Source organism: Polyodon spathula, chromosome 14, assembly GCF_017654505.1.
Source record: "Polyodon spathula isolate WHYD16114869_AA chromosome 14, ASM1765450v1, whole genome shotgun sequence".
In the NCBI taxonomy this organism is placed as follows: Eukaryota; Metazoa; Chordata; class Actinopteri; order Acipenseriformes; family Polyodontidae; genus Polyodon; species Polyodon spathula.
In genome coordinates, this window is record NC_054547.1 from 2,597,029 (window position 1) to 2,727,547 (window position 130,519).

Genomic DNA, 130,519 nt, shown 5'->3' on the forward strand with positions numbered 1-130,519 from the left:
CAAGAAAGACTGCCAGCTGGCCAATAACCTTTCAAAGGGACAACTGGTTTCCAGTTGGCCATTTAAAGAGCCAACAGCCAGTCAGCTGCAATAGTTTGTGTAACCACTGCGCGACCTAACAGTTCATCATCCCCTTTTAAACTACTATACATATATATATAGAGAGAGAGAGAGAAAGAGAGAGTGAGAGAGAGAGAGACAGACAGAGAGAGAGCAAGAGAGATTGTTGTATGATCCAAACAGAAACTTCCTGAAAACATCTTTCTCATTGGCATTTGTTGTCATATTTTCCTTTTTTTTTTAATATTTTGTTTTATGTTTTAAATAAAAAGTTAAAAGCAAAAATGTGTTTTATTTATACAATGAATCACATATGGATGCATTAGATACTTGTCTAAGAGGTATTTGGCATAATATACCATTGAAGAAAGTGCAGGGGTTCTTGGAAGCGAACCTGAGCCTGATTCGTGGCAGGCATGCAATTCAAACTCCTCACTGTGGCCCTGGGGAAAGAAAAGCTGAAGCAGGAGAGCAAGCTTACCAACCAGAAGGCAGTCCGAATGTAACAGTGCACCGAGGAATACTGGAATGTTGACTCCAGTACGACAGCAAATGCAAATAAAAAAAAACAACCAAAGGATTAAAATGATACAGTAATAATCTGCTTGGATTTCTTTTAGTGTTATATTCTTTTGAGGTCTCCTGTTGGCCAATGCCAGGAACAGCACAGAATTATAATGTGATAGACTGATCATTTGATTATTGACACCTGGAGTCTGATTGATCTCCCTTGGTTCTGTTGTCAGGAATGTGCATTGCATGGTCCCACCCAGTCAGGTTGTCGATTTGCTCCAGTTAAAAATGACCAGGGAATATTCAGGAGCATCTGCAGCGCTTCTCCATTCTGCAGACAGAGGATCACATCACGTCAGCCAAAGGGGTGATCGGATTTCCAAAGACACACAGATTTTAAATAGTTTGAGAACTATACTTTGTTTTCATTTTTTGTTATTTTTTATTATTATTTTATACTTCTTGTTTGAATATGTTTTTATCATTATTATGTTTTCACAGAAAACTAACAAACAAGCGATTGCTGCACAACCAATGCACTTTCCTTTTCCAATTGTACCACGTTTAACAATATATAACCATTATATTACTATTGGTAACACTTTACACTGGGTCTGTAATAACTGTGTATTTAAATAGTAGTTACTTAGTAAATACACGTGTACTTACACATCATTACAGTGTTATTATGCTTATTTACAATGCACTCAAAGTGTAAATCTTTTTGAGCAATATATGTAATTACACAATTGTATTAGAAAAGGGTTAAGGTTAGGGGAGTTAGGGTAGGGTTAGAGTTAGTAATAGGGTTGGATTTAGGATTATTGTGCACAAAGATGTACACATTAATACATTGTAACTATGCACACAAACATTGTAATGATGTGTAAGTACACATGTATTTACTGAGTAACTACTATGAAAATACACAGTAGAGACACTTAATGTAAAGTGTTACTTTACTAGTCTTATTTTTATCTTTAATTTCTAGCATTTTGCATTCTTTTAATTTGTACAGCAACCTATACGAAAAATATAATTCTGTAACCATATTTTAATATGATTGATGGCTGTTTTACATAATTAATATATGGAGTGCTCTCTGGAGCCAGGAGTCCTGTCTTGTAAATCAGGACTTGTGGACAGTTGGTGGGAGAAGGGGACGGTTCCAGTCAAACATAACAACTCTTTCCTCAGGATTCTCCAGGAATAACTTCCCTTTGACAAAAATACACAATAACAAATATATACAGGATGCTCCAAAAATATCTTTTGATTAATCATATTCTCATTTTAATCTGTATCTGTATCAGTATATCCTCCCAGTGTTGTGTAAGTAACTCCCATTAAGAGGGTTGCAACTGTGAGGCAACATTTAAATTTACTGTTTCAAACTGGGCATTTCAAATAAATAACAAAAAATATATAATCATGATAAAAATCTTTTATACTACATTTATTACAGATGTTTCTCTAATGGATCCTTAAATGACAGTGTGAACATTAGTGCTGTGCATTTCTCTAATTGTTTTAAACATTGCTTCTGCACGATATATGTATATAGACAATTGTATCAGAAAAGGGTTAGGGTTAGAGCTAGGGTTATATCATCCAAAACGATGTACTCATTAAGTAAATTGTAACTGTGCATAATAACATTGTAATGATGTGTAAGTACATATGTTTTTACTAAGTAACTACAATGTCAATACACAGTAATTAGAGACGCCATGTAAAGTGTGTCAGTTTGTCCTTCCTGATTCTAGAGAATCATATGAAATTCCGGGTCTGTTGGCTCACATTTTCACAGATTTCTCCCACATTTTCCACACATATATACGTTCTGTGGCCTGGTACACAAGACTTCATTCTAAAAACCAGACCTTCCTTAATATATACAATATATAAAAATAATAACACAGCTGGAAATGACCTGCAGCTATTTCCACCTAGCCAAACCTGTCCTGTAAAACTGCTGCCAAATAAAACATTAAGTCGCACTCAAGACTGATATCAGATGGCAGTTTTCAAACCTACAGGACATATTTTCGATAGTGTGGTAGGTTTTTAACTTTACTATGCCGATGCCCGCAGAATCATTAGCAGGGTTCCATAGCTGCCACTGGCATTCCTCTGCGTTTTCTTCAATGCTTCTCTCCTCCCAATCCCAATCACAACATTCATGAGGAAGCCTCTGAAGTGTTTCCACAGAGACATGCCAAAGGTGAGATTACTTTCCAGCCCTCCTGCCAACTCTGGCGCTCACTCATTTTATAAGCTAATTTAATGTAGTACTCATTATACACCCTACTTCAGAAGGACGCTTCAGGAGAACTTTTGAGCTTTCTGACTGCACAAATAAAACATTTTATATTTTTATATTTGGATTGGATTTTCTAAGGACTTATGATTCTTTGAAACTTCTTTAACTGTTGGCTGAAATCAAATACACTGCACAATGGAAATTATTTGATTGACTACGGTTGATTGAATAAGAATTGATTAACTCCTACCTGTGCAACGAAAGCAAACTAATGTAAAAGATAGAGGTGGCAGATCTTAGTACCACCACTCACCTGGTAAAAGCACGGTCACATGGTGTTCAGGATAAGTCATGCAGCCAGGGGAGCGTAGGTTCATGCCCATGCTATGTGAATTTGCTGGTCTTCACTGGAGATTCTGGAGGGAACGTTGCATTGGCCTTCATGCTCCGAGGGTTAGGGAGGCAAAATCGGCAGGGATTGTTTCTCCTCATCGCGCTACAGCGGACCCTACCAGACAGGCATCATGTGAGCTCAGGTAGACACACCTGGCCAGAGGCCGGTAGCTCGCTGACTTTCGCTCTTGAGTTCCTGGGTGTAGAAGAGGAAGCTGGCTCGGTCGTGGGATCAGCGGACACCCACTGAACCATCAGTTCTCCTGAGCTGTGTGGGGAATTGCTGGAATTGAGGGCTAAAAGATTATTGGACATTCTAAATCGGGGAGAAAATAATTGGGTACTCTAAAAATTTTTTTTTAAAAACAGCTCTTTGGTCTAAAATACACTAAAGTGCCTCACGTTCACTTGCACACAGAGGGCTCTATTTCAGTGATCCAAACTTGTGGTAGCATTCAGTTCTGCAGCTCAGTGAAGAAAACAAGGCTGAACCATCGGCAAAACCAAGGCTGAACAGAGAGAGGATTGCTCTGTTGAAGTCATTACCCAGGATTGGTTTACTACTGAAGGCAAGGGCTTAATAAAGTAGAGTCCAAAGTTTATCCTGAAATTAGTAACACAAAATTACAGACGTTCAACGTTGCTAAAAATGGGTATATCAGATCTAAATGATCATAATAAGGTATGCAACAGGCTTGAAATAGCCAGTGTGCAATTAACAGTGTCAGGTTCCTCTGAGTGCCTGGTTTTATTTCCTCTCCTGTGTGTGTGGTGGCTCTTCCAGCCTATCAGCAAGGAGTATTTAATGACATTATTGTCAGTTGAAGGTAATCAAGCTGTTTGCACACGTCTGTAAGAAATTATACAGTTTGGGGGGGGGGGGGGGGGGGGGAGATGTGTGCAAAATAGACCAATAATATGTTTTTGTCCACTAATTTATAAATTACTTTGGTAATTACCCAAGGAAGCATGTTATTTGGTATAATGAGTTCCATTAACACAACTAATGGCAGACATGCTCTTTGAACTTGATATATGAGCAGAGAGCTGTGCCCAGCCCTTGTATATATAAAGTTGCTCTTTAACAGTTTTTAATTAATGAGGTCTAAATTTGGACCAACAGATGACTTTATTTATGTAGCATAATCCCAATTCTCCATTCATACCGGTACTGAACTTTAACACTTTACATTAAGTGTCTGTAATTACTGTGTAGTTACATACAAATACATTTGTATATACACATAATTACAATGTTAACATGCATAGTTACAATGTACTTAATGTGTAAATATTTTTGCACAATATATGTAAGAACACAATTGTATCAGAAAAAGGGTTAGGGTAACATTGTGCACAAAGATGTACACATTAAATACATTCTACCACTCCAAATATTTCTTCACAGCATAAGCGATTATAAGAGCCATATACTGGTCTTCCCAGCTACTGTACATTTTTCCATATCTCTGCCTGTCAACGACGGCTTGAATAAATCAAAATTAAGGCACCACCATGTTCACTATAATGCAAAACTATGGCAGCTGGGTCACTGAGGACTGGGTCACTGAGAGACCACTGTTTTAGCTTTATATATGCACTGTAAGAAATGCAGAGAAAAGCCTGCAAGTTTGTCATCATCACCAATAACAAAACACCAGAAGTGGATCTCAAATATGTTGTAATGTGGAATCCAGTGAATTCCCGTCAGACCTTATGCTTTTTAGAAGCACATCACAGGACAGTTCAATTGTCCAGTGCATTTCATTAAAGGCCCCTGTACCCTGTAACTAAACTGAAGATGCAAAGTGAAGGTAAACTTATGAAGGAATGTGTCCTTTGTATCGGTTTGGTTTTGTAGGTGGAAATGTGCTGGTTAACTGAAAGAACAAGGAGGCCAAGGTTTTGGTTTAAAATTCATAACACTTGAACTCTCTGTATCTCCTGTATTGTTCCAAATTCAAACCAGCTGACGGTTCTTGGCTCTTTGGTCAAAAGAAAGATTTTTTGAAATAACCATCAGCACATAAAGGCTGTTAGCCATTAAAACACTCTTTGTTTCCTTTTAAGGCAATGTATTCATTTTCGGCAAAGTTCTGTGTAATGCATCTCTTTATATTACTAACCCTATTCCACCAACTGTAATTGAATTGGAAAGCGATATTTTGTAGGCACAAATGTTACCTTCATTCACTTTCTTGTAAACAGTTTGGCACCATTTCTAATACATGTTGCAATGATATTATGATGAGTAGCAGCTTTCTTTAATAGCAGATGGTTTGCAATAGAAATAAGTATGTTGGCCTCAATTCAACAGAGCTGGAGATAATCTTATAAAAGGGGGCCGCTTTTTATCCTCATACTGTATACACGTGGAGATTTCAGAGAATCACAGCTGCATATCATTTAGGCTGTCCAACGGATGGCGCTAGAACCATATATGGCACATTGTATATGGCGCATTGAGTACCACAATATGGCTGTTCTGAAGTTTATGTGATTAAAAAGACTGTGAGTGCAAACTTGTAGTCTTAGCTGCTGTAGATGCCGGTACAGTCAACATGAGGCAACAATTATGTTTTAACATGTAAAGTTTAATTCACAGAAAACTGCATCCAGTGCTGAGTGCTGATCCACTGCTCATGTGACTGATGACTGATAGTTTTGTGTTTTCAGCCTTGGCAAGCCATGTGGGCTTGTTTAAATGGTTAGTTTGGTGGTTAGATTATCATCTCAAAAGGAGGAAAATGTACACCGTCAGACTTTTTCACTAACCACGATTAACACTAACCCTAACCCTACCTCTCATTAGTACTAATGGCAGTGTATGGACGAGGTGTTAGAGAAGATTACAGACCCTGTAATAAATATCTATTTAAAAATGTATTTTAAAACAAGCTGCATTTATCAAACTTTGACCTTGACATGCAGGCAAAAGGATTAAATTTCCCAGAAATTAGTTGGGAGGATTTATTTATTTTTTTTTTTTTTTGCAGCCCTAGTAAAATTCAACTTTTTCTTCTACTTACCAAACAAACAAAAAAGCATTACAACTTTGGAGCTCATAAACATTTTACATTCTGAATCCTGTTCCTGGTTTTAACAGTTTACACTCTTTTGGGTGTAATTTAATACCAGACCAGATCATTCATTTCAGCTGCAGCTTTACCCCAGCATGCTTTGCCACGGGGAAGCCAAGAAAAACATACGAAAATATGTGGCTCTTGAACAGGATATACCACATCCTGCTTCTAGAGACCGAAGGGTTCCCGCTTGCACCATTGCCCGCTACAAAAGCACTCTAACCCAGCAACGCACTCTGACAAGGGCCGGTTTTGCATGCAACTTCTTAGTGTTTAATGGCTGAGATGTTTGGTTTGAAAGAGGCCCCATCAGGTGAGATTGGGGGAGATTCTGGTGTAATAGAAACAGAGGGATTTGAAGGTGCAAGCTCAGCTAAGTAAGAGCCTCTCAGATTAAGACAGAATTCATTTAAAAGTAATAGCTGAACCTCTCAGATTAAGACAGAATTCATTTAAAAGTAATCAAAAACAAACACAGTGATTTAACATGTTTCTTCTTTTTTTTTGTAATGCTCAAACAACAATGACCTCATCCTCACCCTCCCCTATATTGGCTATATATGAAAATATGTGTGCTGTGGACAGACTCCACAGCAGGTATGTCCTTGTCATAAAAAAGACAACAACACACAAGAGGATAATCTAAATCACACATTTAGAAATGCTTGGAACCAAGTACAGTGGTTTTAAGTGTTTTCACATTGATGTTTCTTTTTAAAAACCAAGGAATTGGTTAGTCTCCAATGCAATGAAATTCTGTTTATTATTGTCTCAATCTTTAAGAAAACTGATCAAAATCAAAGTCGTGTGATGACAAGCCAGTAGATGTTATGGTTATGCTTTCATTGCAGGCCAGCTATTATTTTATAACACAAAGCAAATAAATATATAAGAAACTCCCCAAAACTCAAATAGTGATGTACCGGAAGAGTATGAAAAAGAAAAGTCTTCAACTTCATTATACGTTTGCAATGTGCTGCAGTACCACAGTGTACAGCTACAGCCTTAATTCAAGGTGTGAGCTGGTGTCTCTGTCATATAAACCAAAGAAACAAAACATTTATTGTTCCCTCCTAGTCTTTCCCACTGACGTCCCAGGAGTTGTAAGTTTATAACTGCCTTGTCAAAAGTACTTCAACCCCATCACAAAAACCATTGCTGGGACTAGTCAGTTACATTCTTTACACCTTTAAGCCATGAAATGCAAGTGTAAACTGTAATAATAACCAGACTCGTTTCTGAAGGTGGGTTCCATGAGCAGGCTCTATGGGATGCACACAGTGGTACACCATAAAAAAAACAAACATTGCCAGCTATATGTTTCCCACATGAGTTTCACTGCAGAGGACTGTGGTGGTTAGAGACTGAATACCACTGTAATATAAACTTAACATTTCCAGCTGCCATATAGTTAGAGGCATGATCGACCACTGCTAGGAAATGGAATTAGCATGAAGTGTGTTGTTATTGCTTTTTCAGCATTCAGAGTTTAATTCAGAGATGCATGGTTCAAGTTTGTTTAGAATATTCATTTGTAATGAACACCTGGCAATTACATTTTTGCAATTGCTGACATATTTGGTCAGAAAATGTAATGGGAAAGTGGGATTGATGTAGCTGTATATACTGCGCAGAGCCTGGTAAATAATTACACACATTTTTATTTTAGAGAGGCATGCAGGAAAATCAGACTTGTCTTCTCTTTTTAGATCTCGGCTGCAAATACTAGATTTAATCACTACTGGCACTTTTTGCCACTATGATTACAGGGCATACACAACCATACAATTACATGGTGACTACAGATCCTACTCTTACATGTGTAACGGGCAGTGTTGTGTGATACTCTGTCTTCACAGATTCTGTCCTGTTACTTGTCGATGAGATGAAATGAGACTAAAAGCTCAAAATCTGAGTGCAGATGAGCCTGGCTCTTTTGCATTGTTCACGCCCAGCCTCCAGCCTTTTACACGTTGTTACTACTGATGTAATAAGTATGTAAATACATGTACATGAAAATGATCTGTTGTGAACAAGCCAATATTCATATCAACACGCAGCCATTACTATGCAAGAATGGGAACCACTTGTAATTACATAGTTGTTCCAATGAAATTGCACGGGTATTCATGCCCTGTAATCTCATGTGCTATCAAAATAGTTTAATGGGAAATACAGATGAGCCAGAATGCTTAGATTTGTGCACATAGTTTGGGTTTAGTAACATACAGGACAACATAAGAAAACTGCATGCCGTTGCTGAATTGAGCCCAGGTTGTACCATGACATTGCTATCACTTTACTGTAGGAACTTCGAACTGAATTGTGTAGAACTGTTCTTGTTCACGTCAGAACGGTGTGACCAGACACTTTCCTATTTCATTTAAGTTCTTACATTCCTTTTCATTATACAAAGAACAAATGGTCTGCTGCCAGAAATGCTCCCTTGCCTTGGCTCTGGAATGTTCCCATATAAATCCATTAGAAGGATGCAGGTAGTATAAATTAAAGAAAAAAAAAAAAGATTCTGCTCTGTTTCTGTGCCACTCTGCTTAAAGTAATCCTGTCCTGCGGATGAGCGCTATCCCTGGAGTTCAGCACACACACATTCTCTCCAAGCATTACTGTTTGAAAGAGCAGGTATTTCCCTTCCAAATGTAAACCATCTCGTTAAAAAAAGCCAGACGACGACTTATAAATTATCCCACTGAAGCGTTTGTGACAGGAGGAAAGGTGATATATCAAAAGGGGAAGTGACTTTAGAGTACAGATTTTTGTTCCGCTCAACTTGCTTTGGCTTTAGCATCACTGTTCCGTGCACCTTCACCCCAGGTGTAGTGGAGTGTGGCCAGCCCAAGAGGATGGAAATAGGCTGGGGCTTGTGTGAAGGCCTTGCTGGTTGGCTGACACGGGCTATAGCTAATGGAGGCCAAACACAGCAATTCTCCAGGGGAGTACAAGGCCAATCGGGGCAGACCTTGTGCATTGATAGACAGAATGCTGATTGTGGGCTTTCATTAATGCCAAATACTTTTTTGAGGTTGAAATTTATGGCAGTGTTCGGCTGAAGAGTTCATGCCCAGGTTAATTCTCTGCAACCCATAAAGCAGGAAAAGGAAATGTCCTCTAGTCCAGCTCTCGTTAGGCTCTATTTACTTCTCTCTTTTTGGGAGCTGCTATTTTGTTCTGTAAAAACTTCTGTAATCCTTTTTAAGAAGTCTGCACACAAGGAAAAAAAGAAAAACATGGCTAAAACTATAAGATTTTAGCAAGGAAAATCAATCAAAAGGTATTCCTCAGGCATTACATTTTAATTTCTAACAGGGAAGCGTTTTCCCCCAAAACTAATGTAACTGTTTTAACAGAAACCCTGTGGTGGCAGCACTTTAGAGACAGTGATATGTCTTCAAAGAAAAATGCACAGGTACAACAGGCCTGGGGCCCCCTTCTGTTTACAGTAGCTGGCTGATTACAGTCTAAAACGCGAAACTCAGCGATATTACAGTGAATGACACAGTAGATGATCGTTGCTAACAAATTCTTAAATATACAATGAAATCTGTTTGTAAAGAGTTTATAAGCGATATACATACAATGCAATATGACAGATATTCATTGAACATTTTTTCAAGACAATCATCTCAAATTGCTCTACATGGCGATGTTAAAAAAACAAAGTGCAGTACAGCACCTAGACTGTCAGTCAAATGCTTGATTATAATAAAAGCTTGCTGCCTTAAAAATATAGATCGCACTAGTTTACAAATCCATTGAAAAAACTCCTCTATAAATGTGTTATTAAAGGTTCTGACAAACACAGAAAAGCAGTTTATATATAATATTTATAACACATTGCTGGTGTAAATTTTCATGTCATGTAGCCTGTTATTATTAATAATTAAACCTTTAATAACATCCTTTATAATGCATTTCTTAATGCATCATGAACTATTCATAATGGATCCTGATGCTAAAGTGTAACCACGATATAGAGGGTAGTTTAAAAAGTTTAAAACGTTTTTTAAAACTACTTTGCACTTCTGCTGTGAAAAAAAAAGAATTCCCAATTGACATAAAGCTTGCCATTTGTCAATTGAAATCTTAAAGTTTTAAAAAAAAAATGAATTGACATCAATACATAGTTCAATGATTTAATTGAAAAAGGGTGAAGAGGTAGTCTTGCTAAAGTAAAGAAGTTAGATTGCATCACATTGTTCTTCAAGGAAATTAAATCTCATAAATACAATCAGTGTGCATGACAGATTGGGGAGAGACTCAGAGATTGGCTGCACTTGTATAAGCAGTCACTGCACCCCAGAGCCCTGAGATCATGTTCTAGCCCTTTGTACAGCAGTATCGTTGCTCCAGAATAGCACTGTGATTAACCATGCAGACTGGCAAACACTGGTGATGAATTATACCAAAAAGGAAAAAAATGGGATGAAAGAGAAATTAATACATGTTGAGCTTTTCAACCCTAATTACGCATGGCACCAGCAGTTATTAGAGACTGGGATCTGTGGCTGATCCCTTTATTCTCATCTTGAAACCCTCTACATTGTTTACCAGCCATAAACATGGCTTGACTTTTATAACAGAAATAAGTAACATATTCTGGTAAATCAAAACAAGCTATTAATGTTCCGTATAATGATTGTTTTCTGGCAGGTCGTTGTTTGATGAGATAGCTGAATAATCAGGTTGGAAGTGTAACACGAATGAGATAATTACTTGTTTTTCAAAAGACTTTCCCTAAAACTCGGCCAGCTTTGACAGACAATTAAAAAATAAATAAATAAATAAATAAACAATTTGGGTACTGTTCTTTCTTTATGTGCCATTAGTGTTGTGACGTTAAGAAAAACTTTAGTTAAGGGGTCCAGCACAGTAAGTGGTTATATTTAAATATGAATCCTGTAATAATAGAAATATTGCCAAAAAATAATTTAAGCGCATATTACCATTCGTATTTATTAATCATAATCATAACCTATGTTATTCGCATCAATAATAGCATGTTTCTAGACGTGAATAACCCCCCTTGTTCCCTGCGGTCTTAATAGATATATTGACATATGCCATTGTTGGTAACACTGTATTTTAAAGGTATGTTGAACATCATGTCTGTGAGTCCTGTGCATGCTGTTCCCAGTTGCTCCTCTGTGGGCGCTTGTGATCCAATCACAATAAAAGAAGTACGTTTCATCCTGAAATGGACCTGAAATCTACATCAGATGTGGAAAGCTGCCTCACAGAAAGCACCACGCAGGCATTAACCTCAGTCAACCGTGCACATTGCTTATTAGCAGGATGAGCCCAGATGTGCTATAAAAAAAGAACAAACAATAAATTAACAGAATGTTCTGATTATTAAACTTCAGGAAACTGGGGCTTGTGTTTTACAATGATCCTCAAGGTGGCAAAAATAACAGATTGAGAGATGTAGCACGCATTGCTGTAATGCATCTTGTTTTCACTTGTTTGTGTTTCTTGAAATAAGCAGTGTGTGTAGCAGAGTGTGTTGTGTGATACACTACCATTACAAATTGTCCAGTTACAGTCGGTGAGACGAGATGAGATTTAAAGCTCTAAAACCACGATTGCAGACAAGCCCTGCCCTTCTGTGTTGGGATTAAGACTCTTACTTGCGGTGCTGCGATGTCGCCGGTTTGTTTCCAGCCTCCTCCTTGTCACATACATGTACTGTTAAAACCAATAATATAATAATTGTGTAATATGATATACCATTGAAAATGTGTCTGCCCAATTAGAAGTAACTGTAGGTATTTACCAGAAAACAGATGAAGTGAACTGCAACAGATTCTACATTGCAGTAAGTAAGCGAGCAGACAAATTCTGCCTTAACACATTTGCATCATGTAAAGAGTCTAACACCCAATACAGTTTACAGCACAGCTTGCATTTTTACAGTACTGCTTGTAAGCTACAGGAGCTTGCCCACCGAGTTCCCTTTTACCCTGTCTGCATGGGTTCTTCTGGGAATAACTGGTGGTATAATCAGTTAGACAGTGTACGAACTGAAAGGAGTTATAATGACTGAAATCATTTCATAACCCTTACCTGTCCTGTACTTCCAGTCGCTAGGAAGATTTCAAATGAGCAGTGTTGAAAGAAGCACAAGAATAAGAGTCCCCTCTGCCTGTTGCTGGGTATCTTTGGTTCAGCAGCTACACCACTAAGGGACAGGATGTGAGCTACGGTAATAAAGTGATGCATCTGAAACCACAACTCCACGCCACATTCAAGAGTTACTGACATCTTCAGAGACCAATGTGGGAAACAGATGCTGTAAGCATAATAAACTAATTAAAAATAACTGCTGGGTGCAGTAAAACTGGATTTTCACTACATAGATAAGCCTAGTGTAGCTCCAGGTAGGGTTAACAGCAACTATATTAATACTGTACAGGCAGTAATGCTTAATTAAACTGTAGATGCTCAAGAAATTATGTAAAAAATGTATTAATAAGGTATTATAAACCCAATTATAATATCGTAGAAACATTGTTTATGAAGACTTTATGAATCGATTTGGGGGTCCAATTCACTGTGGGGTTTTACTTTACACTGTGTGATCTTTAGCCCCCCCCCCCCCCCCCTGTTGACAACTCCAAACCCAACCCCAACCCCACCACTGTGAAATAATATAATAATACAAATAACTATATCTGTAATAATAATTATAATTATAAAAAACACCAATACTCCAAACAGTTGTAAACTGTCAGGACACACTATAGAGGGTCCTAAGCCCTGGATGCAGGCTGATGATTCCTCCAGTGAATGCTTCCCTGGATACTCTCCCATGCTTCCTCACATGCTTGCTCAGCTGTGCACACGGAGTTGGTTACAGGCTCCCCTCCATGACTGTCCAAATGAATGATTGGCCTCTTGGACAGGAAAGAAGTATAGGGAAGCAGACTCTATGCTCCTGATCAAGGGCACGTGCTGGAAAGCACTGGGGACAGGGGATGCCAAACCCCTTTCACCCTGCTGGAAGGAAAATAGGATGTAACCACCAGGGTCTTCAGGTTCAAATTCCAAGTAGAGCAGTCAATATCCAGTAGTTCAGTCAGGAAACTCATGCGATAGATTATTTATTACAACTTAAATCAGACAACTTTACCACATTATACATATCACCTTTCAAGGTACCCATAAATTAGCTTGCTGATAAGTAGAGGCTGATTGTAGGGAAACCATGAGCAGGAAGGCAGGATAGCTTCCCTCTCCTATTAGACGAAGTCAAAAAGGTGAAGGCTGAGGAGGAGGAGGTGAACTCTGACGCACAGCTGGGACATAATGGATTGAGGTAAGATATAAAGCATTTTCTTGGTGATCATTGGATCATTGATATAGAGCCTAAAATATGCTTGATGTTTACATCATTTGATCTAAGGTCAAAGTGCGTTCCCTGCCAGAACCACCACTTTGCTTAAATAGTTGCTGTCCATTAGAATACTTAGAATCTTGAACTCTAAAGGTATTTACTGCAATAAGCATCTAATTATAGCAATGAAAACACCACCATGGGCCTTCCTGTTAGATAACTGACCTTCTGGTCCTTGACCCATCAGTGTTGGCATTAGGAGGCAGTGTGGTCCAGTGGTTAAAGAAAAGGGCTTGTAACCAGGAAGTTCAAATCCCGGCTCAGCCACTGACTCATTGTGTGACCCTGAGCAAGTCATTTAACCTCATTGTGCTCCATCTTTTGGGTGAGACATTGTTATAAGTGACTCTGCAGCTGATGTATAGTTCACACACCCTAGTCTGTGTAAATCAGCTTGGACAAACATGTCTCTGCTTGACAAAGACAGGACTAGAACATGCATATGATGCCTTTTGAATTAAAACTGCACTTGCATCCCCAAACAAAGAGTTAATGTAGCAACTGAATCCCAACCCTGATACAAAAAGTCACATCTGCTTTTCATTTGTGGACCCCAGAAGTGCTCTGATTTGTGTATACAACCTCCACATGTTTAAAACCGTATGGTAACCCCAATAATTTATGCAACGGAACACCAGTGCATGAAAAATACGGGTATATATTACTTTAATGAGACAACTGGGGTGTCATTTCATTTATTTATTTATTTTTACAATAAACTGGAACTTAGGACAATAATTCTTGAGACAAACCTAAATGATATTGGGGGCTATATATTCTGTGCATAGAAGAGTTATTCAGATCTGTCTTTGAAAACATATTTTGGACATAATGTCACATTGTGAGCTACAAAATTAAATTAGTTCTCTAACCACTGACCTGTATATTGATAATGTAATATAAGCTAGGTAATACTTCACATTAAGTGTATCTAATTTGCATGTATTTACATAGTAGTTTCTTAGTAAATACATGTGTAATTACACATAATTACAATGTTATTGTGCATAGTTAAAATGTACTTAATGTGTACACCTGTTTGCATGACATACCTAACCCAACCCTAACACTAACTCTAAACCTAACCTAACCTAATACAAATGTGTACTTATTATATATATATATATATATATATATATATATATATATATATATATATATATATATATATATATATATATATATATATAATCTGAACTATGCATAATAACAATGTAATTATATGTAAGCACACATGTATTTACTATGTAACTACTATATATACACAGTAATTAGTGATACTTAATATAAAGTGTTACCATAAGTTAATACTTATTGTAAGTATAAGTATTATTATAAGAGAGGTTTGGGCAAAAGGACTGCAAAGCAAAGCTGCTAAAAGAATGCACAGTTATTTCTGTTATAATTAGAGACACACTACACACAACATAATAACTTATTATAAATCATGCAAATTAGAGACTGTACTGGAATGAAGTGACCCACCTCTGAAAGGGGCCTACATGTGACCTTATAGCATGCAGGTGTTTCACACTTTTATACCACAACCTTTGGATTTCCTGACATTAGTCTCTTCTCATTAGCAGCTGACATTGTCTGTGTTTTCATTAGAGGCGTTTGTGTTAGAAAGGAAGAGATCTGGATAGGATTGATTGCAGTTATGAGCCAAGTGGTCTTTTTAACTAAGAGTTTTATAGCAGAAGAATAATTCCTCTGGGCTCTTCCCCAGATAAGAGAACTGACTTCCTGCAGATCATCAGCATTGGAGTAAGGCATTGGAAAACACAGCCTGGAGCATTTAATGGCAATCATTTTGAAGATCATTTCGACAGGTTCAATGAGTAACCTAGAAGCCTGGAAATACATTTCCTGTTGGCAAATTGCCCCCATTATTGGTTTTACAATACATCAACATGTGTCAGTGCTGATATCATTCTATTATGGATTCAAACCTTACCAATGCTTAGAAGGTAAGCATAAAAAAATCATTTAAGTACTATGTGGGTCTGCCTTTTTGTTTTGGAAACAAGGCCATGTGCATGATGATTAAATCTCTGAACTTGGTAAATAAGGGGCTGTTGTGTCTATGTTCAATTCTTTGTCCTAACGCTCTCAATTTTCTTGATTTATATATATATATATATATGCGCGCAATGCCAAGCACAAAAAGCACAAAAGCACAAAAGCACAGCCAATCCAGATGTTTTATGGATGACAGAAAGATCCCAATCTTTAGCAAGATGTTTGCTTGCTTTTAGTCATTACTTAGTCCCAAAAATCAAATCAAAGAGGACAGCGTTCCGGTTTCAGCTGTTATCCTATAGTAAACAGCCAGCAGCTGAAGTTGTCACAGACGCTGTCCCCCGTCTTCCTGCACCAGGGCTAGGAATTGATAGAGCTGGCACTGCTGGCTCAGTGGAATTCACTGCAGGCTTTGAAAATCACTGCATAGCTCTCATGAGTCACACACTCATTCTGGTTTTATTTGAGCAACAATCTGACCATCTGATCATTATAGAAAGAGTACGAAGCTAGGGCTCTATCAGACAGACACGGTCAATCTGTGTGGTAGTGCCCAGCAATGGAGTTTCCTGATTGGTGGATGAAAGTTTTAAGGTCTCTAATGTACATTATACACCTTCCTTGTGCACAATCTTAGTGAACTTACACACTGGGTCTGACATCGTTCTTTTCCTCTCCATATACATCACATGTACTGTAGAAGCCACAAGACCACCAAAGGCCTGCTTCCAACTTTTCTTTATTATTGTTATGGTGCTATATGTTTTTTTTTTCACATGAATGTCACCTCACAGATCAGCTGTGGTCTGCACCACTTCCTAATCGGGTTTGTGGTGTCCAATGACATAGTATTTCATGAAACAGAAAAGTGTTACCACATAGTTATGCCTCGTTAACACAATAGTGGAATACCGGGGAATTGTTAGCAGTTATGCAACTTATTTTTCATCAGTATCAGTCAGGTTTATTTCAATATTTTTAATAGGTAGCAGTACTGGAATTTTATACTGTAACCTTAAACTCTGGTAGCCTGGATTTTCATTGACCTTTTTTGTATGACAAATTGAGGGCGGCCACCAGTGACATATAGGAGGACAATGTTGCAGATACAACGAAAGAGAAAATATTGAATAGTTTATGGTAAGGGATTAGCTGCTGTCAGGCAGAGTAGCATTCTATATCAAACTCTGGGGGTTAAGTTGAGACCAACAAACTAATCTCACTGAGTAGGATCCAGGTATGAGGAGTCCGACACATACACTCACACAAACACACACGCACACTCACACACGCACACACACAAACACACACACGCACACTCACACACGCACACACAAACACACAAAAACACACACACACAAACATACACAAACACACACACACATGCACAAACACACACACAAACTCACACGCACACGTACTCACACACATACACATACGCACACACACATAAACACACACACACACACACACACACACACACACACACACACACAGTCACACCTTCTGTATGTACTATGTACCTGTTTTCTGTGTTAATTACTGGGTCTGTGTTTATTGGGGCAAAGCAATTACCACATTCTCTTCAAAAGATAAATACAATCTTGCAACACAAAAGCAGCATAACAAGATCAATTGGTGCTGGAACTAAACTTTTGGAGAAAATGCACTAGGTCAGCTGGGGATTGGTGTTCCGCTGACTACAGAGGCGGGACATTACATACTAAAGGGAACGTACTACTGTGTTCGGGGTTGGTCCGAAAGTAAAATAGGAGGAGTAACGGGTGGAGGGAGAGACTGGTTTGGTGCAGCGGGATTTTTAAAAGAAAAAAAAAAACACTAACATTTTTTTTGTCTTTTTTTGTTTATGTATGGTTTACCACGAAGACGATAAAAGACGAGTTATCACGATCTGTTTTGGATTTCACCCCTGCACTCCTTCCCTCACACCATTTTGTTTTCTTTTGTTATTTAATTATTTTGTTGTGTATAGATAAAAAAAATAAATTATTTTATTTCTGTACACATAAATTACTGTCTGGACATTCCATTTAATACACTCTCGCCTCACAACCCCCAACCTATGTACAGCAATCCGAAAGGCACACTGTATAATTAGTGAGCCCCCATACAGCCTCGCACTCAGCTGTTTTTTTTGTCAGTTCTTGTGTGAGCTGCACTCCACTTTGTCATCATAAACGTGTCAGCAAAGGACCCTGGTGGAGGGCTCTGCTATTTGTTTTACTAACTGCTCTGTGGAAACCAGTCCCATGTGCAGACTGCTGAGCAGCTCTGGGACTTATCCATCCTCTGACTCACTGACAAACATATTGTTGTAAGGGGCACTTTTTTCACTTTATTAACTGTTAAGAACCAGTTTTGTTAATGGTAAGAATATCCCCTTCAATCACTGCTTGCATTAGCGTAACACGTTATGTTACCTATCTAAGTATCCATTTTGTATTGCATTTACGTTTTTTAAAAGGTTTTGGCAGAGCAACTTCTAGAACTCCATAGAATACACAAAATGTTTTCTAAAAATGTAAATAAAAAATAGTGACTGAAGGTGATATATACCTATATATATACATAGAGAGAGAAAGAGAGAGAGAGAATTACTAAAAGGAACTTAGTAAATTATAATACAAATGTTTCACTTAAAGGTCCTTTAGTCCTTTAGAAGCTTCTTTTAGCAGTTTTACAGTTTCTTAATACGTTAGTCTATTTATAAACCCAAACATAAAAGGAGAGATAAAAATGCTCAGCAGGCGTCAGACTGCTTCTTCAGGATCAAGTCATTGAAATAGTAATGCTTCCAAAATCAGATCTGGTATTATATTATTATACCTTTTTATTAGTTTATAAATTGGTTATTATAATATAGTGGTGTGCGGATATGTGTCCCCACCCCCCACCCCCAAGTAATTTGTCAACAGGTATTAAATGAAAACAAACAAGTCATTAATTGTGCTAATTTCACAACAAGACAAGCTGCCTTTCCCTCACCTCACCAATCTTTACTATCAATGACAATTGTGTTTAAGTTCCACACTGAGAGATTTCAAACCCAACTGGAAGCCAGTTTTCCTTTCGCCCAGGGCTTAATTATTTATTGCTGCATCAAGGCTATAAAGTGACTATGGAAATAAGTAGTGAAACTTGCAAATGCAACTCCTGAGCCTCAAAACGAACTGTAATTTACAGTTAAAACAGCTTTACCTCTTCGCCTGGGCCAGCTGCAGTCCTTGCACGCAATGAGATGCACTGCTCACTTGACTCCTGTCTTTGGGTTTATTTAAAACACTTAGCCCGCTCTCCTGCTCAAGAGCTATGGAGCTGTCACCAGATTTGCAAACCCTGACAGCAAATCAAATCATATTTATGCCATATTGTCAAGTCAGCATCTAGTTCAAAGTAAAGGCTTTGTTATGTTGAGGTATTCCTAAGCATTTAAAAACAATGAAGGGATTGTTTGAAAGAAAAAGAAAAATGATATGTAATCAAACCCACATCATGCAAAAATAAATGTTCTTAAAGCCTCTATCCTGTTATAAAAAAGGACCGCAGTATATTTGCAGAGTAGCTTTGTAGTTTAGCATGCTTTTTACGCATACTGTATACATGTAGTACTTTCAAAGTTAAATGATTTTTGCAGGTTTTACCACGTGTTTTACCCTGCTTGCTTTATTGTTTTAATTGTTTTTATCCTGATATATGGCAGTACATTTTTCTAAGGTGGATCCTGCAAAAAGAAAAAAAAACCTCGGCTGGAAAATGATAAATTACTGGCATGCATAATCTGCCTATGGGAGGGACAGTAAATGCCAAACTAGGTGTCTTGGGGAGGTCTGTGCTACAGAACTAAGGAGCTGTCAACTAGGGGGAGAGGTTGGAATGAATCTGTAATGACAAGCCAGACTGATCCCAGGCAGCAAGGGAATAGTGTGTCCCCCTCTAGCGGGGCAGCCAGGGGCCGCCAGGGGTCAGCTACAGCACCCCAACTTGGCTCTGACCTTGAGTACATCTGGAACAGATTTCAGACTCTACAGCAGTAAATTAAAGCACAGCACGCACAGCAGAGCAATGGAGAATGTTTCCATCAGGATTTTTCCTACAACATTTCTGGTTAGCTTTTCAGTGCAACCAATCTACAGTATTATTGGTCCGATAACTCTGGAAACCAAAGGGGCAGCCTGGAGATGACCTTTCAGATTAAACACAAGGCATGAGACGAATGCTTTGAACCTGTTCAAATACTGTGACACACAAAGCGCAGAGCCGCCTGTGTTATTTCTTTCATCACTGGTAGTGTTCTTCCTTTGGTATCTGCCAGCAGCAGCGAATCCTGACAGGAACTATTCATATCACACCCTTCTTCTGTGATGCAGCGTGGTATACCAGAATAAAACCATGGCAAGCAGGAGTAAAGCATAGACAAACTACTACAACACTTTACATTAAATGTCTCTAATTACTGTGTATTTACATAGTAGCTACTTACTTACATGTGTACTTGCACATAATCACAATGTTATTATGCATAGTTGCAATGTTCTTAACCTTGTTGTGTATGTAAGTACACAATTGTATCAGAAAAGGGTTAAAGTTAGCATGCAGTTAGGGTTAGGATTATATCGTCCAAAGATATTTACACATTAAGTACATTGTAACTATGCATAATAACATTGTAATTATGTTTAAGTACACATGTATTTACTAAGTAGCTACTATATAAATACACAGTAATTAGAGAGACTTCATGTAAAATGTTGCAGTTTTTTGTCTATGCTTTACTCCATCTGCTTGCCATGGCTTTATTCTGGTATACTGCGCTGCACCACATAAACGGTTAACATTTTATTATGTTCCTATTGGTTATTCTATTTTCCAAAAACATTTATTAGAAAGAAAGGGCAAAAAAAAAAAAGGTAAAAAATCAAAATACTAAGTGGGTGCAGGATTGAACTGATTTCAAGAAACGCACAACACTTTCATTCTTTCATTCATAACTTTATTAGGAATAAAATGACAACAAAATCAACATTTCCAAAATGAATGTTTCTATAGTTAATGGTTTATATGTGCTATATACTGTAGATGGGGTTCAGCTTAAAAGTCTTGTATAGTGGATCACTTTTTACAGCATCAGTCAAGCACAGAGAGGTTGTGTTCGGCGTGGGGCTCTTTGTTAGGAATGGATTGCACACGATGACAGGTGCTGTTACCATGTGCTTATAGAATTCTCACAGCATTCTGCAGTGGCAAGCTCCTTCATCTGGATTGTGTCTGATGGGCCCTCAGGCAGCAGGACAGCATTCAGACACCCAGGCTGCAGACCATGTTTGAAGGCACAGCAGTGGGACTGGGTGTTGAAACATACAGACTGACCCACGTACTCCTGATCTGGAGCCTCTCAGATGAATTAGGGATGATCTGGATAAGAAGGTGAAACGGCAGCATACCAGCAAGAAGCTAGGCATGAGTTCTCAAGCGGTCTATCTTTGGAAAGTGATGGATCTGATGTTTCTAACTGCTAAGATGTTATTCCAAGGCAAACAGTCTGGCTGTTTCGATATAGGTCAGATTTAACTACATGGCTTAAACAAATGTAATGTATAGCTCATAATGATGTTATACTAGCCTTGAGCATCTGTGTATTATGGTTAATTAAAGTTCAGTCTCAATTTACACACCGTCCCATATCATTTATTCATTGGTGTATATTTGAAATCATGCACTAGGTAACTTTGATCGTGTTATGGGTGAATATGTTCCCTTGCATTTCACACATGTTAGTGTATTTTATGATGGTTTTACCATGCTTGTCTGTGCTTTACCATGCTTGCCACTGCTTTGCTATGCATTCACTTATGTTTTTTGGGTAACACTTTACATTAAGTGTCTCTAATTATGGAGTATTTACTTAGTAGTTACTTAGTAGTGGGGTGGAGTTAGGTTTAGAGTTAGGGTTAGGGTCAGGGATATATAATGTCAGATAATATAATCAAATATAAAACGTATTATATATCCAGATTGCATTCTCTTTTCTAAGGACTCTATGCAGTCTGAGCTGGTGGCTTCCATGTGGATGTCTTGTCATCTTGTTTAGAGGATCTTCCAGGATGTGTCAGGTCATGACCTAATTTCTTCCTCCAGTGGCAGCCCAGAGGGGCCCTCCTTACTGGAAGGTCAGCACCAGAGAAGAGGAGTTTAATGGTTTTGAGGAGGCTCTAGTCGACACTGTATTATTTTTTTGCTGACACTCTTTATTATAGACAGATGGCTCAGTCTGCTCCCATCCATTGCCTCCTAACTACTCCCCTGTCTCTGCTCCTTAAGTGTGTCCCAGTGTGTGCTGTCGCCGTCTTCTAAGTATATATTTTTGATACGTGTTGACTGGTAATGTAAACATGCAGCATTTGTTTCAGAGCTGCAAACGTCAATGGAAAACCACCCACCATGACATTGGGATTATTAGGGGATGGGGGAACAGAGGTGTACTGTTTTTTTTTTTTTTTTTAGTTCAGGTGCTTTCACTGTGTTTTCAAGGGCTGCTCTTCACTTCTAGATACCAGTGATAAACATATGTATAACGCAGGTTAAATACGTTACCTGTTGCTTTATATTAGTAAGTGCCAGCACCATCTAGTGCACAACAGTGTTGTGTGTGGAGGTTCCCCATACCATCCTCTGAGTGCGCACTTTACAGACTGCAAAGTCTGACAGGGCATCTAGCAGTGGCTTTGCTTGCAAATAAGACAAGACTCTAATTGCATATTAGTTTGATCAATCCCAGACATTGCAGGCATCAGCAGGATAGCTTCATTAGACACACTCTGCATCTGTCTAGGGGGCTCACTGTAAAACCTGCAACAACTGACTTGAGGTTTTGAAAGAATGTAAAGTTTTGTCTATTTTTAAACTGAGTCACCCTACAGGAGCTTTAGTGTATTATTATACCATTTATTTTAATATTGGTTGAACACAGTTAAGTAAAGTGGTGGTTCTGGTAGGGAACCCACTTTAACCTTCGATCAGATCACACAAACATCAAGCATATTTTAGCCGCTTTCAAATACCAGATCAAATAGCCAGCTGAATGGCTGGTATCTTATTTGTCCTCCAATAAACAATAAGTCCAACGATCCGCAAGGAAAGGATTTATGTCCTACCTCAATCCACAGTGTCCTCACTGTGCGCCAGAGACCGTCTCCTCCTCCCCAGCCTCCCCGGCCTCCACCTGCTTTTTCGTTTCATCTATCGGGGGAGGGCAGCTATCCTGCCCCCCTGCCCAAGGCCTCCCTACTGTTCGCCTCTCCACATATCTGCAAATTAATTTATGGGCAGGTGTACATCAAAAGTCAAGGCCAAAGGCCAAATAACGCTATGTAAAATGTGTATAATGTAGTCATGTCGTCTAGTCAATGTTTTAATTTCTATGGCAGTTCTATGGCATGAGTTTCCTGACTGAATCACGGGTTCAGGCTTTATGTTACGTTCACACAGTTTGTACAGATTGTTTGCGCCAATTCTGCACATGGAAATCCAATCTCTGTTTTTCAGAAATGACTATCAGATCAGTGTATGAAGAGCATGTTGTCCCAGCTTGTCTGCACTGAAAAGCCCACCCAAAGTGGACAATGTGAATCTTAAAATAATCTTTACTGAAATCATAAACAGGTCAAATAAAAAAAAGGCAGTTCTTTCGTGCTGCAATGTATTGGCCTCTCTTCGACATTCTCTGGGTTACACGACAACAGGAAGAGGGATAAACAATAAAACTGCATCATTTATTTTGTGAGATCCATATCATTGACATCTTCACCCTTCACTCTCCCTCCAGAACAAAACATTTCAAAAGCCTGGTCTATTTTCCAGAGCCCTGAACCTGAGAGCCCCGCACATGATCTGAGTGTCTTACGCAACCCGTCACTCACCGTGTTATTGTATTGTGAACACAGGGCAGTTTGGAATGGAAACTTGCAATGCATCTCTGACCAAACTTAGCAGGGAAAATATCTCAACATCTACTGGAGTTAGAGAGCCGTGGCAAACAGACTGGAATTCCTTTGTGGTTACTTTAATCACAATTGTTACCATACATAGTAGAAACAGGGTCCAAAAAAATAGGAATTTTGGAAATAATAGCTTGGTTTCTGTGGTAACTAGGTAAAATTATTATTTTTTTTAAATCACAGTATAAATCACTGCAAGTTGATTAGCTGAGCTTTCATTCTGATCGGATTTCATTTTGACATGCGTCACACATCTCCGCCCGTTTCACTTTGTGTTTGTTGGTTGATCAACGAGATTAACAAATAAAAACAGCGGTATGAAGCTGTTATTATTTTCTTTGGTGCGGCAGAGAAACTACTTGAATATTCAAACAGCCATTGCTGCACATGAAGGCAAAGATCCACATCAATGTCCGCCATAAATTACATGTTTGATAAATATTAGAAATAATTATCACAACACATTTCGACTTACCAGAATTTGCCCAAAAGTTTCTATACAGCCAAAACACACCTCAATTGTCACACATTAAGTATTAACATTAAAAAACAGATCATCAACAGTGCTTAAAGGAGTATACACTCTCATATATATATATATATATATATATATATATATATATATATATATATATATATATATATATGTGTGTGTGTGTGTGTGTGTGTGTGTGTGTGTTACACTCATATATTCAGTCAGTGACCCAAAAAAAGAACCATTTCTCTATTTGAGCATTTACAAATAACCTTTTCTTCCTTTCTGTTCCGGTCTGTGCTGCTTTTATATTTTTGTGTTTTGCAATTTGAGCAAAATAATTTTAGTTATAAAATAACCTTTAATATTAGTCTTTGATCATTTGTAAATGCTCAAATCGCAAATGATTTATATTGAGTTGATGATAGCAATAAACCTGGTAAGAGGTTTGTGATTAGATAACCATTCCCCAAGAGGCGCTTTGCTATTACTCAAGTGTTATATTTCTCCTGGAGGGTGTTTATCTGAACTCTCGATGCCCACAGACAAACAGGGACTACAGGCAAAACAACATGCACAAACAGGTATGCACACAAACACACAAACACACACACACATACAAACACAAACACACACATAAACATACAAATACACACACACACACACAAACACAAACACAAACACACCCACAAACACAAACACACACACACACACAAACACTAATGTAAACACCTCCAGAGGTTTATGTCTCCCTTCCTTTTTGGGTGAAGTCTAGAGGTTTGGCATCATGACAAAATAAACAGCAAGCCCTGTTCTGTCAGAGTGTCACCGGAAACATCACTTTCCAGTTCTGTAAATCTCTGCCATCTGACAGGTAAACAACCCCCTGCCCACAGGATTTCCTTCCTGCCGGGGTGGGGTGATGCTGGACGTCAGAGAGTGACCCCCTACTGTCAATCACGCATGACATTGGCTTCCCCCCAGGAGCTTCCAGCGGAATTCTTCATATTTTATTGGAACCGCCTCTCCAACAATAACATTCTATGGAATACATCAGAATACATCAGAACTCCATTCAGGTGACTCATGGCCCTATTGGAGCCATGCAATCCTATTTAAATATATTTGTTTTTAATGAACTATTCTTGATCAGAATTCCTTTTAGCAGTATACAGAAAGTGGTGGATACTGAATTGCAATTACACTGACAAAAGCACTGTCTGAAACATGTGACTGCATAACTGAGTTTCTTAGACGTTTTACCTTGCTGTTCTGTCACCGCTGATCCGGGAACTAAAAACATCCCAGATTTCCATTCTAGTGGATCCAATTACTGTTACAGTATTATTTAAAACAAAGTAATACAAACAAACAATAGAGTAAATAGCTTTGAGAATCTAACCCCATGTGTGATGTGGATTCAATACTTTCTCACTTCTTTTTTACAGATTGTGGGCGCTTCGTTCGTCTAGCTTTTGCTATATGTGAAGGCTGTAAGGAAGGTTTATATACCAAAGGGAGAATGTTGTAACCTGCCTATGGCAGGCTGGCGAGTGGAGAGAGGCCCAGAGACAGACTGCAGTTCAAAAAAAATACTAATTTTATTACAAAAACGCAAAATTAAAGTGCACAGGGGCAAAACAAAGCTCTTTAAACGCAAATAGAAAGACAACAAAACTTAAAAAAATAAGGTTTCCAGGCTGGGCAATGCCTTCACTGGATTCAAACTTTCAAACTTTCAAACTTTTAAAAATACAAACAAACCACCAACCTGCTTCCTCAACTCCCTCCTTCTCAATGAGAAGCAGAGGCCTCCTTTTATGTCAGGTGGCTGGGCGTTGATTGATCATTAATTAACCTAATCAACTAATCAACCCCAGCCACCTGAACATAATAAACCCAGACAGGTAGGGCAAATTAACCCCATCCCTGCCAATTTCTAAACGGCAGAGCTTTGCTCTGCCACACTGCCATCAGAAGGAAGGATCCTGTTTGCTGTACCATGGCTGTTCCCAGCTGTACGACAGCTTTCAGTCGCTATGTGGGCTACACTGTAGAAGTCGACTTGTAGGCTTAAAAAGGGCTCTGATTCGGGTGAAGAGGTCCAGCTGGAAAGAAACTGCAATTGCGAAGGGATAGTTTCACTGTAAAGCGCGAATTCAGTTATACAGCATTTCTTTGTACTGTGAACGCTATTGATTTAACCTGAGATAACCTGTTTGTGAGTAAAGACTAGGGGAGACTGGGGACAGTTGTAACACGGGACGGTTGTAACTCCTTGAATTTCTCCAATCAGAAGCAAGCTTGAGTCCCATCACTCACTCAGCACATGCTCAGTTCAAGTCCCTATCTGCCTGTAGAAGAGGAGCTGTCTGTGCCAAAGCCCTGAGATTGTATCTACAAAAATCGATTTCTGAGTACATTTTAGAGTACATTTTCTCCAATTTTCTTTTTGTGATATATACCTGTTTATGGATCTAGGCTTTTAGCATTCTCAGTTCATCTCTATACTTATAATTGACACAATTGATTGCTCTTAGTTTTGTTGTTTCTTGATGGAACTGGGGTTTATTAATGGCTCCCTGGTTTGGGGCCAGTTATAACACGTGTTACAATTGACCCCATACACCATTAGCTGAACTATATTTGGGCACATGAATCTTGTACTGAAAGAAACAGAAAATTAATTGCGACTCAGACTGACATATTCTTGTTTAAGGCCTATAATTTCAAGGATGTTAAAACGTTTTAAAAGTAGAACAACAAAAAAAAAGAAAATGGCCTTATGTGAACTCTTTTTTTTCAATAGATATTCAGTTTTTGAGTTAAATAAAAACAAACATATCTGCTTCATGTGAAAATTGATCTTATTCAATAAAACCTTCAATTCTTGAGTTAAATTAAATGTGTTGTTATTTATTTAATTATTCTTTACAGAATGTAACATCTGGCTCCACCCCCAGTTACAAATGACCCTGGCTATTGGGTAAATTGTAACATCGGACACCTTATATTTCAAGCGCTCTCTCTGTATGTATATCAGCTCTTCAAACAGGAAAACTATGGGGATTGGTAGAGGACAGATGTAAGTGGTTTGTATCAAAGTCTGGTCAAACTAGCTCAAATCATTTGTGAGTAATGGAGAAAAAGGTAAAAAATGTTACAACTGTCCCCAGTCTCCCCTACCCTCACTCGCTGATTATTTTTACCCACTTTCTCTAATTGCCACACACTATGCGCAATATCAAAGGCTGTGAGTGCTGTCTTTTGTTGAGTACAAATTTCAATCCATCATAACTTTAAGCCTGTTCAGAGTCTGTGACAAGAGGTGTATCAGAGTGCAAACTACAAAACATGGTGCGGATTTCCTTAAGGAATACAATGTCTCTTTCTGGTCACATGGGGTCCATTTTGATTTTGGACAGCTGTACAAGTCAAACGGAGGCAGATTTAACACATGAACTGCATTAACTGATCTGAGGACGTTTATCAGTCTGCTTTGAAAAACAGATAACCCGTCTAAATGTATAAAACAAGGAAATGTTCACAGAGTACTCAACATGACGTCTCCTCTGACTCGTCTGCTCTTTCAGCTCCTACCCCTCTTTGCTACAGAGGATCAGCTCATTTTTTAACACGTCAGGTTTCAATGACCTTCAGTCTCTCCCATGACCCCCTATCTAGAGGGGCTAATGCTCTACCGTTTGGTGACCACTCTGTTTGGTGGTGTACATGCGTACCACGCTGATCAGTCATCAATCTTCCCTTCGTGATCTGCGCTATCCCATTGCAAGGAATTTTTCATTTTCAGAACCTTCTTTGGGAGATCACAGAGTTCAATGGTGTTTGAAAGCGTTGTTAATCTCATTAACACTCCCACAGTTCAGCTAAAACATATACCGGTGATGAAAATTTTTCCTTCACGTTTTCACATGAATGGGTCTCATTTTGTGGAAATTCCAGTTAAGCTTCCAGGAGATTGTATCACTTCATTTCTGTTCCAGTTCTTAAATTAAAAAAAAAAAACTAAAAAAAAAACCCCACCAAAAAACAAAGTTTCATCCAAAAAAAAAACAGTCCAGTAATTAGAAGAATGGAAAAAATTTAGAGACTATGTATATATATATATATATATATATATATATATATATATATATATATATATATATATATATATATATATATATACACACCATATGCTTTGCATTGAAGTTCTGGTGATAATTCTGGGTCTTCTTTAAATAACATACGACTAACCCTGTCGTGACCATGCTCAATATTGGCATCATGTGGGAAACTCAGTTTCCTCGAAAAGGAGATGTGCCAAATCCTGTAGTGTAGTGCAGTCGTGTAGGAAGGAATTCCACACCTTTTGATTCACTGATAAAAGTGGCAGTCTTAACTTTCCCATGACAGCAGAAAGTTGACCACACAGAGCAATCTCAGGTTTTCAAGAGATGTAGCCTCTAAGCCACTGTACAGATTTTACTAACAATGTAGTGTTCAGTAAATATGCCAATAAGGCTTTAATCCCTGTGTACCTGTGACGGATTAAGGCTGATGTAAACACAGCTGCAGTGACTGACGCAGTAGATCCTGATGTGTGCGGTACAGGTCTGAACTGTTTCTGCTGTTTGAGTCTGTATCTGGTGTTGACATGCACTAATGCAATTTTTCTTTGTAAAAACTGAACTGCAGCACAAATTGATATAACTAAATGGGACTGAAGGCACATACCATGCCACAGTGTTTATTTCCACCAAGGTGGGATAAGGTTGTTGATAACGTGGTACTTTCATGTGTCACATTGTTGTAATACTGGGAAAAGGAATTCAAGCACAGTGAATGCTAAACCATAGGCAAGCATGGTTAACCACAGCTGGTGTGTACAAGCATTACACTGGAAGAATGATCAAAGCAACACAAATAAAACATGTTTTAAACACTTGCCACTTCCTGAGAAGTGGGAGTTGAAAATACTCACCATGTAGGACTACAGGAAAATAATACCAAGTTAAACATTTCTAAAACTCTTCTGTTTTTAGGAAATGTGTAATAAGAGATTTCCATATGAGATGAGGGTAACACATTACATTAAGTGTCTCTAATTATTGTGTATTTATATAGCAGTTACTTAGCAAATGTATGTGTACTTATACATAATTACAAGGTTATTAATCATAGTTGCAATGTACTTCTGTAGGGGATGGTGGAATAACGTACAAGGCTCACAAAGTCAATGAATTCCTAACCCATAAATAACAAATATTTTGATTGTAAAACAGGATCCTTTTGAAAAATAATATCTTGAAGGAAACGCACACCCTTGAACAACTCGATTTGCATCCTTCGGTTCCTGTTTATGCACTACATTTTAAAAGTATCAATAAGACTCCTGAGAGCAAACTGTGCCAGGAAGTTTGGCTGGAGCACAAGCTCGCAAACAAAAAGACATTTTTAGAAAAACTCTTCTTGCACTCAAAAAACAAAGGGAGGAAGTGACAGAATCTCATCGTCGGACAAAGAGCTCATGTCCCTTGTTGCTTCTCTCACCTAGTCTGGGATTTGAGGAAAGGTTTTCTGAACCTGCTGGCAATTTTCTCCTGTATACTGTACACTGTCCTGCAGAACCACTTAACCAGCTGAATGAATAGACAACAACTGAAGAGTCTCAAATGGAAATGCTGTGCAAAGGTCAAAGAGAAAGTCAGTTTACATACTGCCCTTATTCACATTGCAGCTGACTGTTAGTCAGATTCTCCAGTGTATCCATTGAAAAGTCTTCTATTTTTGAGTTGTGGAGGAACAGTGATCCCATTGATAAATGTATCAGACAATGTGCGTTTAATGGATACAGCAAACGTTAAGGTTCTATAGAGATGTTACTGGTTTTGTTACAGTTCCTTCTTCTTTTCTGCCTTTATGTTAAATATCAATCATCCTAAATCATGTCCTGTCTTTTAAAACAACAGCTTCAGTTATATATCTGCTTTCACAGCCAAAGCTGTCACCGAAGTACTATGCAAATATTTGTTTTATGAATTTAATTTAAAAGCTTAGTCAAATACTAACAAGAGGTTTAAAAGCCATTCTCAGACTCTCTAATAACAGCATTTGTATTTCATGCTTCTTTTAAAGCCTGCTCTGATTCAGTACCTTTCCTAACAGCTTGTAAGCAGGGTTTCTCGCTCTGATCTCAGAGGGAGGTAAAACCAAGGTTTTGAAATCTTTCCCCTTACGTGCATTCACAGCATTCTTGTTGATTCCCCTTTTTATTGTGTTGAAAAGCGTTCCGTTATTTGCTTGTTTTATACTACAAACTGTTCTCCCTGGAATCTATGTGTGTTAGATCACATGGGCTGATTGCAGCTAGATCATTGGAGGGATGCTGAGCTCCTGCACAGGAACTAATTCTATACCAGCAGGCAGCAGAAACCATTGCTTCTAAAGGGTTTCCTGTGAAATGATTGCTTATTCCAAATTGAAGTATAAAAACACAAGCAACAAAATAAAAAAAACAAGTTAGCCATTCACTAATTCTGGATTAGTTCTACAAACTCTCAATGACCGACTGGATTGGTGCTGCTGTATCTTGGAGGACAGGCCGACTAACTAGACAGGGGTGTCACTAGAGGAACTCAGGGGTCTAGTTATTCTTTACCTTGACGTATGGAAAGACAAAGCTTGCAACAGATTTATGGGTTGGATCCGTTTCCACTGTTTCAAACAGGGCGCGTATCTTTATTTATGACAGGATTTCCAGTCTGGGGCTAATGTTACCTTGGTTGAACACAGAAAGATTGTTGTCACTTGTGCCATTGGTTTGCATTACACAATGTACGAATTGGGCACTTTTAAAAATAACTTTGAACTATGAGTTTGGACAGTTCTTTTTTTTTTTTTTTTTTTTAACTTGCATCACAATACATTCTGATATCTTATATTCCTGTTATTTATGAGATGCTGAACTACAAGTACCAGAATGCTTTGTGATATGAGTTGAGCTCAACCACTGAGACTAGCCAGAATCTATGCTGGAGTTCCTGCAGTTCTGGAGTTCTGGAACTCTGGCTTGATGGCATTTTATGGGAGGATGGCCCTGGTCCAGTACTATTCGGTTTCCATTGACCTCAACATCTTGTTCTGTTGTTTTGGTCTTGGGTGTCTTGGGTGGATTGATGGGTGTAACCGTGTGATGCGTCTCTGCTGACAAGCTCTCAGAAACAAGGAATTCACTCTATAAATATTATTCTAAATCATGACGGATATGGCAAGGAGGTTACAGACACATAGTAGGCAACCAACTAATTCTGAGTAAACATTTCAGACACGATAATGGAATTAACATACTTACAGCTGGAGGGGAACCTGAAGACGAGGGTTAGAGTAACTTCTATACCTATGTACAGTATACACTATACCTATGTGCATTGTATAAGATTGATCCTCAAACAGAATGGTATTTATAACAGAAATTGAAATGTTACTTTAGGAATTTAGGATTTTAAGCACGCTGTCTAACAGGAAATCCAAAGTTACAAAAGCACCTTAGTCCATTCTGGGCAACCTTTCTAATTATTTTCTAATCAGCCACCATATGTGTATATATATATATATTACTAGACCATCTATATATATATATATATGTGAATATATTTACTTTGAAATGGCTTCCTAAAACCCTGTATAGAACCCAGTGGCCATAAAAAATATGATTGTGTCAGTAATAAAAAGAAAGACAGTTTTAATGACTCTTGCAGTGTGCCTCTCTGTTGGGTCTAAGACACCGACCGATCACTTACTCGAGCTCCCTTGGGTCTTCATTATTTGCATGCTGCAGATATTGTATTTTTACAACTGCTGCAATCAGACCCTTTTCAAAAGGACCTGGAAGCTTATGAAACCTTATTACTTTTTTAAACTCCATTTATTTGAAGGTTTGTAATCTTGACGCTCCCCAAGGCGAACCCAGAATGGCTTTTTGCACAATGAAGTATTTCATTACTGACACTTTAATGTATATTTTGTTTGTTTAAAAAAAAAAATGGAAGGATTATATATTTGCAAAATTATTTCTAGAGACAGCTTTTATTTAGGCATTATTATAGACTGTGTGATTAGGTAAAAGCAATGCTTTTGGGGGGGGGGGGGGGGGGACTATGGGGGGGGGGGACTATGGGGGGGGGGGGGGGAGTTTTCCTAAATTCTTTTCTTTTTCCTCAGCATCCAGTTCAGCACCAGTATCCAGGATTTAGCAGAGGGTCTGATGACACAATAATTAACTATAGGTCTACGCTTTGCACTCACCAGGCGCCTAGTCAGTAGGATCCACTGTAGCACATGGAGGAGAAACAGTCCCTGCCGGGTTTGCCGCCATCTATCAAGTTGCTTTTTTTGCAAGCATTTCTTAGTACAAGTTGTGTGTGATGTCATCTATTCTAGCTCTAATGGATAAACAGCAATAAAAAAAAAACATTTCCCAGTCAGCCTGTCTACTGCTCTTGTGTACTGGTCTGTGGTTTGAAGCTACGGTCTCTCTAATTTATTTTGGGGAAGCAAACCTCTTTTCCACATCTGCTTCATTGAGGTGTCACCAATGTGTAGAATTATGGTAATATGTCAGAATGGCGTTTTCCAAGGTTAAGGTTATGAGAGGTGTGTATCCAAGCCAAGACCACAAAAGAAAATATTTGCATATATTAGAGTTTCCGTATTTCCATTGTAGCCAAACACATCCAAATGGAATAATTGTAAAAACACTGTAATTGAATGATCATGTCTGGAAAGGTATGCAGAGTTTTTATGTTACTACATCAGTTTACACATTGGCACTCAGAGTCAGTTCCAGTAAAGCATCTCCATGAACTCACTGCTGAGGGGCAGGAGGGGGTTACACAGTGTGACAAAGAAGCTATAAGCCTTGAATCCCTTCCTTTACATGTAATAGGGCTGGAGTAGACTACATGTCCTACCAACTGGGACAACTGGAAACATCACCCCAACCACAACCTAAAAGCACCTCAATGTAGAAGAAGAAAAAGAAGAAGAATATGAAGAAGACGTCATTGCTTTAGATCGCATCTCCTCCTCTGAGTTCCACTGATGCACAGTAGCATCTCTATTATTATGAAAAGTGAATATGAAAGTATTGAAACCCAAGTAAGCTGTTCTTTTTACTGCAGCAGCAACCCCCCCTTACTCCTCATAGACCCCCTTCTGCTACAATGCTTTGGAGCATGGAGCATCCCTGGGGGCTGTACTTATTAAGATCACTGTAACATTTTATTGTCCCTGCTCCTGCTGTTCCTGTGGCCCTCCCCAATTGAGAGGGGCCGGCAGGGGCTGTGCTCGGTGCATAAAACTGATCTGTGGAATTGCTTTGATAGTTTCCACAACTCCGTGGTGGAACCTTCAGTGCATTCCATCCGCACTGAGATAAGATTGAAAATGAAGGTGCCAGTTATGCCTGCAAGGAAGTGAACAACACTTCAATAAGGCTGTAAACACCTGTAAAAATGGCTGCTCTATCACTCAGCCCCCAGGCCAGGTTTAAACAAACAGGCTCCCTGGAAATGACATGGTCCTCCCTATCAGGGACAAACCCACTAGCCCGTGCAGTACACTTTCCCTAATTATCCCTGTTAAGAAACCAATGGCACACCAGGCCGACAAATATTATAGAACTCACAACAAACAAATTAGTTAATTGGTAGGTGCTTGCATAAAAGCCCATTTGCGTATTTTTTGCAAACACCTAAACTGGTACTGTATATCCCAGATAGGCAAAATTTTGCCTTTTGCCTACCTGGGATATACAGTACAGTATAGTTAAGTGACTGGCAGACTTTTGCAATAGGCAATGTCTAAAAATCATGCTTCTATTTTCTTATTGTTCATTAAAAATCTATTTTTCATATTCCTCTAAGCTGTACACTTGATCCAACAATAACACACTCTAAACTCAGAAGAAGTCTCAGCACATGTAAATTCTGACCCCAAGTTCTTTTCTTCTGAAAAGACCCTTGCTTTAAATACAAAAGCAATCCGCAATCTGTTTGCATTTACCAAAAATCTATATGAATCCATCAGGAAATAATTATACACAAACAAAACCAAAACAAACAAAGCAAAGCAAAAAAAGAACCCATCTAATTAAAAAGGTATTCTTAGTCATCACTTACCCAAACTATGACATGAGTTAAACGCATAATTTATGGTAAAATATGCTAGCAGGGAGTGTCATTTTAATCTCGTTGTTCAGTATTTGACGCAGATCAGTCCTGCAGTCATGTCATGTACTCACAGGTAGCAGATGTTTCAGTTTCTGCATCTCCTGGTTTTTAGGTCCCCTGATGTGCAGAGGTGCTTTCATCCATTGTGAAATCAAGCATGCAGTTCAAGTCTAGCTGGGCTCTTGGCATGTCAGATTTAGGGTCTATCCCCAGAAGAATTTCCTAGAAGCCTCTTTTGAACAGATCAGGCCTCCACACAGCTCATCTGTACACTGTGTAATCCTCCCAAGCTTCTCAATCTACTTGTTTAAAAGTATTTCCAGAAGACTTTTTTTTTTTTTGCTTTGCTTTTTTAGGAACTAGGCCGGTATTGTAATTTTACTAACAGATATTTCTATGGAAAGAAGAACATGGAATGTCTTCTCAATGTTAATTCCTTCCAATGAGCCTGTTTCCTCTGAATCACTGGTAGCCCCGTAGTCACAGCAATGGACAGATCTGTCTTCTCAGATGAGCAATGCTCTGCTTTGTGCAGTAACACAGAATGTATCACTATATAATATTGACCATGATTTATATAACAATACAACCCCACTCTAACCCCTCCTCACAAAATCAGTAGGAGTCTAGGACGCCACACGCCATACCCTTATACAGCCAGGTCAATACAATGAGGATTAATATGACAGTGCCTCTGGAGCTACCTGCACAACTGCAATATTCTGCTAAGAAAGCCTTGCCAAATAGACAAGTATTTAGTCTTGATGGAAGATTGGCACAGAGTCCTGATCTACTGAAAGAGTGACTTCCACTCAAGTTATTGCGTGCCAAAACAACTGTTTGATGAAAAAGAAGAACTCTCAAAAAAACAGACCATTTTGAATGAACTAAAATATTATTTATTTTATTAAATTGAAAATAAATCCACACATATTCCTGAAGCCTTTATTTCAGCTCTTGTATGAAGTGGTCATTTATTGCAGTGTTGCCATGGAATTCCATGGAATTTACCAGCATTTACCAGGCTAGACTTTAAGTATTCCTAAACTGCTTGTGATTAGCAACTGGTCCCGCCCCCTCCTGCCAAGCTGGCTGGTATGATTACAAACCATAACACTGCTTAATATTTAATAAATGCTTTAAATCCACAATACAAACAGATGTTTCTCATCTGCTCATGGGACATAGCTTGTATGACGAGTTCCATGTCAAGTATACTTTTAAAATGCTCAGTAGAGGGTTAAACCCAAGACCATATCCTTAAGGAGCATATAAAGAATAAAACAATAGAGCCATTGAAATACACAGAAATGCACGTTCCAGGCACCACTATTTTGGATTTTGGAGTCTTTTGGACCTGGTATTCCCAGTGCATTCACACCATTTTGGAACTTCTGCTTTCGGACCTGGTTTTGAATGACAAAACTGCGACACACATTCATCAGTAAAATAAACAGTCCCACAAGCCACACACTGCAATGCAGACAGTTATGCCAGGTCAGAGTCATGTTATCCTTTGTGAAGCATTTGCTCCTTTCCATAGCTTAATTGCGTGTTGTAAGTTATACCATGTGTTGCAATGACAGCTAGCCATAGAGGATGAATGAAACATGACAGAACCTTTTGACAATGTGGAACAGATTTTATGTAACTTAGTTTCGTAACTGGAAATAAACTCCAGAAAAACTAAGTACTTATCAGCAGTTACGTGGTCTGGCAAATGTAACAAAGACCAAAAATGTAGTTCTTAAAATGAGTGAAAAGCAAATCTTAGATTCAAGCTGCAGCTACAGTGCCATGATCAATAAATAATCATATTTAATTTAATAACGTAACTGGGAGAAACCCATGGAACAACATAGCTCATGTGCAATGATGTTATATGTCTGTTTTTTGTTTTCCATGCAGGCATTTGTCATACTAGAGCCCTAAGCAGGACCCATTCCGCTCAGCACCCGCTGGACAAGTTGTTTAAGCTGAAAGAGTTGTTTCTGCAATGCTTTCCTGATTGTATAAATAAACAAAGTTTATCCTCTGGCAATCTGTTTAAAAGCTCAGTATAACAACCACCAGCCGTGCCGCATTAGGAGATATAAACAGATCCTCTGATCCATAAACACAATCACTTCACAATCACAATCACATGGATGATATTCTGACATGATTCAAGTCGTTTGTTTCCATCAAGGAAGGACACCTTGTACGTATCAGGCCAATGAAATATTGGCACTAGAAATATTTAAAGGGTACATCAGCACGACATGAAAAATAAAACAGAAACTATCCCACCTTGCTGTTCTGACTGTATTTGTTTGTTGTATAATAATTACTATGCACCCAAACATCTGCATAATGCCACACTGCTATGTCCAAAATCACTGTTCTTGAGCATCCCTTCTGAGCCAAAAAACATGACTCCCGCATGTACCCTCACATGTGCTCTGAAACATACCAGCGCGTGCCCAATGAAGTGTTGTATAAGCTATATTACCTCTGTGTGGAAACACACTAGTCCGTGTGACAAACATGGTCCATCTAATTTTCCATAAGGAATTAACAGTTTCAATTCTAATTTTCCTTAGCAACACAGTGTGACTGTGCACAGGGAACATCTGAAACAATGGCAGGCAATATTTCAACATCAGATTGTTCAGAAACTGATAGGGAGATGGAATTTGTGGCCGAATTCGACTTTCTCACTCAACGGTGTGCAGATGATTGTGCATGTGTGGTGTCAGGAAATGCAAATGAAAACCAAATACGAAGGATGAAAAAATGCAATATTTATTTTTTTAGGTCGGATCATCCTCAAGACCTCATTCCGAAAGGAAATACCACGTTTCCAAATCTCATTTGCTAGTTTATTTGATACATGTCTGTTCTGCAAACATTCCGAATCAGCTGGAGCTATATCTGAGACTTTGGGGACGTATATTTTAATAACACAGCGCTGCTATTATTGTGGTTAGGTCCCTTCATTAGTTGGAAATGAGAACAACTCTGTCTTGGTTTTCCTTTCCCCACAACCACTTACACAGCACAGACTTTTACATTTTTTTTTTTTATTGAATGCAACATTAATCATAATAATACATCAAAATACAACATGCAAAGAAAACATTTACAATGTGAAAAATGTCTACTACACAAAACGAAAGCAGGCACAAGTTCCTTCCTTATGGATAATTAGACAGACCATGTTTGTCACACAGACTAGTGTGTTTCCACGTGGAGGTGATATACACAACGCTTCATTGGGCATGCGCCAGTACATCTGCCAGTACACGAGGAAGTCAAGATTTTTGGCTCAGAAGAGATGCTCCAGAAGAATGATTTTGGACACTGGCACTGTGGCATTATGCAAATGTTTGGACACATTCAGATTATTATACACTTACCAAATACCAGTGCACAGTCACACTGTGTTGCTAAGAAAAATTAGAATTGAAACTGTTAATTCCTTATGGAAAATTAGATGGACCATGTTTGTCACACGGACTAGTGTGTTTCCACACAGAGGTAATATAGCTTATACAACACTTCATTGGGCACGCGCTGGTATGTTTCAGAGCACATGTGAGGGTACATGCGGGAGTCATGTTTTTTGGCTCAGAAGGGATGCTCAAGAACAGTGATTTTGGACATAGCAGTGTGGCATTATGCAGATGTTTGGGCGCATACTAATTATTATACAACAAACAAATACAGTCAGAACAGCAAGGTGGTGATGTACCCATTAAAAGCAATTTGGTCTCAACGAACATGTAATAGCACAAAGCAGGTGGGGCATAATTAAAGGATCCTGGACGATGTAGGTGATAATGCAGCTCCAAACAGATAACTGACTTCAGCAAAAAGCCCCGAGTCAAATGCTGTTCTATATACATACACTTTTAGAAAGATAATGGGTGTGTGGGTGTAAATGATAGACAAGATCATGTACATAACGTTAAAGTAGCAAAGCATTAGTTAAGCCATTAATTGTAATTTAGTGCATACAACATTGTCTGTATAGCTGTTAGACACCTACTAGCTCAAGCATTTCTGTAAGGCGGTTTACAGGAAAAACCATTGACTCATTAAATGTCAGTGATGCATTCCGAAAGTACCTTTTCAGAGACGACATGTCCGCAATCTTGAGAATATGCTTTTAGCATATTCAAAACCTGAAATTAAAAACTGATATTAAATCTGTACCCAATTCCTGTTATGTTCATATCACAGCTGTCTCCTGTTAACATCCTTGCAGCAATTCTCAAGATGACCCCTGCAATGATGTTATGTTAAATGAAGAAAAGAATTAGAGCCTCGTTTTGGTTTGGAATCCCTGCCGCAGGTGTCAAAGTTCAGAGCCAATCGAGTGGGCTCAACCCAAACAGTAATTAAATCCACCCCTCCTTTCGTGGCTTATGACTGATCAATACAAACTGTGCTGATACAGGAGTCAGTCAGGGAGTTTTTGTTTGAGACGTCTCCACCAGAGTTTGAGGAAGTCATGGAGTCAGCGAAGTCTACTGGAATGGGAATCAAGCACACAAGCAGGACACATTAATCATAATCACCCTAAATCTTGCCAACACTCCATACCATAGGTTCCCAGGCTCCAGTCTGAGGATAGAGGCCAATATAGCAATCTGCTTAAGGCTTATATACAAGTGTTATAACGTCAGGAAGCTACTTTGACAAAAAGGGAGATGGAGGCAGACTGAGGGACCAAATGATGTGAGGAAGACTACTGACCATCATAAGGGATAATAAAGAGTCCTGTAAATGCAGATGCAGCTTTGCTGTACTCACTCTACTTGGGAACTATTTGTCTGCAAGTAGCGTTCCATTTTCAAGATGATTTCAAGATGTTTCTTGTTTTACAGGCAGGTAAAGTTGACTCCTGTCTTAATAACCATACCGTACCTTTCATTACTATGGAAGATTGTATTGTATATAATATAAGTCTATGGAACCATGTGCAATCAACAGAAACAAACCTTCAATACAACCAAGGAAGGAGTTACAGTGAAGTTGCAAACTGGTGCAACCAACCGTTGTGATGTTACACTGAACTCTAGTCTACTCTAACACTAATCTCGTAATTGATGGATTTCTTCATTTCTAACCCTTTGGGAGAGAGGCACAGAGAGGACTTTGCAGCTATCCTCCCACTATCTATCTATTCCACCTTAACCAAATAAGGTAAAGACATGCTAATTGAGTCTATTTGCAGTCCTCAGCGTAAGTAGACTCAACAAACCCATTCACCCGGCCAGACTCTTTAGATTTCATATGTAAAAAATACTTTTTGTCTTCCTTGCTCATCAGCAGTCTGGCAGTATGACCTACTCCACTTTATTTTAACCAGGACATTGTGCTTACACTGGGTGTAATTCATTCATCCATTCAGAGTCATTCTGTACCACGGAGATTCGGGGCTCTTCTCATCTTCTGAAATATCACATTTCTATAGCCGAGGGAACACAAAGCCACTTTTCCAGGAGCTGTGGCTTGAAAGTTAGTTCCAGGAGGCCGGGGGACCTAGTTTCAGGTAACTTTGCTGTATTAAACCCAAAGTCTTCCCTGGTGTGCCTTGCAGTGGCCTGAAACATAGTCTCCTGAAACCAAGTTCCAAGCCACAAAGTAGATTAGTTTTCCCTCCGTTAGAGACTAAGCAATCTTATGTGCAGAACACTCGGAATCATCTTATATTCAGATTCCTATCATACTGCTTAGCAGAGACAGTTTTAGTTACTGTTTCTCTTGCTTTCATGTGGAGTTACTGGCACAGAGCAGGCTTCAGTACGCGTTGAATCGAAACAGCCAGAGACATCACACAACCACTCATGTCAGAGAGGCGCTGGCCCACACCACATGGAAATCGTTCTGCAGAACCCACAGCATTTTGTTTTGCTGAATTGAATAACTTTCAACACAAAACACAAAACATTGTATATATATATATATATATATATATATATATATATATATACTGTATGGTTAATATATTTGAAAAAAAAAAACAATACCGAATCTTCATTGCGTTAATGAAATTTAACAAATTTGTTTAATGTGGTGTAACGGTTGGAGGCTGCATAATCCTCCCGATGTAAATAACCTACCTACATTTGTTAGGGTGAGACGGATAATCCCCGAAGAGTCAGTTGAGTCAACTACATGGTACCTATATATATATATATATATATATATATATATATATATATATATATATATATATATATATAAAAAGCACAGATTCCTGAGCACCTACAGTACGAAAGCGTTACCTGTGGAACAAAACATTGAACTTTGACATGTTAGGCTTCATAGACTTTAATGTGAATGACAGCCAGGACATGGATGACATTAAGACACATTTCTTAGTCTCGTAGATCATTTCTTTGTGGTTTTGTTTTCTTGAATTTCTGTTACTAAGGAAATAAATGAGCTGACAGGGGCTGGATGTGCAGATGCCTGTTTTTGACTAAGCTCTCTTTTTAAGAAACAGATGGTTTAGATTTTATAATTAAAAGTTCAACATTTTCTCTTTGTGAAAATAAAATCTGTGTATTAAAATATTATATTGTAAACCATGCTACTGATGTGATACAGCCATCTGAAATGTCTTTGTATCAGATTTGATATTATATAGACTGATGTCAGTGTGATAGAACCATCAGAACTATTGAATACTGGGTATTGCATGACAATAACATCACAATCTTTGGAAGTTTTCTATTAGTCCATAATATGTATGTATAAAAAAGATATGCAATAGGGTGCTGAATACAGGCTGGGATGCACTATATCAAGACAGTTTGACCTAACATAAGTCCAATTCACAGTGGCTTGGCCATACACAGGTAGCAATACGATATATTCTCATTATTTTGACATTCAGGGATAGGGATTAGGGTTAGGGTAAAAAGCAAGATTCATATGAAACTTGTACAGAAGGACCATAGTGAGCACTCTGAAAACCCCAGCCTCTTGTATGCAAAAACTGCTGGATGCTGAATGCAGAAACAGGATTGGCATCAGGGTCAGAACTCAATTCCTCTCAGTAACACAGGCTTCCACCACGCCACAGTGTCCAGAAGGTGTTTGTTCATGTGGGTGGTCATTCACCAGCGCTCAAATCTTAGCATTTAGGGTATCAAAAAAACAAATAATGGGCATGAGTGTTGATCTTGAAAAATGGATGAGGTACAAATGGGTTCAGAGCACCACACAGGCATCAGAGGGTTGTTGTATATTTAACACGGTTTATTTGCACTTTGATTTTGTTTATCCTGGCTGTGAAAAATATTGAAGAAAAGAAATTTAGACAAATCAGGAGAAAAACAAACCACCACTTCCACAATTATTCCCCTTTGGACTGAAAGTACAAGCCATCCTTTAGCGCTAACAAGCCTGCACATTACCTTCTTTTTTACCCAAAGCGACTTACAGAGACTAGGGGGTGAACTAAGCATCACGAATGCTGCTGCAGAGTCGTTTCCGATAGGACCTGAGTTTAAAGACAGTGCGTCAGAAGTTCAGCTCTAAACACAGATACTGACCTTGCCTCTGGCGTACTGCCTGGCAGGTTGGTTGGAGTTCGCCAGCTCTAAGTTTTAAGACTTGATCTTCAGGAAGTCTTGTCTGGGTCTTGTCCATTACACGTCACCTCGGAGCTGTTCATCACATCCGTCAATACGGATCTCCTGTGGTTCATTCTCCAGTAGAACATTAAGTGTTTCCTGAGTCAGTCTTGGGAACATTAAGTCCCTCTGTAAAGGAAAAGAGCTTGTTCAAGCTTGTTTTTGCTGGCCAAACTGAAAAGATGTTCTATAATTAAAGCAGTGAAGAAAAGCTACTTAACTGAAAAAGCAGACCCACTACAGTCTAGAAGCATTCCTCACTTCAGGTCTTTTCCTGCTCCACACACCAGATATTTAATTATAGTTTACCAGTAAATTTGCATGTTAATGTTGCAGTTTTTAGCTGCTTTTCCCATGGTTATACTATGCATTTTCCATAATTTGCCATGGTTTGCCACGTTTTTTATTATGGTTAACCATGTATTCAACACCCTATTGTATGTCTCTTTTTAAAATATCTGGGCTTTACAATTCTTACCTACACTTTACTATTGCTTTCACTATGATTTATTACACTTTGCTATGTGTTTACGATTACTTTAGGCTTAGCGAATGTCGTGTCTGTTATTTTATCACGCATCTTGATCAATTTTGCACGACTCCATTTCCCAGTTGGTGAGGCTCCAAGTTGGCCAGGAAAGGGTTTTGCATGGTGCCCCCCTGGGCCAAATCCTTTCCAAAGCACAATTCCTATTGCATTGCTACCATATGAGCGTGACTCAGAACATCATGGCATTTTCCTGCTTGGAAACCACGGCTCCAATCTGCTGCACACATGCAAATAGCTAGATACTTTTCTTATTTCCAAAAGAGTGCTTATTCTTTCCATTGCCTAAGAATCCTGCCATCCATAACTTGCATACCACCCTCCCTCACAAACTCGGATTGTGCCAAACATTTGTCTACGTGACATGGACTTTTGCATTTCCAACAACAACTGCAAACTGCAACAGTAACACCACATCTGCTAATACTTGAGGAACACAGTTTACAATAAGAACTGTGTGGGGTCCCATTTAGGATTCAAAATGATGCCCAGTGCTAAAGTTTCGGGAAACCTGTGTGCTTGCTTGCTTGTAGTTTTAAGTCTTTTAATGTGTCAGACAATCCTGGCATGTCTGTATGTTCTTTACATGTGTATGACCAGGGTTCCTCAACATGTCATCAAGGTTCCTTAGCTGAGCAGGACTACATTCTCTCAGGTGTGTTCACCTGGTTGCAAGGCTTTATCAGACTAACCCTATTCTAACTATGGTAACTGTGTACAATGTGTTAATGCTATCACAGTTGCTGCTTGTTTGTCGTATTATAAAAGCTGCTTAAAGAATTGCATAATTAAAATATTGCAGTAATATTTCAGAGTGTTCGGCCTCCATTATGGTTGCTAAAATTGTCTAGATCTAGATCATCAGAGTTGTTTACACTGGCCCTGAGAGCTTAGTATGTAACCTTAACTAAACTTTACTGTAGGTGTTTATCATTCCAGGGCAGGGCCACATTGGGAAGTCCTGTCACCATACTTAATGGATCTGATCTCTATAAATAGAGCAATCCAGTCTCCGGTACGTTACACAAGCATTTCTCACACACAAAATCCCTAACATCCCTTAAGTACGCATCGTTCTTCTCACAATTCATTTGAATATGAAGGAACTCAGTGCAGGGTTGGGCACCATTGTCAATTCCAAGCAGGAAACGTTTAATCACAAGCGCTAGGTTCCCCATTTCCCCTTTGGAAGGCATCCAGGTCCTGTTTTAGAGGTGTTTGTTATCCTCTTTCCAGCAATAACAGGACTGGGAGAGTGCTGGCACTGTGGATTATCTGCTGAAGGAGTAACACTATTGTAGAGGAAATACTGTATCTATCACATACATCAGTAACCCTATTCAGCAGATACGGGCTGGAAACATGACAAATCAGTCCATGGGTCCTGCTATCTAAACACCGCTTGAGTGGTTAAAAAAAGAGGCTACAGTCCCTAATTCAATCCAACTTTCCCATGAAAACGCTGGCACCACAGATTCAGAGAGCAAAAAAAGATTATGGGAAACAATATCCCTATCCTCCTTTAACTTTGAGCTGTCACAAAATATGATTATGATTACTGTCCGTGAACGTATGCTGCAGACTGCAGAAAAATAAATGCTTCAGTAATTATTGCCTGGGATATTTCCCACACTTCTTTCAGTAATGCATACTGTACCTTTTGTTAAAAAAGGCCCCCAGTGGTAGAGGCCTGTGTAATTGCTTGTATTTAAGCAGTAAGCACGAGGGGGTATTGTTATATGCTCCTTGATTATTGGAATGAGTAAAGGGTTACCGCAGTAGTATATGCAGAGCTTGCCACATGATTGCAGGATAAACGAAATGTCTTGCTGACAGCTTTGCAGGCAGGGAACGATTGCATCCTAAGCTACTATGTATTTAAAAAAAAAAAACAATGACCAATGTGACCCACTGAGATGGTATGTGGTATCTAGTATGTAGTCCCTTGGCAGTAGCTGTGTAGTTTTGTTGTTGACATATTCAACCTGATGCCAAGTGTTTTTAGAGTATTTACAATATCTGCTACCCACATGGTTACCATATGACTCCATGTTGGACAGTTTGGGACAGTCAAGGCTTTTCAACTCACATCGTAGTGCATTCTAGTACATTTCAACTGTCTCAGGTACCTTTCAGAGCAGGACTACACTTACCAGAATGCTTTGGGGTATCCTAGTGTACATGGAGTCACATGGTAACCCTATACCCTATACTCTATACTGTACTATACATAAATTTCTTTTTGCCTGGAGCAGCAGAGGTTGATATTTAGGAAGCCACTTATCTGGACGGTGTGTAGCTTTTTATTAAACAAATCATACAGCAGTATTGTGCAGATCGGTTGTTTTAATGACCTTTTTATTTAACTACAGCCAACATTTAACTCCACGTCCTTCTTGTTTTCAAAATCTAAGCAGACAGGGGTCAGCTGCCGTTCCAAGATCCTCCATCTAAAATAGCTAAAATAAACTAAAATAGCCCCATTTCAATGTTTAACAGTAACTGGTTAAAACTTGATACTTGAGTATTAAAACCTTCAGCAAAACACGCGCGGCTGTGATGATTATTGATTAGCACTGCATGGCTCAAACAGCCTGGTATCAGCATGGTCTAGATTTTGAACCGCTGGCATTGATGACCATTGCAGGAATTCATTATATATTTTTATGAAAAATACATGTAGAAGTACTGTACTCTAAGACAGTGGGGAGGCCTTCCTTGGGTGCTGTTTGTTTTATTTTTGAACAGGTAACATGAAAGCTTCGTCTGTTTTCTAAAAACATGGAACAGATGTGGATGTTTTTGTTTCAATTCTGGCTCATTTAAAAGTACCCTTTAAAAGTGCAGTGTGATTGATTAGACCCCATGACGAGCTGCATTGCATGTTGTTAGCCTTCCCTGAATCAAGAAACAGCAACAGTAACTATCCTAAATGGGTTTTATCAAGGAAGCTGCTATTACTAGCTTGACAAGGAGCACCTAGGAGTTCAAAGCAGATTTCAAGAAAAATGATAAGAACTCAATATTAGCAACAAAACCAAGAGCCTCCCTGAATGAGGACAAACATCACCCAGCATGTGGCTCCGGGGAAGGCAATGATAAGAATAAGACCTTTAGTGCAACATGAATAAAAGCAAGAAAATGTGCAACTTGTTATTTATCCTATCCAGATGTGGAAAAAAAAACTTGTGCCAATAGTTTGGTAATATGCTGGCCAGTCCAAGCCCTACCCTTCTTCCAGTTTCATTCTAATGCTTAAAGGTAGCCTTTAAAGTGCCCGGTTTGCATGTATGAAATCAGCAGCAGCAGCCCTGAGATTTAAACATGCTTTTGGGTAAATCATGAACCAAATTACTGGTCAAAATGTTTACCGTACTCTCATTCAGCACTGCTTCCAAGTTTTTGACACACTGTAGGAGTACATATGTTAGTAATGCAGATTAATTAGTCATTTGAAAACACATTCCTGAGTTGATGAGTTGACTAGTTGGGAGAGAGACAGCTTTGTAATCTGAAAATACCCCCTTCCTTCATAATTGCAATGGCTTATTGAGCCCGGCCCTTCCAACTTTAAAATTAAGGTGGTTTCAGTGATGTAGATTAGGCTTTTGCATCACCTACACTGTGGTGAGCATTAAATCTTTGCAAGTAAAAGAAGAAGAGATAAGTAAAATATTATGCAAAAATATTGATGAACATGGCGAGGCAACCCAATACAAATGCAGAGACTGGGGACAAATTTGGTACCACATTGGGCTTGCCAGCCCAGATCTTAACCACTGTACAAAAAACATTGTACACTGAACCAGTCTCTTTGAAAGAGCAGCTACAGGCCTGATCTACTGTCTCCTTGTGCACTACCTCATTTACACTGCAAGGGGCAGTCTTGCACCCTCCAATTGATGGAGCAAGATTTTGTCAGCTTGCAATAAAATAACATTTCAAACTAAACAATCAAACAGTCTTTTATTCTGAATTGCATTTATCACTGGAGTGACAAACAAAGCTCTTATTCTCAAATAAAGTATTTGTAAGTCATTAATAATTCTGTTGGAGTGTGCTTCCTTGGTTTATGTTGAGTATTTGAAGCTACACTGTATGCCAGCAGTTCACTGGCACTCATAGAAGTCTGTGATAAATAGCGATGCTCAGCCTGGTTTATCTTGCTTACAGACTTCGTTTGTATTTCCTTTGCAGTCATAACTGTATACTGTAGTGTAGCAATTACTGCGCTTCAGCTGTCTAAATATTTACAGCACTTTGGAGGATGAAACGCAGCTTAATGAGCGGTCCTTGCAAAACAGCTTTCACACAGCAGCCAAAAACACCATGGCAAATACCAGGGCTTGCATTACTGTCAATGTGCACTATCGAGAATAAGGCTGTGTGAGAGTTTCAGACCTGCAGTATATTCTCTACAAAGCCACATGACTTCAAATCGGACATCAGGGAAGGGACTACTTCTCAGCAGCTTTGAGTATTTTAGTTCCAATGGAATATGATCAGAATTGCACTGTTCCATTGGAAAGTGTATGGATTTGCAGTGCTCCTGATTAGAGTGTCCAAATCAAATTCCAGGCCTGGGTTTTCAGGATTTAAAATTCTGGTCCCCGGGGAACCCGGGCTTGATGTAAAATCCCTCATAGGCATATTGGCAATGGGGAAAAGTCTGCAATATGGAAACCAAGCTAAATAAATAAACAAACAGTTTAAGTGTGCACTGGCCTCATACAGTCTCTCACTCTAAGCTTTTCTGACGGCGCTTCTCTCTCTCTCCCACACCAGGCTACTTACACTGAAACAGCTGCCTCTTATTGTGTGATGTGCTTGCAGCACGGTGCATGCCTCGTCCTGTCACACTGATAAAAACATAAAATCTATCTGAACCTCTGAAATCTTTTGCTTTAGTGTTTTAATGACCTTATTTCATTCACATACTAAAACCCAAATCGCCAATTCAACAAAATCCGCATTCAACAAGTTAAAACTAAAAAAGTAAAATAATAGGCTATATTATGTGGAGCTGAAATTGAAAATGAACTAATTTATATTGTATTATTATTATTTATTCATTCACATAGTTACTCTATGTATTGATCATTTATATAAGGCCATTTAAATGAATGATAAACACTTAAATGAACAAATAAAACTTAATATAAAAGAAAAATAAATCTGTCAAGTACTAAAGTTCAGTAAGCAGTTCAATAAGTTTTGTTGTTAACAAGTAGCCTGGTGCTTTAATAACATAAATAACTTAAATACATAGGCTTAAATTATACCAGTGAAACAGTTATTTATCATTTACAGGCTATGCTTTTGGGAACACGTACCATTTAAATGAACAAAGTAGCCTTTCATTCTTTCATTAATTAAAGAGCGAAAAATCTGCAACTACTAGTCCAGTAACCAGTTCTGCTTCAGTTCTTCGATTCTTCTTCTGCATGTACGCCCTCAGGAAGCACAGACTGTCTAGGGACTGATCACCCAAGTGTGATCATAAACGTGTGCAGAATGTCCCAGCTGCACTGAAGGCACGTTCAGACTCAACACTTGAGCATGGTAGTGAAAGGAGGTAGGAATAGGCCAGTTGAAGGTGGTAGCCTCTAAATCCACCGGATACAAACAATGCCATCTCCCGCTTCATTACGGTCAATATTCTGCATCTTCGTCTGTGGTGTAACTTCGGTAGCCAGAGTTTTTTTGATTGCTCTGTCAAGCTGCTGCTGTAATGTTAGCTGGCTTAGTTCTTGAGACTGTACAGAAAGAGCAGGTTTATCTTTCTTCACACACCTCTGTGGATGTGATAGTAGAAGGACCGTTTGTACTTGCAGCAGCAGCAGTAGGTAACACATCACTGACCCCGTCCCCGTCCCCAGTGCCAGCGAGTCGAGCGATTAAGTTTTTAACTATCTTGTGTATCACTCAAAGTGGAGAAAACGGGTCATCATCACTGTCGTCTTGAAGTGTAGCTGGGTTGTGTAACTACTGCAGTACACTAGATAGATTTGTACCCCGCTCGGGGATTCTCGTTCTCATTGCTTTGGAGAGTGCATGGCTGAGAGGCGAGGTTTGTGATTCCAGTTGACTCAACATGAATTTCAGTGATGTATCAGTTTTGCATCCCTACGGCAAAGTGCATCTACTGCAATCTTAATCGGCTGAAGGGCTGATAAAATGTTCAATATTGTGCTGAACTCTTCCTCTGTGAAGCTGATTTGAGACTTCATGTCAATAAGTGCTTTCTGTATGCTTATTCTCAGTTCATAGAACCTTACCAACATGCCAAGGAAGGAATTCCGTCGGGTTTTGCACTCAACCAGTTGTGTTAAGTCACTCCTTGTGTCTGTCATCACGTTTCTGAAGAAACTTTTCACCGTGGAAAGTGCATTATACAGGAAAATAGTACAATAAATACAGACATCAGGCTTAAGGAGCTTGGAAAGTAAGAGAGAACAGGTGGGTTTTGAGAGTTGATTTAAAGCGAGCTATGGTCGGAGCATAACGCACCAAAGCTGGGAGAGAGGATGTATCACACATCACTCAACTCAACCCTCAAATCCAAGGACCAATGAGAATGCCAAGAAGAGAACCATCTCCAGTAACCTGCTTTGCAATGCTAGCCTGGATTTATCGTTATTTTTCTAACCAGCCAGCGAGGGATTTGTTTTCGAAGCCTGTTTAAAGAGAAGCTCGGGTACGTGTGTTTTTCTTGCTGTTGTAATAAAACAGGATGTTTGCTCAACCCAAGGCTCTACCACCAGGCAGATTTTGGATTACAGTTCAATCTGGGCTGCCAAGTGCAACAGCTCGGAAGACCTTGTAGAGGAATTTCAGACAGGCTGCCTGTCAAAACAAGTCAACTGTTAACATTTTCAAGTGCGTATATACAACCTTTTTACTATACATACTAAGTGGGGGGCTCAGACCACACCTGCTGGTTTGTTAGGTGGGTGACACTTTTGTTATCCCACTATTCAACCCTTTCACTTTAAAGGGAAGTGAATAACGACCTGGTTTGGCAACTGCATGTATTTTTGTTTTTATTATTGCACATCCCTAGTCTTATATGCAGAGACTCGAAATGCATTTATTTTTTATTTTTATTGTCATAGCATTAGACGTAGTGATTGAAACAATGCACGGAACTTAAAAACAGACAAAACCAGTTGGCAGCTGCAGGGCAATGCGCCACGTGAGTTGGTGTCTAGTCCATGACAGCAGCATGCTTCAGTGTGTTAATATCAGCAGGGGTCCCAGCAGAACACTCAGATTGAATAGAATGTAAGAAGAAACTATTAATAAGCACAGGAGCGCATGAGGACAACCCTAGCGTGCACAACGAGACTGGCACGAAAATGTGCTGTACAAATATTATTTCCTCAAAAGTTTTAAGGAGTCTTGTACTCACTGAGAAGAAATATCAACATTTACTTTTAATAATCCCTGTGATACATTTTTTAACTTGAACCGTTTCCTAACAAAATGCAAAAGTACTAACTGCATGTGTAACTGGCGGAGGCTGTGCTTGTATTGGAACAGCTTGTCTTACCCAAGGGTCAGCATTACCTGTAATAGAAGTGCTTCCTATGGGCTCACCTGGTAAAAGCACGGCTGAGTGGTGTGCAGGGCGAATCATACAGTCAGGGGAGTGCAGGTTTGTATCCGGGCTGTGCAAAGTCGTCGGTCTTCGCTGGGGGTTCTGGAGGAAAAAATAAATAAAAAGTGCCTCATATGACACATGTTAAAACATCCACATGATGCTAATACTGTATATAATTATTTGTTCTAAATGACCTAGCGGTCACGCGTTTGAAAAGAAGCGAACAAGTAGTAAAACCCTACAGGCCGTATTCCAGAAGCATTAATCCAGTGAGTTTAAAAAGCAACCTGGTGCTCATCAGAAGTATCAAACTAACATGTTCTTGTTGCTGTTTAGATTTCCTTTGTATGTTTTGTTCTGTTTTAAGTCCTGTGGCCTCTCAGGTCTGGCACACCAGAGTGGAAGCATCTCCCTGGCATGATTCTGAGAGCTGAATTTCTTGTTATACATTCAAGTCCTGTTTCTTTCTAATACTTCAATCCCCCCTTTTGTTTCTCGCAGGTGCTTTACATCTACAGTGCACCAAATCTAAAACTTTACTAAAACTATATAAAACATAATAATGATGCAGATAACATAATGTCCCTGACTGTGATTGTCAATGGCTTTGCCCCTGCATGAGTATAAAGAGCTAAAGGGTTTTTGTATACTTGGCAGCTTTATATCAAAGCTGTCCTTCAATGACAGATTGTTGTTTTACCCTTTTCTGCGTGTGACATTCAGTTACTGCCAGAGACGCAGGCATGCAGATTGCAATACACTCTGAATAAGAATCATGATGTAGTGCTCTGTCTAATCAAAGCTCATAATGTAGTGCTCTGTCTAATCAAACCTCATGATGTAGTGCTCTGTCTAACTAAAGCTCATAATGTAGTGCTCTGTCTAATCAAAGCTCATGATGTAGTGTTCTGTCTAATCAAAGCTCATGACGTAGTGCTCTGGCTAATCAAACCTCGCTCTCTTACAGGACACTGACGAGAGCTGATGCTGTATAAAATTATTTCGATATGTTTTCGATGTCTGTGTCAGGTTGATTTATGAGATCAGAGTGGTCAGTCTGCATGCAGTTATACAGACACACCTTAGTGACGGCGATGTGCATGACTGTGAGGTAGGATTCATTACCAGCAGATGCAAGCATGTCATCCCCTGAGCGAAGCACAATAAGTTACTGAGGGTAGTACTTAGCTTTCTCCTATGTGCGCCAGGCTGCAATGTCTCAATGATTTCCCTTTGACAGAAAACTACAGTTTGAAAAATTTCAGCTCATTGTGAACTTTTCATTAAACTAATGTATAGTCCTGCGCTGACACAGTCGACAATGAGGATGTGTTTCACTCCCCTGATCTTTCAGTTTGACTCACAAACGGTTGAATGAAAAAGTCAGGAATTACATATAAAATAGACACAAAAAGGTATTATGTGTCTTAGCAATGCCATTAAAATAGATATCGTGTCGTCTCCATTTTATTGTCTCCTATTGGCAGGGTTATTTTTTTTAACAGCAAAAATTAAACTGTGGCCTGGCTTAACCCTTCCCGAATCCAATGCCGTCCTGTATAAATACTAAATTAACTGAGTTTGGTGGGCTCAGTTCTGCCCCTAGTGGATATTACTGTGGTGCACATCACAAAGCTACCACTCTGTTTAGCACAATTCTATCATTTTCAACAGTCTAGACTGCACCCTGTAATCCAGCAAGACAGAACCACAGGATGTGTCAAAGCCTCTCCCGCACGCATTATCTCCACACAGGGAGGGAGCTGGATCCACTGGACTGGCAGAGCGTGTTTCATCCTCCTGTCTTGGAGGGTTACTCATCCTGGTGTATATTAACCAGGCCTCCAAAATCAAAGTGAAATTCTTCTGAAATTAAAGACAACCAGCTGCACACATGGAACAAGGCACACACATGGGAATGTCAACCTCCAGGAACTCTCTCATTGGGAACCAGCGGCACCAGTATCTTGAGCCAGTGTGTGGAGCTTGTCTTCATTTACTGTATAGTGTAACAGGGCAGAGGCTAATCATCAGCCACACACACCGCAAGCGAGCGTCTTGACCACTACACAAAAGAGCCAGGCTTCTCTGCCCAGGTGGTTATAGAGGTTATAATCTCATCTCATCTCAGCAACAGGGGACAGAAAGGTATCACACAACACTGCCCTTTACAATAGGACACATTGTCATCATTGTATTTTCAGTTTTCAATGTTTCTGCTCTTGGTACTAAAAATGGTCTCTAAATGTTTCTAAAAACTTCTTTGGGAGGAGGTCATCAACAGGGCAGCATATAATCTAACATAAAATCAAAATCTAAAAAGCTATTAAATGATATGAACTATAATTGTGAATCTATAATTCTTCCAAAAACTAATGCAAAACTATTTAAATGCAATTGTATTTTTAGTAAGCAAACAACAAAGAGCAGTTTTAGCTGAATGCTCCAGGGTTCTGTCAAAGGGAGATAACAAACCCATTTGTTTTCCACAGAGCTTTCCCAAATCTGAGTATAATTAAGAAAATGGTAGCACATGTGTCCAGCCGCAGGGGCCTAGTCTTGGCCTGCTCTTGAGAAGCCCGAATTGTGTTTTTTAAATATGTTCACCTGATATTTCTCTCCTTGAGACCTCCATTTAAGGTTTCCTGCACAGCTGCCTTTGCAGGAGAGCAAAAAACTCAACAAATTTTTATGGAAGAATGTTGTAAAAAAAAAAAAAAACCCACCGGGCATCATTTATACACAGCTGATCCACCAATCATTTAAAAACTTACTTAGCAAACCATATACTGAAGTGAAAACAAATGCTTTAGAAATACTTTTAATGTGACCAGATTAACTGTGTGGTTTAACATCTAACATTTTACTCTAGAATCCCCTCCATAAACTCCCATGGCCAGTGATATCTAGCTCAGAAGACACATTCAAAGAGAAGTCCTGGTAATAAAGGCGAAGACCCCTATGTTACCATAGCAGCCCCCTCCTTTTGTTCTTGCTGTATTCTTGCATTGGGTTATATAATGGGTATTTGCAGTACTAGTACAGCAGAACTGCATGCAAAATACTACAGAAATGCTAGATTAAGAAGGTGATTTCTGATCAGAATCAGGTGGTGCTTGGCGCCCATCCCTCTCTCAGTGCTGACCCACTAGACTAAACCCAACCCACTCTGTAAGCCCCACCCACTCTGTGACATAATTAATGAGAGATACTATACATACATTCCAGACTATTGAACATATCCACAGCAACCACAGCCTGACCCTCAGCATGTAGTGGGGCACAGTGAATTCAGGATTAGAAACCCAAGCCAAATGTAAATAGTGATAGAACCATAATTAGCCATGCCATGTGCAAGCAATTTGTTAATGTATGGCCCGACAGCTTTAGACTCTGTCTACAGAATGGAGAACTTCAAATGCAAAGCAACCCCTTTTTGCAATTAGAAGGACGGGTAGTTTATTCAAATGATATCAGTTCCCCTGAGAGATACAATATCTGTGAAAATACATTGCAATGCCCAGACTCCTACGACAGCGTGCCCTCTGGGAAGATGGATGTTTTGCATTGGGAAACCTTTTAGCATTACTGGGATTGTCTCAAGGAGGTGGTCGGCAGGTCCTTTTTATACTTATACTGACCTAAACCAATCCCAACAAACTGACTCCACTACTTCCTGTCCATGAACTGTTTGTAGGCCAGCAAAAACAGACAGACAGAGCCATATACTGTAGATATATACATTTTACATGCAGTAGATAACTGAAAGCTTTTGAAAATTCTCTAGATTATTCTACGACTTTTATGGTGTCCATTGCTGGCATGATTACCATTATCAAAATAAAGTTTGAAATTTATTAATTTCTTTTTATTATTATTATTATATTATTATTATTATTATTATTATTATTATTATTACACTGTGTAACAATTTTTTTTTTTTTTTTTTGTTCCTGGGTAGTAAGTGTTATTTCCTAATTGCTTATGCCTCAAAAGTATAGAAAATGGCTATTATTCCCCACAAACTTTGCTTTTGTGACCAGGACAGTGATATTTTGAAATTTACCTATTTTCTAGAACATTCCAGATAGATTCAGTGCTGAGTAAACTTGGAGTAACTTCTAGAACTTTCTAGAACTCCAGTAATATAAATAGTAGTATAAATACAGGGGCCTTAAGCCCACCAGTTCAGTTTAGTTCCAGCTGCCTAAGTGGATACATATCTGCATTTTTCTGAGATGGCATCAAGAGGCTGCAATGGTGGCATTCCTGATGGGTCTCCAAGGCGGTTTTACCAAGTTTCCCTGCTATCTTTGCCTTTGGGACAGCAGGGACACCAAGGTGCACTACCACAGGCGGGACTGGCCACAGCGGACCGAGTTCTCTGTGGGGAGGAACAAAGTCAAGTGGGAGCCACTGGTGGACCCCCGGAAGGTGCTGATGCCACCACTGCACATCAAATTGGGCCTTACGAAACAATTTGTCAGAGCTCTAGATAAGGAGTCGGCAGCCTTCAAGTACCTTCAAGACTTCTTTCCTAAGCTGTCTGAGGCAAAGGTCAAAGCTGGTGTTTTTGTCGGACCACAGATAAAGAAGATCCTGGAGTGCAATGAATTCCCCAAGAAGCTCACTAGTAAGGAGAAAGCTGCTTGGAACAGCTTTGTCGCAGTGGTTCGGGGCTTCCTGGCAATCACAAGGCCGAAAACTATGTGGAACTGGTTGAGACTCTAGTGAAGAACTACAGCACAATGCGCTGTAGGATATCCCTCAAAGTCCATATCCTTGATGCTCATCTTGATAAATTCAAGGAGAGCATGGGAACGTACTCAGAGGAGCAAGGCGAGCACTTCCACCAGGATTTACTGGACTTTGAACGCCGCTACCAAGGACAGTATAACGAGAACATGATGGGAGACTGCATTTGGGGGCTGATTTGTGAAAGTGATTTACAGTATAATCGTAAATCCCGAAAAAGTACTCACTTCTAAATCTTTTGTAGTCATTTTTGTATTACTTTAGTATAAATACATGTTAATTTGGATTCATATGTTGTTTTTTTCTGACTTTATGTGAACAAAAAGACCGTTTTCTCATTGGAAATAGGTACATTTCAAAATATCACTGTCCTGGTCGCAAAAGCAAAGTTTGTGGGGAATAATAACCATTTTCTATACTTTTGAGGCATAAGCAATTAGGAAATAACACTTACTACCAGGGACCAAAAATTGTGTTACATAGTGTTATTATTATTGTTAATGAAAACTATCAATAGCCTAGAACAGGTTCACGAATATAAATCTTGATTTTGTTCATAAAAAAAGACTTTGAAGAAAACATTCTTTAAATAACTCCCGGGGGGAGAGGGGACAGTTAATAATGCTCCCAGCATAAATTCTCACTACCCACCTCTCTCCCTCGGCCCTCCATTTGTCAAGCGCACAACAATATGAGTGTTGGACAGGCACAGTTTTTTAACCTGGTCATCAAGTTGTGCAATCACTCACTCATCACCAGACCTGCCATGGCAGAGCTAAGGGCTGCATTTCGAATTGAGTGATCCTATGTTGATACGGAGTGACTCCTTACTGTTAAAACAAAACTGCGCCCTCTGCTGACAAAGTGAACATATAAAAGGGCCTGGTTTAATTAATAGGGTTCTGATTTAACTGTTTTGGGGTTAAAAACTCTGGTTCCATTTGAAATTTTAATCAGGCTTTCATTGAGGTGGGATTGGGCAAATAAAAGAAAAGGAATTTGGATTGAACCCGTCACCACAGTGAATTTGTAGTTTTCCACCATGTTTTATAATACCTCTCTGAGCTTTACCGTGCTTCCACTGTGCTTTATTATACTTTGCCATGCTTTTATTACAGTAAAATTTTTAAGTGAAGCCTTCCAGCTGACTTCAGAATCCAAGCTTTGCATTGTTCTCATGTCAAGGAGTCTCATATATTCAGGAAAGCAATATTATTATCCATCCATCATCATTAAACACTTACTCCTTTACAGGGTTGTGGTAAGCCAGAGCCTAACCCGGCAGACACAGGGAACATTACTATTATTATTATTATTAATTAATTTCTTAGTAGATGCCGTTACCCATGGCAGCTTACAGTTATATACAAAAAATACATATAAAGAATTACAGTATAATTAATAGCAAGATACAAAATACATTGACTTCAGTCCTAATAAGGGAAAATAAAAAACACAGTATGATTTGATATCGGGGCAGTTCAAGAGCAGATAACAGTGCTGATAGTTACATCAGGGTTAGATAGGAGTGCAGGTGAAATACAAGATACTACAGAGTGGGTTCAGTGCCGGATTAAATACAATGAAATAGGGAGCAGATACGTGCAAGTTAAAGTACATTAAAGGCAGAGTGCTATATTGTCCAGAAGGGAAGAGTGAAGTTTTCCAGGTGGTGTCTGAACAGGTGTGTCTTGAGCAGACGCCGGAAGGTGGTCAGGGACTGGGCAGTCCTGAAATCCATAGGAAGGTCGTTCCTCCACTGCGGGGCGAGGGTGGAGAAAGAGCGGGCTCTGGAGGCAGGGGAGCGTAGCGGAGGTACAGCCAGTCTTCTAGTGCAGGCGGATCGGAGAGGATGGGTGGGGGTGTAGGGAGAGATGAGGGTCCGGAGGTAGCTGGGTGTAGTCTGATCAAGGCACTGGTAGGCGAGTAACATGCTACCTTTAAGGTTTTTCAGAATGCAGGCCAGAAATAACATACCCTGCCAGCTGAAAACCATCCCTCCATGTATTTTGTATTGGTTTAAAATCTAAATATTTGTTCAGGTTATGTGTAATGAAGTACAGATTCAACTTATGATTACAAAACAGTAATAAACAAATCACCTGCCAGCTGCTATAACGGCACTGGGGTTTTGGTTGACTATACGGAAACTTGCATCCTTTCCGGTTTTTATGTTTGCACAGAGAATAACAACCTCCAGCTGCTGCTGCTGCAACGTAATTCTCTTTCTCAAGCGAACACTGACTGCCTGGACACTGCATGGACGGACAACAGCCAGGACCACTCTTTTCTCTGGCCAACTATCCGTAATTGGAACATACACTGGTACTGCCATGGTACATCGGGTACAGCACTAGGTTACCAGTGTGTATCATCTGTGCAGGGGTATGGCTAGAGAACAAGACAGAAAGCTTGTCCCAGTGCAAGCTCCCACACACAGTGGAGCTGCTAGTGGGTTAAAGCGATTTCATTCCCAGCATGTGGAGCCTCGGAGCAGCTCGGCAGTTACGCACTGCATGTTCTTTCTCATTCCTCCTCGTTGCCTTGCTTGTTGGGCCAGAGCATCAATCATGCAGCTTGCAGCTGGAAGCTGTGACGCATGGCAGTACTCAGTAGGGCAATACATTGAAATGGTTTACTGTGACAAACGTATTGTGTCAGAAGCCATTACGAGCCGCCTTGTAAATTAGAATACTAGAGCACAACAGTAACCTTTGCAAAGATAGTTAGAGGCTCATGTCCTGATTTACTAACACACACACACGCACACACACCCCCCAGAGGGACTAACAGCAGCGTCACTCATTCCTAAACTGAACCAGGTGCCTTGAACCAAGCCAAAAGCAAGTTTGACACAGAGCAGCTTGTAAGTAGATATCTGGGCCAGATCAAACAATGATCTATTACTGACCATAAAACAAAGCCCCACTGGGGCAAGCTGTTTTTCTAGAGTGGCTAGAGAGGGAGATAATGAACAAGTTATTCACTGATGTCATGGGGCGCTCAGGGGAGGAAAAGTCCTGAATCCTCTCTGTGGAAGCGTTTTTTCATCATGGTTTCACTCCCCCCACCCTTGTCAGACTCGCGACTGTCTATTTGGTACACTGTTTATGATGCTACTGTACGTGTATGCAAATGTGTTCCAACAGTCAAAGTGTGTGCAAGTCACATTCCAATTGGAAAACGAAGTCGGATTTGGCATTTACATTCCCGGTTCTCTAATATGATTAAAATGTGTTGTTACAATATTGAGTCTTACTGTTTTTATCAGTCCTGGTAGCTGTTTCTAATTAGCTGCAACATTGTGATCACTATTTGTTTAATAACAGCAGAAATGTACCTGCTTGTTAATAAGCAACCCCCCATGGGATAGTCAGGGACATTACCGTTAATGCAGCTCACTGCCACTGACATTGGCCTGCAATTCATTACTTGATGTTTCGGGGGTTCCACAGGGCTCTGTTCTTGGTCCCTTACTTTCTAATCTGTATATGCTACTGCTGTGTAATGTGATCAGACAACATGGTTTTAATTTCCACTCTTATGTCGATGACACCCAGATTTATTTTAAAATTAGTTCTGATGATGTAAACATAAACTCCAGAGTATCAGCTTGCTTTGACAAAACAGGGGCTTGGATGTCAAAACATTTTTTTACAGTTAAATGCAAATAAAATTGAATTACTTTTGGCAGCCCCCCCCCACCCCCCACGGGGATATGAAGTTGGCGTCTCTGTGCACAACACGTGATCTGTGCGTATTTGTATCAGGTGATGGAGGTTTTTTCTACAGGTCTGGAGTGACTAGAAGGTGTAGGTCACCTTTCACAGATGAGGAAGAGTACTAAAAGATTCCAGCTAGCCCTTTCTCTGGTCCCATGTTTTTTGGGGTTTTTTTTTTCTACAGTGGAACACAACTTCAAGACCTAATCAGCACAGACGCAGCATTCAGGCTCAGGATCAAGATGAAAGTGTCACCCTTAATAAATCTCTGCAGCTAGCGGGCCCATTACTATTGCTCACTAACTGGGAGCTTACTCAGGGACTTAAATGGTTGTGGCACCATTGCTGATTAGACTTAATCTATTTCTATAGCCAGCAAATCAGCCATGAAGATTTTGATGATATTTAATATTTTCTTCAAACAAATTTACAAAAAACATGGGCTGTGATCCAGGTCAGATTGATAAAAACAAAACCACTTGAGTCGACACATGTTTTCATTAATTAATGTGCCAGGGACCCACTCAAAGTGCCCCCAACCAACCCTCATTCTACTCTCCCTGTGCTGTCTTTGTGATTGGGAGTTTGTTAATTGAAAACATGTAAGGAGGCAGTATTATGCAAAACGTGTGTAGGTCTTGCCACGAACAGAAAGGACTTGTCTTTGAATGGATGCAGCCTGTTCCATGACCTCACAATAATAAATTAAAAGGGAATTATTGTTTTGCGTAGCTTGCCTGGGCTAGTGTGTGCTAGCAGTATACTGTACTGAAATGCAACAGAACTGAACTAGCTGTGCTGGACCTGTGGCTCTGATAGCAAATCTAATGAAATGCATTGTGGAGTAACAGTGCAATCTTTGTTCCAAATCCATTGTGATGTCATTGCTGGTAATACTGTGCCCTGGTAATAGTTCACTAGCTAAGGTTTCTTCAGGGTCAAACAATGAAACCCCATTTTATAAATTCAACTTAACCCTGATACAAACATTGAATTAATCATGAATACATACACATTTCAAATACTATTAATATTGGATTTGAGGTTTATGGGGTGTGGATTGCAGAGAGAATAAGTTAGTCGATAGATCACTTGAATTACTGCCTCTTATTTGTTGTTCCCTGAAAGCAACGACAGGAAATATCTATAAGTAAAGACATTTTGCTCACATCTCGTGGACAGAAATGCTACAGCGCTAAAAAGCATTTGGAGGAAAATGTGTTACAGCAGTCAGTTAAATTCACTAACTCGCTAGCTACATATTTTTTGCAACGAGAGTCATATTTTTCTACTTATATTTTAAGAAGCATTCCTTGCACTAAGCACTGGATCAAACAGACATTGTAACTTTAGTGTTACATAGAAAAACTGGTTCATTAAATGAGGGAAGGTCCCTTGAGGTTCTGCATTACCTCTACAACCCAAACTGAATTCCAGCCTAATTATGTATACCCACAGCTCCATTTCCACTCATTGGATCTCCAGTTTTATTTTTGGTTTATAAAATTGAATTGCACAAAGAATAATAAGGTAGCGTAACCGACTCTATTAAAGCCACAAGAGTAAAAGTGATAATGGAGATGGAACCACCTGTTCTCTGGCAGAGATCCTGTCAAAACACATAAGCACACATGTCCTAGTGTTTAGCAGTGAGGCCCCTTACTAATCTCTTACATCTTCATCACAAGATCAGATAGTAATCCCACCCAGCTGAGCTCTTTAGAGTTACAGAAGGTTCTTAAAAAACAGCCTGCCCAAATTAGCATCAGGAGCATTTCCAAGAGCCAGCCACAACAATCCCATTCCTCATCCAATTCTATTGTAATATTATAAAGAACTGGATATGTTTTTGTTTTGTTTTAACTGTATAAATTGTTTCTGTGGTGATGTGGTGCACCACCCCACAAGTGGGTAGCGTTCCTCTCTCTCTCTCATTATTCTGCTGTATTACTGTGCTGAAAAGCCCCTGGTAACAGCCGTATCAGTGTTGTTAAGCTCTGAATGGTACAAACAGTTCCTGGACTGGAAGCATGTTTCAGAGTGAATGTCTGGAGGGTGTTCAGTCCCATATGAAGAAAGTTCAGTTCACATTTTTCTATTATTATTATTATTATTATTATTATTATTATTTCAAGGTTGAAAGCGGTAATCATACACCTCGTTTCACTTACTGAATCGTCCTTGGGCCGTCTCAAAATTTCCGTTCACACTTGAGGTTTTAGGGGGCCTAAGCGCTGAATAAATGGACCACTAAGGGTGCTACCCCTTAAAACCGACATTATAGGGGAGTGGTTTGAGGTATGTCACTGCATTGACGCTCTAAGGCCGGCCCAGGGCCTGCGTTGGGTTCACAGATACAGACAGGCCATCCCTGAGGCGACATTGGTACTTTAGGACACATCAAAAAGCTGGTCTAAATTTCACCCAGCCCAGGGCCGCTTTTTCATTTTTCGAGCGTTCACACGAGATAAGGCAGCCCTGGGCTGGCCTAAACCGCAAGTGTGAACGGGGTGTTAGACTACCTAATGTTACCTTTGATAAGGACAGGGTAAGATTAGTGAAAGTCTGCAAACTTTTTTAAAAAGGCTTTAAAATCAAGGTTCAAATAGTTTTACCTACATTCATGATCTCTTATTTACTAAAATACACGCATACATACTGTAGATCACTTATTTATACTATACAAACCGATACATAACATTGCAGATGCGCTGTGGTGTACCCATTCAACAGGGGAATGCTACCATCTGGTGGCTGGTAGGCATACTATGTTTCCCACCAAACCAAGGTTAATGCCAGACTGCAGTCAAGTTTAAATTTACTGTAACAGGGAATGGCCCTAGATTGCACTCACTTTGGGGTGTCATCCCAGGATAACCATGGTAAGGTGGCTGAAGGAATCTAGAGAGGTTCCTCAATGCTGTAAAATGCTTTAATAAACTTCAAGCTGGGGCTTATGCTGATCTTAGCAACCCCTTAATCAGACTCATTTCTGAAGTGCTTGGGCTGTTTCACTCTGTTCATTTTGACTGGCTTCTTGTAACTAACTTGTGTTAAATCCAACACAAGACTTTAAAGGTGGCCCTGGAATGCAGGGCAGGGGAATCTGGTAACACTGGGGCCACTACTGCTAGGGTTAATATAAATGTGCACAGGACCAGCAAACAAGATACTTATCAAGCTATTAAAACAGATGGAAACAAATCTAACAGACTGGCCCACAACACTACCAGGTACTGTAGCTGCCTACAGGGACACTGTATTTAACCCTTTGTTGCAATCTTCAGAGGTGTTTTAGGAGTGGTATTGATAGTGTTGATACTTAAGCTTGAATACCTTAATGGCAATCATCTAATCGTAAAGGTTTTCATTTTGAAGTCTGCAACACAGGTTTAAACAAGGGTACCGTGTATGTCTAAATAGCTGGGCTGTTAACATGGCCTGCAATGCCACAAGCACAATATGTTACATCTATGTTCACAGCAACTTCAACAGTGAAAATGGATTTAAACTTTTGCCCTTGTCTTTTTAAAGCCATGGGGTAACGTGAAAGGTTAATGGTAGTGGCCGCTCACACAATCTTCATTCACAGATGAGGAATGTCACGCTGCCACAAACCCTTGTTACAGTACCTCAAGATGACCCTCCCACAGTGTTGACTGGAATAGGGACGTCTCCCAGAATGTTCTATTTGTGAAAATACATTTTAGAAAACAGGCATGGGCAGACCCAGGTTTGTTTCAAAGTTGTTGTTTTTTTTGCTTTCAGTATCAGCAACCTCTCAAGGTGGCACCTCCTTAATCCAGGTCGTATGGTTTTCCACATGTCAAAAGCTCCACTGCGTACTGAGCGATACGTGGACAAGAGCATCAGGATTAAGCCAGCCAAAGAAACACGCCTTCTCAACCTCACAGCTGTTATCAGATGAGCTTCAACGTTTTTCTAACTTCTTAAACTTGGCCTCTGTGCAACAAACAAACAAACAGGGTCACGGTCAATTCCATTTCCAAATCCTTTCTAAAAAAATCAATTCCCAATTCCAATTCCTTCGATGGAATTGGAATTGATGTTTTACGACATGGTTGTTGAGATTGTCCAACTGCTTTCATTTGAAGTTTGAAGTCATTTGCTGCCACTGGAGAAGCTCATGTTAACAGATAGTTAAAAGACTTGGGAGTTGTTAAAGAGCCGTACAAAATTATACAATCATAAAATACAAGAACTACCCATGTTGAGTGCTGCTGTGCTCATGTACCTAGTTTTTTGGAGTAGGTGTCCAGTTTGTATGCTGCTTGTTCGAGGGCTGTCACCTGCTCCTCAATCTGACTGATCTGGTCAAGGTACGGCTGCAGATCTGCATCTAAAGAAGAAGAAGAAAACAAAAAAGGTGTTCTGAAAGTTAGGGATTGTGCCGGATGCGGGTGAGATGATAGTTCCATGCTCTACAATGACGAAAGGACAAGCCTGGTTGTTTTATGCAGAGGTTAAGAGATGCTTGTGTGTGGTTTCTACTTTTCAAAAGAAACAATCAAGTGACACAACAGATGGGCAGTAGAATGATCAACAGCTTTATGAAACCAAGTTCCCCTTAAAATAAAACAAAAAAAACACAACAGGGTTTATTCAATTGAGCTAATCAATGGCAGGTCTTCATACCAGTCCTATGGCTTTTAATAGATCAGGCTGAAGCCTGGACTCACACTTCTGATTTAAATCCTTGAGGTTTCGGCTGATGTTTATCGAGATGTCCTTCATCTCCATGTACTTCAGGCTGGTCAGTTTGTTCATGTTTTCCACGAGTTTGTAGTCTTCACAAGTAGCTGAAACAATATGTAAAAGCTATGGAGATCCTGGTAGGGTGTTTCATACTATATATAACATGCCTGTCAGAGGCATATGACTGGCTGAGCGCCAAACAGCAAAACCACTGCAGCACTAAATCATTCAATCACTCATATAACCCATGCATAATGGAGAGATTCCTACATGCATCTGAATTTATGTTTCTAGTTTATTATTTATTTATGCAAAATCAGAATGAATCTGCTCTTTTCAAGATGCTTAGACCTGAGTTAGGAGCTTCTTTTCTGTTGTATCTAGATGTGTCTGTCTTGAAGCAAGGCAGTGCCACTTAAGTGCACAGCTTTCTATTGCCAGAAATATAAAGAATAAGAATACAGGTCTGTGGGTGTATGTGCGTGTGTGTGTGTGTGTATATATATATATATATATATGTGTGTGAGTGTGTGTGTGTGTGTAAAAAAACACGAGTTGTGTCATTGCTTTAACAACCTAATATGAAGTTTTGATGAAAACCAATTATAAAACTGTGCATGATTCAAGCTCTTTGCAGCCCGTTATGACACAGCAGACAATGGGGGAGTACAGACCCTGCCTGTTGTGCATGGTACTGTCTGTTAACCTGTGAGTTCTCCCTGCAGGAACACAGCCATCTTGTCGAACATGTCTCTGCACAGCTCATTGATGTCAGGCTCTGCCGGCTCAACAGCCTCCTCTGCTGTTTCCACACCGCTTTCATCTAGGGAGCAAAACGATACAGCGAGTCAGGACACCAGCACAAGAACTGTCACATGAACAGCAGAGACGGGAACCTCTCCGGGGGTGTAAACCAAGACTGGGAAACACTCTCAGCTCTTGCACAAATCCCTTAAAGGCTGGTTGCAGTTCAGATTATTCCAGTGGCTTGAGTTTCAATTCGGTTTTATTTTTGTATTTATTTTTTGGGGGTGGAAAGCCTTTAAAATAAGCTTTTATTATTTAGGTCAACCCCCAACCGAAAAATAAACAAGGTAAAAACTATTTTTTACACGCTTCAGACACGTTCTCAACATGTACTCTAGGGGTGCGTGTTACACAGCTAGTGAACACGCAAGAAAGCTCTTCCGTTATTTGCGATGGCAAGAGAGTTTAAATAAAAATGATTGCGTAATTACAGATACATGAGCACCTACGAACTTACCACCTAGTATCTGCCGTCATGACTCAATTCATATGTGCATTTACTGGATTATAATAATTCACGTGCCATCATGCACCACCTGGTTGCACAAGTAAAGATATTCATAATAATGGCACGCATCCTACACAAGATTAAAATGAAAAATAAAAGCATTTGCTGGAGCTAAGCTTGCCTTTTCTAGTACCTTTCCTGTTCTACACGGATACACCAATTGCCTACATGATACAATTACTTTTCGTAGTAAATTATTTTGATCTACAACCAAACAATGACTACGGAACTTACTGTGACTGCCTGACTTTTTAGGGACAGGCATGTACGAGTCTGCGTCTGTCCCGGGATCACAGCCCCGGATCTGGCCGAAGATCGCTGTGTCTGTCGCGCTGTTGGGACCCAGTGCTTGCCCTGCCGAGCTGTTACTGGTTTCCATACTCACTGTATCTCTTTCTCTGTCTGCCATTTTCTTCATCCAGTATGTGGGAATCACGTGATGGAGCGCGACACGCCCTGAGCGTCGCCCTGTCGGATTTCTCCAAAGACTACAACTGTATTTAATATTGAAAACACACACACACACACACACACACACACACCCCGCAAAGTCTCTTTGTCTTGTTGAAAGGCACTATTTAAAATGAAATGTTGTTGTTGACCTTAATCCAACATTTAACACAAACCCTGGCGGATATCACAGGGTTGGTAATAACATGCCGCCCGTGGTTACATTTGTTTTTAAATGGCTCAATTGTTTATATTGATCAGGCATTGATCAACAAGGATCTCCAGCATTGATTCTGCAACTTTAAGAGGCGGGGCGTCAGTGTGACGCAGCGCTACGGGTGCCGAAGGGCGGGTTGGGTCAGGTCCCGCCAGTCCTTTCCTCTTACGGGATCCTATCGTTTCTGGGTGCACGGATTGTAAACATGGCGGCGTGCACAGCCAAAAGTCTGTGTTGCAAACCCCCATATTAGTGACTGAAACCCCGAGACACGCCAACATGGAGACCGAGGAGGAGCAGCACACGACCACGCTGCTGTGCATGGGCTTCCCGGACGCGGCCGCCATCCGCAAGGCCCTTCGCATGGCCAAGAATGACATCAACGAGGCGGTGGCGCTGCTCACGAACGAGAGCCCCGGACTCGGCTACGGCTACGAGCCGATGGAGAGCGGGCCCGGGCCCAGCGGTGACGGAGAGAGCAGCGGGAGAAGTGGGAGTGGTAGCGGCGGGTTTGATCCCCCTCCCGCCTATCACGATGTGGTGGAAGGAGAGGTAAGGACATGCCCTGTAATATTGTTATCACAGTAATAAGATGTAAATTGTTATTCGTTGCCCAGTGAACACCCCCCCTCACACAAGTACATGTACAGCTGTCATTGTGAACAGGTAGAAGGGAAGACACTGTTCAAATAAATTTTGTGAAGAGAAGTTATTATTATTCTGGAATAATATACGTTTATGTAGCACTAGCCCAAGGTCCTTCTTCCAAGGGGGAAAAAGAAACTTTTCATTTATTGAAATATAGGTGGAGCGGGCGGCTTCGTTTCTCTGCAAGGTTTAATGTGTGTTTTCGCTGAGAGGGCAAATCTGCTGAGTTTCACTAATATTTTCACATTTTTGTGGTCAGTGTGTGACACGAGTACTACTTGTAAGTGCAGAGAAAAAAAAAGTGGGTCGTTAAGGCGGTATTATTATTTATGGAATGCGGCCATGTATTAGAGAATGGGACTCTCAACCCTTTATTTGTGCCTCTGTTACAGGTTAGCTGTTAAATCAGAACGAGTCAGCAACACATACTGCTGCTAGGTGCTTTTCAATTATTCAATAGTGAAAACACGTCATGTGTGCAGTATAAACTCTGTTTGACTGGTAACTTATTACATTTTTTTTTTATTTAGCCATTGGTTAGTCCATAACCATTAATGTATTATTATTGTTATCTGACACACAGGTTGAATATGATATTTTATGAGTCTTAGTGTTGATATTGTCCTTTTATCCCTTTAATAGCTGGAAGGTGCTTAATCCCATAAAGGACTGCTACAGAGTATAACTGCTGATGGGTCTGCAGTTTCTTGGCAGGATAGTATTTTGGTTCCCTGAAGTTTGCAATATTAGAGTGGTGTGCAGTCTCTGCAAGCTGTCTTATGTGTATGAGAGAATGCTGGTGACGGGCCGCCACACAGGCCTTTAAAGAGTTTCTCTTACTACCACACACAGATCCACATGTGGCCTTGGAGAGAGATCTTTTTGTAAGGTTTTGGGCAGGCCCTGCTGCTATTTCAGCATATTGCCTGCCCGATGCTGTCTATATAATATACTTGTTTGTTTGTTTGTTTTTTGTTTTATTCCAAGAGAAATCGCATGTAACCCCCATATTATTCCATTTGGAATTTTTGTCACCAATCAGAAATCTATGGAGCACCCCTTGAACACCATAGGTGTGAATAAATATTGAATAACAAAAAAAATCACCTTGTAAACTTATAAAACCAAAGACTAACACCTGTAGTTAATGCATAGTATTGACCAATAAACGTTTCAAAAGTTGTTCTTTTGGGGAAACTACCAAGACTCCTAATTCATTCCTTCTTTATTTGTATAAGACGTGTTTTGATGCTGGTGAACATGGATATGTCGCTGGAGCTACAAACAAACTGCTATTTAAAGTTTTATAAAATTATAATTGTTGGGAACCGGAAGAGGCTGTTCAGCAATTGAACTGTTTAATTTTGGTGTTAAGCCGACTGAGAGCCATCCACTTGATTGCAACTTGTGCAGTTTAAACTGTTCAATTGGACTCCTTTTTGAACCAGACCAGTTGTGTACTGCTAACATTTAGATCTTCAAAACGCCTTCAGGTGGTCCCCAAGTGACTCACCTGGTGGTAGCGCAGCCGCGTGGTGCACAAGGTGAGTCATACGGTGCAGGTTCATGTCCTGGCTGTGCTATGTAGGCCGATATTTGCTGACGATTCTGAAAGGAGCGTCGCATTGGCTCAGGTACTGCCGTGGGTTAGGGAGCCAAAACCAGCAGGGGCTGTTTCTCTGCGTCCCGCTACAGCAAACTCTGCTGGCCAGGCACCCAGTGAGCTCAGAGCAGACACCTGCAGGGCTGGCATTTGCCCTCCATTGGTTGGCAGCTCGCTGACATCCGCTCTTGAGTTTCAGGGTGAAAAAGGAAGCTGGCTTGGTCATGGGATCGGGGGATGCCCATTGAACCTCGAGGTCTCCTGAACTGTTTGGGGAATTGCTGCAGTGAGAGCAAAAGCAATTGGATGTTCCAAATTGAAGAAAGTCGGGGTAAAATAATAATTGGACACACTAAACATATATAAAAAAATTAAGTCTTCGGATTGCTAGTAGGTTTTTTTTTTTGCGTAGAAGCAAAGTACACTGTGGTACAAACAGCTGGGATTCAGAGAAGTTTATATTAAGCATGTGCCTACACTGGAGGTGTTATTTGGGCAAAACTATAAGTGTTATCCTTTGTGTTTACATAGTAGTGAGTGTGAAGTGTAAGCCAGTATATTTCATATTCAATATTTCTATTATATATTGCAAATGTTAGCAACAGTACTCCCAGTTCCACAATCTCTTTGCCTAATATTGCCACATTGGACTTTACAGTTAAGTCAGAGAATGTTATTCGAAACTCACTGTGACATTTTTGTTTCTTTTCAGCGTGACATGTCTCCGTATTTGTTATGGGTTTTTTTCAGAACTCTTTGGCAGTCACATACCATGTCTAAATTTAGCATTGTTACACTGATACATGTAAACAGTAGCAGTGGGAGGATAGAGTAACAAGCAGCACAGATATGGGTAATGTTCTCTCGCAAAGGAGCATAGAGAGAATTTGCTACTTTTTCTTACTCAATGCAAATATAACGCACAGTAGTAAAAGCTACCTAGGGCTTGCATTTAATTTTTGTGTGCTGGGGGGGATTTCCCCCCTTTGCTGCAGCCAATGGCGGGGATTCCAAAATTCTAAGGGGGAATGGCAGAAAAGGAAAAAGGCACTTTGGCATATAAAAACTAATATATATTGGTTTTTTTACTGCATCATCATTCACACTGGTGTTTTAAAATAAGCTGCTTTCAGGAGACCTACAGCTGTTCATCATTGTGAGACAGAGCACTCTCCATTGCTTTTGCCATTGCCTGATGTGTTTTTGCATGCAGCAGAAGAAAAGGGTGCTTTTCTTTTTAACCAGTGCTCCATTTCTTTTTTTAACTCTTGACCCTATTTCCACCTGTTTTTCGCTGTTTTCATTTATGTTTAACTAATGGATAGTTTGTGCTGCATGCGTGTAACATTAAATGAAAGACTGCAACATTTCCTTTCATATTATGTAAGTTGCAACAACATCAGACATACTATGTGATAGAGATGAGAATATATGTAAAAAGCTTCTAAGCATTCCTACAATACCGCCTCTTTCATTCTCGCTGCTACAGTGATAGAGCAATAGACTCAAAACGAAACCTAAGTTGTGAACCCTGTCACAAGGTGAGAGGCTTAACTTCAGGCAGTCGTAGTTCTGGCTAGGAGTACCTCATGCGCATGCTGAATACGTCTTTGGAAAGCCCCTAGTCTGTAGTTTTAAACAAGCAAGGTATGTGGCTTTTATGATGCCTGAGTAATATGTGCATAACCTTCGGAGCGCTGGTTCCCCAAAATGAATGGGGCTGTTTTAAGAGTTAAAGCGAAAGTCACTGCTTGCAAAGCAACACCTAGATAGAATTAATATTGTCTTTTTTTTTTTTCAAAACTGTTTAACTACTGCACTGTACTGAGTTTCTATAATACTTAAAGATAGTGGCCATGAATCACATAAGAGAGAATAAAGTCTAGCGCAACTTAAAATTTCTAGCACTACTTTTATTTTTTTTTTATTTTTTTTAGCTATTCAGAATGCAGCTGCCAGTGCTCTCGTCACTGACACCCACTTCCTTAAAGATTGTTGTAGCGTTGGAGGCGTTCAAGATTGGGTGAAAAATACAGTAGCTTGGTGTCTTAAAATATCTCTGCAGGATTTTCCCGCACTGAAAGATGAACAGACAAAAGTGTGAATCGTTTGAATGCATTTTAACCTATATTGACAAATGCCATTTTATGTTTTGTGTTTTTTTTGGTTTTTTGGGTTTTTTTGTAATGTGGAGCATGATAAACAGTGTCTTGCTTTTAATAATCATTCTTCTGTAGTTCTGAGTGAAGAAAATGCTGGTGCCGAGGTGCTTCAGAGCTGAGAAATTTGTAAGACTTCCGTTGAGTCCTGTAAATCATTTTGCTTGTTTACAAATGTTTAGCAGTTTTGAGCAGCTTGCTTTAAATGAGGTGAAACACTGATTGATATAAGATTAATTTTATAAGATAAGCTGTGTTTGGAAAAACATGTCAAATAAGTAACACACATAACTCCATGAGTGAATATCCAGTATTAGCAGAACAGTTTCACAGATAATTTACTGATAATGCTAAGCAAATCTTAATTAGAGAGCAGTAATCCCTAAAGACTAAAACCTATTTCCACGGTAGCTGCATTCCAGAGGATTAAACCCAAACAGAATTGAATCTAAATAGTAATCCTATATCCATTTTACAGTCTCTAGAATGCAAGTACTATCTTTTAAGAAAAACAAATGTACTACTTGCTGAGAAACTATGAGCAATACAGCCTGTTTCAAAAATTGCAAAACAAATGTCTTTAGTTAGCAAACTGATTTAGAATTGCACAGTACTGGCACACGATCCTTAAGCTTATTGTGCTGACTGTACAGGTTGACTTTGCCTGGCTTTAAAAGAAAGCAGTCCGTCCATGGCCACAGTCATTGTATAAAAATTGTTTATAGAAATAAGACTGCATCCTTATTCGGTTACAGCAAACTACATTGACTTCAGATTTTGTTTTCTATTCCCCCTCATGTATAATGAGGCAGTGTTGTTTAGAATCTAATGAATAATTTGATCGCATTCCCAAAACTGCATACCACCTCACCGTTCAGACTGATTGATCACTAACAGCCAGAGCAAAACCCCACACAGATTCACTCTCTCCTTGATGTCAAATCAGCTTTTGCCTGTATTTCTTGACCGCTGACAGCAGAATAAGAATACCCTTTAGAGCGTGATGCTGCTGTTGATTTGGTATTTGTTAATAAAAGGAAATTGCAAACTGTGTGTAGTACATATTTGCTACTTAAATACTATTTTTAGCTTATTAGTTTTTATACATTTTGGTTAAATAAACAATGATTCAGCATTTATGTTGCAGAATATTTTTGGTATTTTATTTTTTTTTACCTATTAGAGACCTTATTGTGGTTTTGTTTTGTTTTTACCAATTAGAGACAGTTGAAGCCAATTTAATTGACTATCAGTGACTTCAATTTAAGTGGTTTGTTGCCAATGTGTGAGAGACTTATTTTAATACAATACTGCTAATTGCAATTTAGGTCAATCAATGGAATTGCTCAAATGGAATCAGAATTGGAATTGATTTTAAAAAGGAATTGCAAATGAAAAACAGGAATTGACCCCCACCCTGATACTAGCGTGTAATTGTAGCATCCTACAAATATTGCAGCCAATCTTGACCAATCCCTGGTATGGCCAACATTGGGCTTGGCTGTAGCTCAGCAGTTTCAACCATTTGGACTGAAGTTAACCGTTTGTTTTTTTGTCATTGTGTGTATGAGGTTATCTATGTGCCTTTTTTTCTGTATTTAGTTTCATATTAGTTGAATGTCAGGCGCTTGGATACTGGTTTTGAGAAGCTCTTGGTTTACCGCAGTGAGCTCCAGCAGAAAGGGAAGTGTACATTGAAGTGAAACATACACTGTATGCATCTAAAGATGCATTGCTTGCTGTATTAGTCGGTTTCATTGGGGTTACAACAAGTCCTGTAATCCTACGATGCGCTACACTTTAGATAGCATCATAAATAGACCTTTGACAGCATAGAAACAGCAGCCTGTTGCCCAGCCCAATGACTAATTCAGAAGTCTCAGCAGCACTTGACTGTCTTTTTTTAAAATTGAAGTCCAGGTGGACCTTCAAACTGAATCACTACATATGATAGGTATAACGAGATCAGATGTTAAGCATCTTCCTTCCTTAGTATAACATCATTGACTTTGTGTCAGATTTTCTCTGCTCTGAACGGTAATAAAACTGTTGCCTAAAAGCCTACCCTGTATTACAGTAGCAGATTTTCTAAGCTTTGTAAACACAGAGCTATATAGATGATGCGCTGCTGAAAGTCCTGATCGACAGCCTTTTCTTTTCTTATTACGCACTGATGTGGCATAGAGGATTATGACTTGTGCAGTGTTAATAGCTTTGAATAGATATTGAGAGAGAGAGACAGTTGTCCAACGTGCGTCTGTATAATCCTTGCCTTTCTCAAGGGAGCCTGTGTTTGAAAACAAACAGTGGAGGTATTTGTGGGATCTTGATGGCATAGCAAGCTCTTCACGCTTCACTGTCTCTAAAACCTCTCTCTTTTTTTTTTCTTAAATTTTGTTTTTGTCTTGCAGAAGAACAATGATGAGAATGGGAACTGTTCTGGGGGAAACGCTGAGTTCCCCACCACTAACCTGTATGAGCTGGAGAGCCGGGTGTTTACTGATCACTGGTCCATACCTTACAAACGCGAGGAATCGCTGGGCAAGTGCCTGATTGCTTCCACATGCCTGGCCAAGCTGAGTGAGTACAAGTGCTTGCTGCTCATGCAGTGACCTCTTTGCACTCAAAGCTGCAAGAAGCTCTGCCATACTGTTTGCCTTGATAATGTTTACCTCTGTGATACCGTTTTATTCATCCCCTTTCATTAGTTTGACAAAAAACAGCAACCAAAATCAAAAGTTGGCTTTAAATACGGTGGTTTATGCTTTTCTTTTTTTCTTCATTTCCTATAACCAAATACAAAATGTTAATGTATATTTCCATATTTATTTATAAGTTTGTTCTAAGCTTTACAGAGCTGGCTTACTGTTTTGTATCTGTTTTTATTGTATTGTTTAAAGGCATGCTAACCAAGATGCTAAGATGCAATTTACATAACTTACTAGCACTGTAAATATTATCCCATTCTCTTCTCCCCCTAGAAGGATAGCTAAGCAGGGTTGCAAACTATTTTGCCTGTGTTGTAGTTCAAACTAAATCCAGTGGTCTTCCTGCAATCAAACCTTGTGACCTACAGCACAGGTTCCAGAATGCAGTGGTTTATCCACAGCATTGTCTTTCAAATATTTTCATAACCTAAACTAACATATTGCAAACGTAGAACAAGATTACCACTGCTTTAAGAATAAAAGTAAACTGAATTGTCTTGTTGTATGCAGGTCTTGCTGATGCAGACGAGAACTGCAAGCGCTTCATAGACAGATGTATGCCTGAAGCATTCAAAAAGGTAATGAATGAAGGAAGATTTCTTTGTGTATGAAATGTATTCAGACGGGGAGAAGCTCTTGACTGAACCTCTGCTTGGCATCCAGTCTTGGGCTTCTGAACTACCTTCAATCAAATATATTCATTAAATGATCAAGAGCCAGGAGTTTGTTAAATACATTGTTGCATGAACAGTGTATCTTATTAGTAAACATGGTCTCAGGTGATGCTCTGATGAGAAGTGCAATCACTTAATTCAGAACAGATTTATCAGGGGCCTGTTCAAACTCCGGATATTTTTCAATTATATACCTAAACAGGGGTAGTTCTGGAACCTACTACTTTGGATCTTTTTTTTTTGGCTTGGCCATGACAGCTGGCAGCTGTATTTAGTTTGTTTTTCCCCAGGCTAACAACTCCAGACTGACAACTAATTTGTCTATGTGTTGGTGGAGGAAATTAACCAAATCACTATTGGATAGCAAGATTTGATTTAAGTAAAGCTTTGCATTTTTTAAAAAGCAGTTTGTTTTCAGTTTTACTTCGGTAGATTTTAACAGTTCTGAACTACATACTGTACACATAATAATGGTACACTACTTGAAGCAGATGTGTGTTTTTATGTATTTTATCTCTATCAGTCATTCTTTTCTTTATTTTTTATTTTTTCTAGTTGCTGACGTCAAGTGCCGTCCATAAGTGGGGTACTGAAATCCACGAAGGTATCTACAACATGCTGATGTTGCTGGTGGATTTGGTGGCAGAAAGAGTGAAATTGGAGCCCATCCCTGTTGGCCTCCTGGGAGTGCTGACAATGGTATCTATCTGTTTAAATGTCTTTATACCAGAAGGTGTCATTGCACTGCATTTGAAGAAAACCTGCAAACCCACAGGCTGTCTAAAAGTAATGAATACTTTAATTAAATCTAATGCATTTTACGCATTAACAGATATTGAACCAATCTTTTTTTTTTAACCAGGCCCCAAGGTATTTTTACTTTGTAACACTTTGTAGTAATTGTACTGCAGCTTTAGATAATGTTTTGAATTTAAGGTTTCAAATGCTGGTATGTGGTCAGATAGTCAGTCACACTTCTATTTGCAATTCTCTGGCGAATTCCATTTTGATATTCAGCTGTGTTGGTTAGTCAGGATTCTGTTAAATGCGCTGTTATACTTTTTGTTTTGAGTAACCCAGAATCCTCTTGTTTTGGATAATGGTTTCACTGTCTTTAATTCTTTTCTAGGCTTTCAACCCCGACAATGAATACCATTTCAAAAACCGGATGAAAGCCTGCCAGAGGAACTGGTCTGAAGTCTTTGGTGAAGGAAGCATGTTTGCTGTCTCACTTAGTTCCAGCTTCCAGAAGGTATGCTGCCAAAAGCTGGCTTACTAGCTAGTGTGTGCAATTGATTAAACAAGAATGCATTGCATTAGTGATAATGTGTTTCCTTTGTGCAAGCACATCCTAAAATAAAAATGTGATCTGTTTTTTTAATTTTTTTTTTTTAGAATGATTTAAATGACTCTGTGTGTCTTAATGATACAGTGTGCTTGACTCTTTAAGCCCCCTGTTTACCAGTATTGAGTGCAGCATGGAAATGCACTACAGATGTTGCAAAACTCTGTTGAAATGCGTGCCGCCTTTGTCTCTGCAGAACCGTGATTAAACTGTCCTAAAACGTTTTCGGTTTGTGAATCAGAGGGCAAGGCAGGCTAGCTGAGTAACTTTATTATGCAAGCTTTCTTTTGCACAAGCCTTAGATCTGCATTTTTCCTTGTGGCAATATAATGAGTGACATATAACCACAAATATATTTGTCAATAGCACAAAATGGATTGTACCCCCAAAATGCTTTGCCTAAATCTTGGTTCTATGTTTTCTTGTTCTCTTACGGTTGATGGTATATTGTAGTACACTGTTTGGTGAATTTAAAGGTTGTTTGCTTGTTTACTGTAGACACTTCAGTGTTGGTCCCTTTTCAATGTTCAGCAGCATGTACCACACAGTTACTGGTGTTACATCAAAGAGTTCTGTAGCTAGAAGTCTGCTGTTCCTCTTGCCTTGCTTTTTTCGTGATGTCTGCAATAAGTACAGTTGCTCCAGTATTGAAATTGATTCATGGCCACTGCTCAAAACCCCCAAGCTGTCTCCAAGGCAGCTGAAGACTGCTGCAGAATTCCCATCCATTTCTAAAGCAGCAGCGGTTGATAGCAGTATGTACAGTACGCCACTGTGTGATAACAGTAGTAAAAAGGCTAAATGGAGTGTTGACACCATGCATAAACAATGTAATTTGTCTTGCAGGAGCCTCATGGTTGGCTTGTAGATTTGGTAAATCGGGTAAGTAAAAACCATTGATCTGAACCTCTCGTAAAAAGTAGAAGTGGTCTATTGAAATGCTAATGCACACTCAATTCACAAATTGGGCTTATTCAAGTTGACTGTAAATTGTACATGTACTATATTTACTCTTGTTTTTGTTTACGTCTAACTTTTTATGTCAGTCAGACAGCCACAATAAAAGGAAGCACTGAAATAGTCAAACGTGTCCCTGTTGTAGAAAATTAAGTGCTTTATTCTGAATTTCGGTATGATGTGTGATTTTGTTTTTTCTTAGTTTGGAGAACTGGGTGGGTTTGCTGCTATTCAATCCAAATTGGGCTCTGAGGAAATAGAAATTGGGGTAAGTAATTATTGCAGTTTTCAGCTCCTTATTCGAGAAAGCCAGCGTTCTTATTCTCTGTCGTCTTTAAATAGATTAACAGCCGGGGGAGTACTTTACCAGAGACAGTGTTTCATATCAAATGCATGTAGTTAGCAGATCCTTTTGTTTCCTGTGTTCTGAAATTGCAAATTGAATTAGTTGGTATTGTTTATTGCACTCTTTACTTTTCCAGACAAACATTTGTTGTTTGCTCACCAAATTTCTTTTTGCATCATTATATAGCAAAAATAAATAAACAGGGGGAAAAAGGCTGTTTGCTTTTGCCATACCCCTCATGGGGAAAATGTACAAGCACGCCTTGACAAGATATCTCTAGCGACAGGACCACCTGTAAATCCTCTGAAACGCAGTCGTCGTCGTCGTCTTCTCTGTTACTGTAAGATCTAATAAACAACTGAATGGATGCAGCCAGAACTACTTCATTGTTGACTTTATTGAGTTCTTAACATGCAGTTCTGCTATGCTGTGATGTATTGTGAGCACATTTTGTTATGTTTGCTCTTTTTCAGTGCGTCTCTGCTTTGGTGCAGCCCCTAGGAGTGTGTGCGGAGTATCTGAACTCCGCTCTAGTACAGGTGCAGACATTCTGCAGCTAACTCTGGCACTTTCACCACAGGACTGCCCCCCCCACCCCCCCCCCCCCCCCCCCCCACCCCCCTTCCAGGTATTATCTTTTATTAATGTACTGTTTTTGTGGAAAACTGTTGATTGTGTTAAAATATAGTCTTTGTTACTGACAATTGGTAGTCTCGATAAGAGTCATACTTAGTCATATTGATATCAATGTATTGTTGGTATGGCTAAAACTGATAGGCACAATTTGTCATAATGTATGAGGAAGTTTGTCTGATTTATTTGATTTGTTTTCCACAGCCCATGCTGGACCCAGTTATTCACAAAATGATCACATACGTGCAGAACGTGGAGGAAAAAGATCTGAAAGATAAGGTAATGGGGGGGTTCAAGATAAAATGAAATGTTTCTTTCTTTTATTACAAACAATATGAATTAAAACAAATCTGCTCGCCCTTTTATCGTGGTTCCCCAATAATGTTATAGATAGATATGCTGAAGATCCATATACACAAACACAAAGACAGACAGACACTAAAATTGAGCTTTCGTATAGCCATCACATGTTACAGAAATGTCTTTCCTAGGTAAAACAGTTTCTGTGGAAGAGATTTTAAAGGTCCACATCTAAATATTTCAGCTTAATATGTCCCACAACACAGTGTAAAAACGCAAAGTGTAATGTCAATGTTCCCTAGGAAAATAAAAGAATTTGAAGAGGTTACGAATCTTGTGAAATAATTTTTTGTTTGGTGTAGCGGCTTGTCAGCATCCCCGAGCTCCTGTCTGCTATAAAGCTGTTGTGTATGAGGTTTCAGCCTGACCTTGTCACAGTGGTGGACGACCTTCGATTGGACATCCTCCTGCGCATGCTGAAAACGCCACACTTCAGTGCCAAGATGAATTCCCTGAAGGAGGTGAGGAGGAATTTTTTGGCTCCTAGTTCAGAACTGCAGTGAGCTGATTAAAGATGTAGGTCACAATTCAATTAACATTTTTATTTGACCGTTCTTTTTTTATCACTGGGATGTTGTGTGTGTAGAGGAAGAGGAAATCTACATCTCTTGTTGCTAGTGATGCTCCTTCAAGTTTTTATAATTGGCAGAGGACAGTCATTTATGATTTATTATATTTATGTATTAGATACAGTAGTTTCTGCAATTGTTTTGTGTTTGTGCAGGTTACTAAGTTGATAGAAGACAGTACAGTGTCCAAGACAGTGAAGAATGCCATCGACACTGATAAGTTATTGGACTGGCTGGTAGAAAACTCTGTTCTGTCAATAGCCCTGGAAGGTACATTTTTTTAATATAATTGTTTTTTAGTTTTTTTTATTTGGCAGCTAAACTCTGTATTTTTGGATTCACAATAATGGATTCCGTTGTACTGTGTGCTTTTTTTTGTTTTGTTTTGTTTTTATTCTTTGTAATAAAGTGGAAAGGGGTGATAATCTGCTTTTTAAATACATTATTATAATTATTTCACAAGATTCGTAACCTCTTCAAATTCTTTTATTTTCCTAGGGAACATTGACCAGGCACAGTATTGTGATCGCATAAAGGGAATTATCGAGCTGTTGGGGAGTAAACTCTCTTTGGATGAATTATCTAAAATCTGGAGAATACAGGTGGGTATACAGCAGCTAATCCAACCTTGTGTTTTTTATGAAATGTTAGTGCCAAAGACCAAGCAGTTCTTAAATGAAACCAAACATCGCAAAAGAACTAAAAACCGATGACTCTGAACGCTGCAGCATTGCTGTACTTGTACATGTCACATCTTTTATTGTTTTACTAAATGCTACAGAATGTCCTCTCCTAAAAAGAGCCTTATCTTGTCACTTTTGAAAGAAGTGAGAAACAGGTTTTGCACATGCTGAGACAGGCGCTTATTTTGAAGCAAGGTGATTTCCTAAGTTTGCTTGTTCCGGGCAATTTATAGTCTTATTTTATTTTTCTCCTTTCTTTCCTTCTTGTAAGGCTGGCCAGTCTTCCACTGTTATCGAGAATATCCACACCATCATTGCTGCAGCAGCTGTGAAGTTCAACTTTGATCAGCTCAGCCACCTGTTTGTTCTTATTCAGAAAGTAGGTTACAATTAAATCTGTGACAGGAGGTATAGTTTGCCTTGGCCATATGTATTGCTAAAACCCATTCTGAACTTTTACTTAACCTAAACATATACCTGTGTGGTCCCTTTTTTAAGCGCTTTATGTGAAACCTAAACTTCATTCCTAATGTTAACTAGTCTAGTTCTGTTTGTTTAAAAAATAAATAAATTCAGTAGTCCTAGATCTGTTGGTTTTACAGATTGAATGCATTATAGCAATATGGCATTGGCAAGCAACAATATAGATTTCTACAGTTGTAGTACAAAAAAATTATATATATATAAAATTTCCTAGTTGCTCAACATTTTAATAGCCAGTAAGTCTCGTGTAATCCTCTTCAGCATTGACCTGAGTAACACAAAGGTCCCTTTCAGAGCTGGGAGATGGAGAGTGACCGGGTGCGGCAGAAGCTGTTGAGCCTCATTGGGCGAATTGGTCGGGAGGCTCGTTCCGAGGTCACCACTGGAAAGGTAGGGATTCGGAGCAGAAGATCTAGATCAATCCCTGCACTGCCTGGTCAGGTTGGCTAAAGAAAACAGTGTTGTCTTGGAAGATGCTTATCAAATACTAACAAAACAGTGCAATAAAATAGTGCATTTAAGTAAATCATGAAATACCTCATGCATTTTAGAGATAATTGAATGATCCCCTTATTTCACAGAAAACTAAGTCGGTTGTGAACCAAACTCACAATGGCAAACAGAGATAAGAACGTTTTCCCAGGAATCGTAGCTTTCAGAATTGGTTTACCAGCTGCAGTGCAAGGAATCGGACAATGTTCTTGCATCCAGTTGGTGTTGTTTTGTGATTCCCTCAGGTGCTGGAGGTTCTTTGGGAGCTGGCCCACTTGCCAACGTTGCCCACTAGCCTGGTACAGCAGGCCCTGGAGGAGCACCTCGCCATCCTGAGCGATGCCTACGCGGTCAAGGAGGCAGTGAAGAGGAACTACATCATCAAGTGCATTGAGGACATCAAGAAGGTGGGCCATTGAGATATGAACAGACTACTTTCTTTCTGTTTCTGCTGATCTTAAAACATATCTCCAGGTATAAGGAATGGCTGGTTTCATAAGGGATGATCTGGCTTTTCAGCTTTGGTAAAAGGAAATGAATATGGTCATAGCAAAGTGTGCATTGTGTTTTCATGCATAATACAGTATGCGTTATTGGACTTAATTTGCCTGCCATTTAAGAACGTATTTATTGTTGTTGGTGAATTGTATACTTGTATACCTAGTTCTGGTCAGCTGGGTGAAACCCATGTACAGTATACACACACACACACACACACACACACACACACACACATATATATATATATATAAAGTAAATTTTAAGGACAAAGGAAAGCATTTAAATGCCATTTAAGTTTACTTTTTTAGATACTAATTCAGGAGGAAACAAAAACGCCCATGGAGACACAAGTCTCTTTTCTAACGGGTTCCTGGGGCAAGAAGAAACCAGATTCAATTTCAAAAGTAAGAAAACATAAAATATACAGGGTACAGTGTCTACATGTACTGTATACTGTACAAATAGCTTCCAATCACTCAAATTGCAAGAGAACTCTAATTAATAATTTGGGGTCTGATTGGGGGAATTATTTTTTTTTTTTTTTAACCCATTGATTTTATTTAGATTTCTTTTTTATTATGCCAGTTATTGGGCTGTTTGACAATTCTTGTTTTGTATATTGTTTTTTTAGAAGCCACTACATTAAAATAATGAGTATAAGAAGTTTGAAATGAAGAAGTGCAAGTTTGAGGAATCTTGGAAGGCAAGCCCTTCTCAAGCTTTTAGCTCACTGCTTCTTTTTATTTTGTCATTGTTAAATGGCGGAGCAGACCTTAAAGACAAAGGAATTCTCTGGAATGAGCCTCTTGGCTTCTGGATCTTTCTTTGTCTTCACTGTTCACTCTCATCCTTTGCCTCTCTTGCAGTCATCCCTGCAGAGTAACCCCCAGGCGGTCTGGGTTGTGCCGGCTCTGCGCCAGCTCCATGAGATCACACGCTCCTTCATCAAGCAGACCTATCAGAAGCAAGACAAGGTAAGGGAACAGCAGCTGGTTGTCAGCAGGTCAGGGTTTCAGAACTTTGATTGCACAAGCTCCTTGATCGTGTAAAGGGTTTACTTTAATGAGGGTAGTCCTGAAACTTTGTGCACGACTAGTTTGAGTTTCTAAAACTGTGCTTAATTGCCATATAACCCTGCATATCTGCTGATTTGTACTGCACTGCTGTCTGTGTGTGTTGTCGTTGTAGTTATTGCTGCAGCTGAACACTGCTACAGTGATGCAAAAAGTAAAGCTATGGCCCTGCATTTTTAAGCTTTGAGCGGTTTATGTGGCCTTTGTATTGTTCAAGCACTTATCCAGGACCAGGACAAAAGCCAAGCAGGAGTGACACCTTGTCTTGAAGAAGGAATTGTTTTCAACAAGAGCTCTTCTGTCTCTTTTTTTGGATTAAAGAAACCTCTTTTGAATAATTTCTTTTTGTAAACTTATACATTTAGAATATTGCCAATATTGGCTCCAAAATGCATCTAAAATGAGTGTGCTTTGTTATTGTTATTTTTAGTGTTGTTGCTGTGCATTTTGTTTTATTTATTTAATTCCTGGAAAAATTGGTGCATGTTTATAGTAGAGCTTTACAAAAAAAACTGAACTTGTGGCAATCTTTGTTGCTCTCAGCAGAGCATTATTCAGGATCTGAAGAAGAACTTCGAAATCGTTAAGCTGATAACAGGCAGCCTGGTCTCCTGCCATAGGCTCGCTGTGTCTGCAGCAGGCCCCGCTGGGCTGTCTGGATCCACGCTGGTGGACGGCAGATACACTTATCAAGAGGTAAGATGAGAGCGGAACCTGCAAAGCACGCTAGTGAATCGATAGGACCAAGGACCTAGAGGTAATTGCCAGACCTCGCAGAACGTTACATCAGTTAATTTCCTACAGGGTAGTCTTGTTGTTTTATGTGCTGGATGACCTGCAGTGGGCAATTGTATTGGTTTGTGGTGAGGTCTCCTGCTGGTTACTAGGGATTGTAGACCTGTTTTTTAAGGCAGCAGGAGTTCAGTATTTTTTCCTTTTCTTGGAGCTTCAGTGTTAATAAAAAGTCAAACAGAACTTTTCTCATGTTTTCCAATGTATTTATTTGTTAAGCCTTTCTAAATGATTAATAAATACAGCATTTATTTATGATGGAAATGCACGCATTATGTCACGCGTGACATGTGCAGACGTAAATGTTTTCTATGTAACTGATGGTCTCTTGACATCTGGTAAAATCTAAGGGATGGTTATATCCAGATGTCTGACTTTTCCTTGCAGTACCTGGAAGCGCATCTGAGATTCATGGCTTTTTTCCTGCAAGAGGCCAGCTTGTATCTTGTATGGAACAGGGCTAAGGACATCTGGGAGTGCCTGGTGTCTGGGATGGATATCTGTGAACTTGATCGAGAGGTAAAGAGTGCTTTTCAAAATAAGCTTATTTACATTCAAAATGAGTAATTTGACAATTGCAGTGCATATGCGTGTAGATGTACATAAAGGACATTTTAAACATGTGTGATATTTGGGTGGCAACTAATATCCAGGAGGAGGGTTTTTTTTTGTTTTGTTTTATGGACCTGCACTATCGCCGATCTTTGCTGAATATTATTTTTAGTTTTGAGCTGTAAATTTGGAAAAACAGTTGATTCATCGATCTGCCTTATGTTTATTCAGATGTGCTTTGAGTGGTTTACAAAAGGACAGCATGATCTGGAGAGTGACGTCCAGCAGCAGCTTTTCAAAGAGAAAATCCTCAAGTTGGAGCCTTATGAAATCACCATGAATGGTATGAGCCAACTACCGATTGCATCATGCAGGCTGTTTTTACACACTTCCCTGCAGGAAATGTGAAATAAAAACGATACCCAACTACGTGGCAGCTTGATTTTTGTTTTTTATTAAGATTAGATCGAAACTATTTATCAAAACCTTCTGTCCATTTCTCAGTGTTGTATCTTGCTACACAATTAGTGGTTCTCTGTTTTGCCTTAACCATTAAAAGTACTTATGTTTCATTGTGCGGCACTAGTTAGTTAACATTTAAATAGATGAATGAATTTGAGAGTTAGACAGTAGACTGTGTGACATGTCTGTAATCAGCTGACGGCAGTGATGGGGGTGGATGTGTTCCTGCTCCAGCTTTCTCCAACACAGAAACCTCCTAAAGCTGTATCTGTATTCCTCTGTTTTGTTTTTAGGGTTTAACCTTTTCAAGACCTTCTTTGAGAGCGTGAATCTGTCTGACCATCGTTTGAAAAGACAAGGAACTCAGTTGGTATGAGTCCACTTCTCTGTGTGTTGCAATAAAGCTGAACGTTAAGTTCAAAGTACTGAAAACAAGAGTGTTCTCAGTAAAATTTGCAAACCATTCTTAGGTACACTTTTTTTAATCTAATCTGTAGTGATCTACACTAGCTGTGCAGTAGAAAGATAGCATTTGTGTTAGGTGTCAACAAAACTTGTTGTAGAATAGTCCAAGGCTTTAATGGTTTTGCTCAGCTAGTGTTGTTTGCTTGCACTGAACAGTCATGCATTGGTAATTAGCAGGTTATCCAGCATAAGTTTTTGGCTCCCTGGCTGAAATCCAATACATGTGTGGAAGTTTTTGCAAGAAGTGTGTTTTGAACACTAGTGCATCCAACATGCACAACATAGTGTTTTAAATGGTGTGATGTGTGACTATTTAATATTGTTATTATTATTAGCATATCTTCATGACTATTTTTCAAGCTTGGTCTTTACAGTGACACGGTTTATTATCGATAGATGTTTAAAAGCCAGCTTCTTGCTTTCTAGTTTGTAGAAAGGCTGGATTTGGCAGGGATGGATTTTATCTGGAGGATAGCTATGGAGTCACCAGATGAAGAAATTGCCAACGAAGCAATCCAGCTGATTATTACCTACAGCTACATCAACTTGAATCCCAAAATGAGAAAGGTAAATTATTTTCAGTAACTTATCAGCTAAGGGGCTCGTTAAACTGTTCTTCCCCCTTGTTGGCACTGTGGCTGTCAGTGGGTTTTGAGCAAGCAATGTGAGGAAGAAGAGACTTCTTATAATTATATGTACTTTCATGCATGGCCACCTCATAATGGGACAGATATATTAAAAAAAACACTTCTATTCTTTTTTATATGGGGACTGAAATTCTTAAACTGAATAAATTCAATGAAAAACATTAGACATCTTGCTGAATGTCTTCAGTGAGACATCCTATTGAAATATTTGTCTTTTGAATTTAGTATTTCTAATTGTTTTACCACTGAGCGTTTGCTAAACGTGTACGGCAATTCTGGCTGCCCTTGTATTGAATAGGGGGCTGGGGCTGTTATGGGCAGCTACATTTTGAATGAGATACCTTAAAAGCTTTGATATATCTCGGGGAGAAAATACTGTTTGCCTATTTTTATGAGTTGGCATGGACCTCCGTGTTAAATTTTATGTACAGTAAAAGTGTGATGCAGTTCAAATTACATTTTTTATTTTTTCGCTACCAGGATTCAGTGTCCCTGCACAAGAAATTCATTGCAGATTGCTACAAAAGATTAGATGTGAGTAATTTTTTCTGAACATTTAATTATAAGTTGAAACTGTTTTGCAGTAACTGCTTCTTGGAAAGATTAACCATCTAGTCTGTGAACTGCACCTAACATGGTATTGTTCTTTATCTTTTACATGTGATTGTCATTTCTTGTATAGCATGTAATCATTATTGTTAACACTTACCCAGGACATGTTTGCAAAGGAGATGGGGCTTAAGGATCTTGTTGTGGAATTCCGAAGTTATAATGTATGCATTGCTGTAATCATTTAACCAGAAGCATTTGTTTTAAGGCTGCCAGTTCAGCCCTTGGGGGACCTACTCTTACTCATGCTGTTACCAGGGCTACCAAGATGCTGACGGCTACAGCCATGCCTACAGTAGCCACGTCTGTGCAGTCACCTTCCAGGTAATGTGTTGAGTCTGCAAAACACTCCCTACATTACATGCAACCTAGTTTTCAGAAAATGTTTATAATTGTATTGAAGTTACTGTTGTGTACGTTTTCATAACTACATTTTAAAATCTGTTCCATATTAATCCAGTGGTCAAATGGACAATTATTGCATGAATATAATAAGCACTTGTTCAGATGTATGATGATTTTTTATTTTAATTTTTTTCTTTGAAGGTCTACAAAAATTATAATAATTGAAAGATTGCTGCTACTTGCAGAACGATACGTTCTCACTATAGAGGTAAGAAAAAAGAAAGCAATTTTGCACACAGGAACAGCCGTAGAATTATTTTACCATTGTTTTTATTTCAACATGACATCGTAAGGGGACTGCTCTATTTAAATAATTTTCAAAACTTTTCCCTATGAAATACTGAAACCATTTTTATCTTGAGTTTACAAACAAATAAAAACATGTTTTCTGTGTATTTGCTGACTTCTTCCTTATGGATAGAACCCATACACCAATCTAAACATATTCATTTTTTGGGGCAAGTCTTGCTATTCCCTTCTCTCACTCTGCAGAAGCCTATTCTAACTTTGCAATGTTTCTTCCTTGCAGGATCTGTATTCTGTTCCTCGGACAATCCTTCCTCATGGCGCCTCCTTCCATGGTCATCCTGTGACCCTGCATATCGCCTATGAGTCCACCAAAGACACGTTCACACTGGAGGTACAGCCTGACTCGCTGAGAGAGACTAATCCAATTTGTGAAAAAACAATTTAAAAAAACATTTTGTCGGTGCACGGCAGCAGAGTTGCTCCTTGTAGAATGCTGTGTACCTGTAAATGCATGCAGTGGATATTGATCTGTTCTAGTTCTGTGGCAATAACTCAAGTGTACCTAACTGTTGGCTTGTTCACTTTTCTGAGACTGTACGCTGGTGTGTTTTATAAGAGAAACAGAATTAAGATCTTGAAGCAAACATTCAGATGCTCTTCGCCTCTTGATTTGAACTGCAGTGTATCTTTACCAGCAAATTAAAGTGATTTAGCATTGAATACATTGAAGTAACGGTCACTAATTACAGGTTTTTGTATTAAAAGGTAAATAAATTAATAATAATAATATCATCAGATTGCATAATTAAATGCATATATTTTGTAATGTTTGCATTTTTTCCCCACAGGCACACAGTAATGAAACCGTTGGGAGCGTCAGGTGGAAGATAGCAGAGCAGTTAAATTGCCCTGTGGATAATGTCCAGATCTTCGCTAATGATAGCGTGGTAGGTAAATGTGTAAAGTCAACATCTTCTGCCACATGAAAGCTTGATTTTAGTTTTTAGAAGTTAGTTGTTTGGGGGGGGTTAATGATCTTAATTCAGCCGTTGTTAAAATCCTTGACTGCACAGTGATGATAAATCTCCCCTGTACATAACATAAACATAACAGATCAAATCGATGTATTGTGCATGTCATTTTGTCTACATGTGTGTTTGTTTTTCCTTTATCAGTTAACAATGAATAAAGATCAGAAGCTGCTGAACCAGCTGGGGTTCTCGGACGAGCAGGGTCTGACAGTGAAGACCTCCGGGACAGGCACTCCCTCTGGCAGCTCTGCAGACTCCTCCGCCTCTGCCAGCAGCAGCAGCAGCAGCAGCGTGTTCAACTCCGCCTACGCCCTGGAGCAGGTTGGTCTGAACTTTGTGCCTTTGCAGCCGGTTGGTCAGAACTCTGTGCCTTTGCAGCATGTCAGCAGCGGCAGATACAAATTCGTCCATCATAAAATTTGCAAACTCGCGCCGGTCTTGAACTCATTTTCAGTATATGTTATATTGTATTTACTAACGTGAAGAGGTTTTGGGAGAGCGTCACCAGTGATATAATCAAGTTAAAGAGCAGCAGCATTTAATTGTTTTAAGGAAACAATGTCTCTTTTTGACCAATTTGCACTGGGAGAGGAACACCGGCATACTCGCTGTGCTTGCACCAAGTCTCCTCGCTGTTCGTTTGGGGTATATGATGCGGAATATTACATCTAATACACTAATCTACCAATGATGAGAGTTTGCAGAGACGGACGTCATGCAGTGCTCTTCACAACCTGCTGGCTAATTATTTCTTGAATGTAGTTTTACATGTAGGCGATTCTGAACTTGAATATTGTAGCACAAAATGTTTCAGAGAAAAATTTATGCATTTCTACTATTCGCAGTGACAACATAGTAGGGCTGGTTTCACAATCCCTGGTTTTAGTCTTAATCTTGGACTACCTTGCACTAAGGTAACATCAGGTAGTCCTTGATTAGTGCTGATCAGGGTCTGTGAAACCGACTGTCAGTGTGCTGGATTTAAGTGTGTTTCTTTTTGCATTCAGGAGAAGTCTTTGCCTGGTGTGGTGATGGCTCTGGTGTGCAATGTGTTTGAAATGCTGTACCAACTTGCCAACTTAGACGAGCCAAGGTGAGTGCTTTGGGATATTGCAAGGTCTCTTGTATTTTTTATTTTACATCTTAATTTAAGCATTAAATTAAAACTAAAATGTAACCAGTAAATTCATGCTTTTATAATTAGTTTGCCTTTTTTCTCCTGCTAAATGCTTATTTTCATTACATTTTGCACAGGCCACTAAACGGGCCTCTAAATGTGTTTTGTATTTAACTATTGCAGGATAACATTACGAGTTCGAAAACTACTTTTGCTAATTCCCACGGACCCCGAAGTTCAGGATGCCCTTGATAACTTTGTCCCGAAAGAATCAAGCGTATGGAGTCACCAAGTAGGTTGTTAGTATGAATCTTTCCTTTTACATATAACCTTGCTTAATGCTGTGTTTTTTTAACTTTCTTTTTTGCACTCTGTTTAGAAAACCTTGTTTACAGTGGCGTCGGGATCTCAGGCTTCAAAGTCCCCCTCCCTGTCCTCGAAGCAGCAGCACCAGCAAAGTGCCTCCTCCATTCTAGAGAGCCTCTTCCGCTCCTCTGCTCCTGGCATGTCAACCTTCAGAGTGCTCTACAATCTAGAGGTAGTGGCACTAGCATTGTCTCTTGAAAGAACCACCATGTGTTTTATTTAGCAGTGCTGGAAGGGTTTGAAATGTATTCGGTGGCAAGAAGACCATGTTCGTATTAATTCATAAAACAGTATTGATAAAATAGAGTAGAATTCCCACAAATAGAAAACGAGACCTTAATGGGGTCTGAAATAAGCAACACACATTCTGTTAGTGTTCGTGCTGTGGTTGCAGCTGCGTAACCAAGCGTATGTGTGCAAGTGCTTTTACCAAGTCCTACTGCTTTTGTCCGAGTTCTGTAAAGATATTGGAGGACTATGTGTCTCATGTCTTTTAGTAATTTTAAATACATCAAAACATTTTTGATCCCTTATTTAGCAGTGCTGGGAGGGTTTGAAATGTATTCGGTGGCAAGAAGACCATGTTCGTATTAATTCATAAAACAGTATTGATAAAATAGAGTAGAATTCCCGCAAATAGAAAACGAGACCTTAATGGGGTCTGAAATAAGCAACACACATTCTGTTAGTGTTCGTGCTCTGGTTGCAGCTGCGTAACCAAGCGTATGTGTGCAAGTGCTTTTACCAAGTCCTACTGCTTTTGTCCAAGTTCTGTAAAGCTATTGGAGGACTATGTGTCTCATGTCTTTTAGTAATTTTAAATACATCAAAACATTTTTTATCCCTTTTTGCAGGTCCTCAGTTCTAAGTTGATGCCAACGACGGATGATGAAATGGCAAAAACCAGCGTGAAATCTTTCTGTGAGAACTTTCTCAAAGCAGGGGGCTTGAGGTAAGGGTAATATCCTTCAGCACTGTACGTGCATTTGATACCCGCTGCATGTAGAAACCAATCCATGTCTATTGTATTTTTTTTGCTTGCAGTTTAGTGGTGAATGTCATGCAAAGGGACTCTATTCCTTCAGAGGTGGACTATGAAACCAGGCAGGGCGTTTACTCCATTTGCTTGCAGCTTGCAAGGTACTAGAAGTTCAAAACTTTTTTTAAAGTATTAATTGTTTATTATTAACCTCATGCAAAGTCATTATTTTCTTATTTATTTACTTATTTTCATAAGTAATAAGTGCACTCCAGCACTTTGTGACCTGATGTGAAAGGCTAGCAATGACCTCCCCTGTCACCTGGGTTTTGCTGCCTTTTGTGGTTTGCAGACCCAGGCCTTAACCTCTACTCCTATTTCGGGTAGCATGAAAATGCAATTAACGGCATTGAAAAAAGAAAATTGTAAATCTTTTAGCGCTTAGAATTAAAATTCTTCTTAAGTGAACCCTGTATGTACTTTGTGTTTTTACATTGGGGTGCAGGTTCTTATTGGTGGGCCAGGCTATGCCCAGTTCTCTGGACGAGGTGATATCAAAGGACGGCGTGGACGCACTGTCCTCAAGGCCGTTCCGGAATGCCAGCCGACAGAACAGCCGACAGCTGTCCTTCGGCGGGACCCCCGAGAAATCCTCCTACCGGCAGATGTCCGTGTCAGACCGGTCGTCGATCAGGGTGGAGGAGATCATACCGGCTGCAAGAGTAGCCATTCAGGTGAGTGTACTGGTGCCCTGGGCTTCAGGTTTGAGAGTTCCAGCAATGTCACTGATGCTAGTGCTGTAGACATTAAAAAAAAAAAAAAACTTCTAATCAAAACGTTTGTCATTTTAATTGATTTAGTTTCTTGTATTTCTAAAGCTTGCAGCAAGCAAGCTGATGACAAAGCACTAGCCAGGGTGTTAAGTTTGCACCATATTCCTCTAAAATGAAATACAAACTTCTGCTGTGATAGAAGTAGCCTGTTAGAGCTAAGGTGCATCTAGGAACGCCACAATTGACCTTTTATTATTTTAAAGCTTTTAAGCATTAATGTTTTTTGGCTCTTTAGACAAGTCCTAGCATGATGGTGGATATGGCCACCAGTGTATTATTATTATTATTATTATTATTATTATTATTATTATTATTATTATTATATTATTATTATTATTAATAATAATACTGCCCAGAGTTATTTTGACTGAGCTCTACAGAAAAAGTCAATGATGGCTTTACCCTAAACCAGTGTTGAGTTGATTACTGGTTTACCCTCGTGAGTAAGTGTCTCTTGTGTTTTGTTAGACAATGGAAGTGAATGACTTCACCTCGACTGTGGCCTGCTTCATGCGCCTCACCTGGGCAGCAGCGGCTGGGCGCCTTGACTTGGTGGGGAGCAGCCAGCCAATCAGAGAGAGCACCAACTCCCTGTTCCCCCTGGGAGTGCGCAGTCGCCTCAGCAGTACAGGTAAATCCAGGAAGGGCTGTTTTAAACTGTATGAACTTTAAAAGAAGTTTGAGTAAGTCCGCCTGAGCCCTCGAGGATTCCTATCCACAGCATGTAAAGCAAACACAAGGCAGAGGAGGAGTCCTGTTCCCTCTAACAAGGGAAGTACATTTCCAGTGTGCGGCAGGAAAAACAAACAGATCAACCGCAAGACAGAAAAATAACTTGCTTGTTTCATAATGTTATGTGTTATGTTTCATAATGAGGGTAAAATGTTTTTTAAACTGTTGTGTGTTTTTTTTGTTTGTTTTTTTAAAACACCTTTTGAGTGTGGAACTCTTTCTGGGTGGCTGTATTGTGGTAACACATAGATTACAGGGCGTACATATTGTTAATAACTGGGTAACCATCATAGTTTCCTGCTTTCACATGGTAACTGCTGTGGAAATAAGCATGTCATTACATGGAAATGGCTTTTTCAGGTAGTAATTGCAGCTCTGGGAGTGAGGGAGAGCCGACGACCTTGCACGCTGGGATCTGTGTGAAACAGAACTGTGTGTCCATCAAAGACACTGTCATTGCCCGAGAAGCCTTGTCTTTACTGGTTACCTGTCTGCAGCTACGCTGCCAGCAGTTAGGTGAGTTACAGCACTAACCTTTGTCTTGTTACTGCTTATTCTAGGCAGAGCTGTCTGTCCAAAACCTTTTGTCCAGTATAGTACTTCTAAAAGGCATTGATTGACTGAAAGAAGGGAAGAGGGGGATTGAACCTAGTGTTGATAAGGGGTGTGGGTCTTATACAGTACCTTGCTCTTGCAAACATGCATTTACTGTGTCAATTATTTACTGTATACAAACAGTAAAAAGTCCTGTGTTTTGGATGAGTTGTGTTTTAACTAGAAATTCAGTTTGTGGGTGCTGTTTCATTACTTTCTTGTATTAAGCGTTACAATAATGTGTGTTTTTTTTTTTGTTTTTTTTCTTATTTCCAGGTTCCTTTTATAACTTGCCTTGTGTAAGTGATTTCATTATTGATATTCTTCTTGGATCACCCAGTGGAGAGGTAAGTCTGAAATCATCATGTTTTATGGATTGATACTGAATTTAGTTTCTTTTAGTATTTCTAAATGGATGAAGCCAGTAAATGTTAAATAGATCAGATAGATGCAATGGCAGGTAGGCTTTGACAGTGGTGGAAGACTAAGCAAATTATGTGATCATAAAAAGTACTCCTGATGTGTGTATCCAACATGTGCTCTGTGATGTCACTGGGATGGCCCTTGCAGTGGAGATTTTTCAAATCACATTTCTTCCTGGTAATAAATAAATAAACAACCTACTGTAAAATGTGTATTTTGAAGACAACTAATTGAACGCAATTTACTGTAACTGTAGTGTAAAATATCGTATGACCCACCGTTCCACGACAAAAAAATAAACCATCTCGGAGTCCATTTCCAGCGAACCGGATATAGCTGATGTGTACAATTTGTTTACATTTACTGAAATTAGCATTCTGCAAAAAAGGTATTCTGTGTTCTGCATTTTTATTAGCTCTGGTGTGAAAGGCAGTGTCGCAGCGGAATGTCCTTTTATGACAGGACTAATTGCGTCGTGTCTGGTGTGGATAGACCTTAAGAAGGGTCATTTTCTTTGTGTTTTTAAATGTTTTTTGTTTGTGCCCTTTTCGTAGATCCGCAGTGTGGCTTGTGACCAGCTCTACACGCTGAGCCAGACGGATACCTCTGCCTATCCAGACCTGCAAAAACCTAACCTGTTCTTGTTGCGGGTGGTGCTGACTGCGCAGCTGCCCCTGTGGTCACCAACCAGCATCATGAGAGGCATCAACCAGAGGTAAGCTGCAGGAACAGCAATGCTGAGCAGTTTCATAACCTTGCATCAACAGGATAAGCTGTTCTGGAGAGATCAGTTTTACCAGTGTGTAGGGTCTTACTGCTATTAGTTGTTTCACACATTTCATGTCCCAAAAAGATATTCTTGAAGTCTACTCAGCTGCTGTATGTTGAAATAAAAAATTGAAAGTTTTTATTGACGCTGCCATTTTATTTTTTTTCTGTATTAAATGTATTGTCTTTTTTTTTTTTTTTTTTGCAGGCTGTTATCTCAGTGTGCTGAGTACTTTGATTTGAGGTGCCAGTTACTTGATGATTTGACCTGTAAGTGCATGCATTACGTTTTTTTAAATATATTTTCTGTTTAGATGTTGCATTGATTATATTGTTTCCCCCTCCAGCCTCCACACCCTGCTAACCAGTATCTTCTTTTTAGCAATAGAGATGGAGCAGCTACAGATCAGCCCGGCTGCCATGCTGGAAGATGAGATAAACTGGTTAGATAACTTTGAGCCGACGTGGACCGCGGAGCTGGAGACGAGTGAAGCCGATAACATCCTGCAGGCTGGCCATTTACGACTCATCAAAACCCTTTTATCACTGTGTGGAAACGACAAAGAACAGCTGGGTAGGTCACTTTCCAGACTCTGTATTATCAACAGCAGCATAAGTGGTTATAAAAAAAATAGAATAATATTATAGAATAATAAAAATGTAAAAAGCCTTTGCATCTTCATCTGAAACATTGCTGTCTGTGTATTGCCCCTTAGGAAATTAATTGGACGATTTCTGACTGCTGTAATATCTTTACAACATCTCAAAGAAGAAAATAGAATCCTGTGGCATGGCAGTTATTGCAATTGTAGTCTTTTGTATTTTGAATTTGCAACCTTCTAGTTCCAAAGGCTTTTCCAATGAACTCAGGGAGCAACTCACTGGGCAAAGCTGTTGCAGTTCCCATGTGTGCACCTGTTCATTTATATGGTTTAATCCAGAGCCTGTGAAACCAGACTTGGTTAGGATTGCGCTCTGCGCTAATATTCACATGCATTTGTTTCCTCTTGCAGGTCCTTCTCTGATCCAGCAGCTGTTGGATGACTTCCTTTTCCGTGCCTCTCGAATTATATTGAACAGCAACAACCCCACGGGCAGCTCGTCTATCAGCCAGCAAGACTTCCACCCCAAGTGAGAAAGTGGACTTTCTCATGTTTTTATTTTGCTTTTCATCAATCTGCGTGAATTAAACATAGGACAAACTTATCGAACCAGATATACATAACGTTCTAGACGTACTTCAAAAAGCAAACCAGTTAATATGCAGTGTTTTTATCTTGTCAAGTTCTTTCTGGTAGAGTACATGGAACAGGAGTAGCCAAAGTTGGCTTTTCCACTCCTAGTGTTTGCTCCAACCCTCTTTTAAATTTTTTAATTGAACCAATTAAACCTCCATCCAGACCCTGAAGTAGATCATTTTACCTGTTAAACCTGGAATGAAATGGGCCTCCAGGACCGTCACTGGATACCCCTGGCATAGAAGGCAGACAAGTGTTTTGTGTTGCGTTGTTTTTTCAAAGACACCAAGGCATTTGAATGTGATAGCATGCCACACTGAGACTTAAGACGGACGATTCTGTCTCTGCCTCTGTCCAGGTGCAGCACGGTGAGCAGTCGCCTGGCTGCCTACGAGGTGCTGGTGATGCTGGCGGACAGCTCCCTCTGCAATCTGCAGCTCATCACCACAGAGCTGCTGTCCATGCATCACCAGGCAGACCCTGCGCTCACCAAGGAGTTTGATGTGAGTACACACCTGACGAGGGGCACAGGCCAGCTAAAAATCACTACCAGGATCCGGGAACAAATAAGATTTACTTCTGCCATGCACCATTTTTTTTTTTTCTTTTCTCCCAGGAAGCAGACTTGTTAATTTTATTGTGGTTTTTTTAGGAAGCTGGTTATATTGTTGATGTGGTTCTCCAATGTATGTAGATTCAAACTTGTTTTAAAGCCACATGCATAAAAGGACCACCTATTCTATTGTGGCCTCTCTGCTGTTATTATATTGCTTATGTTAAATCATCTGTTCATAAAGACCATTTTTACATCTCTCTAGCTGTCGCTGTTAGCCTGTTTCGGGAAACATTTGTTAATGTTAGACACATTCTCATGTGGGTTGTGATGGTATTTTGGCAGCAGTTAATGTCTTTTTTTAAAAATAAATATAAATATAGACAATTTGTATTACACTTCACCCACCACACGACCTGCCCTTTTTATTGATATCTTTGGTGTTTTGTGTTTTCTTTAGTACCTGCCTCCTGTGGATAGTCGCTCCAGCTCTGGTTTTGTTGGACTGAAGAACGGTGGAGCCACCTGCTACATGAATGCAGTGTTTCAGCAGCTCTACATGCAGCCAGGACTTGCAGAGGTAAGGGTAATGTACCATGTAATGGGCAAGTCTCACAGACTGGGACTGCCTGCCTGCTTGCCTTGGGCATTGAGGTAGTTAGAGATTACTGTTTATTCCTTAGCTTTAGTCCTGGCAGTTGATTGGAAGGCCTAAATAAGGTTTGCCTTGAGGGCGAGTCAAGATTCTAAAGTCCCATGAACATTGAGGGCATTTACCGTAGGATAATGACCATTCTACTCTGACCCTTGATTGGTTGAGACCATATGTGAGGTATACAATCTGCTATAGACAACATGGCTTTTTTATGCTCTGTTAAAAAAAAAAAAAACTTTTCAGGTTTGCAGGTTCTAAGGGTAGATTGTAGTTACTTGTATTGTACTAGTCAACCACCAAGTGGTGACAAGTATTATTTATTCTTGTTAAATGTCAGCTTTCTTTGTAAAATGACAGTGTGCATGATTTTGATAACTGTACTCCCCCCCACCCCCTCCTCAGGCCTTCCTGACGATTGAGGAGGAAACAGAGAATCCGGAGGAAAGCGTGTTTTACCAGGTGCAGTCTTTGTTTGGGCACCTGATGGAGAGCAAGCTGCAGTACTACGTGCCTGAGAACTTCTGGAAGGTACCCCACCACCACCACCACCTTGACTTACAATCTCCAGTGAAGCCCAAAAAACACATGTGCATTACAGATGTGCATTACAAATACCCTAATAATCAGCTGTGTCATTTAAATATTTTATTATAGATGAAGAAGTTGTAAAAAAATGTGTCTTGTATTATTATTTCAAAATAGGTGTGCAGGTTTTGTATTAGTATTGGGTGTCTTCTGTTGTGATTTGATTGATTTTGATTCTGCTCAGATCTTTAAGATGTGGAATAAGGAGCTGTTTGTAAGGGAACAGCAGGATGCCTATGAATTCTTCACCAGCCTTGTGGATCAGCTGGATGAACACTTAAAGGTATGAGCCGCTATTTCTTCAATACTAAACAGTATTGATTGGTGTAATTTTGCCACTTAGCTGTTTATCGGTCGTGCTTATCCACTGTATTGCTTTAAAGGCTGACGTTAATGTCTCAGGGTGAACTGCATATTTATCACATTATAAGGAGACAATGCCTCCCAACATAGTATTGAGAAATCCCAGTAAATGTTTGTGGCTTGAAAATTAATAGACTTAAAAAGCGTTCAAAATGCTCTGGTGCTTGTGGCCTTTACTCATGTAAATTAAAACATAAAGGTGATTCTGTGAAGGTTGTGTTTTTTTTTTATATTAGAAAATTAATCGGGAACAGATTTTCAAGAACACTTTCCAAGGCATTTTCTCAGATCAGAAGATATGTAAAGACTGTCCACACAGGTAAGAGCTGCTTGCGAAACAGGTCTATCGATTGGAGAGGTATTATAAAATGTAACACGTGATTTCATGCTGTATTTTATGCTTAGTGCTGTAGGTTTCAATCCGTGCTCTATCATTTAGAAAAGTGAATCCAAATCAAAAATAATAAGCGCTGCCATTTTTATTTTTCTCAGATAACTAAACTTACATTATTGATTTATTGGACTTGGAGTTGGAATTATTATTTTTTTCTTTATAATACATTTTAAAGATATGTATATGGATTGCATTTGCTCATCTGCTGTAGCTTGATGTAGTTTGTGTTCTGCAGATATGAACGTGAAGAAACCTTCATGGCTCTGAATTTAGGAGTGACCTCATGCCAGAGTCTAGAGATCTCCTTAGATCAGTTTGTGCGAGGTGAAGTGCTTGAGGGAAGCAACGCCTACTACTGTGAAAAGTGCAAAGAAAAGGTAAAGTTCTTCCACCTAAGGGCTTGAGTCGGCGAGGGTGTCCTCAGTTCACCACGCACATGTGACCCCTGTAGTTTTTGTAAATCTATGTCTGTGTTTAACTAGTACATGCTGTTATTTCAGATGTGCTGTTGAAGGTCACTGTAGATGATGTAGAGTCGGGCAAAGCACCACCCTTGCTCTTGCAGTGTTTAATGGGTTGTGCTCAGTATCCTTGTGCAGTGATGAGAACTTTTAACGATAACTGCTCCTCTGAATTAAAATGAATCCCTTCTGTGTTTCAGCGTACAACAGTAAAACGCACCTGCATCAAGTCTCTGCCCAGTGTCCTGGTTATTCATTTAATGAGGTTTGGCTTTGACTGGGAGAGTGGCCGATCCATTAAATATGATGAACAGATTAAGGTAAGTAACCATTCCTAAGCCAGATCATTTATTTATATAAGATATATATATAGATATCTATATATATATATATATAATATATATATATATATATATTATATATATATGACACACATAGACAGAGTAGAGAGAGATCTCTATATATATATATTAATATATATATATATATATATATATATATATCTCTATAATTCCAATTATTCAATTAATGTTATGTACAATATGAAATTACTTACAGTAATTCATTAACGTAATACTTGTATGTTAATACAAATAATACAACTCCTCAAAGCATCCTTTAATGTGTTGTTTGTGGTGTTTCCAGTTCCCCTGGGTGCTCAACATGGAACCCTACACTGTTTCTGGAATGGCCCGGCAGGATTCCACTTCAGAACACGGGGAAAACGGCCGCGGTGGGGAGCAGGGTGGCTCCCCACGGAAGAAAGTCACCATATCTGAAAACTATGAGCTCGTCGGGGTGGTGGTGCACAGCGGTCAGGCGCACGCTGGGCATTACTACTCGTTCATTAAGGATAGGCGGTGAGTGGGATTCACTCACAATCCACAGTCCTTGTTCAATACATTGGATTGGAATTGCCTGCCGCTGTCCCCTGGGACACCGCTGAAAAACAAGCTCAGGGGGTTTCCCAGGTTGTCAGTCATTAGGAAAAATAATTATTATAATAAGTGAATGTATCAGATCATCTCCTCTTGTGTACAGATAAGTCTTCTTAAGCAAAGCACATATGGCACAATTTTGAAGGTTTCAGAGCATCCTGGCCTACCTGTACTGTTAACTCACCAGGCCTTTCTTGTCTAATGCCGGCTCTGTGGGCTGTCTTGCCATTCTTCTAATGCAAAGCCAGCTCTTATTGCTGGACATCTGTCAACGATCCCTTGTGCATTCATGCCGTGTTGCTGTGCTGTTACAGGAGGTTTACTTTCCTCTTAATCTCTCACTGAGTGCTTTTTTACTTTTCTCAGTCATGCCCACAATTTAAAAGAGCTGCCTGTTCAGACAGCCACGTGGTGATAATTTACTGGTCAGTGTCACATTACAATTAAATGGAGCTGAATTAATGCAAGCAAGGTTACGCTGTAAATCTATTGTAAACTTTTGAATAAATACATGTGAAGGGCTCTGATGAAACATTAAATATAAGCCACTTGGAGAGAATCTGCGAAATAATGAAAATGTGCATGTTTTTGTAATCCTCCAGGGGAAGTGCCAAAGGGAAGTGGTACAAATTCAATGATGATGTGGTGGAAGAGTTTGACATGAATGACGAGACTTTGGAATACGAATGTTTTGGAGGGGAGTATCGACCCAAAGTTTACGATCAATGTAAGTACTGGAAACGATTTCAATTTCACCAAGAATTACCTTTTTTCAAATACAAATAAAACGGAAGCAGAAATCCTTGTGTGTCTTATAGAGGAGCTTGCCTGTCTGAACAGATGCTGTGTTGAGTCTTGTGTAGCTGCCTCCAGTAATCTGTCCTGCATGTGCTCCACAAATATCAAACACTGCAAGGGTCTGGAGCAAACCCAGCCACATGTAGTTTGTAGCTACATACTGTATTTTGACCTTTTTATAAGCACCATGCATTCACATTTTATCATCTTGCTGTCTAATAGTTCTCCTCCTACTTAGCTGTTTGCCTTTTTTTTTTTTTTAATACATACATATATAAAGCTAACCCTTACCCCGATGTGCGGAGACGATACTGGAACGCCTACATGCTGTTCTACCAGAGAATTTCAGACCAGAACTCTCCGGTTCTACCAAAGAAAAGCCGCGTCAGCGTGATGCGGCAAGAGGCAGAGGATCTTACGCTGTGAGTACAAGCTTCCCCTGTGTGCATCTCCTGGGTCTGGCCCTGTGAATACAAGCTTCCCCTGTGTGCATCTCCTGGGTCTGACCCTGTGAATACAAGCTTCCCCTGTGTGCATCTCCTGGGTCTGACCCTGTGAATACAAGCTTCCCCTGTGTGCATCTCCTGGGTCTGACCCTGTGAATACAAGCTTCCCCTGTGTGCATCTCCTGGGTCTGGCCCTGTGAATACAGGCTTCCCCTGTGTGCATCTCCTGGGTCTGGCCCTGTGAGTACAAGCTTCCCCTGTGTGCATCTCCTGGGTCTGGCCCTGTGAATACAAGCTTCTGCTGTGAGCATCTCCTGGGTCTGGCCCTGTGAGTACAAGCTTCCCCTGTGTGCATCTCCTGGGTCTGGCCCTGTGAGTACAAGCTTCCCCTGTGTGCATCTCCTGGGTCTGACCTGTGTGTATCTGTCTCTGTAGGTCAGCACCGTCTTCCCCTGAGGTCTCTCCTCAGTCGTCCCCTCGTCCTCCAAGAGCCAATAATGACCGCCTCTCCCTGCTGACCAAGCTGGTGAGAAAAGGGGAGAAAAAGGGGCTGTTCGTGGAGAAAATGCCAGTAAGAATATACCAGGTAGGATTTCACTCACTTTATAATGAGCATAAGCAGCAATAAAATACACGTCCTCTAAATAGTGGTAAACACATTATTAGTTAGTGTGTTAATAAACCACAAGAGATTAAAACAGAAAAAAAGCAAGCCTGAAAAGTGTTACAAGCATTTCCGCCAGCCAGCAGAGATCCTGCTGTGCGTTCCTGGACACTATTCATGCACGTGCATGTCTCTAAGCTGAAGCACAAGTTCAGTGTTTCTGGGAGGTTATTCCCACCACAAGTCTATTAGTACAAGAGAAGGTGCTTATAGCATGTGGAAAACATGGCATTTGAACTCCAGTTGTATCCTAACATAGTTTTGTTGTTTTCCCGGACAGATGGTAAGAGATGAGAACCTCAAGTTCATGAAGAACAGAGATGTGTATAACAGCGACTACTTCAATTTCACATTGTCTCTGGCTTCTGTCAATGCAGTAAGTTTTTGAACTTTCAGCTTGGCTCCTGGGGCGGCAGCTACCTCTTTGGCAGAAAAATAGTGACGGTTTACATGTTGGATAAAATCCTGCTTTTGCCTGAATAAAAATATTCAGAAACTCGCTTGTAAAAGTGCAAATTACTTTTTGGTACAGTGTTAGTCTCATTGGAAAGTGCAACTTCTCATAATTTAAAGTTCAGTTCATTTATTTGAATAGCCAGTATTTCATCACTTTGTTCTTGCAGACTAAGTTAAAACATCCAGCATACCAGGCAATGGCAAAGGTGAGCCTGCAGCTAGCTATCCAGTTCCTCTTCCACACCTATCTGCGCACCAAGAAGAAACTCAGGTACGTCCAAGAGGGGATATAAAGAAGTACCATGCATAGATGCTTGAAAGTATGAAACGTTTGTAAACAGCTCATACAAGGTAGTAAATAGTTTCCAACTTGGTAATTAGACATGCTAATGGCATTGCATTCTACATTTTAAATAGGTTGGTAGTGCATGTCATGCACACAGAAAAGGTAGCGAAATCTTTCCTTGATTCCATTGATATTTAACGTAGCCACAGTTAAGTAATTCATCTTCTTGTTTATACTCTGAATATTGTGGAGAACAAATGGAACAGCTTTTCAGCATTGTATGGATCTAACTATTCAGTTTTCTGCTGCTATTACTCTTTCACTTGTTGTTGTTTGCTTATATTTTCCCTAGTGTTTGTCATCATTACATACATGCTTCTCCTAGGACTGGTCTTGGAAAGCAAAGCTAACTGAACCCTGTAGTGCAGGTTGAATATTCACTCTGTGATCCTTCATGTTCTACAGGGTAGACACTGAAGAATGGATTGCAACTATCGAGGTTCTGCTTTCCAAAAGCAGTGAAGGCTGTCGGTGGTTGATTGAATACCTGGTGGGTTCTGAAGGACGGGAGCTTATCAAGTAAGCATGACAGCAGTGTGTGTGTGTGGAGGGTAAGGGGAAAGTATAATAGCAATATTGGAGATATGGAGCTTGTTGGGTGTAGTTTTAGGGTTGATGAATTTATGGTTAGCCTGATTAAATTAATTGACGACTTTGGTTTTTTTTGGGGGGGTGGGGGGGTAATGTTGATTTTTGCATGGAAAAGTTGTTATTAACTTCACCGATCTCAACATTAATGTTGTAGAGCTATTATAAATCGAGGACACTTCCTTAAAACAATCATGTATTAAACTGAATTCTATTAAAGAAAGTTTCTGATGCCTTTATTTCCCAGTTATTTGTATTCCCCCTATATATCCAATCGAGATGTTTCTTATTTACTAATACCCCTGGTAAATCACACTGATTTACATGATCGATGGTCTGCTGTCATTGTTGCAGACTTTGGCCTGGTACCACTGTTTTCCTTGAGTGCTGAACGCTGCACTCCTTAGAGGAAGGACAATTGTGTGCATGTCAGATCTCTACAGCCGTGTGTTTATTTTGGGTTAGAGTAATGGTAACTGTTTCTGCTACTGCCTGCGCGGGAATGTAAATATTTAGAGGCGGAGGAAGCATTGAAGGAAAAAGTTGGCCCTGAGGCTCCTGTTGTGCAGTTGCTGTTTAAGACTTGATTGGTCATTCCAGTCGAACGTTGGACATGGCCTGATGCTTTTCCAGCCCAAAGTCAAGTGAAGGCCAGTGGGAGTGGGAAAGGGAAACTCGGACGAGCCAAGACCAATCCAAGATAGATACCCCTTGACATGCAGCGGGCTGCGTGCTCTAGTTTCCTACAGCTGATGGGCTAACTCGTAGGCATCTTTGTTCTAGGTGCATAAAGGATTTCATAAATCAGAGGGATTACATGACCTCTGGTAAGTGCCTGGGGACTTTTGACAGCATCGCAATTTGCTAAAGGAGCAGCTATAAAAAATTTTAAAAAATCAAAAATTGTTATCACCGAGCCTGTAGAAATCAAACCAAAGTCAAACCATGATCTTGCGTTTTCTGAATTAGGAATGTCATTGATGAAAATGTTGATCGTAGATTATAACGTAAAATGTATAAGAAGCCAAGTCACATGGACTGCTTCTTTTGATAATTTGTTCCCATGATCTTCAAAATGTGCAAGTATCAGTTGTGGGTGATTTTTATTTTTTATTTTTTTTACCCCCCCCCCCCTCAATTTGTTTTGTTCATGTGAGCTTTAAGGCATGTGAGATTTAAAGCTTGTGTTTTGAACATATCTGTGGATTTTTAAAACTCAGAATTGGCCTTTAGCAGCCCTTGAGATGAGATAAATATAATAAGTTATGTGTCAGTCTCTAGTTATTGAGAGTGATTTGTTGCATCCAAAACCACTTTTACCTCAATGGGATTTTGAATGTAACACATTCTTTAGTTATGGGTATGTTCTGTCCTAGTGTTCCAGTATTCTAAATATTCTGAATTGGTTTTGAGTGTTCCTTGTTCTATATTGGGGAAACATTGAAAATCATGCTTTTTCTGTTTTTAACAACTAATTTGCCTCTGTTCTTTCACAGGATTTGCCTTCTGGAAAGCTGTATAAGGGAGGTCCGAATCGTTGTAGCCACTGTCTTAGAGAAGACATTGGAGAGTGCCTTACATTATCAAGACAAGGTCAGATATTGCTACTTGAACTGGTTTCAGGTAGAGCTTGTTTACCACAACTGTACTACTGTACAGGACTAGAACATTCAGCACATGACTCCCAGAACACACTGACACATGTGCTTCAAGAAGCACTCTGGATGCTGACTTCAAGTCCTCATGTTTTAAAATGTAGGCTATTCAAATAAATAGATTTATATTTGTGCCATGCCCCAACCCCATCTACCCCACGCTACAACCCACCCCACCCCACCCCATTAAACGTATAAAATGAAGCTATTGTCGTTCCACATATGCTTTGCCATTTTGAATGATTTTTTTTGTTTAGCTACTCAAGTATAGAGCAATACCAAGCTGATTGTCTGAGTACTGACACTGTTGTATTTCCTGTGTGCATCAAGGGTCTTGATCAGTTGCTGGAGGTTCTGCTTTTACTACTGGATAAGGATGTCCCAGAAAACTGTAAAAACTGTTCCCAATACTTCTATCTGTTCAGCAACTTTGTACAGAGGGTAAGACATCTTGTCAGTCAAATGGATCTTAATGACATTTTAACAGCAACTGTACAATTTGTTTGGTGATAGTTATATATTTTGTTTGTTTATGGCGTTAAACCCTTTTCAAACTCTGTATTAAATCATACGCACCCCTCTTTGTTAGTGCAAGAGATGTTTGCATTTAGCCTAGGCTGTACATTGTGACTGATCAGAGATTGCATAGTTGTTCAAAACTTGCATGCTCATTTTAGTGTGAATATAGTGCAAAATCGTCAAGCTGTTAATGCTTTTTGTATTTATTGTTTACAGGGTCACAAGTCGTGTCAGCTGCTTCTACAGCATTCTGCTTACAGGCGAATGTTAATCTTCCTACTAGGGCCCAGCAGGCAAAATAACCAGGTAGGTAGGAAACCACCTGAAACCCATCACTGCACACCGGTGGCTGCTCCTGCATGGGGTCAGCAGTCCTTTGGTAGAGGCAGGTCTGCAGTCAGATCAAGATGTTATGACCCCCAAAATGTTTTTGTTTCTCTCTAGTATGCATTGTCTTTATGCCTCATGCATAGAGATGTGTCCTTGAGTTCACAAGAGAACTGGTGGAGAACTGCATAATGCACTTAAGCAAATTTAAAATGATAAAGTTATCTCCTTCAATCTCCAGAACCGTCGGTGGAGCTCCGCTCAGGCCCGCGAGTTCCTGCACCTCCACAATACTCTGGCACTCATGGTGCTGCACACAGATGCCTCTGGTCAAAGGACTGTAGGTAAGTTTGCACTGATCAGTTGGCTGAGTTGTATCGGATACAGTTGAAAGTAAAACTATATCCTTTTTAGCCCAAGCGAGAAGCAGCAGTTCAGATCATGAAGGAGGCTCAGATGTTGATATGACTTGAGGGGAGTCCTTGATAACCCACAATTTAATTTGCTTAAGTTAATCTGACTTTCTGTGCTATTGTCAACCCACAACAATTTTTGTGGGTTATCGCAGATTTTCTCACAATATTTTCTCTCCTATAATTTTTCAGAAAGTGGTTTTTGATGGTAATATTAAACAAAATCATGTGAACCTGAAATTGTCGGGTATCATTTTTTCCAGGACATCCCTCAGTTGCTTGTCTGTTACAAAGGGTTGATTTCTCATATTTGGAGATACTTTTTTTATCCCCCTCTTTTATATGTGTTTCAGCTCCTGGTCAATACAAGCAGAGCCCTCCTGTCAGCATCTCCATGCCTGGTCCTCTCCTCGCTCTGCATGGTGATATAGAGGCCCTGCTCTTCAAACCAGAGGGACAACCCTACTTACTGGAGGTAAAGACACACTTGTAGATATTAACTAGTAGAATGATAGTGAATTGCAAGTACAGCGCTCCCTGTTGACTTCATGTACATTTTCTTTACCAGTATTTTAACCTTCAGGTAATTTATATAACAATAATGCTAGCAGTAATGGTGATGGTAATGCCAGCAGTAATGGTGATGGTAATGTCAGCAGTGATGGTAATGTCAGCAGTAATGGTGATGGTAATGCCAGCAGTAATGGTGATGATAATGCCAGCAGTAATGGTTATGGTAATGCCAGCAGTAATGGTGATGGTAATACCAGCAGTAATGATGATGGTAATGCCAGCAGTAATGATGATGGTAATGCTAGCAGTAATGGTGATGGTAATGTCAGCAGTAATGGTGATGGTAATACCAGCAGTAATGATGATGGTAATGCCAGCAGTAATGATGATGGTAATGCTAGCAGTAATGGTGATGGTAATGTCAGCAGTAATGGTGATGGTAATACCAGCAGTAATGATGATGGTAATGCCAGCAGTAATGATGATGGTAATGTCAGCAGTAATGGTGATGGTAATGCCAGCAGTAATGGTGATGGTAATGCCAGCAGTAATGGTGATGGTAATGCCAGCAGTAATGGTGATGGTAATGCCAGCAGTAATGGTGATGGTAATGCCAGCAGTAATGGTGATGGTAATGCCAGCAGTAATGGTGATGGTAATGCCAGCAGTAATGGTGATGGTAATGCCAGCAGTAATGGTGATGGTAATGCCAGCAGTAATGGTGATGGTAATGCCAGCAGTAATGATGGTGATGGATATAATTTCTCTCTCCCAAGGTGATGTTTGCAATGCGAGAGCTGTCCGGGCCTCTCTCCTTTCTCTTGGAGATGATCACATCCTGCTGTTTCTGTAATGAGCCCTTTTCCCTGGGTGTGCTGCAGCTGCTCAAGGTATCTTGCTTAACATTCAGTGAAAAACTTCAGTAGCTAGTGCCTTAATAGTTTTGGTTTTGGCTTTCCTGTTTTTAATTTGAGTACATCAGAGGTAGGCAGCTCTGGCCATTCCTGATCACATTTTATGTTCCATCCATGTTCTTAATTGTTTAATAGAACCAATTAAACATCTACGCAGGTGCTGAAGCCATTGAATACTTCATGATTCCTATTAACGCCCGTGTGTGTGTGTCTTTCTCTCATGTTTTGCTTGCATAGCATCAATTGGAAACTGCGCCCCCTCATGAGCTAAAGAACATTTTCCAGCTGCTGCTTGAAATCTTGGTGAGTTGAAACATTTTATAAGTACATTTATGTTTACTATGCATAGATACAAAGTACATAGAGGATCCAAGTTAATGTGTTTATTATGATTGGTTTTAAAGAAATTATGCACTAGTGAAATATAATTAATCAAGTGTGGAAACAGTCTTTCATTGAGCATTCAAAGCGAAGGCTGTGGCGTTGTGGTGTGTTTCTAATCCAACATGTGTTGCATTAGTCTCTTAAACTGGTTGTTTAAAATACTTTACAGGCTGTTGAGGATCCGCTGCAGACTCAGCGATTGAAGTATGCCTTTGAGTCTGAAAAAGGATTGCTAGGTGGGTCCAATTGCTGCAGTCTTTAACAGCCATCATTTAACAAAATGCACTTGTGATGCTATAACACTTAATTGGCTTGTTTCACAGACCCTGATTAACACTATTGTTGGAGGGCATAATGTTACCTATGGAAGGTAGTCCATTATTAGGGCTGATCAGGGTCTGTGAAAGCAGGTGAATTAATAGTATGGAAATCGGAGACGCGTAAACAGAAAAATGCATCTGCAGAACTTCCTATCACATGTTCACTTGCATCTTAGTTTGTATTCAGGCAGAAAAGCACAAGATGTTTGCAAATATTAAGTAGTTTTAATTTTCTTGTCTGTTTTCTATGTATTTTTTTGTCTGCAGCCTTAATGCACCAGAGTAACAATGTGGACAGCAGCCGCTGCTACCAGTGTGTGAAATTCCTGGTTACTCTCGCCCAAAAGTAAGTTCAAGTACATTGTTAGTGAACGCAATAATGTTCTCATTATGAGTCAGGTTTTAGAAGTTAAAGGTTATTATTAAGAGTTAAAATGGTAAATTGCTGGTAGTACTGTAGGGTTGTTTTAACCCTTTAGTGCCCTGGGTATGTTCCCATACCTGTTTAATGCCCGTTTTCACAATGTCAGTTTATTACACTGGGCAGCAAAGGGTTAAAAGTAGCTTGACGAGTTCATGGAAACGGTGAAGAGCATCTCTTTTAATTATGTGCTGTAGAGCTATGATACTGATGGCAACAGGAGACAACGGAGGGGAAGATCGTATGGCTAAAACCTTGCAGGCAGTATTTTAATCATTTACAATAAGGAGCCCTTGACATGTTCATGTTTTTTACAGTCAATTCACTAAAGACTGAATACCGGTGTTATGCAGAAATAACATATACCAAACAGCCCTCGTTTAGATGCTAGCATCTTTAATATTACTGTAGATCTGGAACAGACTTTAAACAGTTCCTGTGTAGTCCTACCTGTCTGTTCCATACTTGCCGGTAATTGTTTTGTGTTTTTTTTGTTTGTTTTTAATATTTTCTCAGATGCTCCCCTGCTAAGGATTACTTCAAGGAGAACTCAAACCACTGGAGCTGGGCTGTCCAGTGGCTGCAAAAGAAGGTAATGTAGAAAAGTCTAATTCTGCTGAAACACTATACTTCCACTAGAGTTGAGAGTGTTTTTAAAAAAAAAAAAAAAAAAAAAAAAAAAGTGTGTGTGTGTGTGTGTATTATATATATATATATATATATATATATATATATATATATATATATATATATATACACACACACACACACACACACACACACAGAGCTCTGGAAAAAATTGAGACCACTGCAAAATTATCAGTTTCTCTGGTTTTACTATTTATAGGTATGTGTTTGGGTAAAATGAACATTTTTGTTTTATTCTATAAACTACTGACAACATTTCTCCCAAATTCCAAATAAAAATATTGTCATTTAGAGCATTTATTTGTAGAAAATGACAACTGGTCAAAACAACAAAAAAGATGCAGTGTTGTCAGACCTCGAATAATGCAAAGAAAATAAGTTCAGATTCATTTTTAAACAACACAATACTAATGTTTTAATTTAGGAAGAGTTCAGAAATCAATATTTGGTGGAATAACCCTGATTTTCAATCACAGCTTTCATGCGTCTTGGCATGCTCTCCACCAGTCTTTCACATTGATGTTGGGTGACTTTATGCCACTCCTGGCGCAAAAATTCAAGCAGCTCGGCTTTGTTTGATGGCTTGTGACCATCCATCTTCCTCTTGATCACATTCCAGAGGTTTTCAATGGGGTTCAGGTCTGGAGATTGGGCTGGCCATGACAGGGTCTTGATCTGGTGGTCCTCCATCCACACCTTGATTGGCCTGGCTGTGTGGCATGGAGCATTGTCCTGCTGGAAAAACCAATCCTCAGAGTTGGGGAACATTGTCAGAGCAGAAGGAAGCAAGTTTTCTTCCAGGACAACCTTGTGCTTGGCTTGATTCATGCATCCTTCACAAAGACAAATCTGCCCGATTCCAGCCTTGCTGAAGCACCCCCAGATGAGTCCAGTTTTCAGCTTTGCCCAACACCTGGTCGTCTAATGGTTAGACGGAGACCTGGAGAGGCCTACAAGCCACAGTGTCTCGCACCCACTGTGAAATGTGGTGGAGGATCAGTGATGATCTGGGTGTGCTTCAGCAAGGCTGGAATTGGGCAGCTTTGGCAAGAATCAATTTGGGAGAAATGTTGTCAGTAGTTTATAGATAAAACAAAAATGTTTATTTTACCCAAACACATACCTATAAATAGTAAAACCAGAGAAACTGATAATTTTGCAGTGGTCTCAATTTTTTCCAGAGCGCTGTGTGTGTGTGTGTGTGTGTGTGTGTGATATATCTATCTCTATCTCTGGATCATTCTTTTATTGCAGATGTCAGAACACTACTGGACGCCTCAGAGTAATGTTTCAAATGAGACGTCCACTGCTAAAACTTTCCAGCGCACTATTTCAGCACAGGTATTGTATTTCTCTCATAAAAATGCAATTAAAATGCTGTAACTCGCCAAGAGAGTGTGTTGTTTAATTTAACATGAAGGTTTAGAACGTACCTGTGTGGCACCATAAGTATAAGCTTTTTACTACCAAGAGGTACCAGGAGATTTAGAAAATACGGGGTCTGAGTGAGGACAAATGGACAAAGCATTTGTTGTTTCTATAATTCGTGTCAGCACTGTGTGTGAAACTGTGTATTTGTGTGTGTTCCGTCCTTAGGACACTCTGGCCTATGCTACAGCACTTCTGAATGAGAAGGAACAGTCTGGGAGCAGCAATGGGTCAGAGGAGAGCCCAGCGAATGACAATTCAGACAGAAGCCTAAGACAGGTACAGGTTAATGAACATTTTCACCGATAGGATGGCTGTCCTACAGTTGCTGTGCTGCTGTTTCAGTTTTTTTGTGTGGTAGAAGGTGAGAGACAAAGAAATAACTAGAGTCCGGCACTTTACAGGCTCTGTCTTTTCAGTCCTACTTATGAGAAGCAAATGACCACAGGGGCATAGGTTTGAATAGCCCGCTGTGCCGTCTGTCCCACTCTGAAGTAGCGTTGATGCCATTTTTGTGTTCGTATTTGTGTTATTTAAGATGCGTTGTCTGTGATGCAAACCTGGACCTGTACCCAGATCAAGGCAGAGCAGAATTTGTTCTTGTAATTACCAAATGTGTTGTCCAATATTTCCTGTGTTGTTTATTTTTTCTCTTTTCCTAAGGGCTCAGAGTCTCCAATGATACTCGGGGATTCAAAAAGTGATCTAGATGATGTGGATCCTTAGGCCTTTAGTCAAGACTGGATTGCATTAAAAGAACACCAATGGAGTGGAAATGGGGAATCATAGAGCCAATCAAAATGCTGCATTGACCTTGGGAGAGGAGCAAGAATGGGGGAAAAATACAACAAATTGGAGAACTTCATTAAAAAAAAAAAAAAAAAAAAAAAAAAAAAAAAAAAAAAAACACTTTCTCTTCAATTGTGATCAGCAAGAACCTGCTTTTTTCACCTGAGGTTTTCAAGATTTTACATTACAGGGCTAAATGGACTTTGTGTGTGTGTGTGTGTATATATATATATATATAATATATAATTATTATATATATATTATATATATATATATATAATATATATTAGTCCTCCATGTTTGTCAACCATTTTCCTGTGTGACTAAAGATTGATGCAGAGATTTTTTCTTTCTTTTATATTGAAATCGAGGAGGAGGGAGGGGCAGTGTTTTTTAAATTTTGCTGGTGTAATTAAGTAGAAAATATTCATAATAATGTAAAGATTTGTTTCATAGCTATAATTGACAATGTGTAAGATAATGTTTTAAAGTGTTCTTTGGGGGGGGGGGGGGGGGGGGGGCAGTTATCATCTCTGACTGTGTTTAATGCTCTCCAGGAGGTACTTCTGAACATGTAACACCAGTTCATGGGTTTTTCCATCTCTACTAAGACTGAATGCAAAAGGTTTTTTTTTTTTTTTTTTAAGTTTTTTTATTAAAATGCACTTTATAAGTCAAGTTACATGAATAGACCAGGGATGCATTGTATAGCTATTAACCTCCTTGCGTTTATTAAATCCTCAGAATACAGACATTTTTAACATTCTTTTTAAGAGACTTTAGAATGCAATTTCAAGCAATTGCTGGACTGCAATGCACATTGTGGGCAGAACTGTTTCTGTGTTGTTTATGAATGCACTCAGACTGTATTGTGAGCAGTAGTGTTTCAATGTTTGTGAATGCACTCGGACTGTATTGTGGGCAGTACTGTTTCTGTGTTTACGAATGCACTCGGACTCTGTTGTACAACTCATGCAAGGCAGGGGCACTTTGTTCCTTGTTTTGAAATGTAGTCCCGTATCTATACACACACAAAATAGTCAATAGTCTAGTTAATCTGTGGACAAACATGAATATAATAACAAATAGAGGTTCCCGGATAGCTGTTTTATCAGCTACAAAGTACAGGACGTTGTATTTGTATTGAATTTTGTTTTTGTTTTGAGGGTACAGAAATAATTCTTCACTAGTGTAAATCCTCATTCTAAAGTCATCTGTGGTGCTGCATATAACTTAACTACCTGTCTTCGTGAAAGTAGCATCCTTCTGGTCTACAGGTGGATTCTAACGTTAGTTTAGTTGAACTTTTTGAGTTCTGTGAATTTCTATCTTGTGTGTTGTGGGATGTCTTGGAGTTTGGCCGGAACAATTGTGTGCACACTTGGAAATGCACAGCTAGCTGTTAACCCCAGTGGAGACATTGGCAATGCTGACATGCGTTTCAGGTGTTCTGTGCATGGTTTAGTGAGAAGGTGTGAATGCACTGGACATGCAGAGTGACACTCGGCTAATCACGATCGCAGAATGTGTTTGTTGGTGCCAGTATATTTAAAGATGTATTTCTTGCATAAACAAAACAGTAATACCACACTGAACTACTTTAGTTGTTGGATGAATTTTAAGTTTTTTTTTTTTTAATTATTATTTTTTTGCCTTTTTTTTTTTTTTTTTTTTTTAATTTTCACTGCATTGTCTCTTGTTCTGCCTTATCGCACATCCAAACACAGTGCAGAGCGGAAAAAGAATGTGACATCCTGGGGAAACCCCTTTTTTTTTTTTTTTTTTTTTTTTTTTTTTTAAACCCTGACTGCAGCAGTTCCGAGTCAATGGCACACTGTCAGCCACAAGTGCCTTTTCAAACCTGTGGACTGTTCACCTTTTGCCTGTGTTGTAATTGCATCCCAAACTAGCCGAGCGCTCCTCGAAACACTGTGCTCTGCAGTGAGATCACTGCTCCATTCTTTGTTTAACAGACATGGAAGAGAAATAGTTTAATAAATCCAGAGGTTGGGGGGGGGGGGGGGGTAGTAATTTGCTAGGCATTTTTAAAGGCTTTTTTGTGTGTGTTTTTTTTTTTTTTTTGTTTGTTTTAAATCCAGAATGCTTTGGTTCCTTCTTCTCTAGCAACAGATGTGTTGCTTGCTTCCTGTGTCCTTCGGAGGGAGATATGAATCGCTGTAAGTGAAGTGACTGTACAAGACTGTACATTGTAAAACAAGGGCATGCCACTCACGGGGTAGAAGTACGAGTTTCTTTTTTTGGAACTGCGTCTGCTTGTTCTGTTTTTTGTTTAAATATATATAGTTTACCTCGTCTGTGGAACCGAATGTCATTTCAACCAGGTTTCCTACCTGCACTACATTTTACCAGTAATTTACCTTCAATCCATTTTACAGTTCCTCAGATCAGTGTTCAGCAGTCGACATATGTAAGCAGCCTTCAACAGAACGTTTTTTTTTTTTTATTATATAAACGTGAACCATTTATATTGCGGACAAATACGAAAAAAACAACTAATAAAGCAAAGAAAAAATGCAGAAGAATAAACGTTTAGCTGATTTATTTTAAGGAAGGGGGAGGGGCATAACCAATCATATTAATAGCCTCAAGGCTAAACCCCCCCCCCGCTTAAGTGTTCCTATGGAAACAAAATAGAAAGATTTCAGAAATCCCTGCATGAAAGTGCCGAGGGAGCTGCTTATTGGGATAGGGCATGGGGGAGAAGAAACTTCATTTTGATTGTGTGTGTGTGTATGCTTACGATAGAACAGTAACATTTTTGAATTGTGTTTAGTTTTATACATATATAATTTACATGAAACTAAACGCAAAATGTCAGCCTCGGATCAACTTTTATTCATGCAATGAAATATGCTATGCAGTAAATACTGTACCATGTTGCCAGTGTGCTTAGAAGGATGAAAAGGGGGCTTATTTAAAAATAAATAAATAAATCGACAAATACCCCCCCCCAAAAAAAAGGTCCACCAGAAACTGTTTGTTTGTTTTTATTGTTACAGCTAGAATGCTGTTAAATGAGTCGTGTGGTTCTTCTCTTGCCATATCCAGATGTGTATGAGATTTAAGATTTTTTTTTTTTTTTTTTTTTTTTTTTTTTTTTTAGAAAACCCTGGGGAGCAGGGTTAGTATTGACAGGAGTACGGGTTTTTATTCAGTGTATGTCATTTTGCTTTGAGCGTTCATATATTGCTGAAAGAAAATATGATGTGTTCTGTAATGCATGTTAAAACTGAGTTTTAATTTGTACAGCAGACAGTTTGATTATGGGAATATTTGATAAAAAAAATAAATAAATAAACTGGAATGCACAACCTTTTCTAAACCTGGTGGGTTTTTTTTTTTTTTTTTTTTTTTTTACTGCCTGCATGCAGTTGCATAGCATTCTTTTTTCATGGTTTAATTTCGATTTAAAGCTCACCAAAATAAAACTGCTTGTCTCGGGCAAGACGTTCAGTGATGGCAATCATCTGTGTACACAGCTGGCTGTATTCACAATGTTTACCCCAGTTTACAACAGGTGCTTTTCTCAGGTTTAATCCAGAATGCTAATTTACTCTTTCGTGCTCCAGAGTAGTTTCTTGCTGTAACTTATTTTTTTTTTTTTTTTTTGTTTTTTTTTTTGTTTTTTTTTTTTTTTTTTTGTGTTTTTTGTTTATTTTTTTTTTTTTTTTTTTTTTTTTTTTTTTTTTTTATTTTGTTTTTATTAGCACTGGCGACAAAACTTTTTGAATGTGTGCCCAGTGTACAGTATACTCAAAATAAACCGAGAATAATAATAGCAGTGTCGGCTAGCTGCAGAATTTTAAACATACTAGAACCTTTGCCTAGTAGTTGAATCTTGGCTCGAGCAAGCTTGCAGATACAACAGCATTTGGTTATGGTTGCAAATAACAGCAATACATCCAATAAAAATAAAAGAAAAAAAAGAATATTTCATGTGGACCTGGCAATCAGAAATCTGTGTCGCCACTCGTGTCAAGTAGAAGTAGAAAAATTAGTTTTATTCATACAGCAATATTTTGAATAAACATACTAGTAAACAGAGACATTGTATTCATAAAGCACTAGTGTATCAGTAAGTGCGATGCCAGTGAACTGGATGCCTGTATTTGCAGGCAAGTAAGTGATACAATATATACAGTAAAGGCAGAATCTCCTGGTTTGTCACAATGTGCAAGATCTGACAGGCTTCTATAGGGTAGAAAAGAGGGTGTTTCTGTAGACAAGGCTGCAACAATGACTGTTTTAAATATAAAAGTTGTCCTTATTTCCACCCCTCTCCACTTTTCTGAGTTTAGGAATTAATAATCACAAATGGTGTAACAAATCTCTATAGAAAGATGTAAAACAAAAAAGAAACCTTCAAGCTAAAGTAAAAAAAAAAAAAAAAAAAAAAAAATTATATACCAAAAAAATGTTAAATTCATATACCCAACAGTAATATACTACACGAAAAACAGGCTTGGTTTTTATGTATTAGGAAAGTCTTATGAAATGTAAATACCTAACACATGAAAGCGGATGATACAGAGGCAGCAATGCAATAGAGTAGAAAATGTGAGTGAGCATTGAATGTAACCTAAAAGTTATGCTTACTTTCATGAATTCAATATGAAATAGGTTAGTTTTACACAACAGCACAAGCTTGCTATTGATTATAACATGAACAAGACATTTTCATAAATACTGAAGCAAGCATTAAAACAAAGGCACAGTAATGCAAATTTATAGTTTTTTTTTTTTTCTTATATGCTACTTATTTCAGTGCAAGATGACCTAAACCCCCTCATGGTAAACTTTTAAGCTTTAACCAGTGAGGGTACAGTACAGGAGTGTTGTTCTGTGCACCCAATAGGTAACCAAGGATCCCATTTAAAAAATAAAATCAAAATCCCTCTTAAAGTAAATACAGTACAAAGACTGCATTAGATATATACAGACAGATTACTTTGAGTTTTGAATGTTTAAAAAAAAAAAGTATTAATGGGCGGGGGAATAAAAATGAACATCACAAACAATCCCATTGCCGGGTATGTTTTGGTACCCAGTGCCACTTTAGATTAGTGCCTGTGCTGTCTTGTAACCCATTACAATTGTATAATGATGCATTTTGCCTGAGTGTAGCATGACAAGCCTGCAGTATGTTTACCATGTTATAAGCCCTCTCCTGTGGATCTGCAGTCCCGGGCTGGTAATTTGTGTAACGAATGTCCTTGTAGATGCAGATCCTCACTTGTGGTTGGTTCCCGAGCTGCTGTGTTCGGACTGGCTGTTCCGGCAGCAGATTGCGATGGCCGCAGCTCCCTTCCCCCCCCCGGAGCTCGTCACCACGCAGGAGTTCTGAAGCGCGTAGGCGCCGTGCGTGACAGAGCCCCGAGAGAACGCGTTGCACCCTGTCAGCGTCCAGCCTTCCTCGCAAGACTCTGTGACCTACAGAAAAGTCAGCACATTAAATGTAATAATGAGAAATTCAGGTCTCGAGCAAACAAACAAGCATAACACACCAACTAGGTATTCTGTCCTGGACATTCTCACGTTCCTTCAAACATTGACGAAAAATAATTAACAGTAATCCTCCATACCTATAAAACACACAGTGGAATAATACCAAAATGAACTTCTAATTGCTAGCGTTGACAAAAAAAAAACAATCTAGTAATTCCTGTTGCATTGTGTTTTGGAGGCATTCACAATGTAGGATTTTTGAACGCCACGTTTACCTTCTCTGCGAAGCCAGTGGGCCCTTTCTCCTTCACTTTGCACTCGATGCTGGGGGCGTGACAGCATGAGGTGTGTGAGGCCATGCCCTCTCGTTGAGAACACGCCCACCTTCTGTCAGCCTGCCCGGGCTGAGGCTTCACACTGTCACTGAACTTGCCGGAGGAGGAGTGCGAGCTGCAGCCTGTGATGCAGAGCACAACGTGAGAAACACAAGGGCTACGGCCTGTTCCTGCAGAGCACTACCTGAGCATCTCAATCGACTCACTTGCTCTGCTTCCATTCAAGTCTAACCATGGTGTGGGTGCAACCAAGAACCTATTTGATATGAGCAGGGCTGTGCTGGAGACCTTTTTAAATAATAAAACTACAGAGAGTTTAAGAGCATGTGGACTGGTACGCACATGTTACCACTCTCCGTCCATCTGTCTGTCAAATTCTACATGGTGGACACGATAATAGAAGAGAACTTTTATCAGAGACTCCTGGCCTCCTAAAGAGCTTGGATTTGGGTATAATCTGGTAAGTGCTGAGACTCCCTATGTATCTGCATTGGTAAATCCCTTACCTGTTAGCACGTGGTCCTCTTTGGCGCAGCTGTCTGCTGCCGCTGTGTCATCCTTCCCGTCTCCGCTCACGTGGACCTGGCACTCTGCTTTCTGCCACGTGCAGCACCTTGCAATAGCGTAGACACCTTGCCCTCCAAACGCATTGCTGGCAACACATTCCTTTTTGCCTGCAAGCTCCTGCCAGCGCAAACACAAAGCCATTCATTACACATCAGTCTTTACTCACAGGTTATCTACCCTTGACCACCTCATTTAAAAAAAATATATAATTTGCACAACAAATAAGGTTAGAACTGCGAACAACATACCCTGTTTGCTACTGACGATTACAGAAGATTATAGGATGCAGCTGTATGTGGGCAGTTTATGCTGATAGAATGCTTTATTGCCTGTGAAAGAAGCAATAAAATGAACAGAACTGACTTCACCTGACCTCTTGTAAGCAGGAGTTGCCTGGTCAAGATATTGCTGGTACACAGAGGTAAACCAGCAAGTAAGCTTTATATGCAAAGGGGTGTAGAAACTGTATAAAACAGGAGCCACCTGGAGATGCATCAAGATCCTTCATGAACACCCACCAGCTCCATGTCCAGATGCCTCCCAGAAATTGGAAACTGATGGCATTGCTTCATTTCTGTTAATAACTAGTGGCCTCATTATTGTGTATAACAGCTGTAAAAGTGTGACTTTTTGAATCTATAAAGGAAATGTGTTAATATAATAAATATTAAATAAATACACAAATCATGGCGTTTCCTTACAATAGGGATTAAAGCAACCATTCTCACTTGTGCTTTTCTCAATCCATTCTACTCCACTCCTTGACCTTGGTCAGTCGTGTGCTTGAATGGAGCAGTTCAAAGCTTGTCCAGCCTGGTCTTTTAATTGGACCTAGGTGTCCCCCCTAGACATCTCACAACAGGCTAACACAGACTGCTCAAGAAGTTGAAGACTGTCCTGGTGTAAAGGGTTTCGAAGCTCATGTGAACAATCAGCACGCTACCTGGATGTGTTCCCCTTTTCTCTTGCCGTTCCTGGAGTAGCTGGAGCAGCTGAACATCTCCTCCCCCTCTCGGCAGTGCGCTGCTGCAGTGGCGGTGCGAGAGAATCCAGACCTCTCAGACCACACCGACCGGCACAGCAGCTGCTCCTCTAGGAGGGGGAAAAGAGGACTGGACTGTGAGAACACAACCGGGTGGGCCGGGGGGGCAGGGGGGTCAGTAGAAGGCTGAGACAAGGATTTAAATTGATCACAAAGGATGTTTGCCAAAAGAATCCTCTGAAGAATCACCTCTGGATAACATTTGTTCCATTCAATTGTTGGGATAACTAGTTTAGTTTAGTTTAGGGGATTAAAGCTATTCATGTATTGTAATCTGGTCAGCAACACATTTATAAAATGTTACCTTTTGAGGCTGGATTGTAAACACAATATGCTACAGAGGAGGGTGGCAAAGTATGGTATCATATGTGATGGGCATACAATGGACATTAGTGTTAATTATCTAGTGAGCTTGATTTAATTACATTTCAGTGTGCAGATCCCAAGATAATTATTTATTGAGGTCGTCATAACACTGGTGTGGGTTGAAGGCAGTTGGTCACACTGTTAATCGAGCAATTTATCAGTCTATATCTCCACCTGATGTGATCTTCGTGGGCAGTCGAGCCACCATGTTGGGTGTGGGAAGCCTCTGCTCCTCTGGGAACCACGCCTCATTGATCACATGCTTGGCGGAGTGGTGGAGCAGCTTCTGCAGCACCTCAGAGGCTGTGAGGTTCGGATTGCTGTTGAGGATCACAGCCACTATCCCTTTAAAACAGGACAACAATACGTCATGCGTGCAGTGCAGTAAAACAATACGTCACGTGTGCAGTGCTGTGCAATCAAAGTGCAGCTGAGGTTGGTTTGTTTTTTGCTCACCTGCCACGTGGGCGGCAGCTTGTGACGTCCCGCTCTTGGAGGTGAAGCAGGTGGTGCAGTCGCTGGATGCGCTAACAATGTCATCTCCGGGGGCGAAGATATCCACACAGCGGCCAAAGTTGGTCCCTGAGGTTCCTACGCTCATCGGCTGGTCCTGGTAGTTCGTCGCCCCGACCGTGATGACCTGAAAGAGGCGATCTGCGTAAACATCCTGGAAATTTCACTACACTGACTGAGCAGCAAAACTATCTCATGCCAAGTTTCTGTCTATGTAATCATCAGTTATTAGTGGAAGTGTTGGGTGAGGTGTGCTCTACCTCTGGTTCGGAGGCTGGAGAGTACAGACAGGCATCGTCCTGGTAGTTCCCCGCGGCTGCGATAAGCACCACCCCAGTCCGGACCAGCAGTCTGCAGACAGAGTTGAGGGTGCGGCTGTACCCCCCTGTGAAGGGCAGCAGCACGATCATGGGGCTGTAGGGCTGAGCGATCAGGGTGCCTCGGATAAACTCCAGGGCTGCAAGGCAGAGGGGTTGGGACATTGTTATTTTCTGGTGCTAGGACACTCCCTCAGCAATAATGGCTATTTTCAGTGTTAAAGCAGCCTAGCTGAAGTCTATAATGTAGGTTGTTGGTTTGTCCGGCACTACATTACCATGAATAACGTGCACAATAATTTAACAGTTTTTTCCCCCATGCTAATAACTATGCATTAACACAAGTTTGCCTATGTTTTTATACCTTCACAGACTCTACAGTGCTTGCTTTTATTCTGGTTTTAGCACGGTAATTTTCTGCTGCTGTTAACAGTGCCACACGTCTCTTTACCTGCCAGCGCTCCGCTCACGGTGCCCTTGCCCTGGCAGTTCAGCACCCTGACGCTGCGCACACTGGAGCCCTTCGCCACACCGGAGTCACGCCCGCTCACCACCCCTGCCATGTGGGTGCCGTGGCTGTCGCATTTACTGGCCTGGAAAAAGGAAAGGAGAAACCTTTATAAAATGCCACAATATTTTTTTCCGTTTCACCATGCGTTTACCCTGGTTTACCCATACCTCAGTATTCTTTACAATGCTTCTCTATGCTACACAATGCTTTCACTATGCTTTATTACACAGGTGTAAGGGAAGGGCAGGAGGTTACTTTATCAGGTAAGTTTGTTCACTTATTGTTTATAAAGGGCTTTTAAATGCCAGCAGTGATACAAGTAAACTAAAAGGAGGTTTAAGCCCACAGCAGGTAGAACAGGTGTGTGTCTCTCACCTGTCTGTGGAAGCGAGCTCCATCCTCCTCAGGGACGCTGTCAAAGTCGGTCACCAGTATCCGTCCCTCAATCTCACGGTGGTTGCTCTGGATGCTGGTGTCCAGCAGATACACCTCCACCTGATCACCGTCATCTAGGAAAGAGAAACAGCTCTGATCACCTGTGCGAGCTACCTGTGTGCCATGATGACAGCATGAGAGAACATTGTAAAGAGTCACTGAATGTAAAGGGCAGGACAGCAGGCAAACAGATGGTAAAACTGAATATATATATATATATATATATATATATATATATATATATATATATATATATATATATATATACAGTGCAAGTTTACCATTGCAAACTATTATAGCTTAGGGCAGTGATGCAGAGCCATTCCAGTCCAGGTATTTATTTCAGCAGCTCCTAAATGAGTGAATTGAGCCTGATCCATTAACTAGTTTAGGATCTGATCTGGAATAAGATCGCAGCCTGGAATGGACCTGAGGGGCCAGAGTTGTGACCCATTTGCCTACAGGAGTTACCCAAAGCTGCAGATCAAATAATGCATTATTAGCTTAATTATTATAAAAGTCAGGGAGTGACTCACTTGGAGGGGTGTACTTCCCAGCAGCTTCATGCATTTGGACTATCCTGTCCAGGTTCCAGGGTATACTCTGGGCAAACACAACAGAATCCTCTTCGATGTAATCAACATGAGGCAACTTCAAAGCCTGTAGGACATGGAGAGTTGATAACAAATATGAAATACTGAAATACATGTCGTTTTAAACAAGACATAGGACCTCAAACCATCAAAAACATATGTAATATAACAGAACATGATATACCGCTATTTTAATATGAATAGACTATACATTTATTCTATAAATTGTGTATGAGATATATATTCTGAATACATGTTTAGAAACATATCACACCTATCTAAATAATGGCAAATAGGTTAACCTCTATTTTAATCGATTAACGAATGAGTAAATTAATAAATTACCAGGTGCAGTACGTCACTGCTCATCTTAACAACAAAGCCTTGGAAGACGTGGTAGAACACTTGCACGATGTGGGTCAGGTAGGCGTGCCTGGCCGCCTTGGCTTGGAGCCTCCGGATAGTCCGGGTCACCTGGGACTTGTGCGTGTTCTCTTTCAGCACCACCAGGTAGTTTCCGGGCAAGCGCCAGGCGTCCTGCACACACAGTACAGCGACAGAGTTAGCATTCAGGATCGGTATGCAATAGAAGGCTAGCGGCTCATGGGGTAATGAGGCTGCCGTTAGCATGATACTTACCTCTGTATTGAAAAGAAGACGTTTGTCTTTGAACTCGCGTGAGGGAGCTGTTCGTCTCTCCAGTGAATTCATTGGACGAGAGTCCAGATTATTATTACAGTTACAATATTCAATGTGCACCCAGGAAAATTAAAAAAAAAAAAACTGTTAATGTTACAGAACTCTAGGCTACTGTGCTGACAAACAACATAGACACAATTTTGAGCCTTGGAATGCACCGTTCCATATTGTAATATGAATCAGTTTTATTTTTCTTTCACGAAAAAATTATATATATAACTAAAATTATGAAAAATATGTGTTAACTGCTGCGTGCATAAAGCTAAATCAGTGTGTGTCCATTTTAAACTTCCCTTACATACAGATACAGTCAGAGCAGCCTAACTGGGATACTGATAATCGAGATTTCTGTTTAAATGGGAAACAACTCTTGGAGACGGTTCTTCCCAATGCTGTGTATGTCCTTTAATGGGGACGTCACTTCGTTTACTTGGGACACAGTATTTTTAAATGAAGAACGGAGATCGCTTTTCAGAGCAAGACAAGTTCGCCTAGCGTAGTGCAGTGAGAATGTGAGTACGTGATTACACTGTTAGTGTAGATTGCGTAAACCGCGTTGAACTCTTGGGCGCTGCTGGAGTCTCCTGTGGTTTCACAGACTGCTGTTGCAAAGAAAGTTAGCGTGTCATCATCGCAGGTGCCTTGTTATAAGATGTGATTTCTTTTTTTTTTTTCATGTAGAAGTAAAAAGGCGATTCATTTTGTTTTGGAATAAAACAAACACTTCACTGGTATTTTAAATGATGTATTTAACCATAATGTTGTAATGATCCCTTATATATTAATATTAGCTCCAAACATTAAAGGTGCAGAGCTATTATTAATATATAAGGAATCATATGATGTGATGTCGTTCTTTTTCTTTTAATTTAGAAAAAAAAAAGGCTGCAGTTTGTTTGTTTCACTGGGACATAGCGTTTCTGGAAAGTTCAAATTCCTGGGATAAAAAGATAGAAGGTTGAGCAATATTTGTATTATGACAGCTTTCGTGTTCTGAAATCCGTGTTCTCTTGGCAAGGGTAACTTGGAGTTTACCGGAAAAGCACGGATGATGTGCACAATCCCCGTCTGGTTTTGTGAAGTCAAATCACTCCAGCACATTGCTGCCTGGCCTCTTGCAATTTAACATGTGCTGTCGGACCTGTGGAAGCGGTGTTTAAACCGCCAGTATGATCTGTATTTCATCTTCAGTGTGTGCATTGTGTTGAGTCTACCCTACTCTTTCTATTGCCGAAGACACACGGCTTTCTAGTTTTTAGCAGCTACGGACTGAGCACCTGCTCCACGTTACCTAAGATACGGTAAATGCTAAAAGCATAGGAAACGCAGTGTTTAATAACTCCCAGATAGGAGCAAACATTCTCATACGACTTCAGTAAAACTTTTTTTTTTTTTTTTCTGCATATGGCATCTTTTTTTACCATTAATAAGCAACAGAAATCAAACAACAGAGATTGCTTCTGCCTCAGTGCGTAAACGCTGGTGGATAGATCGCACAGGTCCACCGTGCGCAGTCTGTAGCCCGCGTATCACACGAGCTGTACACGGTGTAATGTGTATTCTTTTACCTTGTTAGTTCTGTAGAAAGTAGCTCGTTCTTGTTGTTTAGGATCAGGCTGAGCAGCGTCTTCAAGAATCAAAGAAAGAACCATCTCGTCATCTTCAGTGTCTACTTCCAACCCAACAGAGCGCGCCAGAAAACACAGCGAAACAAACTGCACACAACAAACTAGTTTAACTAATTGTCCCATTCTAGAGTTTTGTGAAATTAATAGTAATAATAAAAACGTAACTAAAGTATTTTCTTTTGTAGCAAGTTCAGGACAGGAATACAGTCTAAACTGTGTGGCATGCGTCGATACGATGACCTTCTGGGTTGAGTTTTGGGTTTTTTTTTTTTTTTTTTTTTTTTTTTTTTTTTTTAATAGTCAAATATTTTTTTTGTTATGGTAAAATTGTAGGCGGCGACTGGTGACGTTTTGGGGGGATCACGCCACTCCAGTCCCATCGGACGATTCTAGTTTGTTAATGAGTACCTGAATCCTATGAAGAAGGAATCGAATTTCAGGCAAAAAACGGACAATGATAACATAGGCGCCACACCCACAGCTGCTGTTCAGCGGGGGAGGCGCTGCGACTGGAACGGTGTCACAACTTTATATACAGCTATGGCCAAAGGTTTTGCATTATAGAATCACTACACTTTCCTTCATGAAGTCGATCCTGCTGAATAAGGTTATGCTACCATATTGAATTATCAGCCGCTTTGTAGTTTCCATATACTTAACGAAAAACTGACAAAGATTAAATAATGTGGCATTTTGAAATCTAACATGTAATACTATACTACTATTATGACTTCTGGTAGACTTTCGAGATGCTATGTTAATCGACGTTCATCTCCCTCTTGTGGATTCAGGTGGTAGCGCACCTGTTCACTTCAGGTCACAGGGTGTGAAGTGCTGGTTCGATTTTTTCACAGCCAATTGGAGCTGGTAATGCAGTGAGCTGATTTAACTCGGTGCAGGTTGTGACATGCCAGGGCGATTAGAATGAAAACAGAAGCCACACGACACAAACATGAACGGCAACTGCAATTTTCTATTATATAAACACAATATAGCAATATTTATTAAATACACATTTTTTCAAGGTCCCGGAGATAGCAATAATATGTCCTTTTAAAAGCAGCTTGTGCTTCCACAGCAGAGCTCCTAACACTATAGGGGTAGGAGCAGAAAGTGTAGATCTAGGCCCACATGTGTATCCCTTACTCATACTCCTGCTGAAAGCCCCTTCCAACTGCCCCCCACTCCCCACGCCCCCTGCTCCTACCACACCTGTATGGCATAGTCAATAGCAGGGGATGCAGATGGTGTGTGTCAAAGTGATTCTGATATCAAAGAGAATTTTTTTTTTAAGTCAGCTGTGTCCTTATACCTGAGTGTGGAATCACCTTTCGTACATTAACTTTACATTCGTACATTAACAAAAGGTGCAAACTGTTGCTTGATAGATCTAGGGTTGATACACTGCTGTATGTGTCTATTACAGTAAAGCTCTCCTGCATTATGCAGGTAGTTGTTTAGTATCTGACGGCTCGGTCTATGTTACACACCGATGGTATGTACTGTGATACCGCGCTGTACTCTTGATTCTGTTTTGGGAGTTATTCTTTCAGCACCAAGAAAACGTGCTTGAGAATGTGATTAGTTTTCTTACCGTCCGAAAGAACGACCACGATTGCATTTTCCCTGTTTATTTTTTAAACATGTATTAAAACGATTGATGCTGCTATCACAGTCGTTCTTTTGAATATAATCATTATATAGATGTGGGCGAACCTTGTATGATCGCCGGGTGGTTTCCGTTGTTGTAGTACCTCGGAAAGCGCCTGTATTTCATCAATGATTGGATGAGTGAGTGCTGGAGAGATGCGGAGTTAAGCCTTGCTTTTTAAAAGCGTTATTTTGTGCTTCGCCAAAACCGGTTTTGTGCTTGGCGTATAATTTCGAACATGGCATGATCTCGCAAATTGTCGGCCTCTCCTGCCAAATTACATTATATTATGTATACATTTTATTTTTACATAGCACTAAACGGATTTGGCACGAAAAAATAATTTTCGAATATGTCGCATTTTGCACATTCGCGCACAACTGCCATTTGTAACGCGCATAAACCTCTGCGCGGTGCGCAAACCTTACGAATATCTGGGCTCTGCTAGTCATTAAAAGTTCAGTGTAGGCATATACCATTGCAATCCACTTCTAAAATCAGAGAGCTGCATCTCTCTCGTGTTCACCGGTGTGAAGTTACTGCAATCCCCGTCTGTACCTACCAGGATTTAGGACCCAGGGGAGCCATATGGCAGGCACACATTCAGTGCCTTCTCTACAAGGGAAACTCTAAAAAGTCACGGATTGCATCACCCCTAACTCCGGGGTTTGTATTTTCAAAAGTTGACAAGTATGAAATCCCGAGACTGGGGAGAGGGTGCCCTCTGCTGGGCTCAAAGCATTCCATCCTCTCCAGTCTTCCCATGGTCAGTGTTGACCACTGTTCTTTTTTCATAGGGTGTCTGTGGTATAGGTTAAGCTAACTGACTTTTCAAACCAACAATAATTTTGCATGTTAATCTTGCATTTTTCCCATGCATTTAGCTTGGCTATACTGTGCATTCAGTTGACCGTGTTTTGCCATGCTTTTCAATATGCTTCACCATACATCTGTGAACTTTACAGTGCATACCTTTGCTTTATAATGCTTTTGCTGAGCTTTATTGCACCATGTTTTACTATAGGAATCTTCTATAAATGGTATGTTAAAGTTGAAGCATTAGTACTTGAAAAATCTGTATAGCCAAAACAAAGTAATAATTTTTCACCACAATGGAATGTGGATCTGTGATGAGGTTTCTAATAAGAAGTAAGAAAAAGGATTTATAATCTTGATTATCACTTCTTTAAAAGGCCACAAATAGATTAACTTAAAATATAAAAAAAAAAAAAAAAAAAAAAGAGGATAAATAAGGAACAAAGCCGGTTGTAACCACGCCAGCCCAGGACCTCCACATCCAGCTTCTTCACCTGTGGAATCGTCTGAGACCAGCCACCCAGACAGCTGATGAAACCATGGGTTTGCACAACGAAGAATTTCTGCACAAACTGTCAGAAACCGTCTCAGGGAAGCTCATCTGCGTGCTCGTCATCCTCACCAGGGTCTTGACCTGACTGCAGTTCTGCATCGTAACCGACTTCAGTGGGCAAATGCTCACCTTCGATGGCCACTGGCACGCTGGAGAAGTGTGCTTTTCACGGATGAATCCCGGTTTCAACTGAACCGGGCAGATGGCAGAAAGCATGTATGGCGTTGTGTGGGCGAGCAGTTTGCTGATGTCAGCGTTGTGAACAGAGTGCCCCATGGTGGCGGTGGGGTTATGGTATGGGCAGGCATAAGCTACGGACAATGAACACAATTGCATTTTATTGATGGCAATTTGAATGCAGAGATACCGTGACGAGATCCTGAAGCCCATTGTCGTGCCATTCATCCACCGCCAGCACCTCATGTTTCAGCATTATAATGCACGGCCCCATGTCGCAAGGATCTGTACACAATTCCTGGAAGCTGAAACTGTCCCAGTTCTTCCATAGCCTGCATACTCACCAGACATGTCACCCATTGAGCATGTTTGGGATGCTCTGGATCGACGTGTTCGACAGCGTGTTCCAGTTCCCACCAATATCCAGCAACTTCGCACAGCCATTGAAGAGGAGTGGGACAACATTCCACAGGCCACAATCAACAGCCTGATCAACTCTATGCGAAGGAGATGTGTCACACTGCATGAGGAAAATGATGGTCACACCAGATACTGACTGTTTTCTGATCCACGCCCCTACCTTTTTTTTTTTTTTTTTAAAGGTATCTGTGACCAACAGATGCATATTTGTATTCCTAGTCATGTGAAATCCATAGATTAGGGCCTAATGGATTTATTTCAATTGACTGATTTCCTTATATGAACTGAAACTCAGTAAAATCTTTGAAATTGTTGTATGTTGCGTTATATTTTTGTTCAGTGTATTAAAATAGTGAAATAAACAAAATCACATCACTTCCCACCCAAAATGAAGGTGTTATAGGTAGAGTTGACAGATGTGGTGCTTTTCTGTAAAATGAGTCATGTTTTCAATTTAAAAGTCATGTTACATTCAACATTCTTAAGGACTGAATGTTTTAAAAACTAGGTTAAACAGTCCTTTGAAAACTGAGAATATACTTTGAATATTCTTTAAGCAGTTGAAAAAGGATCCATAGACATCATTAATTAAAACAGGCTTTTAAAAAAACACAGTCCCTAGCAAAACATTCAACAAAATAGTTCTGGAGCCCATAGTTTTAAACCTTACAGCAAATCTGAGACCGAGATGAGAAGAGCGTTTTCTCCTCAGGTTTGTCTTCTGTGAAGCAGAAGTCTGGTTAATTGTGCTGAGTCGTTCTACCATCCAGAGTATGTACTCCTGTGAACTCCGTGTATCCTGGTTTCCATACTGGGGACCAGGCTCCAGGGACACAGAGGGCAGTCCAGACAGAGTCGTTCTACTGTTCAGGAGCTGGATTGTGCAAGCTGGTGCTGATCCACTCTTCCATGTGGCTGAGAGAGAGAGAGAGAGAGAGAGAGAGAGAGAGAGAGAGAGAGAGAGAGAGAAATCATCTACCAGGTAACAAAGTCTCCACTGTTACTATAGTAGGATTTGGATTATAGTGCAAACAGTGTACTTCTGTATAAACTTGGGAGAGTTTTTTGGAGCTTAAGAGAAATTGGAGAAAGACATTCACAAAACATTAAGGATGTTTTAAGTACTGTTTTCCTAAGGACTGTTTTTTTTGTTTTTTGTTATTTTTAAAAGCTTGTTCTGATTAATAAAATCTAGCTTGGAGTTGTATTTTTCAGCATTTAACTTTAGTGTAGTAACAGTGTAGCATTGTGAGAAGGTGCTGCTTGCTCTGTTGATCTCTGCTCACATGGAGGGCAGCAGGCTTGTGGTTGTTGTGAAACCCCTCAGCCACAGCTCAGTCAGGAGAGCATGATGTTCCACTGACAGTCCATTCACAGGGGATGTATTACATAGCAGCATGTGGGGTCAGCAGTGTCGCATTATCACTGCACCCCCTTAAAAGAGTCTTAACTAAGGTTTACACATCTATTTCCTTGTTAGCAATAGCAGTGCTGTTACTGGCTCCCAGTATAAAGGAGTGCTAATCAAGTTTACCTCTATTTAAAGTAGCAATATTATCACTGGTCCCTCTTTAAGGGAATGCTAATTAAAGTTTGACACTGATTTCCTTGCCTCTTATTGGTTGTTTGCTTGCATTTGATAGTTCAGTTTGCAATATGTAGATATCTCAAAGGCCACTCCGGAGTTACAGTTGCAGCTGCTTCCTGGTACGAAATCACTTCCTGTGCAGTAGGTCAGTTTCACTCCAGTGGTCTGGCTCCAGATTGGACATGTGATCAACCAGGGAGAACAGGTTTATCTTTGACTTATTGCTGATCAGCAGAGTGCAGGGGTTAGTGACGAACACAACTAAATGGTAATAAGAAGTAAGAAGAATGATTTGAAATCTTTGGTCAGCACAGGGCACCATGGCAGCAGGTTCGATTATTCTGTCTACCTCGTGCCTTTACGTTTTTTCATCCTTGCGGATGGAGAACGTGGCTAAAGGAGTTGAAGAAGCTGTTTGGTGCCGGGAGGAGTACAGGGTTCCTGGGAGGTACGCAGCCCTCCACAGTGAGACGAAGCCTCCCTCCCCAGCCTGCACCGTTGGGGGTTATGGGTGAGTAATCGCAGCTGCCTGCTTTGTGGTGACGGGCCTCACCTCCTCTATTGTCAGATCCTTTGGCAGTGTTCTTCATTGAGGTCCAGGAGCACTTCGATGAGCAGGCCAGTAACATCTCCTGGATCAACACCTTTGCAGTGGCGGTCTTCCATCTGACTTGCGAGTTTGTGCAGGCAGTGTTTACAGGCTATTTTACTGCCTTTCTCTAGTAGTTGGCAAGGCAGTTTGTTATTGCTTCAATTTATTAAGTCGTGTTCCAAAGCTGATGAATCTATCTGTTCCATGTTTCTCTTTAAACATTGTTGTGAGTAATACTTTTTTTTTTTTTTTACAGTGTTAAAAATATCTTTGCACACAAACTGAGCTCCTTTAATCACAACTGGGAAACACTTTAGATAAGGATTCATTACAAACAGTCAATAATGCATCTTTAAATCTTATAAATAAACCAGCAATTTCAATACACAGGCCCTGACACATACTACTTCTCTGAATCTCTGTCCCTTGTCAGCTCCAGTAGCCAGTGCTCTGAGTGTGCTGCTGTTGCACAGGGCTGTGATCATGCTGGGGGGCCTGTTTGCCATGCTGGGAATGCTGGGAGGCTCCTTCGGGCTCAGTCTGATTTGTATGTACCTCACCACAGTAGTAATACTAGGTAACACTGCCTCCCCCTGCCAAATATGAATAATACATGACTTACTGTACTGCAGTCTCAGCAAGCCCTTTGTCATTTCAACTTCAAAGTAAAATACATAAATAAATATAGAATCTATTTCTGCATCTAATAACCTTTGTTTCCAGAACTTAGCATTTCGTTCTCGTGGATCCCAGCACAGAGCATGGTCAACCAGTACTTCAATCAGCACCGAGCTATGGCCAACCCCATCGTCAGCAGCGGGGAGTGTGTCTTCAGCTTCTTCTTCACTCCATTCTTCCAGTGGTTCATGAACAGCATGGCCTGCAAGGGAGCCATGGTGGTGATCGCAGGCCTCCAGCTGAACCTATGTGTGTGTGGAGCTCTGACGAGGCCATACAGACCCCTCACGAAGAACAAGCCTTCCTCTGGGGTGAGACGTCAAGACTCAGAGGAGAAACCCCAGTTGATGGATTTCTCCTTGCTGAGGCTTCCCAAGTTCCTGTCCATCATTGTGTTTGCTCTCTTATCTGTCGTGGGCTTCTACATCCCTGCCATCTACTTGGTTCCCTTTGCCCAGGATATCGGGGTGGAGAAACTGAGTGCCGCTTTCCTGGTGTCGCACTGGTCTGTGGCGGATCTGGCGGGACGCCTGAGCTGCAGCTGGCTTTCCAACCTGGCTCTGGTGAGGAACATCTGCCTGCTGGCCATGATGACCACAATGCGGGGAACAAGCCTGATGCTGCTCCCCATTGCCACCAGCTACCCCTCACTGGCCACGTTCAGCTGCTTTTGCGGAGTGTTCTTTGGGGCGGCGGTGTTGCTCCTCCTCACCATCCATGGTGGGGGTCTTCAGACTGGACAGCGCCCTCGGGATGCTGATGTTCTTCAGGAGCACAGGCTGCCTCCTTGGCCCATCACTTGCAAGTAGAACACTTTCCTTCCAATCGAAGGTCTCTGCACACCTGATTCATTATTAACCGGATGCTCTGTCACTCGTATTCAGCACCAATGTGTCCGAGTTAAACCACTGCAATGGGTCACTTATCTCTTTATAGTAAATATCATTGGTTGCTATCAGTTTAACACACATACAGTCTGGATAAAAATTATCTTGACTAAAAAAAATCACAACAATTACAGGCATAAGACAATTAGAAATGTTTGTTTAAGTTGTATTTTAACATGCATTACATTTGGATTAAGAAACACCTCTGGTGTGCAACTGTCTTAAAGTGTTGACAGTGAAGTTCTAGTACCCTGTTTACACTGCAGCAATGTGTTGAGAACATGACTAAAGAAAGGGAAGGGCAGTCTTGTGGTTTCAACACCTTCACAGTTTCTCACCATCTCTGCAACTGCTAGAGCCTCTGGAAGGTAAATTAACACTAGGTGCCACTTTAACCTGCTGTGCAGATCTCTGAATCTGAATATGTGAGACAGGAGTCGACAGATTGCCCCTAATGTTTCCGCCCGTACAGCACTACGTGTAGACTTTATTTTAAAATGTGTTTTTAGAATATATAATCCTACTGATAATATAGTAGGGATTCACCATAGTGCTTATTTAGAACTGGAATTCTCTGGTTTCCAGCACAGCTCTTTGCTGACTTGTCCCATTGTGCATTGCAGTATGTTTTATTTATATATAAGTGCAGGCATTGTGTTTAATTTCTGGAAGTGTCTGTCTTCTTCACTTCCTGGCTGACTAAAGCTTGCTGGCTCTTGCAGGTGCCCTGGTGGACATGACGGGGAGCTATGGCAGTGGGTTCTATGCTGCTGGCGGTATGCTCATCACCTCAGTGGGGTTCCTGCTGCTCATCGACTTCCTGACGACCAGCTCCGAGGGGCGGCCAGGGCCAGAACTGGAAAGGGGCCCCCAGATTCCCAGAGAAAGGGGGTCCAATGGTGCAGTGACTGTGTGAAAGCAGCTCCACCCCGGTAAGGGTTGTATTGAGGGTAACGTGTGACATGTCTTCACTATGTAAATGAAAGTGAACCATGAACAGAACAAGCGAAAAAAACACAGAGAGTGACGCATTCACAGAAAGAACTGTAGAGTACAAGGTTTACTATGGTGACAGTCTCCCTCTAGTGGACAGTTTGCATAACGACTGGAAAGCGTCTCCATTATTGGTTGTGGCCATGGCATCAATTTTTATTTTAAATAGCATAAATGTATACTATTACCAAAGTACTGTTATAATGGTTAATTTATTCAAAAGTATTAGCTTTACAATGCAATCCATGTTAAAAAAAAAAAAAAAAAAACAAGAAGAAAAAAAAAACATTAAACACATTTTGGATGTTTCTAATGGGACTTTTAATCTTGTTATGTTTGATTTGTGTCCAGATCATGTGCACAATGGGTCAGTCACATTGTATTAGTGGTCTGTCTGATCTCAACGCATCCAGTATGAAAGGAGCTTTCCCTTGAAGAACCATCCTCTGTCTGATTGGGCTGAAGGGGAATGCGGTCTGCCTCTGTGCTCTTTCATACACATTAACAGAGAGCGTGTTTCTGGATCTCTGCACAATCCCTGCTCATTCTTTATTGGTTGTTTCACAGTGTCGCTCTGGGGCACAGACACTCTTGGCAGCATCCCTACTGGCTTTGGAGCAGGTCTGACTGGGGGAATGGTCCCAGGTATCTGTGTGTGTATGTATGCATGTGAGGTTTTAATGGTGACATTTTATAATGAGATGTATAATGAGAATGCAGTGTGCCTTATCTGATTGTATGGAATGTGCCACCATTATCAATGAGCCATCAGAACTGCAACACCATTGTTCAAAACACACAGGTTTAAGCAAAGCGATGCCTGTATAGTGATTTTTATTTTCAATGATATTATTATTATTATTTATTACACTAGTGGGAACCTCACAAACCTTATTTTATAAAGAATTTCAGGTGAGGGTTTGGTAGTGCATCTAGGGTACAGCACGCAGGAATGTACTGTACAGAAGGTGTTTGAGTAAAAATAGGCTGCATGTATTCTGTAAGCAGGAGCAGTGCGGGCTGTGTGTGTGTGTGTACAAAACAAACAGAGAAGCACAGGGTTCAAAAAGGTAGACTTCGAGGTCACTTGCACAGGGGCGGATTACATTGGATAGCTTCCATATTTATATTTATAGTGCTTCAAACTCTTTCCATTGCCAATGTAACCCCTTTTCCCTGGATTCACTGCAGAGTC

General features: G+C 39.9%; 5 protein-coding genes across 9 annotated transcripts in view; 2 read left to right on the top strand and 3 right to left on the bottom strand.

The window, feature by feature from the left end:
* Nucleotides 1-50,250: 50,250 nt before the first annotated feature.
* LOC121326448 (biogenesis of lysosome-related organelles complex 1 subunit 2-like) lies at nt 50,251-65,503 on the bottom strand. Of its 2 annotated transcripts, none has more exons than XM_041269717.1 (5): nt 64,991-65,503; nt 64,148-64,264; nt 63,426-63,545; nt 62,981-63,085; nt 50,251-50,347 (listed from the first exon to the last, which is right to left on the bottom strand). In XM_041269717.1, exons 1-5 carry the CDS (start codon nt 65,172-65,174, stop codon nt 50,289-50,291), a joined length of 585 nt encoding a protein of 194 aa, XP_041125651.1. In that variant the 5' UTR covers nt 65,175-65,503; the 3' UTR covers nt 50,251-50,288. The 2 variants fall into 2 exon arrangements, with proteins under 2 accessions (XP_041125651.1, XP_041125652.1); XM_041269718.1 differs by lacking the exon at nt 50,251-50,347 and adding an exon at nt 56,811-62,688 and having other exon boundaries at nt 64,991-65,499.
* Nucleotides 65,504-65,589: 86 nt separating this feature from the next.
* usp24 (ubiquitin specific peptidase 24) lies at nt 65,590-108,733 on the top strand. Of its 4 annotated transcripts, none has more exons than XM_041269713.1 (68): nt 65,590-65,975; nt 72,245-72,413; nt 73,052-73,119; nt 73,771-73,914; nt 74,345-74,467; nt 75,407-75,442; nt 75,720-75,785; nt 76,337-76,402; nt 76,701-76,775; nt 77,159-77,317; nt 77,581-77,695; nt 77,924-78,027; nt 78,380-78,487; nt 78,886-78,981; nt 79,329-79,490; nt 79,893-79,988; nt 80,451-80,558; nt 81,201-81,353; nt 81,837-81,968; nt 82,233-82,344; nt 82,757-82,833; nt 83,355-83,495; nt 84,056-84,109; nt 84,393-84,508; nt 84,731-84,797; nt 85,119-85,229; nt 85,687-85,785; nt 86,014-86,190; nt 86,877-86,962; nt 87,170-87,278; nt 87,366-87,524; nt 88,207-88,304; nt 88,397-88,492; nt 88,837-89,065; nt 89,633-89,795; nt 90,257-90,412; nt 90,767-90,837; nt 91,468-91,628; nt 91,890-91,951; nt 92,064-92,255; nt 92,695-92,812; nt 93,278-93,422; nt 93,933-94,052; nt 94,530-94,655; nt 94,897-94,995; nt 95,312-95,394; nt 95,705-95,846; nt 96,131-96,250; nt 96,576-96,790; nt 97,471-97,595; nt 97,947-98,088; nt 98,548-98,698; nt 99,057-99,152; nt 99,400-99,503; nt 99,984-100,097; nt 101,663-101,759; nt 102,152-102,262; nt 102,557-102,646; nt 102,909-103,011; nt 103,434-103,555; nt 104,370-104,483; nt 104,745-104,810; nt 105,061-105,127; nt 105,479-105,557; nt 106,149-106,224; nt 107,535-107,621; nt 107,877-107,987; nt 108,372-108,733. In XM_041269713.1, the coding sequence occupies exons 1-68, from the start codon at nt 65,703-65,705 to the stop codon at nt 108,432-108,434; spliced, it is 7,875 nt and encodes a 2,624-aa protein (XP_041125647.1). In that variant the 5' UTR covers nt 65,590-65,702; the 3' UTR covers nt 108,435-108,733. The 4 variants fall into 4 exon arrangements, with proteins under 4 accessions (XP_041125647.1, XP_041125649.1, XP_041125648.1 ...); XM_041269715.1 differs by having other exon boundaries at nt 86,880-86,962; XM_041269714.1 differs by having other exon boundaries at nt 81,204-81,353.
* A 3,765-nt stretch (nt 108,734-112,498) lies between these two features.
* On the bottom strand, nt 112,499-121,230 carry pcsk9 (proprotein convertase subtilisin/kexin type 9). The gene is made up of 12 exons (XM_041270342.1): nt 120,910-121,230; nt 118,988-119,179; nt 118,586-118,709; nt 117,990-118,123; nt 117,555-117,696; nt 117,047-117,243; nt 116,730-116,913; nt 116,448-116,618; nt 115,809-115,957; nt 114,805-114,982; nt 114,239-114,420; nt 112,499-113,948 (listed from the first exon to the last, which is right to left on the bottom strand). Exons 1-12 carry the CDS (start codon nt 121,090-121,092, stop codon nt 113,748-113,750), a joined length of 2,037 nt encoding a protein of 678 aa, XP_041126276.1. The 5' UTR covers nt 121,093-121,230; the 3' UTR covers nt 112,499-113,747.
* Nucleotides 121,231-126,554: 5,324 nt separating this feature from the next.
* On the top strand, nt 126,555-129,247 carry LOC121327060 (monocarboxylate transporter 13-like). The gene is made up of 5 exons (XM_041270854.1): nt 126,555-126,639; nt 126,743-126,847; nt 127,200-127,313; nt 127,520-128,164; nt 129,054-129,247. The coding sequence occupies exons 1-5, from the start codon at nt 126,555-126,557 to the stop codon at nt 129,245-129,247; spliced, it is 1,143 nt and encodes a 380-aa protein (XP_041126788.1).
* A 374-nt stretch (nt 129,248-129,621) lies between these two features.
* bsnd (barttin CLCNK type accessory subunit beta) overlaps nt 129,622-130,519 on the bottom strand; it is a 4,871-nt gene continuing 3,973 nt past the window's right edge. The window contains exon 5 of the mRNA XM_041269859.1: nt 129,622-130,519. This exon is cut by the window's right edge and continues 144 nt beyond it. The gene's annotated coding sequence lies outside the window, so the exon portion shown is untranslated.

Coding starts and splice junctions, on each gene's coding strand:
- LOC121326448 (XM_041269717.1), bottom strand. CDS start 65,174: ATGAAGAAAATGGCAGACAGAGAAAGAGATACAGTGAGTATGGAAACC. Junction 63,546..64,147: donor CCTGCAGGGAGAACTCACAG/GTTAACAGACAG, acceptor ATATTGTTTCAG/CTACTTGTGAAGACTACAAA. Junction 50,348..62,980: donor CACCTACTCCAAAAAACTAG/GTACATGAGCAC, acceptor TTTTTCCTCCAG/AACCCCCAGCGAAGACCGAC.
- usp24 (XM_041269713.1), top strand. CDS start 65,703: ATGGAGACCGAGGAGGAGCAGCACACGACCACGCTGCTGTGCATGGGC. Junction 94,656..94,896: donor TGCCTGAGAACTTCTGGAAG/GTACCCCACCAC, acceptor GATTCTGCTCAG/ATCTTTAAGATGTGGAATAA. Junction 101,760..102,151: donor CCTTACATTATCAAGACAAG/GTCAGATATTGC, acceptor GTGTGCATCAAG/GGTCTTGATCAGTTGCTGGA.
- pcsk9 (XM_041270342.1), bottom strand. CDS start 121,092: ATGGGACAATTAGTTAAACTAGTTTGTTGTGTGCAGTTTGTTTCGCTG. Junction 118,710..118,987: donor GCAGTGACGTACTGCACCTG/GTAATTTATTAA, acceptor CATGTCCTACAG/GCTTTGAAGTTGCCTCATGT. Junction 114,421..114,804: donor AGAGGACCACGTGCTAACAG/GTAAGGGATTTA, acceptor TCTGCATCACAG/GCTGCAGCTCGCACTCCTCC.
- LOC121327060 (XM_041270854.1), top strand. CDS start 126,555: ATGGAGAACGTGGCTAAAGGAGTTGAAGAAGCTGTTTGGTGCCGGGAG. Junction 126,848..127,199: donor GGCGGTCTTCCATCTGACTT/GCGAGTTTGTGC, acceptor GTCCCTTGTCAG/CTCCAGTAGCCAGTGCTCTG. Junction 128,165..129,053: donor GCTCCTCCTCACCATCCATG/GTGGGGGTCTTC, acceptor TGGCTCTTGCAG/GTGCCCTGGTGGACATGACG.